Raw genomic sequence first — 101,272 nt, forward strand, 5'->3', positions numbered from 1 at the left:
GAGCCATTTAAGGTTTGTCTTGAAGCTTAATGTCTTTCCCATTTGGAATGCACCAATTTGAGAAGGCCATAAAAACAGAAACAATATACTGGTTTATTACTTGTAACATGTACATGTGGTATCACTAGCAACTCCTTATTCTGAGAGTCCAATTAAAAGAGGCTGTGGCCGCTGGTGATGAAAAGGCCATACCGCAGTGCCTGACAAGCCTGAGCATACCCTGTCAGAAAGACTCACCGGTGGCAATACTGCAGCAAATTAAATAAGTTGTCATCAATAATAGAGGTGAAATCTTGAGTCCACCCTGCTGTCGGGTCTGGATCCTCCAGACAGGCCATCGTCTCGCTCCTCTCTGCTGAGCAGCTGTCTTGACTAATATCATTGGATGGGTCTTAACATGATTATTGCTGGGCTCTTAACATAACCCTACATGACGCATACTTTATGCGAGAACTATGTATGGCTGTCAAGAGTCAATGCGCACTCATTAAATGGATACCATTGGTAGACATGTGTAGTTAACATGTCTTATGTTCTGGGAAGCGCAGCAGTTATGAGTGGCGCAGCGGTCTAAGACACTGCATCTCAGTGCAAGAGGCATCACTAGAGTCCCTGGTTCGAATCCAGACTGTATCACATCTGGCCGTGATTGGGAGTTCCATAGGGAGTCCCATAGAGCTCAGTGTGTCAAATCGGAGGGCCTGTTGTCCGGACCTCTGGCAGTCTCTATAGGGGGGGCCACAGGGTTCAATTCTCGGGCCGACTCTCTTCTCTGTATACATCAATGATGTCGCTCTTGCTGCTGGTGATTCTCTGATCCACCTCTACGCAGACGACACCATTCTGTATACTTCTGGCCCTTCTTTGGACACTGTGTTAACTAACCTCCAGATGAGCTTCAATGCCATACAACTCTCCTTCCGTGGCCTCCAGCTGCTCTTAAACACAAATAAAACTAAATGCATGCTATTCAACCGATCATTGCCCGCACCAGCCCGCCCATCCAGCATCACTACTCAGGACGGCTCTGACTTAGAATACGTGGATAACTACAACTACCTAGGTGTCTGACTAGACTGTAAACTCTCCTTCCAGACTCACATTAAGCATCTCCAATCAAAAATGTAATCTAGAATCGGCTTCCTATTTCACAACAAAGCTTCCTTCACTCATGCTGCCAAACATACCCTCGTAAAACTGACCCTCCTACAGATCCTTGACTTCGGCGATGTCATCTATAAAATAGCCTCCAACACTCTACTCAGCAAACTGGATATAGTCTATTACAGTGCCATCCGTTTTGCCACCAAAGCCCCATACATTACTCACCACTGCGACCTATACACTCTCGTTGGCTGGCCCTCGCTTCATACTCGTCGCCAAACCCACTGGCTACAGGTTATCTACAAGACTCTGCTAGGTAAAGCCCCGCCCTATCTCAGCTCGCTGTTCACCATAGCAGCACCCACTTGTAGCACACGCTCCAGCAGGTATATCTCACTGGTCACCCCCAAAGCCAATTCCTCCTTTGGTCGCCTTTCCTTCCAGTTCTCTGCTGCCACTGACTGGAACGAACTGCAAAAATCACTGAAGCTGGAGATTCCCCATCTCCCTCACTAGCTTTAAGAACCAGCTGTCAGAGCAGCTCACAGATCACTGCATCTGTTCATAGCCCAATCTGTATACAGCCCATCTATCTACCTCATCCCCATACTGTATTTATTTATTTAGCTCCTTTTGCACCACAGTATCTCTACTTGCACATCTACCATTCCAGTGTTTAATTGCCATATTGTAATTACTTCGCCACCATGGACTATTTACTGCCGTAACTCCCATATTTGACCTAATTTGCAATCACTGTATATAGACTTTGTTTTATTTTTTTTCTACTGTATTATTGACTGTATGTTTTGTTCATTCCATGTGTAACTCTGTGTTGTTGTACGTGTCGAACTGCTATGCTTTATCTTGGCCAGGTCGCAGTTGCAAATGAGAACTTGTCCTCAACTAGCTTACCTGGTTAAATAAAGGTGAAATAAAATAAAAAGGGCGCTGCACAATTGGCCCAGCCCGGGTTTGGCCGGGGTAGACCGTCATTGTAAATAAGAATTTGTTCTTAACTGACTTGCCTAGATAAATAAAAGGTTAAATAAAAGATGAAGAAGCATTTTGTTTAGAATGATTGATAATAGTAGTTAAGGTTTCTGACTAGATTAATGGTTCACTCTTTCTAAACATAAAAAATACCCCACAAAATATTCAGTATGAGATTTTAACAAAATTAACCTAAATAATGCAAGATATATCTAACTGAAAGTATTACTTAAGATATAAACTATATAGACAAATTATAACTGTACTTGAGAATACATTTCTTAAGATGTGTAATTTCAGAATCGTATTTAACTGGTTTTGACGTTCCAATTAGTAAGAGATAATCAATGAAGGGCCATGCGATCTGGAAAATAATGAATGACGAGCTAGCAGAGTGGAACTACCCTTCCAAAGTTAGATATAATTTAGCACATTTACCCCTAGATGTGTTCATTTGCAGGTAGAAATGTGTACAACATCCATTGAAGTGGATTGCAACTTTGCTAGATAGTGACAGTAGTTGCTATAACCAAACAAACAGACTTGCTAGTTCAGCTAACCAAACCATCAGTCCTACCTTGCTATTAAGAAAATCTAATTCAACAATGCCAATAATGTTTTCAATTAGACTTTTGCTTTCAAATGCAGCTCAAACATATAACATGTAATAATGAACTATATATTTTTTTAAATAATTAGGCAAGTCAGTTAAGAACAAATTCCTATTTACAATGACGGCCTACCAGAAGGCAAAATACCTCCTGCTGGGACGGGGGCTGGGATTAAATTATATACATTTTTAAATAAATAACATATAAATATAGGATAAAACACACATCACGACTAGAGACAAAACAACACTATAGCCATTGAATTCTACTGTGCAAATATACCGTGCATTATAAGGAAATAATGCACACTCTAGAATACCCTTCAAGCCAATCAAACAAATATTCAACAATGCCATTGGTATAATTAAGCAATAAGGCCACAGGTGTCTCAAGTTGAGGGAACGTATAATTGGTATGCTGACTGCAGGAATGTCCACGGCTGTTCCCAGAGAATGCAATGTTAATTTCTCTACTATAAGCCGCCTGCAAAGTAATTTTAGAGAATTTGGCAGTACATTCAACCAGCCTCACAACCGCAGACCACATGTATGGCGTTGTGTGGGCGAGTGGTTTGCTGTTGTGAACAGAGTGCCCCGTGGTGGTGGTGGGGTTATGGTATGGGCAGGCACAAGCTACGGACAATGAACACAATTGCATTTTATCGATTACAATTTGAAAGCACAAAAATACTGTGATGAGATCCTGAGGCCCATTTTTTCGTAAGGCATCATCGATCAACAAATGCATAACTGTATTATGTGAAATCTATAGATTAGGGCTTAATGAATGTATTTCCTCATGAAATGTATCTCAGTAAAATCAATTAAATTGTTGCATGTAGCATTAATATTTTTGTTCAATTTAAAGCAAATGGAATTTGTAATAGGCCTACCTTATTTAAGCAATAAGGCCCGGGGGGTGTGGTATATGGCAAATATACCATGGCTAAGGGCTGTTCTTTAGCACGACGCAACGCGGAGTGCCTGGATACAGCCCTTAGCAGTGGTATATTGGCAATATACCACAAACCCCCCAGAGGTGCCGTATTGCTGTTATAAAACTGGTTGCCAACATAATTAGAGCATTAAAAATACATGTTTTGTTATACGGTACGGTCTGATATACCACAGCTGTCAGCCAATCAGCATTCAGGGCTCAAAACGCCCCATTTATAAATGCAATTAGAAGCTGGGCTGTTCAAGCCCTGAGTGCTGATTGGCAATAGCTGTGGTATATCAGACCATATACCATAGGTAAAATGAAATATTTATTTTTACTGCTCTAATTACATTGGTAACCAGTTTATAATAGCAATAAGGCACCTCGAGGGTTTGGGGTATATTGCCAATACACCACGGCTAAGGGCTGTATCCAGGCACTCCACACTGCATAAGAGCAGCACTTAGCCATGGTATATTGGCCATATATTGACCACCCCCACCGGCCTTATTGCTTAAATAAGGTAGACCTATTACAAATTCCATTTGATTTACACTGACCAAAAACCAGGGTCTGTAGTGACGCAGTGCCTTAAACTGCTGCGCCACTTGGGAGCCTTATTGTCCCCTGCACAAGGTGCACCTGTGTAATGAACATGCTGTTTAATCAGCTTCTTGATATGCCACACCTGTCAGGTGGATGGATTATCTTGGCAAAGAAGAAATGCTCACTCATGTTGTTTATATTTTTTGTTCAGTGTAGATAACTGTGACCATAAAGTCATATGAACTTAATGACCATTTCAAAATGAAATGTAATCAATGTTGACTTTATTGCTAGACAGAATGTGAAGCTGAACGCTTTAACTATTTAAATAAAGACACAATAAGAGCCTATGTGCAACTCTCAATTATCGGGGGTTGGCTACAGTGGGTACAATATGAGGCATTATATTCGTGGCGCCAAAAGCACACCTCGCGTGAGAATCATAAATCAGTCATAAAACCGTAAGGCTATTTTCCTTCTACAATTTTTTTTATTTCAGATCGAGAGCCTAGGTTACATTCCTCCAGAAAATCCCTGAACCAGTTGGACGCAAAATAGAGTGAACAAATTCAGATAGGGAAAGAACAGTAGGAGTCTGCCGTCAAATACACCGTCAAATACACCCACATTGTCTTTTCAAAAATACAATGATTTCAAGAGGCAATGGTACATGTCGCACGGGGCAAAATAGCTGAGAAAACACACCCCTGTGATTGAGATCAACCTGTTCCCTGGCCGCAGAAGACCATGGCATACGGATGGAAGCATGGAAAACAATGGTCGAAAATAAACGGCATACGGATGAATAACAAAATATTTTCGGCACCTTTTAAATAGACTTCATTCTAATCTTGGGATGGAAATATTGTCCATTGAAAAGGGCACGCATTGTCTCATTCCCCCTCCTGACATGATGTGTAAAAACCCGTGAGACTCAGTGACGTGTACATTTCAAACATTCCTTTGATAGTAGCCTAGGCCACCTGAATCGATATTACACCCCCTTTTAATTTGAGAATCATTAGCCTATATTTGTAGGCTGTAAAATACATGCAAAAACGACACATCCACGAAATCGGAGTTGAATAGGCTTTTAGTAGGCAACTAGGTTCATTGAAATGTACCAATCAGAATAAAAGCCAAAGAGAAAAAGTAAACAAATATTGATTTTAAAGGATTAACTAGACTATATAGGCTACATAAATACGTATGTTGCGATTGGTAGTAGTTTGTTTAAATGTAACAAATAGCCTTCACAATGAGTGTAACCCTCATGAAAGCGAATCACATTCATTGGGACTATTCAATAACACCTTCATTCTATAGGCCTATTGATTAACCAATCACGTTTGCCTAATATGCAAAAATTACACTCCCAAGTTGCTGCTGTCGATTAGTCAACAGTCAATTCAAATTTCAGTCTTAGATAACTTTAACCTGTTGAAATCAAAATAAAATAAGCGATTTATCAAATTTGGGTAGGCCTATACGTGCTCAATTTAAACTGCAGTATATGCTCATACAGAACTATAAATTATAAAGCAGATAGACATTTTATGGAAGCAAAAGTGGCTCGAGCACTCATGCATTTAAAATCTATTGAGCGCACAATTCAAACGAAATAAAACATACAACTTGGTTACTTAGTTAATGGTAAACTATTACAGATTGAAATAACGCAAACTTGAACTTGGGTGAGAATATCCATGGCTACGCATAAAGAGTAAAAATCACACTTTCGCTGGCCTGTATATCAAAACACATTTTTTCTACAGATTAACAAAACCACGACACAAACTAGACATCAAACTGTTTTTGTTATTAAAATAGCTACCGAGTTGCCTAGATGCAGGCAAAACACTTCCCTAAAAAAAGAGCACGATGCTTCGCGATAAGCTTTTCTCGAAAATAACTACAAACAGCTATTATGAAATGTATGCTGTCACAACATTTTGTATATTTCTTATTCAAACGCAATATTTCCCAGTGTAAAACAGATAACATAAGTCACCTAACTCTTCTGCACCCATCTCGTTTCAGCACCACAGCGCCACCCACGAGAGCTCGAGACAACCAATGCACTTATTTTCTTTAACCAAATTATTCAAACAAAACGCATCAAGAACCTCAAATACATCCTCTCAAAGGTATTAAGTTTCCAGTTTTGAACTAGAATAGTCTTCCATGAGAGTGGAATCGCCTTTGCTCCCGGAATTGCCATAGTGACCGCTTCCCCGCGGCCATGATGTCTGATCGATGGGAATTGAACAAAGAGGATCAATTTCCGATCAACGAGAGAGCTGCTTTAATCAATGGGAGAAGAGAGCTCCAAAAGCGGCCACAAACACCGGCAAAGAGGGGCTCAAGAGCGAAGCCACAACTCGACAACGGTTTGCCACACATAAGGCTTCAAGAAAGCAGAGAAACTTTAAGGAAAAAGGCTGACCTGCAGCTGCTGTAAATCAAAGCGCTTCCAATATTGAAACATCGATCCCGCATTGGCCGCCATCTTGAGACATATTGAGACGGAGTGAGAGGCTGATACAGAGAGAGCGAGGGGCTGGAGTTCAGTAGAAAGGAGGGGGAGCGCGCGCAAAACACGGAGCGGAGCAATTGAACAGGGACATCGCTTATTGAACATGGGCGTGGAATGGAGTTATTGAACATGAACCTGTGATATTGAATAGGGCCACAGAATAGAATTATTGAACGGGAGTTGGCAATTTCTTTAACAGCTAAAACATGGGATGGATTTTCCATGTAGATCGTGAACAATGCTGAAAGATTTGTTGTCGAGTGTGTGTTTTGGACTGATTTTATTCGCTTTTCGACATGTGATTGCCAATATTGCTATTTCATATAGGCTACTATCCATTAGATTAGGCTATGCATGAGAAATGTAGTATAGCCTACTCTTGTTTTTACATGTAGCCTATTATTTCTGCTCTTCTTTCTGTAGCCTAATTTCTGTGTGCTACTTGTTTATCTTTGCTCAAATGCGTTTATTAATTGTTGGATTAAGATTATCATTCTATAATATTTCGTTTTACACTAATCACGTTAATAGTTTTGGTGTTGTAAACCGTTAGTTCTATTTCATGTAAATATTATCTTATTTATTTAAGTGTTTTTAAGAATAACACTGTGAAAGGTTGTTAGAACTATTTTATTGTAAATTATTTTTTATTATAAATTCTTTACATGGACTTTATTTAGTAAATGTAGTGACTAAGATGTATAGTTTGCATTGTGAAAACATTTTAATTATTTGACTGCATGGCTGAATGTTTTATCAATACTTCAGCGGTCTCAGCAATGTGTGCTTGAATTTGAACTTGAATTTGGGAGAACAGCGCCCCTGTAGATCTGAAATGGGAATACAAGCAATCTGCTGAAATCTATAGTTTTCATGTTGTGCTGTATATACTATTCTACTTTCGATTGGAAACTTTCCATATTTGTTCTTTAAAATTCATTCACAACACCTTTTATCAGTCTTGTAGGTAGAAAAATAGCCTTACGTCTACTTAAATAATTGAATCACAACTTTGATGTTTTTGTTTATTGCAGAACAAAGAAACACATGTCAAGTAACTCATGCAAAACTTTAACACATTTAAGAACTTGAATATTGCTGGATTTCAGATAGAAATATTTTAAAATCACCAATAAAAATAATGTAATCACAGTGATTATTAAATCAAGTATTGTATACTGCTAAACAGTATACTATTGACAAAATGATTTATTTGCCTTGGCCTGAATGTAGTGTTATATTTTCATATATAGTGTTTCCCTTATTCACATTCTGTTCCACATTGTTATGCTGATAAAGGTTATTTACATCAAATACATAATATAAACTTGCATTTGTATTTTGCACTTTTGCTAAACCCAGTGTATAATAGCTAAACAGTGTATAATGATACATTTAGCTGTTATAAAAGCTACCATTTTTCCAGACTATTTGCATGTAATTTTACAAGAATGTTTGCTTCAATGATAAGCTGGGAAATTTCCATTCTGTTTCATTTGCAGGAAATAATATAGCCTGTCTAAGTTACCATAGAATCAGAGGCTGTTTTGGCCAGCCACAATTACTCCTGTTGAAAATCCCTGGCTCTTAAAGTTATTTGGCATATAAGTGGCAGAATAACTTGTTGAAAAGTAGGGGCTATTGGGTAACGAGAAACACCAGACACATTTAACATGAACACAATCCCATGGCACTGCATGCAAGCCAACTAGTAGAGAGGGAAATGCACACTTGTTCAACCCCGTCATTTTATGCATGTAATCATATATGTATTTAAGATCCCCTATAAGACATGGCGTACCATCGGAACGCAGACCAAACCAGTCGGTTCTCCTAAACATATGAAATGTATAATCCCACTCGCTCAGACAGACATTATGTTATCTAATGAATCGGTCTAAGAAGCGAAGAGTACATGAATGCCTTTAGGTGAAACATCTGTGGATTCTATTAAACTACAAAATTGCCTGCCAACTTATGCAGCCGATGAACTGATGTACTCAAACAAGTTATCTTTGACTACTTCATTTCAAATTCCATACATTCGGGAAGACTACCAAATACATCACAACCTAAGCCAACCATACGATAGAGTCAATTTAGTCATAGTGAGTCAAAACCTCCTAAAATCCCTCATGAAACTCCTGTCAGCTCATTCATGGCTGCACTTTCCATTTATGAGTGACTTTTTCCCCCTTCACCCGTATACATTTCCTGTCAGTTAATGCTTGGGCTGGGTGGGGTGCACAGTGATTAGAAATCAAACCTGAAAGACAGGCCAGCTTTCATGGGTATCGTTAGTGAAAGAAAGAGAGAGACACCTTGTCAGTATTATCTCACCATGTCTTTTGTCGTGCACTTTCCCCCACTAGAACCCTCCCAGGTCACTTTCCCCCACTAGAACCCTCCCAGGCCCAGGGAGTGTCTAGAACAATCTCAATTAACTGAGTAGAGTAGAAGAACATACAAAGGCAAACAAACAATCATACGTACAGTACAGACAGATTGGTTGACAGATAGACAGATGAGACACACACACAAACACAATCACATAATCATAATCATGGAGAATATATAGCTATATATATATATTGCTCTTTTAGACTAATTATTACAAAGAAATGCTCAACTCGTAATGAGACTAATGGCTCTGTTCAATCCATTTCTGAATGGAGTACAGATGAGTCTCAATTAAGCTAGACTTGTGCAGAAATGTTGAACAAATGTATACTGTCTCAAATATATCTCCAGAAGGAGGCTTTAAAGAGGATAAATTACAGTAATAAAAGACAATCCTGGGAAAAAAAAACATTCTGAAAGCAGTTCAGATTTAAATGCATGTATCACTTTTTCTCTCCACACACATATAACATTTATTTTAATAAAAGTACTATGTTGGCCTTATTCTCTCTCTCTCTCTCTCTCTCTCTCTCTCTCTCTCTCTCTCTCTCTCTCTCTCTCTCTCTCTCTCTCTCTCTCTCTCTCGCTCGCTCTTTCTCCATCTCTTCTTCTCTCTGTCCTTCTCTATTTCCCTTTCTCTACATCCCCTCCTCCCCCTCTCTCGATCTCTTTCTCTATCCTTCCTGTCTCTCTTCCCCTCTTTCTCGCTCATTTCCTCTGTCTCTCACTCTCTCTAAATGTTGAGTGAGTCTGGTAGATCCACAGCGCCATCAGTCCTGGCCTCACCAAGGCAGTCCATTTAAAGGTAATCATGCGTGTGAGTGCGTCAGTATCGCAGGGACCAGCTAGCTCCTCTTTTTCTCTCTTTTAGCTCCAGGAGCTATCTTTGACTTAACAAGGAGGCCCATTGGTGTGACGATTGTGTTTGCGCAGGGGAAGATGGGAACTGAACAGACATGGATGGGCAAACTTGATGGAGGAGCGTTCCCCAACGTCTCCTGTCACAAAACAAAGAAATAGAGAGAGAGAGAGAGAGAGAGAGAGAGAAGGAGAAAGGTGGGGATAGATGTGGGGGTGGGGGGCTTTCTGATGATTAATTATGTTTGGGATTCCCCAATTAAAATGGAAAATTACTGTTAATCAACCTGCCAATGCAGTGTGCTGCGGTGAAGAATGGTATCAACGTTGGCTTAACATGTAGAGGAGGATGTACAGCAGTGAATATCACTCAAAGGGGTATTAATAGTAGCATGCACATATCATATTTCTTCAAATTTAATTCCTATTCAAAATGACAGTACATTATGTACTGAAACTGTAGACATAAAAATATAGAAATTGTGCCACGGGCTAATTCAAACAAAGCATAGCTGTGCCAATGGAACACAACAATAGCTGTGACATGCTGAATGAACACAGGCCATGAGGGAACTAAGAAGGAGACGTTTTCCTGTCCCCATCTCCCCTGGCTGGCTCGTATGACTGTCACACACACACACACACACACACACACACACACACACACACACACACACACACACACACACACACACACACACACACACACACACACACACACACACACACACACACACACACACACACACACACAAACATTCATACAAGTGTGCAGGGTAAGGGAGGAAGACAGAGGGGGGAGAGGGGGAACAGAGGAAGCAGTGTAACCCAGGAACAGTGAGAGGAAAGAGGGAGAGAGGTGCCGTGTGGAAGTATAACTCAGAAGGGAGAGGAAGAGAGGGAGCAGAAGTATAGCTCACACATGAGGAGAGAGAGAAAGGGGAAAGAAGAGAGCGGAAATCATACAGGGGAAGAGAGGAAAGTGCAGCAGAGGGAGTTGTAGCAGACAGTAGTCCAGGCGTGCAGTGCAGTGAAGTGCGGTGCTGAGGAGGGCATTGGGAGTTGAGGAGGGCCCCAGAAGACTCCTGCGGCTTTATGCTCCTCCCCTCTCCTCAGCGAGGGGCTCAGGGAGTGCTCATCCCAGCGCCTTCCTCCCCACTGGCAATTTGTTTTCCTAATCCACCAGAGCCTGGTGCTACCACTACCCCCCCCCCCCCACACACTCTCCCTCTCTCCCTCTATCAGGCAGGGCCCCCTTGGGAGCCCAATTAGGGCCGTCTCCCCCACACGCAGATCTACCCAGGACTTCTCCTCCTCGTCTTTTTTTAATCAAATAAGACTCCTCTGGAGGCTAGTCCTCGTTTTAAGGAGACGGCATTCTGGATTAAATTTTAATTAAGGAAATGCTAGCCTTTTAGAAGACATCGGAAATGAATGGAATTGGGAGGGCGAGGGGAAAGCCACCCAGCGAGGTTTGTGTGCTTCTCTGTGGGAGTGTTTGTGTGTAGATGGAATCTGAATCATATTATAGTGCCATTATTGGTACAAGAACAGGTTCATCATTGGAATAAATTGATAGTTTATTAATGTCATATCATTTTTCATTACTATAAATCAGACAGAAATTATTATTTATTTCTGTGGGGTAAATAGCTGTAATTTTTTTACAAGATAATCAGGTACTTACTGCATAAATATGTAAACAAGGTGAATGGATTAACATCTAAAATGGAGGTTCATCCACTCTACCTGGTTATGTCTAGTTTCACTCTAAATTCAGATGGTATCAAGCGTGACCAGTGCCTTTCTCTGGGAATACGCTGCCATCTACTGGCAATCATGTGAAAATACAATTTAGCTGAGGTAAATATAACTAAACCACTTACAGTATACATAGTCATGAACATATTTTTACCCTCCAAAAAAAGCTTTCTTAATGTACAGCACTGTACCTTTGCCTTATCTTGCATTATCTCTGCAGAATCTAGGAGTTCTCCTTTTGATTCACCTTTTGTAATTTTTCAAGCTTGCCCTCCTTGGCAGAGGTTATGCCATATTGCTTACTCTTATCAAATCCTCTCAGATCTCCACAAGTGTTAAGGGGGCAATTAAGTATATGGTGTCTGTCTGTACAGTACGAGCTTGTTGTCAATTTCATAGTTACCTACTGCAGTTTAATCACCAGGGGGCGCCAAAAACCTGACTGATAGAGTAGCCTATAATCAATCCAGCTGGCCAAGGCCCTTTGACAACAGAGTGAGCTGCAGGTGGTTCAGATGGATCCTTGACCTTTACCCCTGTCAGGGGATTAGCCAACACACTCAAAACATTTACTGGGAAAGGTTTAATAATAGGGCCTACACTGGTGTGCATACTCTGGTGAGCATACTCTGGTGAGCATACAAAGGTGAGCATACTCTCACAAGACTAAATACTAATTTGAGAGACGCTTGAAAAAGTAAGGGGAGAATTGTTGAAGTGATTGACATGTCTGGTAGTGTGGTCCAGTTGGCCACACAGATTATGTGAATAAAGTGATTGACAGGGCTGGGTGGTAATGGGGGAGGGCTTTGAGGGTGCAAGAATAATGAAGTGATTCAAAGCGCTGGCCAGTTTTATGGGTCCGTCACATGCCAGGAAGGAGCCCAAGCCGCCTGTGTTATTGGAGGAATGCAGTGCCCATGGCATTGTTGCCCCTGGAGACCTTGACTCCTCTCCTCTACCTCTGCTTGGAGCAGCACCCAACATGGACACAACCCCCCAGTAGCCCTCTGGGTGAAAATATCTTCACCCTGTTGGTTCAATCAATGTCGTGCCAGGGACCACAGAAAATAGGACATTCTCCACAGTCTCCCCAAGCCCATTCTCTGAGGCCCGTTATACCAGAACATTTTATTTTACTGTACACGCACGCACCCCCCCCCCCCCCCCTGTACACACACACACACAACCTATCACTCAGCTAAAACAGGCCTCTCTCCAAGGTTGCTTAGCTGTGGAGATGAGTTACTGCCGTCTGACAGAACAATGGTCACCTGTTTTCCACACAAACATAAAGTGCTGCCAGCTCAACAGTGGTCCATATCTGTACAACTGAGGTAAATAGGAGCTATTTTCTTGCTTGACTGTTCAATTTGAAGGGCTTATGTTTCTATCAAGAATCTGGTGTTTGGCTTATACAACCTGGACATCTATAAGCTGCCGATAATGATATTCTTTGGTCCCAAAATACTGTTTCAGATACAAATGTTGAGCAGTGAGCACAACTGAATTGGTTGAAAATAGTGAGCTATGTTGAGAGTGCAGCTGACATCAATGTGTCAATGTTATTTCCTGTATTCATCTCTGTAGTGATTGCTAAATGAATTGTTCACCTCCCTAAAGAAATATCTTAGGGGTTGATTATAACGTTTCAATGTGAGACAATACAATGGTTAAGTGATCAACAAAGCCCGGTGACCTCAGTGACCTTAATCATTCCATGGTGTCCAACACTCCTATTAATGAAAAGCCACACAAGAGCTGTTCAAAGCGTGTCCTTCCACCGCAAACTAGACAAGGGTATCAATTCATTACCGTGGTAATCTGGCGGGCTGAGACGCGGTGTCGCACCCGGCCTAACTACAGGATCTGTGAAGTCTGAGGCATTGACACATACTCACAACTACCCACACCGTCCCCTCCTCGGGGATAGGGGCCGGATTTGACTGTCTGACCGTGGCCCCTGCTCCTAAAATAAGGTGTCACATAAACAGTTCAGAGCCACAGCACCCCTGCATGGGTCAATTATAATGGGGGGCTGGGGGCGGTGGGTGTTAGTCCTCTATATGGCTGGCATGCCTTGGGCGACGTTCCCCCATTGTCTAAACATAGAGCAGGTGGACAGAGGAGCCAAGTGTGTCGCTATATAAGTGACCAGGGTCATTTTTTAGTGTCCTCTCAAGCGTAAGTGAACAACTGAGAAGCTCCTGACATAATGGTAAGAATGACACCTCCCTCACTCTCTGCTCTCTACTTGTCTTCGTCTTCACCTTGGGGTTAACTAAGTGTCTCACTTTCATGGTGTATAGGATGCTTAGAGTTCTTAGAGAAGCTAAGCTTACTTCAGAAGCAGACAGGTGTTGATGTTTTTAAATGCATTTATTAAGATTTCTATTTAGTGAGGTAATCAAGGATCGTTCGAACACTTGTATATTTGATAACAGCTGTGCGGAATGGTAAATTAACGGAGTAAATGTCTTGCCAATCGTAATTAAAATCCCAAACTGTAGTGATGGGGGAGCTTGATTGCATACCAAACATGTTTGAATGATAAGAAGAAAGAATATCTTGGAAGGTTAGTAATAACTGTGATTATTAGATCTTATAAAAGTCAGACCTAATAATAATATGCCCTAACCATCTCCACAGTGTATCCAATCAATGTAAAGAGCAGGAACGCCATTCAAATAGTTAATCATTTTTTGGGGTGCCTGACTCTGTTGATTGTAACACTTGACCTCTACTACAGTGTTGTAAACATTTGTGAACTGTGGCTCTTCAATATTGAAAGCTTGCATGCTCTAAAAGTTATACGTTTAATTAGAGATATTAATAGCCATGTAGTTTTGTGACCGCATGCTGTGCTCTGTAGTTCAATGTTAGATGTTCATAGTTTTGGTTATGCATTTGAAATGAGCAAAACACAGTAAATGTAATTTATGTCATTAGTCTTACTTATCATTCATTATTATAACTTATGGAATATAATTAAGCAATAAGGCCCAAGGGGGTGTGGTATATGGCCAATATACCACAGCTAAGGGCTGTTCTTAAGCACGATGTGCCTGGACACAACCTTTAGTCGTGGTATATTGGCCATATACCACAAACCCCCGAGGTGCCTTATTGCTATTATAAACCGGTTACCAATGTGATTAGAGCAGTAAAAAATCAATGTTTTGTCACACCTGTGCTATATGGTCTGATATACCACGACTGTCAGCCAATCAGCATTCAGGGCTCGAACCGCCCAGTTTATAACAGTCATTATATTATTACTGTTATATATCATGATACTGTCAAATAATTCAAAATCAAAGTCAATGTATGCAAACTTTATTGAAATGTATGTATGCTGTTGTTATTCATCATAACCTCAAAGTAATAGCTATTTCCCTGTGTATCTCAGGCACCCAAAAAGGCAAAGAAGAAGGCAGCAGAGGCCAGCTCCAATGTGTTCTCCATGTTTGAGCAAGCCCAGATCCAGGAGTTCAAGGAAGCTTTCACCATCATGGACCAGAACAGAGACGGTTTCATTGACAAGAATGACCTGAGGGACACATTCTGTGCACTGGGTGAGCTAAGGCTAATGCTTACTCCTCTGGAGAACGGCCATTTGCAGTATAAAATTGGTGGTGAAGTTATCTTCCTTGGACAAGAAGTTACCCTCCCTCTGTCCTCCAGATATCTCCGATGAGTGTAATGATTGCTTCCACAAAACACAAACATTTATATTGAGAATGACTGATCCAAACAACAATCTCTGACCATAACGCCTGTGCTGCTCAGAGTCATGTATTTAGAGAGTTGGGCCATTAAGGTTTCTACAATATGATGCACTTCCAGTACCAGTCAAATGTTTGGACACAAGCCAACAAGTGCTCAGCATATGTGGGAACTCCTTCAAGACTGTTGGAAAATCATTCCAGGTGAAGCTGGTTGAGAGAATGCCAAGAATGTGCAAAGCTGTCATCAAGGCAAAGGGTGGCTACTTTGAAGAATCTCAAATATAAAATACATTTTGATTTGTTTAACACTTTTTTGGTTACTACATGATTCCATATGTGTTATTTCATAGTTTTGATGTCTTCACTATTATTCTACAATGTAGAAAATAGTCAAAATAAAGAAAAACCCTGATTAGGTGTGTCCAAACTTTTGACTGGTACTGTACATGACCCAACATTCTATGGCAGCCATGTTAGCGCCTCATTAACATTACATGGGGAATATAATGTCTATAATGAGCATTATGAACCATTTACATGACACTTAAAATAATATCGCAGCCATGTTAGCACCTAATTAACATCACATAAACGTTCAGAGAGTGCCACTTTCCCTCCATAGCCGTTGCTAAGTAATAATTGACACTTCTGCAATGTGCTGTTTATTTCTGATAGATTGCAAAACCTATGAAGATGTCCAGTGATACCATATATGCCATTTGTTGACATCACAAGTCCACAACACAGTACAGACTTGGATACACAGGATTCTGAAAGCTAATCAATAAATAGTCTGTTCAATTCGCTGCTCTGTTTAGATTATTTACATAGGGAATTATTCCATAGGGAATTGTCAGAGGAGCTCTTATCCTATTGTTACATCACCAACATTTCGAGAATAAAGGTGTTAACATGGCAGCCGTTCTAAAACCTGGCCGAACTCTCTATATATATGACTCTGATGCTATGTAACTGAATGTTCAGAATTAGAACAATATTCAACATTCTAAATGTTGGCCCAACTCTATAAATAATACATGGCTCTGGTGCTGCTGTACTTTCCCACCTGGTCATGTGAGTGGTCCCACTGACCTCTGACCTCTATCTCTTCCTGTCCTGTGTGTCTCTGCAGGCCGTCTTAACGTGGGTAATGATGAGCTGGACGAGATGCTAAAGATGGCCCCTGGACCCATCAACTTCACCATCTTCCTCTCCATGTTTGGCGAGAAGTTGAAAGGTCAAGCCACACCACTGTATGGCCACAAAGGCTTGCACATGTCATATATGGTTCATCACATGTAAATTGAAATATTATGACTAGCTATTGCTTATAACAATCACATATTCAGACCGACATGAGGCAAATTACTATTTTCCTCAGTGATATTTTTTCACTGTGCACTGTTTAGACAGACCAGCTGCATGTCTGAAAAAAGTGTTCTCTCTCAGGTACTGACCCCGAGGAGACCATTATTAATGCCTTCAAGATCTTCGACCCCGAGGGACAGGGAGTCCTCAAGGGAGAGGAGTAAGGACTTTATTCATTCTAATACTGTCAAAGTTACAACAGTACCTGTCACACTATCCCCTAATGTGTACGCGGTACAGTTAGTAATGATCAAATTCCTCAAATGCTCTAATTAGTCGCTTTAGGAATTATTCAAGAAGTCAATAACTACTACAGTAATAGATAACGCATTAGAATTCCTTTTAAAAAATGACTAAATTCTAATCTATTGAACCTATCTTTTATGGTTGCTGATAATTACCCATCAATAATAGTTTCAGTAGTTTTATAGATTCTTGTAGAAAAATTTGACCTTTTCTTGAGTGTTTTAGGAAATAATTAAAGAAAAAAGTGTAACTTCTTGGAGCCAACTCTGAGAAAAGAACTCACTGTCACGGTTGATGTACTGTATCTAACAAGTCATAATTTTCCTTTCCAGTATCAAATATTACATCATGTCTCAGGCGGACAAGTTCACCGAAGCTGAGGTAATGTCCTTCCCCCAAGTTTCTGAGGCTCAGTGGGATTTGTGTTTGGAATCAGTCAACTTTCACTGGTTGACTTATACCTCGTTTCCTGTCAGAGACCCATCCATCACACAAGTCCATTTCATAGACTATATCTCTAACCCACTTATCGCTGACCCTGAGCCCCATCAGGGCCCAGTAAAGCTATGGAACAAGCGTTTCCTTCAGACCATCTGGTCCTCACAAAAGTGATCCTGTATTCCATCACAAAGACAGTGAATCTGATCAGAGCCCCCATCCAGAGCACTGTCCCCTTCTAACTATATACAGGAGGCCTATCTACTTCCAGTGAGCTAACGCAGTACTATTATGAGACCCTATAAGACAATGGCATTCCTTTCTTAAAAGCATATTGATGTACTCACAGAAATAACTTGCAATCATTTTGAATGAGTGTGTATCATGGCTCGTTTTCATAGCATAAAGCATAACCATGAGTGGATATTTTGGTCTCATCTCGGCTTAGAAGGCCACATTGTGACTTGAGATGTATGTGTTCACTTTTATTTCAACTATCGATACACACCAAGTTCAGCTTGGAGAGCTAAAAGGTTCATGTATTATTAGCATGAGGTGAAAACAGTTACCAATCAGTTTTTCAACCCATGACAATGCATGACCTTTGTGTGCTTCACCCTTCCAGGTTGAAGACATGTTCACAAACTTCCCCCTGGACGTCGCCGGGAATCTGGACTACAAGAACCTGTGCTACGTTATCACCCACGGAGAGGACAAGGAGGCGGAGTAAATGAGCCAATCACGAGCTCTCAATCACCCAACCACTCACTTTGGACCGCCCACTACACATCATCGCCCTGTACACACGACCCGTTTCCTTTTACACATCTTAATTTCCCCACAATAAAAAACGAATAAAAAGGACTTTGGTGTGTGAACGAAGCATTGTGTCATTTGAACTCCAAGATGACTGTGTTGAAAGTGAAGAGTTGACTGGGGTCAGAGGTAATGCTTAACAATGTCTTGTATGTGAGATGAGAATAGCCGTACGCATATTTCAGACACCCTCAAGTCGCTGGGCTTCACAGAGGTTAAGTGCAAGAAGAAGAGCGCTAATAGGGATACACATAGGAGTTTGGTGACTGATAAGTCTATATTCAGATTCAGCCTCTCTGTCCCAGTTGTCTATTGTGTTACAATACATCACAGTATTTACATAAAATTACTAGGAATTTGAGACTCAGATAGGAAGAGCAGCGAGCCAGAATACATTGCATTGTGCATGTAAAATATCACAAGTTCTGCCGAAGATCAACAAAAGACAGGTGTCACACCCTGATCTGTGTCACCTGTCCTCGTCATTGTCGCCAACCCATCCAGGTGTTGCTTGTTTTCCCCAGTGTATTTATCCCTGTGTTTCCTGTCTGTCAATGCCAGTTCGTCTTGTATGTTTCCAAGTCGACCAGCGTGGCCTGCCTTGACCACGAGCCTGTCTACAACTCTGTACCTCCTGGACTCTGATCTGGTTTTGACCTTTTTGCCTGTCCATAACCATTCTCTTGCCTACTCCTTTTGGATGAATAAACATTGTAAGACTCCAACCATCTGCCTCCTGTGTCTGCATTTGGGTCTTGCCTTGTGCCTTGATAACAGGATATTTTATCATTCACATCTACAAAAAATTAAACCCCCCCCCCAAATAAATAAATAAATAAAGGTATACTTTAAAAAAGGGAAGATACTGTAAAACTGAACCGTTTACCACTTGGAACCTCACCACAAAGATTGAAAAAAAAAACTGAATGTAATGAGTCAGGATATGGTCAGAGGGACATGCTCGAGAGGGAAGGACATAACAGTTGAGCTGCAATAATAAACTGGGTACACGCTCTGCAAAGGAGTTGGCAAGGACTCCACACTGAATATAGCAATGGCCATATGAGAGCAGCCAACAGTCTTAACAGGGGTTCATTCTATTAAACCTATTTATACATTTAGTTAAATAGGTTTAATAGGTTTTCAACAGGTGCAGAAAAACCATTATGTAATGTAAAAATGTGAGCTTATAATAACTCCAGACTGAAAGAAAGAGAGAAAAGATGGTGATAAAAGTAAGAGCAATAGGTCACATTCAACTGTTTATTCAACTGTTTCACCTGCTTCATCCACCTACTTGTTGACACAGGACTGCACTCTTAGAAGAACCCCATAGGAAAAACCTTTTTAGGTCCAGACAGAACCCATTTTATTTCAGGTAGAACCCTCTGTGGAAAGGGTTCTTCATGGAACCCAAAAGGGTTCTTCAAAGGGTTGTAATATGGGGACAGCCAAAGAACCATTTTAAGTTCTAGATAGTGACAAGGATATGCAACAGAGTGGCAGATACAAGATCACCTACTGCTTCGGATAAAGAATTACCATAAACATAAAACCTAAAGAAGACCATTTTTTCCACCGTTGTGTGCAAATCAAATTGCAACCATTAAAAACAAAAATCAAATCTTCACAAACCATGTAAAAAAATGAAGTACATATATTATTCAAAAGCAGTCATGATATTTTACTGAATACAAAAACAACTGTTATATATTCAACCCCACTGGCTAAACTATCTCCATGAAACTCCTTCGGTTTCCATCCTTTAACAGGAGCAGTGACGACCATTCAGGGCAAAAAAAAGATATACAGTACCAGTCAAACATTTGGACATATCTACTCATTCAAGGGTTTTTCTTTATTTTTACTATTTTCAACATTGTAGAATAATAGGGAAGCCATCAAAATTATGAAATAACACATGGAATCATATAGTAACCAAAAAAGTGTTAGACAGATTCATCAAAGTAGCCACCCTTTGCCTTGAAGACAGCTTTGCACACTCTTGGCATTCTCTCAACCAGCTTTACCTGGAATACTTTTCCAACAGCCTTGAAGGAGTTCCTACATATGCTAAGCACTTGTTGGCTGCTTTACCCTTCACTCTGTGGTCCAACTCATCCCAAACCATCTCAATTGGGTTTAAGTCGGGTGATTGTGGAGGTCAGGTCATCTGATACAGCACTCCATCACTCTCCTTCTTGGTCAAATAGCCCTTACACAGCCTGGAGGTGTGTTGAGTCATTGTCGTGTTGAAAAACAAGTGATAGTCCCACTAAGTGCAAACCTGATGGGATGGCGTATTGCTGCAGAATGCTGTGGTAGCCATGCTGGTTAAGTGTGCCTTGAATTCTAAATAAATCACAGACAGTGTCACAAGCAAAGCACCCCCACACTCTCATACCTCCTCCTCCATGCGTCACGGTGGGAACGATACATGCGGAGATCATCCATTCACTTACTCTTCATCTCACAAAGACACAGTGGTTGCAACCAAAAATCTCAAATTTGGACTCAGACCAAAGGACAGATTTCTACCGGTCTAAGTCCATTTGTAGCCAGGTGGCAAAACTGCACTGCTGTACTCATTTATATCCACAAGATGGCACTGTCCCTTTAAGAGATCCTAAATAAGGTGTGCAAGCAGTTATGGGATTGCGCATGCAGTGTGTAAGAGTGAGAGCAAGCAATTACACTAGAGAGCTATTGAAATCCAATGTGGATCCAAGGTTACTTTGGGTAAATAATACTTTTGAAGTATTATTAATTAAGTCATTATCAGATTTACATTATATTTTGTGTAAAGCTTCAGGGTGTTGTATTGTTTCATTTTTGAATTGTAACTTATCTGTTGATATGACATTTCTCTCAGTGCAGTATGGGTGAGATGAGGATCTACTGTTGTATCTACATGATCCTCCATGTGGGGTTAGGGTATCATGTGGACAGTGTGTTTGTAAGTATTCATATTGTTTTATGACAAAATGTATTTTTGTTTTTCATGCACAATGTCATTTTATGTATGGATATCTTGTACCCAGACATTTGAAATGTTTTAAAGTCCATTCTAACTGAACATTGTGGTCTCTGTATTTTCTTGTGTTTCTATAGAAAGCAGAGCCACTACTGTTTATGCATTTCACTTTGTACCTATCGTACTCCGATTGTTTTATGCACTTTACTAACAGATTTATTTCACTAGATTGTGATTTAGACTGTAACTAACTTTACTTTATGGTGACTTAATCTTGTGGTGATTTCCCTTATACATGATCCTTTTTTAAATGTAAGCTTTGACAGAATAAACAACCCCAATTAGTTTGTGTCCTGTGCTGGGTTTACTTTTGCCAGGCTACACATTTTGGTACCAGGAGTGGGGTTCTGATAGCTTTGTTAGGGTAGTGAAGTGCATAATTATGGTAGTGGTGACGAGTGGTACGGGGCCAGAGAAATCTGACGAGGGACCAGGGGATCTGACAACAGGCAGTGAGGCCTGCCTGGAGTTGCTGTCTGTAACCAGACTGCCGGGATCCAGAGAACGCCGCGAAGCATTGTAGATTATCACGGATCGTCATTGACCATCGCAGAGGACCATCTGCCATCATCTCCATCCATCCAGAATCTTTCAGAGACTGTTTCTACTCTACAGTATGTCTCTCAGGATGGTTGGTTACTTAATGAGTTCATTGAGGAGGTTGAACGTGTAATTAAAGCCAAAGATCAGAGTACTGATGAAAAGGTAGATTGCATACTGTCTCTGTTGAGGGGGTCAGCCTTAGAGGAAGTGTGGTTATGCATGGGTGCGAAGTCAAAGCAGCCCAGTGACCTGTTCTCGTATCTAAGGTGGGCTTATACAGAAAAGTGCATCTCAGCTGTTGCACACCTTCTATGGCTGCCATCGGAGAGGGAGAGCACTTTGGTGATTACTCACATGCACTCTCACAGATTCTCAGTTCAGTACTGAAACAAGAACAAGACGTCATTCCCGAGGATAAAGTTGATAAAACTGTCAGAAACCAGTTCATTGAGGGCGTAAAACATCCTGCTCTCAAAAGAGAGCTGCAGAAGTTAGTCAGGAAGAGGCCTCAGTCTGTTGGATGTACGTGAGGAACCCATCACCTGGTCGCTGGAGTACCAGCCCAGTAACACTAAGGTTGTCAAGAGTAGGAAAGTGGTGTGTGACAAGACTCTGAACAAGGAGAAGTTAGCAGAATGTCGGCCAAAACCCATATCGCTCAATCTTCTCCCACTGCGGGCCACTGGGCTTCCACTCATCACCATATTTGGTAGTGAGTGGAAACACGAACCGGATGCTTCACATTTATACATCCAGTGAAACATCTGGCTCATTGTTCTATCTGTGCAAATAGGTTAGCTAGTGTTTAGCCACATTGAAAAGGAGCTAACGTTACTCATAGTGTGTTGATACAAGTATCTAGATAAATTGAACATGCTGGGTGTGTCTCACATAATACTATTTTGTAATACTAACCTTCTTCTCGACTCCGTTCTTAGCGTACTGTTACATTCATGGTTTTCCTTATTTCGAGACTGTTGTGCAGATAGGCAGCACTGGACATGATGCCTTAAATAAATAATTGCACCAATGCATCCCATCCAATAGTGAGAATGTTCCTCAACAGTGAAACCCTTGCAAGGTTATATGACGGAATAAACGTTTTTCTTATGACCGTTTTAAGAGCATTTATAACCCATTATTCAACCATGCAACAAACGACACTGCACATCTAAATATATCTGACCAAATTATGAATGACAACAGTTGTCATTTTGAATCCCGTAAAGTGAGTGTGGAAGAGGTGAAAAAAAAGATGGTTGTCTATCAACAATGACAAGCTGGGATAGAAAATGACTGAGGATAATAACGATTCTGCCACTCCTATTTGCCATATCTTCCATTTAAGCCTACTTGAAAGTGTGTGCCCTCAGGAAGCAAAAGTCATTCCGCATCCTAAGAATTGTAAAGCCCCGTTTATTGGCTCAAATAGCCAACCAATCAATCTGTTACCAACCCTAAGTAAACTTTTGGAAAAAATGGTGTTTGACCAGATACAATGTTATTTTACAGTAAACAAACTGACAACAGACTTTCAGCTCTCTTAGGACATTCAACAAGCACAGCATGTCTATGCAGACTCAACACTATACCTGTCAGCTACTACAGCGACTGAAATGACTGCAACACTTAACAAAGTGCTGCAGTTAGTTTCAGAATGGGTGATAAGGAATAAGCCCTAAATATTTCTAAAACTAAAAGCATTGTATTTGGGACAAATCATTCACTAAACCCTAAACCTCAACTAAATATTGTAATGAATCATGTGGAAATTGAGCAAGTTGCGGTGACGAAACTGTACAAAGTGGAGGGGAGATTGAATTCATCACTACTTTTTTTTCTGTGAGAATTGTTAACAAGTTGAATACACCGAGCTGTCTGTTTAAACTACTAGCACATAGCTCGGGCACCCATGCACACCCCACAAGACAGTCCCCAAGTCCAGAATAGACTATGGGAGGCGCACATAGAGCCATGACTACATGGAACTCTATTCCACATCAGGTAACTAATGTAAGCACTAGAATCAGATTTAAAAAACAGATAAAAATACATCTTATGGAACAGCGGAGACTGTGAAGAGACAAACACACACACACACACACACACACACACACACACAGGTAGCACACTAATATTGTTGTATGGTGGTATTATACATTTGGTATTGTAGATAAGTAGTGGTGTAATAATGTTATATGATGTACTGTTTTATCTTTTGTTTTGTGTGTAATGTAAGTGCCTTAATGTGTTTGGACCCCAGGATGAGTTGCTGCTGCCAACATCTAATGGGGATCCCTAATAAATACAAATTTGACAAGCAGGAATGATGATATCACAATTTTAACCATAAGGTTTTATTAACGTATCAGTTTTTTTGACCCATTGTCAAATGCATTGTTAACCATTTTAAATGATTTTAAGGCTCCCGAGTGGCGCAGCGGTCTAAGGCACTGCATCTCAGTGCTAGGGGCTGTAGCACCTGGTTCGACCCTGGTTCACTACGGACCCTGGTTCGATCCTGGGCTGTATCACAACCGACTGTGATTGGGAGTCCCATGGGGCGGTGCACAATTGGCCCAGCGTTGTCCAGGTTAGGGGAGGGTTTGGCCGGGGTATGCCGTCATATAAAATACAATTTGTTCTTAACCTTTATTTAACTTGGCAAGTCAGTTAACAAACCTTTATTTAAGCAATTACCACCAGTTACATGTTTTTATTACAGTGTAACTATGAATTATTACAGTTAATTTCAATAGTTGTTACAGTGTAATTACATATGTAATAACATTGTAATAAGGACCCCTTAAAATAAAGTGTTACTGAATTCACTTTATGCTGCTTGCTTGTTCCCTCAAATACGTATTTCCACATGTAATTGATGAAATTAGATTTTTATTCTATAAAGATTGTAATTGTGTCATTATGTTGTGAATATTGTTGAAAAATCCCCACAGCCGTTTTCCATAATAAAAAGTGAAGTGCCACTTCACAGCTTACCATGTACAGTAGACTACAGACAACATGTTCCTCCATCATGTACAGTAGACTACAGACAACATGTTCCTCCATCATGTACAGTAGACTACAGACAACATGTTCCTCCATCATGTACAGTAGACTACAGACAACATGTTCCTCCATCATGTACAGTAGGCTACAGACAACATGTTCCTCCATCATGTACAGTAGACTACAGACAACATGTTTCTTCATCATGTACAGTAGACTACAGACAACATGTTCCTCCATCATGTACAGTAGACTACAGACAACATGTTCCTCCATCATGTACAGTAGACTACAGACAACATGTTCCTCCATCATGTACAGTAGACTACAGACAACATGTTCCTCCATCATGTACAGTAGACTACAGACAACATGTTCCTCCATCATGTACAGTAGACTACAGACAACATGTTTCTTCATCATGTGAGTCATATACAGTTGAAGTCAGAAGTTTATTAGTAGCTACTATCTTGTCTCATCGCTACAACTCCCGTACGGACTCGGTCCGATACACAACCCAACCAAGCCGCACTGCTTCTTAACACAGAGCGCATCCAACCCGGAATCCAGCCGCACCAATGTGTCGGAGGAAACACTGGCAACCTGGTTAGCGCGCATTGCGCCCGGCCCGCAACAGGAGTCGCTGGTGCGCGATGAGTCAAGGATCTCCCTACCCTAACCCTCCCCCGGACTACGCTGGGCCAATTGTGCATCGCCCCACTGACCTTCCGGTCGCGGCCAGTTGCTACAGAGCCTGGGCGCGAACCCAGAGTCTCTGGTGGCACAGCTGGCGCTGCAGTACAGCGCCCTTAACCACTGCGCTACCCGGGAGGCCTGAAGTCGGAAGTTTACATACACCTTAACCAAATACATTTAAACTCAATTTTTCACAATTCCTGACACTTAATCCTAGTAAAATTCCCTATCTTAGGTCAGTTAGGATCACCACTTTATTTTAAGAATGTGAAATGTCAGAATAATAAGTAGAGATAATGATTTATTTCAGCTTTCACATTCCCAGTCAGTCAGAAGTTCACATACACTCAATTAGTATTTGGTAGCATTGCCTTTAAATTGTTTAACTTGGGTCCAACATTTCAGGTAGCCTTCCACAAGCTTCCCACAATAAGTTGGGTGAATTTTGGCCCATTCCTCCTGACAGAGCTGGTGTAACTGAGTCAGGTTTGTATGCCTCCTTGCTCACACACGCTTTTTCAGTTCTGCCCACACATTTTCTATAGGATTGAGGTCAGGGCTTTGTGATGGCAACTCCAATACTTTGACTTTGTTGTCCTTAAGCCATTTTGCCACAACTTTGATAGCATGCTTGGGGTCATTGTCCATTTGGAAGACCCATTTGCGACCATGCTTTAACTTTCTGACTGATGTCTTGAGATGTTGCTTCAATATATCCACATAATTTTCCTCCTCATGATGCCATCTATTTTGTGAAGTGCACCAGTCCCCCCTGCAGCAAAGCACCCCACAACATGATGCTGCCACCCTCGTTCTTCACGGTTGGGATGGTGTTCTTCGGCTTGCAAGCCTCCCCCTTTTTCCTCCTAACATAACGATGGTCATTATGGCCAAACAGTTCTATTTTTGTTACATCAGACCAGAGGACATTTCTCCAAAAAGTACGATCTTTGTCACCATGTGCAGTTATAAACCGTAGTCTGGCTTTTTTATGGCGGTTTTGGAGCTGTGGCTTCTTCCTTGCTGAGCGGCCTTTCAGGTTATGTTGATATAGGACTTGTTTTACTGTGGATATAGATACTTTTGTACCTGTTTCCTCCAGCATCTTCACAAGGTCATTTGCTGTTGTTCTGGGATTGATTTGCACTTTCGCACCAAAGTACGTTTATCTCTAGGAGACAGAACGCGTCTCCTTCCTGAGCGGTATGATGGCTGCGTGGTCCCATGGTGTTTATACTTGCGTACTATTGTTTGTGATGAACGTGGTACCTTCAGTTGTTTGGAAATTGCTCCCAAGGATGAACCAGATTTGTGGAGGTCTACTTTTTTTCTGAGGTCTTGGCTGATTTCTCTTGATTTTACCATGATGTCAAGAAAAGAGGCACTGAGTTTGAAGGTAGGCCTTGAAATACATCCACAGGTACACCTCCAATTGACTCAAATGATGTCAATTAGCCTATCAGAAGCTTCTGAAGCCATGACATTATTTTCTGGAGTTGTCCAAGCTGTTTAAAGGCACAATCAACTTCTGTACACTTCTGACCCACTGGAATTGTGATACAGTGAAATAATCTGTCAATTGTTGGAAAAATTACTTGTGTCATGTACAAAGCAGATGTCCTAGCCGACTTTCCAAAACTATAGTTTGTTAACAAGAAATTTGTGGAGTGTTTGAATAATGACTCTAACCTAAGTGTATGTAAACCTCCGACTTCAACTGTACATTTCCCGTCAGTCTTCGTGTATTTTATATGCATAAATTGTACAGTTGTAAACTAACAAATAATGTTTCAAGTTAGAACCCATGTATTTAAGTTCATATACAGCACCAACTACATAAATATCTGATAGGGTCCATTATCTGCTACCTAGACTTTAAGAAAATGCACACGTTGAGGCCAGTACCAGCACCAAAGTTACATCATTACATTGGAATAACATGACTACGATAATGACAACAGTACTAAAAGTCAATGTAAAAAAAACACACATTATAAACAGGTCAAATTCAAGAATCTGATTAAGAGAAGGGGTCATTTTGCAGACGCTCGGTCGCCCAAAGCCCAGATTGATGGAATTCTGTGCTTCCATGAGGATTGACTGGTCATACACTCTGGCCCAGAGAACACATGGTACGTCCATCTCAGTCTCTTAAACAATCACATTTCATATACAAACCATGCTCTACACCCATTGGCATGAGCATCTAATTGTCCCCCCTCCTCACTCTTTCCTCTCCAATCAGCTTCCGGTCTCCCGTGGCGAGAGAGTGGAGCAGGGTATTGGGTCCCGCCCTTTTGTTTTTAAACATGGGCACCAGGTCTGAAAGGATGTCCAGGCCAGAACCGGGTTCTAGTGGGTTCTCTGAGAAATGACCAAAGAGAGGGAGGAATGGATTGGGGATGGAGACAGAGGGAGATCAATTTAATCTCACGCTCACAACAAGGACACTCCAATAGAAAACGACTTATCACTGACAGACACAGTGATTGCTTGGAAGTGGACACAGTATACATCTCTAACAACCCTGTAATTCCTAGAGACCCTGTTGTTCTCTGAGTAAGGGTGTGTCTCTCACCATGAATGCCGATCATGTGCTCCAGAATGAGAACCCTCTCAGCCAGGATCTTCAGAGCCTCTCTCAGCTGCTGCACCCCCTCCCCCTGGACGGAACCACATCACTATATCAAGTTCAGCTTCAAGTTCAAGTTTACCTACCAAGTTCAAATGAAGCTTCCATCGGGAACTATATGTTAAGGTCTGTTTATTTATCACAGTACTATTATGATATACTGTATACCTACTGCATACTACTACTGCATACTACTACTATGCCGGCTTTTTCAAAAGCGTGAGGTATGGAAGATATGGAAGATGTGTCTCTGAGGACTCTTAAATCATATAGAAGGAATGTGTAGGGTCACCTCAGCCTGGCTATCTCCTGGTTCACCCTTTGGCCCTGGTGCACCCTAAAAACAGCATCACAAATGGGAAAAACATAGGTGGTTGGCAAAGAGTAACTAAATGTATATGTGTGTAAGAGCAGAAATATTGTACTCTCACTGTGTACTCACTGGCTGACCATGTTCTCCCCTGTGTGCTGGGGGTCCCTGTGAGGAGAGAGAAGCTGTATGAACGATGTCGACTCATGGCATGTATAGACTGTACATAGAGCATTTCAGAGTGGAATTGAAAGGGGTCTCTTTAAAGGCAGTTCTGCCAAGCCTCACCCTTTCACCAGTGTCTCCTTTAGGTCCGCGATCCCCAGGCTTGCCTGAGAGACCAAACCCAGCCTGAAACACAGAGATAGAACTTCTTGAATGAATCTCCCGTTGACATCAATGCATGATTTATGAGAGTAACAAGCACATATATCAAGCTGTACATCAGGATGCACATCAAAGTCCAATGTTATACTGTACATACGTTTCTGCCTGGGGTACCTGTGTTTCCAGCAGGCCCTGTGGGTCCAGGCCGGCCTGAGGAGTTGGAAAACGGAAATAATAGTTTTCCTAGTATTCTTCCAATATCCACTTAAAGGTCACAGTCGGTGGCTAGCTGATATGGCGAATTAGTATTCTAATTTCCCCTTAATAACATTTTTACACAATTATAATTATGGGTTCATGGCCATGCCAGCGGGGGGGATGAGTGTTTTTTTACCTGGGGGTCCAGGGGGTCCGATGGGGCCTGGGGGACCGGTCACATCTTTCTGGTTATTCCGTGAAGGGAGCGCAGCCTCTTCATCTGTACCCAAAACAAAAAATGCCATGGTTTAAGTACAACAGGTGCTCACTGTGCTCTAAAGCAGGGGTCGTCAACCTTTTCTTTCCCAGGGACCCCCTCTCAGGTAAACCGACAATCCAGGAATCCCCATCAGACGTTAAACAAAATGGGGTTTTTCACGTCTTGTCTTATCATCAGGGGAATGATAAGGGCAAGGAGAAATCATCAACATTTTTAAAATGAATAGATTTGGTCGATTGTTTTTCATTATATTGACTTACCTACATTATAATTAGAAGAGGAAGTGTAAACTCTAACATAGCCTATTAGCTGGAAAGGTATCTCCAAACACATGTTTGCTAAAAGCATCTGTTTAGCAGGTTAAACAAAGAATAGCCATGTGTTGGCAAAACTGATATGAAGGAAACGTACCAGCAGTCAGCAGCACTTGCCCTGCAGCCTATTCGTAGCTGCTTTTTCAAAGCCCATGTCAGATATTCCAGTGAGTGTAATTGGCTCAAATTAGTGTAATTTTCTCAACATTAGGAGTTCAGGAATAAAGTTGACATCCTTAGAAAGAAGATATTCTTCTATTTTCTACTGTAGGTATGTCATTAAAAATGTGTTTATTCTGTTGTTGCTAGCGATATTCATAAAAACATTTTTTAAATATATTTCAGCGCACCCTGCAGTTCCTCTGCACCCCTGGTTGAATAGTCCTGCTCTAAAGACGTACTACATGAATGTACTGCTCACGGGTCTGCGTACCCACATCCATACCCCCGGCCGGTAATTCCACCATGATAACATGTTTAGAAAGCTGGCCGCTAAAATGTACCTGACATTGGCTAATTGACTGACTATCAGTCATTGACATAACAAGAGGAAAACTGATGCTGCACAGCCACATTTCTAAATTGCACCTTGTGTATTTTACTATTCCAACTCATAACAGTAAGTTGAGACCCCAAAGTAGTCCCCCCCCCCCCCCAAAAAAGGGAAATTGGGGAAAGGGGAAATTGATCCGAGGGCCCATCCCTAATGTACTGCGTGTACAGTATGTACAGTATGTACTACAAGAGTTAAGAGTAGCCTATTTCCATTATTGACATAGCTCTGGTGTTTTTTTGGGGTTGTGAATTATTTTCAAACATTGGAAACATTGGCTGTCTTGGTTGCTTGTCACTGTGGGTGTGCTGTGTGGTAGGGATACACTTCTTATGGTCATTGATTGAGGTGGGGAGCAGTAGCTCTGGTACTAACTAGTTCAGCATCCCACCACAGAGAGGGATAAACAGGTGGAAAACTTCAATATCCTTTGGAGCATTCCCACTGGAAGTCATTTTTCTGGTGTACCACCAAGTTGTCTGAAGTAGACTACTTCATGTAGTGAACACACACACACACACACACACACACACACACACACACACACACACACACACACACACACACACACACACACACACACACACACTACTCCTAACCCCAAACTCCCTGCAGCATTGAGGATTGACTTGAAAACCTTGCCTTGCCGTTTTATTGAGCAGGTTTCTGGCTCCAAGACGGCCGGGGTTGCCAGATCAGGCTGCTGTGCTGACAGGTTACAAATTGGGTCTGACTTACAGCAGGCAGACTGAAGCCAGAGCCCAGGCTTAAACAAAGCCAGTCCACCACAGTAATCAAATACAGCTTTCCATAGACATCTTGAGTGGGAGTATGCTGTCCTCTGCTGGTCAAAACTAGGAAGTGCCTCAGGTGGAGGTCAAGATACTTCTACAGTTTACAGTTTTACAATCCATATAGTTCAGCCAGTCATCTACTAAATGTTACAGCATGAATTAACTCTATACATGTTAAAATATTAGACTGTAGGGATACATATGCTGAGTGTTTTGTTTCACATTAGGTCATTTTCCCTCTAACACTCATACATCACTACCGCTGACTTTTTTTTGACTTCAAATCAAATTGTATTTGTCACATGCGCCGTGAAATGTTGCTGAGCTCTTCCCGACTATGCAAAGTTAACAGTAACAATAATAATACACAAATAGTAACACAGGAGGAATAAAATACACAAGAATGGTGCTAAATACAGGGAGTACCAGAACCAGATTAATGTGCAGGGGTACGAGGTATTTGAGGTAGATATTTACATAAAGGCTGGGTAAAGTGACTAGGCATCAGGATAGATAATAATTAGAATAAAAAACAGAGCAGCAGCATATGATGGGTGTGAAAATGTGTGTGTGTGTTGTGTTGGAATGCGTGTGTGTTATGAGCGCGTGTGCGTATCAGAGTATGTGAGTGTAGCGGAGCGTGCCCAATTTGACTGGAGCGCGGAGCGAGATTCCCGAAGGCTGGAGCGTCCGCCTTCTCACTTCAAGAGCTCAGGGCATGTCCGGCCCAGTATGAATTTGTAGTCTCCTTGTGTGCTGCTCTAGCCCCTTGCTGTAGCTACTGTCATGGTGTTCGCTAAATATTTTCAGAAAACGGATCAATCACACAGGTGCAAAATCAAGGTGACTTATAAAGATGAGGACCTAAAGCAAGAGAGAGAGTGTGGTGATGTAGTGTCCACTAATGAGTCATTGTGGAATCTGAAAAGACACATATCCCGAAATCATGATGGTGTACTTAGTACATGCACATGCTAAAAGAAAGGAACGAGGTGGGTAGGAATCTAAGTGTCATTGTAGTGAAGTATTTATAAACTGAAAAGCAGATCTCTTAAATGTTTCATTTAATTTTTGTTTTATTATCTATACAATAGGCCATAATTGATTTTGGCCCAATAGGCCTGGCATATTCCCACGTTCAAGAAGCTTTCCGTTTTGATCGGGTTACTTTGCCTAAAAACCTGTAGGCCTATCTATAGAAAAAATACAATATTGTCTGCTGCATTGCATGAGCCTGAAGCCACAGACTGGCCAAACTCAAGTTTCTGAAAATAATTCAAAAGGCACTAATAAGTCGTTTTTAGTTTAATTTGTATTTAAATCTAAGTAAGGCACAGCCTATATGCCCAATTTATAGACAAACATGATTTAATACAACAACATGTTTAAATGTTGAGCGCTTTATGTCCCTACTAGTCAATTGTGTTGCACCTGCAAATGCTTCCAATATATTTATTTGTAGGCTATAGCCTTGAAATAATAGAAATAATATAGCCTAAATAATTCATTTTCAGCAGCTAATAGGCTCCCTGTTTGGCTCTTGGCCTATTTAGAATGTTTATATGCATGTAGCCTATTTGAAATTTGTATTTGCATTTATTATGGATCCCAAATAGCGGGTGCCAAGGCAGCAGCTACTCTTCCTGGGGTCCTGAACAATGAAGGCAATACAATTTTTAAAATATTAAAATACATTCATTACAGAATTCACAACACACTAAGTGTGTGCCCTCAGGCCCATACTCCACTACCACATATCAACAACACAAAATCCATGTGTACGTGTATGTAGTGCGTATGTTATCATGTGTGTTTGTATGCATGTGTCTGTGCCTTTGTTTGTGTTGCTTCACAGTCCCTGCTGTTCCAGAGATTAGCCAGAGATTGACATGCGTAGTATTAATGTTAGCTCTCTGTGTACATCTAAGGGCTAGCAGTGCTGCCCTGTTCTGAGCCATTTGCAATTTTCCTAAGTCCCTCTTTGTGGCATCTGACCACACGACTGAACAGTAGTCCAGGTGCGACAAAACTAGAGCCCGTAGGACCTGCCGTGTTGATAGTGCCACGGTCACTCCAAGCAGTTTAGTCACCTCATCTTGCTCGATTTCCACATTATTTATTACAAGATTTAGTTGAGGTTTAGGGTTTAGTGAATGATTTGTCCCAAATACAATGCTTTTAGTTTTTGAAATATTTAGGACTAACTTATTTCTTGCCACGCATTCTGAAACTAACTGCAGCTCTTTGTTAAGTGTTGCAGTCATTTCAGCCACGTACATAGACAGCCACGTACAGCCACGTACATGGCTTTACTCAAAGCCAGTGGCATGTTGTTAGTAAAGGTTGAAAAAAGTAAGGGATCTAGACAGCTGCCCTGGGGAATTCCTGATTCTACCTTGATTATGTTGGAGAGTCTTCCATCAAGGAACACCCTCTGTGTTCTATTAGACAGGTAACTCTTTATTCGGAATATAGCAGGGGGTGTAAAGCCATAACACATACATTTTTCCAGCAGCAAACTATGATCGATAATGTCAAAAGCTGCACTGAAGTCTAACAAAACAGCCCCCACAATATTTTTATCATACATTTCTCTCAGCCAATCCTCAGTAATTTGTGTAAGTGCTGTGCTTGTTGAATGTCCTTCCCTATAAGCGTGCTGAAAGTCTGTTGTCAATTTGTTTACTGCAAAATAGCATTGTATCTGGTCAAACACAATTCTTCCAAAAGTTTACTAAGGGTTGGTAACAGGTTGATTGGTCGGCTATTTGAGCCAATAAAGGGGGCTTTACAATTCTTAGATAGCAGAAGAACTTTTGCTTCCCTTCAGGCCTGAGGGAACACACTTTCTAGTTTGCTTAAATTGAAGATGTGGCAATATCATCTGCTATTACCCTCAGTAATTTTCCACCCAAGTTGTCAGACCCCGGTGGCATGTCGTTGTTGATAGACAACAATATTTTTTTCACCTCTTCCGCACTCACTTTACAGAATTTAAAATGACAATTCTTGTCTTTCATCATTTGGTCAAATATACTTGGATGTGTAGTGTCAGGGTTTTTTGCTGGCATGTCATGCATAAGTTTGCTAATCTTGCCAATGAAAAAAAGTAGTTGGCAATATCAATCGGTTTTGTAATGAATGAGCCATCTGATTAAATGGAGCCGAGTTTGCCTTTTTTCCCAACATTTCATTGAAGGTGCTCTTTTACTATCATTCTTTATGTCATTTACCTTTGTTTTATAGTGTAGTTTCTTCTTCTTTTTATTCAGTTTAGTCACATGATTTCTCAATTTCCTGTAAATTTGCCAATCAGTTGTGCAGCCGATTGTGAGCTTCTTACGTTGACCTTTTCATGTTTATTCAAATAAAAAATCTTATGGTTTTGTTTCAATACTTCAAAACCAAATGGTAGGTCCAGTTAGTCACAAAAATAGATTGGTGATGGTTAAATTGTTATTTTAATTAATGGAGTGAATTTTGAATTATTTCCTGTGAGCATGGAGCGGTTTTTAGCAGAGCGGTTGGAAAGGATGTGGAGTGCCAGATCCACGGAGTGGGATTTCCAACCGCTCAACTACTCTGGTGCATATGTAGTTTATGTGAATGTGTGTTGGTTTTATGTGAGAGTGTCAGTGTAGTGTGTGTGAGGGAGTGTGTATATAGTGTGTGTGTATATATAGTCTTGTGAGTGTGCATAGAGTCCGTGCAAGATAGGTTAAATGCAGATAGAGCGAGAGCTAGCTATGTACTGCCCCACAAAAATGTTAAACATAGCAAGCCATTCGCTGAAGGCAAATTCATTAAATAATATTTAATTGACTCTGAAGCACTACTTTGCCCCGACAAGAAAGAGCTGTTTGAAAATGTTTCCCTGTCAAGATGAACAGTGACACGGCGTGTTGAGGACATCACTGAGAATATGGAACAACATTTGAAAGACAAGGTAAAGGATTTCACCTATTTCTCCTTGGCCCTTGATGAGAGCAGTGATGCATGTGACACAGCGCAGTTGTTGATATTCTTCCGAGGCAAAACCCCAGACTTTGAAATTACAGAGGAGCTGAATTACTACAAGGGAAGGGCCTTTTTGCACATCAGATGTACAGCCTTGTCAAAGCCTTCAAGGGAAAATTACTCCTCCTGACCCGCCAAGTAGAAGCCAACAATCTCTCCCACCTTCTGACACTACTGGTCTGTTCCCTATCAGATGACCAGCGGGAGAAATATACATTGCTGCTGTGTGCTTTGAACTGTTAGTTTTCAAAGTGTTGGTTTCCTCTCCTTTCACCTGCAATGTGAACAACGCTCCCACTGACCTGCAACTTGAGCTTATCGATCTTCAGTCTGATGCTGTAATTGGAGAACTATTCAAAACAATGTCACTGACAAGGTTCTATGCATCTCGATGAACAACACTTTCCAAAGGTTAGGAGTTCTGCTCAGAAGAGGTTTGTACTGTTTGGGTCAACCTATGTATGTGAACAGACATGTTCAGTGATGAAATATAACAAGTCAAGGCACAGATCATCTTTTACTGACTCTCACCTCTCAGCAATCGTGCCAGAACGACGTCAGAAACTATACCTGACTTCACTGCTCTAGTCAATGCTCATCAGAGACTTCACTCCTCACACTGATTGAGTAGTTTACATGGAATTTTGAGCTGTCAACACAGTCATACACATGATGTATAATCCTGTATCATGATTCTGGCCCACGATGGCCAAAATATATTCTAATGTGGCCCTTCATGGGAAGGAATTGCCCCGGCCTGTCCTATATTGTCCTTCTCCCTTAGCGTGCATATTTATTTTCAGTTGTAACAACTATTCACTATTAGACTTCACATGTCTCACACAGCTTATACTACTACAGGAAGAAGGTAATAGTAATAGGACTCCAGGATTACAGGAACATTCTAGTCATCCACACAGCTAATACTACTACAGGAAGAAGGTAATAGTAATAGGACTCCAGGATTACAGGAACATTCTAGTCATCCACACAGCTAATACTACTACAGGAAGAAGGTAATAGTAATAGGACTCCAGGATTACAGGAACATTCTAGTCATCCACACAGCTAATACTACTACAGGAAGAAGGTAATAGTAATAGGACTCCAGGATTACAGGAACATTCTAGTCATCCACACAGCTAATACTACTACAGGAAGAAGGTAATAGTAATAGGACTCCAGGATTACAGGAACATTATAGTCATCCACACAGCGGCCAACTGACAGGCTTTATGGGGACTCTTGCTTGACTGATAAGATATAAAACCTACAGGTATAGGACTTTTTCCAAGGCCTTGTGAGGGCTCAGTATGCTTAACTAAACTCTCATTTTTCCTTTGAGTGTGACTATATTATAGCTCTTGGCAGACCTGTTGCCTGTGGTCCAATGAGGGTTCTTTGATTAGGAACAGAGAGTTTTAACAGGCAAAGAGAGGGCTGTTCTACTGATGGACTTCCCAGATATGGGCCAATGGGACACCTGGCATGCTGAACTATACTGTACACAGGCCCTATAACTTCATAAATGGTCCATGAACTCTGGGCTATAGGTGAAACTGCACTATGCATGTCAATTGGCTTTAAGGGGGGTCATGACATGTTTTTATTCCTTCCATAATATGTCCCCCAGTTGGTAGAGGAAATAGGTGAGAGTGTAATGTCTCCAAATATTATCAATTGATTGCTATCAGTGACTTACCTTTGAAACAAGGTCTCCACATATATGTTTGGCAGATGGCCCTGAAATAATGGATATTCCAAAATGTCCTAACTGTCAAACTGCCAATGGCAAGAAAGGGGTCAAAAATCACATGAGACTCCTGAAACACTTTCAGAATGAACCATCAGTCATATAAATAAAAAATAGTATCCCTATAGGGCTTATGGCTTTCATTTCTTGTTGTAGTTCTTGGATTTAATTTCTTAGTGTAACAGGGATACTCACAATGGTCCAGCTCCCTCAGACCAAACACATCTCCTCTGTGAGAGAAGGGAGAGGCTGGCCCCGGAGAACCCGCTGGCCCAGGTACACCTCTCTCCCCTGGGGCTCCTCGCTGGCCCTGGGGCCCTGTGGGAACCACAGCACAGCCTGCCTCAACACAACACTTTACACACAACATACTAATTGAATGTGTCCAAAGGCCAAAATGCTTGGTACCTCAAGTGGTAGTGTATGGGTGTGATACAGATGTGGGGGTAAGACTTATACCTCTGGGTCCCATGGGTCCAGATTTCCCTTCGAGGCCTGTCTCTCCGGTGCGTCCAGGGGGTCCCACCACGCCTTGGGGTCCAACTGGTCCTGGGGGGCCTCTTGCTCCTTGAACAAAAACTAGTTAACTCAGTCAGAATCCCACCTGATTCAGACACTTTTCTTTTTAAACTTGCTGCACTTTTCTTTAAATTGATAACACAACAGAGTCAAATATCTGCCATGTAAAACTATGGAGGAAGAAATGTGAATAGTTAACCATCTGAGGTTCAATGAGGTCCTGCAGTAAAGTTCCTCACCTGGTAGGCCAATGGTGGGGGGAGGCATGGGGGTGGGCTGGGGTGCTCCCACCTCGTTATCTGAAGACCTATCTGGGGAGTATCTGAATGGGAGAGGTGGTGGTCCTGCCTCCTCCAGTAACACAATCTGACACAAAACAAAGTAAGATTAGTGTGTTCAGATATGAGATATGAGGCCGTGTTAATATGTTCATGTAGGCAGTACCGTTTAAATAAGATGTTTGGTTGATGCAAGCTTACCTTGGACTCAAGGATACTCAGTCTGTTATTCATATCAGTATAGCCAGTGCAGTTCATACATTCTAGGAAGAGAGAGCGAAAGAAAGAAAGAAAGAAAGAAAGAAAGAAAGAAAGAAAGAAAGAAAGAAAGAAAGAAAGAAAGAAAGAAAGAAAGAAAGAAAGAAAGAGAGAGAGGGGAGAGAGAGAGAGAGGGGTAACAGTTAGTAATACATTGTAGCTTGTTGCTTTAAGTGAGAGATACCATATTATCTCTCAAGTTAGCAGAAACAGATGAGACTCATACCTTTGTCCTTTCAATACATTCATACCATTTCACAGTGCAATGGTGTGCATTTGCAATAATGCAATTCGAATGGTAGAGGACATGGTTTGGCATATGGTTTGGCTTAAGAAGATACACATTTTCCAGCCAGAATAGCACAAAAGATAAAAACAAACAAACAGTGTGTTGGGTCAGACAGTGCTGTTGTAAGAGACAGAGAGAGGTTTCATGTAGTGGCTGGGACATTATGACGTGTGCCAGTCAAAGCAGCAGTACAGCGGCATGGTGACACAGGATGGAGAGACAGCAAACGCTGCTTAGATGACACACAGGATGGAGAGACAGCAAACGCTGCTTAGATGACACACAGGATGGAGAGACAGCAAACACTGCTTAGATGACACACAGGGTGGAGAGACAGCAAACGCCTTGTGCTTAGATGACACACAGGATGGAGAGACAGCAAACGCTGCTTAGATGACACACAGGATGGAGAGACAGCAAACGCTGCTTAGATGACACACAGGATGGAGAGACAGCAAACACCCTGTGCTTAGATGACACACAGGATGGAGAGACAGCAAACGCTGCTTAGATGAGACACAGGATGGGGAGACAGCAAACACTGCTTAGATGACACACAGGATGGAGAGACAGCAAACGCCCTGTGCTTAGATGACACACAGGATGGAGAGACAGCAAACACTGCTTAGATGACATACAGGATGGAGAGACTATGACAGACAAAAAGAAAAAAATCCAGTTTGAGTCGCTCTGGATAAGAAAGCATTGTAAATGAGAGACAGCAAACACTGCTTAGATGACATACAGGATGGAGAGACAGCAAATGCCCTGTGCTTAGATGACATACAGGATGGAGAGACAGCAAACACTGCTTAGATGACATACAGGATGGAGAGACAGCAAACGCCCTGTGCTTAGATGACATACAGTGGGGCAAAAAAGTATTTAGTCAGCCACCAATTGTGCAAGTTCTCCCACTTAAAAAGATGAGAGAGGCCTGTAATTGTCATCATAGGTACACTTCAACTATGACAGACAAAATGAGAAAAAAAAATCCAGAAAATCACATTGTAGGATTTTTAATGAATTTATTTGCAAATTATGGTGGAAAATAAGTATTTGGTCACCTACAACCAAGCAAGATTTCTGGCTCTCACAGACCTTCTTTAAGAGGCTCCTCTGTCCTCCACTCGTTACCTGTATTAATGGCACCTGTTTGAACTTGTTATCAGTATAAAAGACACCTGTTCACAACCTCAAACAGTCACACTCCAAACTCCACTATGGCCAAGACCAAAGAGCTGTCAAAGGACACCAGAAACAAAATTGTAGACCTGCACCAGGCTGGGAAGACTGAATCTGCAATAGGTAAGCAGCTTGGTTTGAAGAAATCAACTGTGGGAGCAATTATTAGGAAATGGAAGACATACAAGACCACTGATAATCTCCCTCGATCTGGGGCTCCACGCAAGATCTCACCCCGTGTGGTCAAAATGATCACAAGAACGGTGAGCAAAAATCCCAGAACCACACGGGGGGACCTAGTGAATGACCTGCAGAGAGCTGGGACCAAAGTAACAAAGCCTACCATCAGTAACACACTACGCTGCCAGGGACTCAAATCCTGCAGTGCCAGACGTGTCCCCCTGCTTAAGCCAGTACATGTCCAGGCCCGTCTGAAGTTTGCTAGAGAGCATTTGGATGATCCAAAAGAAGATTGGGAGAATGTCATATGGTCAGATGAAACCAAAATATAACTTTTTGGTAAAAACTCAACTAGTCGTGTTTGGAGGACAAAGAATGCTGAGTTGCATCCAAAGAACACCATACCTACTGTGAAGCATGGGGGTGGAAACATCATGCTTTGGGGCTGTTTTTCTGCAAAGGGACCAGGACGACTGATCCGTGTAAAGGAAAGAATGAATGGGGCCATGTATCATGAGATTTTGAGTGAAAACCTCCTTCCATCAGCAAGGGCATTGAAGATGAAATGTGGCTGGGTCTTTCAGCATGACAATGATCCCAAACACATCGCCCGGGCAAGGAGTGGCTTCGTAAGAAGCATTTCAAGGTCCTGGAGTGGCCAAGCCAGTCTCCAGATCTCAACCCCATAGAAAATCTTTGGAGGGAGTTGAAAGTCCGTGTTGCCCAGCAAAAACCCCAAAACATCACTGCTCTAGAGGAGATCTGCATGGAGGAATGGGCCAAAATACCAGCAACGGTGTGTGAAAACCTTGTGAAGATTTACAGAAAACGTTTGACCTCTGTTATTGCCAACAAAGGGTATATAACAAAGTATTGAGATAAACTTTTGTTAATGACCAAATACTTATTTTCCACCATAATTTACAAATAAATTCATTAAAAATCCTACAATGTGATTTTCTGGATTTTGTTTTCTCATTTGTCTGTCATAGTTGAAGTGTACCTATGATGAAAATTACAGGCCTCTCTCATCTTTTTAAGTGGGAGAACTTGCACAATTGGTGGCTGACTAAATACGTTTTTGCCCCACTGTACAGGTTGGAGAGACAGCAAACGCCCTGTGCTTAGATGACACACAGGATGGAGAGACAGCAAACGCCCTGTGCTTAGATGACACACAGGATGGAGAGACAGCAAACGCCCTGTGCTTAGATGACATACAGGATGGAGAGACAGCAAACACTGCTTAGATGACACACAGGATGGAGAGACAGCAAACACCCTGTGCTTAGATGACACACAGGATGGAGAGACAGCAAACACCCTGTGCTTAGATGACACACAGGATGGAGAGACAGCAAACACCCTGTGCTTAGATGACATACAGGATGGAGAGACAGCAAACACCCTGTGCTTAGATGACACACAGGATGGAGAGACAGCAAACACTCTGTGCTTAGATGACATACAGGATGGAGAGACAGCAAACACCCTGTGCTTAGATGACATACAGGATGGAGAGACAGCAAACACTGCTTAGATGACACACAGGATGGAGAGAGAGCAAACACCCTGTGCTTAGATGACACACAGGATGGAGAGACAGCAAACACCCTGTGCTTAGATGACATACAGGATGGAGAGACAGCAAACACCCTGTGCTTAGATGACACACAGGATGGAGAGACAGCAAACACCCTGTGCTTAGATGACACACAGGATGGAGAGACAGCAAACACCCTGTGCTTAGATGACACACAGGATGGAGAGACAGCAAACACCCTGTGCTTAGATGACATACAGGATGGAGAGACAGCAAACACCCTGTGCTTAGATGACACACAGGATGGAGAGACAGCAAACACTGCTTAGATGACACACAGGATGGAGAGACAGCAAATGCCTTGTGCTTAGATGACACACAGGATGGGGAGACAGCAAACGCCTTGTGCTTAGATGACACACAGGATGGAGAGACAGCAAACACTGCTTAGATGACACACAGGATGGAGAGACAGCAAACACCCTGTGCTTAGATGACACGCAGGATGGAGAGACAGCAAACACTGCTTAGATGACACACAGGATGGAGAGACAGCAAACACCTTGTGCTTAGATGACACGCAGGATGGAGAGACAGCAAACACCCTGTGCTTAGATGACATACAGGATAGAGAGACAGCAAACACCCTGTGCTTAGATGACACACAGGATGGAGAGACAGCAAACACCCTGTGCTTAGATGACACACAGGATGGAGAGACAGCAAACGCCCTGTGCTTAGATGACACACAGGATGGAGAGACAGCAAACACCCTGTGCTTAGATGACACACAGGATGGAGAGACAGCAAACACCCTGTGCTTAGATGACACACAGGATGGAGAGACAGCAAACACCCTGTGCTTAGATGACACACAGGTTGGAGAGACAGCAAACACCCTGTGCTTAGATGACACACAGGATGGAGAGACAGCAAACACCCTGTGCTTAGATGACACACAGGATGGAGAGACAGCAAACACCCTGTGCTTAGATGACATACAGGATGGAGAGACAGCAAACACCCTGTGCTTAGATGACACACAGGATAGAGAGACAGCAAACACCCTGTGCTTAGATGACATACAGGATGGAGAGACAGCAAACACCCTGTGCTTAGATGACATACAGGATGGAGAGACAGCAAACGCCCTGTGCTTAGATGACACACAGGATGGAGAGACAGCAAACGCCCTGTGCTTAGATGACACACAGGATGGAGAGACAGCAAACACCCTGTACTTAGATGACACACAGGATGGAGAGACAGCAAACGCCCTGTACTTAGATGACATACAGGCTGGATAGAGGGAAAGAAAGTAGTGAGAGGGAGGTGAGAAATGGAGAAAATGTCGTTGAGAGAGAGAAATGGAGATAGATAGAGGAATAGTGAAAGAGAGTGATGTGAAGCTTCTCTGGCAGCCTCCCTGACCATCAAGCTTCTCTATTTGCCAGAGAAAAAAACTTCCCTCCTCCTTTGCCAATTCTACCAACTCCTGGCCAAAGTGTCCTTCTCTGTCAGGCAGCTCTGAGACTTGGCATTAGCCATGTGTTCAAACGGCACCGCCACTCTGGCCCGCTCCAGTGCTTGTTCAGAGACACCCACCACGGTCCACCACCTCTGACAGGACAGCCTTACCGCTGCCTGCTGTCCGGTGCCCGTCTCTCTGCCAACATGCCATAGCAACATCACGCTATGAAGGGCAGAGAGGGGCCAGAGCCAGGCTGTCATGTCCTAAAATGCCCTGGGATTTGTAATGGAATGGAACATTGTACAACCACTCTTAGTTAATCTACTGATACTGTATGATACCTACTGTATACAGTTGAAGTGGGAAGTTTACATACACTTAGGTTGGAGTCATTAAAACCCGTTTTTCAACCACTATGTTTTTGGCAAGTCGGTTAGGACATTTACTTTGTGCACGACACAAGTCATTTTTCCAACAATTGTTTACAGACAGATTATTTCACTTATAATTCACTGCATCACAATTCCAGTGGGTCAGAAGTTTACATACACCAAGTTGACTGTGTTGACTGTGCCTCGGAAAATTCCATAAAATCATGTCATGGCTTTAGAAGCTTCTGATAGGCTAATTGACATCCTTTGAGTCAATTGGAGGTGTATCTGTGGATGTATTTCAAGGCCTACCTTCAAACTCAGTGCCTCTTTGCTTGACATCATGGGAAAATCAAAAGAAATCAGCCAAGACCTCAGATTCATGGTTCATCCTTGGGAGCAATTTCCAAACGCCTGAAGGTGCCACATTCATCTATACAAACAATAGTACGCAAGTATAAACACCATGGGACCACGCAGCCGTCATACCGCTCAAGAAGGAGACGTGTTCTGTCTCCAAGAGATGAACGTACTCTGGTGCGAAAAGTGCAAATAAATCCCAGAACAACAGCAAAGGACCTTGTGAAGATGCTGGAGGAAACAGGTACAAAATTATTTATATCCACAGTAAAACAAGTTCTATGTGGACATAACCCGAAAGGCCGCTCAGCAAGGAAGAAGCCACAGCTCCAAAACCGCCATAAAAAAAAGCCAGACTACGGTTTGCGACTGCACATGGGGACAAAGATCATACTTTTTGGAGAAATGTCCTCTGGTCTGATGACACAAAAATAGAACTCTTTGGCCATAATGATCATCATTATGTTAGGAGGAAAAGGGGGGGGGGGGGCTTGCAAGCTGAAGAACACCATCCCAACCGTGAAGCACGGGGGTGGCAGAATCATGTTGTGGGGGTGCTTTGCTGCAGGAGGGACTGGTGCACTTCACAAAATAGATGGCATCATGGGTAGGAAAAATGATGTGGATATATTGAAGCAACATCTCAAGACATCAGTCAGAAAGTTAAAGCTTGGTCACAAATGGGTCTTCTAAATGGACAATGACCCCAAGCATACTTCCAAAGTTGTGGCAAAATGGCTTAAGGACAACAAAGTCAAGGTATTGGAGTTGCCATCACAAAGCTCTGACCTCAAACCTATAGGAACTGAAAAAGCGTGTGCAAGCAAGGAGGCCTACAAATCTGACTCAGTTACACCAGCTCTGTCAGGAGGAATGGGCCAAAATTCACCCAACTTATTGTGGGAAGCTTGTGTAAGGCTACCTGAAACATTTGACCCAAGTTAAACAATTTAAAGGCATTGCTACCAAATACTAATTGAGTGTACGTAAACTTCTGACCCACTGGGAATGTGATGAAAGAAATAAAAGCTGAAATAAATCATTCTCTCTACTATTATTCTGACATTTAACATTCTTAAAACAAAGTGTTGACCTAACTAACCTAAGACGGGGACTTTTTTACTAGGATTAAATGTCAGGAATTGTGAAAAACTGAGTTTAAATGTATTTGGTTATGGTGTGTGTATGTAAACATCCAACTTCGACTGTGTTTGTGGGAATAATATTTCTTACGAAATTGAAAACATAGCCAGGGATATCCTAGGGGTTGATCAAGGAAAAGCACATGTCAGGCCTATGCTTAGAATCACCTTCATGAACTGCAGTGTTTTGTGTACATGGCATTTCCATAGCATTTCACACAAATTCTCAAAGCACTTTATGTTGTCTGTCTGGCGTAACTCTATGGAACTGGTTCCCAAACTTTTGGGGGGTTGAGAACCATTGTAGCTTTTTGAGTTCCCTTGTGACACACCAAGGGTTCTAGACAGCACTCCGTCTTAGGACACAACCCAAAAAAGAATTAGCTGCAAACCACCAGTGAATCCCGACCCATCTATGAAAAATACATCACTATGTTGTCTGGGAAAACATTGTCTGTCATTCAGCTACAGACTACATCAAAGTGTGCATTGTTGACTTGGCATAAATAAAATGCTATATGAAATTATGCCATGTGCATGTGGTTATTAATAAGTGGAATTAACATTTATGGCCTAAAAGTCGTGTTTTTCCTCCAGTTTTCTGAGTAATGAATGTGACATCAGCGTGAAGGTGTTCGTTGACACGTGGAATGTGTGGTGGGAATCATGGAATATTGCAAGTCCTGAGGTGGGATGCCAAGAGACAGACAAGGGAATGAAAAGATCAGAGAGACCCTAAAACACATTTGTTACACTATTATAAAATGTGTTTACACTGTTCTTTTCAACTCAAATCAAATTTTAAGTTTCACAAATCCAATTGGATGAGCTCATTTTTTAGGAGGGTTAGTTGCTGCCATGTACACAAAACACTGCAGTTCATGAAGGTGATTCTAAGCATAGGCCTGACGTGCTTTTCCTTGATCAACCCCTAGGATATCCCTGGCTATGTTTTCAATTTCGTAAGACATATAATTCCCACATATATACAGTAGGTATCATACAGTATCAATAGATGAACTAAGAGTGGTTGTACTATGTTCCATTCCATTACAAATCCCAGGCCACAGAATACGCATGGCAAGAAGACAAGAAGAGAAAGGAGGGTGATGATGATTATCCATTGTCTCCACTGTCAATCATGACAAACTCTGCACTGGGGTCTTTAGTCTGATGAGATACCAAAATAAAGAGGTTGATTCAAGAGATTCAGGCCATCTGCACAGCATGTGTGTGTGTGTGTGTGTGTGTGTGTGTGTGTGTGGTGGAGTTCTGTGGTGGCCTTGGCAGGTTCCCCCATCAGCCTGAGTGATCTTGAACAGTAACATGACTAATTCACGCACTCAAGCTGCCTGTTGCGTTGATGCACAATCAGGCACTGAAAGCACATTTGCAGCTTTTCCCCCCACACACATTCATATTGCTATATAATGACTGCCAGGAGGCTAGTACAGACAGAATGGTGATGTTTGTCCTGGCATAGGTACTGCAATAACATAAGACAACCTTTTATGGTCACAAAAATGTGCTGTGGCTTTCTGTGGCGTGGTTAGGGTTAGGGTTGGGGTTAGGGTTTAGGGGTTAGGGGTTGGGGTTAGGGTAAGGGTTAGGGTTAGGGGTTAGGGTAAGGGTTAGGGGTTAGGGTTAGGGGTTAGGGGTAAGGGTAAGGGTAAGGGTTAGGGGTTAGGGTTAGGGGTTAGGGTAAGGGTTAGGGGTTAGGGGTTAGGGGTAAGGGTTAGGGTTAGGGGTTAGGGTAAGGGTTAGGGGTTAGGGGTTAGGGTAAGGGTTAGGGTTCCCATGACTGTGGAAGGGCATCAAGGTCTGCAGCAGCTGGATACAGAATGGTTTCCATGCAGTGAAGAGGAGTGATAAGACAAAGTTGAGTCCATAACTTTGAAAGTCTCTTGTTGCATGTCTACTGAAAACTCAAGGATCATCTTCAAATATAGCTCAAAATCTATTCCAAAGTCCTTTTATTCATTTTCAACGGCTTACCCATGAAACATAATTGACTCAAGGTGAAATGGAAACGTGCTGCCGAGAAAAGATTCAATTCGTGTGGCTCTCCTGATGACTGAAGGACAAGTAGCCCCAGCAGCTAGCTGAATTACAGGCTGGTGTAAAACCTGTAGTATGATAAATACAGGCCTGGATGACACTACACATAGCAGGGACGCGATGTTGCCGCCTTGTGATTTTTAATTTAAATGTTTTATTTGAAACTTTATTTAACTAGGTGATGACAAGAGTCGGCCATTTTAACGAACACCACCGTTAACACTTGGCATGAGAGGCACCTCTGTAAGCCTGTGACTCTGTTGTGAGCACACTGACAGCTCTGCACCACACATCAACATATAAAGACACACAAGAAAAGCTAGATATTTGAGTGTACTGGATTTTATATATATACACATATACAGTGGCAAGAAAAAGTATATGAACCCTTTGGAATTACCTGGACTTCTACAAAAATTGTTCATAAAATTTGATCTTCATCTAAGTCACAACAATAGACAAACACGGTCTAGCTTAAACTAATAACACACAAACAATTTTACGTTTTCATGTCTTTATTGAACACACCGTGTAAACGTTCACAGAGCAGGGTGGGAAAGTATGTGAACTCTTGGATTTAATAACTGGTTGGCCCTCTTTTGGCAGCAATAAACTCAATCAAATGTTTTCTGTAGTTGCGGATCAGACCTGCACAACAGTCAGGAGGAATTTTGGACCATTCCTCTTTTCAGTTCAGCAATATTCTTGGGATGTCTGGTGTGAACTGCTTTCTTGAGGTCATGCCACAGCATCTCAAAATGGATAGAGGTCAGGACTCTGACTGGGCCACTCCAGAAGGCGTATATTCTTCTGTTGAAGCCATACTGTTGTTGATTTACTTCTGTGTTTTGGGTCGTTGTCCAACTTCTGTTGAGCTTCAATTGGCGGACAGATAGCCTTACATTCTCCTGCAAAATGTCTTGATAAACTTGGGAATTCATTTTTCCATCGATGATAGCAAGCTGTCCAGGCCCTGAGACAGCAAAGCAGCCCCAAACCACGATGCTCCCTCCACCATACTTTACAGTTGGGATGAGGTTTTAATGTTGGTGTGCTGTGCCTTTTTTTCTCCACACATAGTGTTGTGTGTTCCTTCCAAACAACTCAACTTTAGTTTCATTTGTCCACAGAATATTTTGCCAGTAGCGCTGTGGAACATCCAGATGCGCTTTTGCGATCTTGAGACGTGCAGCAATGTTTTTTTGGACAGCAGTGGCTTCTTCCGTGGTGTCCTCCCATGAACACCATTCTTGTTTAGTGTTTTACGTATCATAGACTTCCAGAGATTTTTGTACGTCTTTAGCTGACAGGATTCTTCTTAACCTCATTGAGCGTTCTGCACTGTGCTCTTGCAGTCATCTTTGCCGGACGGCCACTCCTAGGGAGAGTAGCAACAGCGCTGAACTTTCTCCATTTATAGACAGTTTGTCTTACCGTGGACTGATGAACATCAAGGCTTTTATAGATACTTTTGTAACCCTTTCCAGCTTTATACAAGTCAACAATTCTTAATCTTGCGTCTTCTGAGATCTCATTGTTTGAGGCATGGTTCACATCAGGCAATGCTTCTTGTGAATAGCAAATATTTTGTAAGTGTTTTTTTTATAGGGGAGGGCAGCTCTAACCAACATCTCCAATCTCGTCTCAATGATTGTACTCCAGGTTAGCTGACTCCTGACTCCAATTAGCTTTAGGAGAAGTCATTAGAAGTCATTCACATACTTTTTCCAACATGCACTGTGAATGTTTAAATTATGTATTCAATATAGACAAGAAAAATACAAGAATTTGTGTGTTAGTTTAAGCCCACTATGTTTGTCTATTGTTGTGACCAAGATGAAGATAAGATCTAATTTTATGACCAATTTATGCAGAAATCCAGATAATTCCAAAGGGTTCACATATTTTTCTTGTCACTGTATATATATATATATATATATATATATATATATATATATATATAGAGAGAGAGAGAGAGAGAGAGAGAGAGAGAGAGAGAGAGAGAGAGAGAGAGAGAGAGAGAGAGGGAGAGGGAGAGAGAGAGAGAGAGAGAGAGAGAGGGAGAGGGAGAGAGAGAGAGAGAGAGAGAGAGAGAGGAGGGAGAGGAGAGGGAGAGAGAGAGAGAGAGAGAGAGAGAGAGAGAGAGAGAGAGAGAGAGAAAATATAAACAACTTGCAACAATTTCAAAGATTTGACTGAGTTACAGTTCCTTTCCGCTCCACACCACTGCCACTCTCTGTTGTCATCTGTGCATAGTCACTTTAATTAACTCTACCTACATGTACATACTACCTCCACTAACCGGTGCCCCCGCACATTGACTCTGTACTGGCACCTCCCTGTATATATTGTTATTTTTTACTGCTCCTCTTTAATTACTTGTTACTTTAATCTCTTATTCTTATCCATATTTTTTGAAACTGCAATGTCGGTTAGTGGCTCGTAAGTAAGCAATTCACTGTAAGGTCCACACCTGTTGTATTCATCACATGTGACTCATACAATTTGATTTAATTTGATAAGGAAATCAGTCAATTGAAATAAGTTACTTTAACTGGCAGAATAGCAATTGTCAAAATGAATATATTGCCACGGCTGAATTTGAGTAGTTCAATGCTTCCATTGTCTCCCTCTTCTGGTTATTGGGATAAAATCCATAGTGCGGTTTAAAAATGTACATGGAAAGGTAAGCGATCCCGCATAAAATGAACACATTTACAAGAGAGAGAGAAGGAAATAGGAGGACTATCCGTACCTAACTTTAAATTGTATTTCCAGGCACTAGCATTTCATCCCATGCTAAATTGGTTAAGACATGATTCTTCCGCACCCTGGCTGAGTTTAGAGAGATATATGTTGTCTCCTATTGACCTGGAAGAGGTGGTCTTCTACGCTTTGGTCCTATTATTGCTCACACAATCTCTATTTGGTGCAAAATGTTAAAACAATGAAACTGGGGATCAAAATGGCATGCCCATATTCCAATATTTCACACTAATGCCTTGTGATCTGTAGGGTGGCCTTTTGCATCCCCTCAATGGTCCAAATGTGGAATTCGTATCCTTGTCGATATCATGGACCATTTGAGAACATTCCAAAATTTGACAACTTTTTTCTATATTTACAACTTAGGTCAGCTATGCTGGCCTATAGAGTCCCTTGGGAACACAACTACCGAACCATCCAATGAGGGTATTTATAAATACATGATCTGGGCTCCCGAAACAACTGATCTGACGTGGGAGTGACCTGTAGTTAAATGCTTCTGGGACAAAGTTACAAAATTCATTTTGAAATGCATGAATGTAAATATTCAATGCTTTGCATCTACTATGTTACTTAACGATGATAGCTCCTTGAATCTCAATAAATCAGAGACCATTGCTGCTGGTAGGCTGCACTGTTGCAAATAATATGTTGGCTCTGGACAAATACACTTGACTTTGTAAAGAATAATCTCAGCTAAAGCCCAAAATCTATAAAGCCCAAACATACAAATAAAATATACAGTATATAGTGGTGGTGTGGGGGGAGGGGTCATTGACAAGCAACCTTAGTTGATGGGGGTGGGGGGGTGAAGGCGTGGAAAACATGGTTTCTGGGTGGCGGAGGGGCGGGAAGTAGATGGTTGGATGGAGACATGTTGGATGGGTGGGGTTGGGGGAATGGGATGGGAGGTTGGGGGTGGAGGCTCACTTCTTTTTGTAGATTTTTTTTGCTAGCAAACTATGAAATTATATGAGTTTGTGGATTGTGTCCCCCCCTCCCCCCACACACACACACAAACACACCAGAAAATGACCAGATGAATAAAGATTTGGTCACTAAAAAAAGAACAGTTCTTTTTAAAAGGAGACAGGACAGGAGATGCCGTTTCAGCACAAAAGAAAGTTGACATTTTGGGGCACGAGAGTGAAAGATAGATGAGCCGCTAAACTAACAGCCAGAGTGTGGCCTGTCTAACCTCATAAAGACCTATTTTCACTTACCCCTGAGGAGAAACTCCCAGCCACATATTGACCTGAACCCCAGAGCCTCCTCCTGCTGCCTCACAGAGGTCAAGGGTGGACGTGCAGGATGGGCAGAAGTGAAGAAACTGGCTCCTCAACACAGGAACAAACTTGAAGAGTTATAGGCTGTAATTGTTGCCTCATTTGGCATCATGTTAAACAGATCATGTCCAGCAGGATGGAGCCTAGATATCTAGCCGAAACGCTAGTATTTTGTCAGTTCGCTCAAGACTATCATTGCCATCATTGCATGATTACACAAAAATGATGCCTGCACATCTCAAGTTAGGATTTGGCCCATTGTGCAATAGGGGGGTGTACAATGTCCCCTACATCTATAAGAGGAAGATACCGATCATAAACAGCCTTGTAGACAGATAACTTCTCTTCCACACCTGCTAGTATTTTTCATCTCATGCGGTGTAGCTATTAGGGTTGATCCATCTTGTCTTTTAAAGCCATTATGATACATAGTTCTGTGATGGATTTACCTCTTGCTGTATTTATTTTGTCTTACTTTGTTACAGATACTGTACGGTGTACGGTCAACGTCTCCTCCTTTCTTCCTCTTCCACAGTAAGAGATATGAATTTATGAACTGTTGACCTTGACGGTGCTTTCTCTGCTCCATGGATCTGAGGCTCAGGTAAGTCTATACGGGTCACATTTCAAAGGATGAAGTGCGCCCAGAGTCCGACATCCTGGCACAGACTGCTGTCTGGTCTAAATCCAGGCGTGCTTTTCCTGCGGTGTAGTGTACCACTGGGTAAAGGTCTACCTTAAGACCACTGGACAGGGGAGAGGAGGTGGAAAATACAGATGTTCTCTTCAGTCAGCAGTAAAAGAGAGCGAGAGAGAGAGAGAGACACCCCCTGAAGACAATGAAGTATGCAGAGCCAGAGAGGTGAATACTTTCCCAGATGGAGAGATGGGGTGGAGGACCCATTGGACATTTTTGGCAGCTACTCCACTGGTTCACGAGAGGCAGTAAGCAGATGATAAGGACAGTTGAGGTTTTGAAATGTACACACCATACGCATGCACGCTTCGCACATATGCCCAAACACACACACACATCGACTTGAATAGAGGAACAGATGAGTTATGAAGCATCTTCACGGTGAAAAGTTCATTGCAATAAACTGCACGCAAAACAGATACACATAAACAATCTCTCCACACTCACGGAACACACCCATCGACACATAGTTGTGGAGGAAGATGTTTCTGGAAATGTGGCTTTGCAGCTCAGGGCATAAAAACACCAGTCTCCCTCAGCGACAGAGCTGGGCTAATAATAGCACATCTCCCAGACAAAACAAATGGGTCTACAACCTCTTCCTATGCCTATTTTACAGTATGTACAGTGTGTAAAGCACAATATTTATACTGCATGTGTCCAGCTGCAAGCTAATCCTGATCCAGACCATTGTAAACCCCCCCTTGCAGAATGAGATTGTTAGACTAGGTCTACCTGGGGCAGATTTGACAGACCACTCTCTGAGGTGGTCTCTAGCTGTCTGACTGTACCCATAAACAAAATAGACTTGATCACACAAACACAGCTCAAAACAAAGCACAAGCCACTACTTAGTGGTGAAATTGTCATAAAAGACCAAATGGGGGACATTCCCTCTTCTCGTCCCTTATGCGATGTCTAGCCCCAATCCAACTAACCCAAGCCACAACAACAAGACAAATTCTAAACAATCCCTCACAAACTTGCAGATCCTTTGTCTGTTTTAAAACGAACCCAACCTACATTGTTAGTGATTCCATTGACATGAACTATTCTAACAAAGTTGACTTGTTTCAATGGCTGTTGTGCCTGATGAGATGGGTTATCGCCATATAATATAAGGCACTTAGAGACCTTGCGGATACCATTCCTTGTACTTCATCTACTTTATTACTGCGTTATGCACCACCATTTAGAATAAAGTGGTGGTATCATCTGACTGAGTCAGACTCAGAGATGTAAACGGAGCTGGGTGGATTTGGCAGACTTTATCAACGTGAGGGGGAGACCTCCCTGCTGAGGAGCGTTTGACACATTTCTCAGCTCGAACACTCAAAACTATGCGAAATTTTAAATGCTCAAAGGAATGAATGATTCCATGCCTTGTGTAATTCAGACCTTCTGGTACTGTACAGTAACAGGGGTCATATGCTCTCACTTAACGGCCCTTTTAAGCTTTACAACTCGCGCACTATAATGTGCATACGTACGTACTCACAGAAATCTTTCAGAGTGCTTTATGTTTAAGAGTAAGATGGATGGACTGTTGACAAGGCTGATTGTGCTATCTGATTAAAACAGGGAGCCATGTAGCCATCTAGGATTTTTGTTAAAGCTCCTAAATGAAACTAGCAGTCTCTTCTGTAGGCCTATAGACATCAAAAGGGGACCATGGAGCTCTCCCAGAAGTTTGGTTGGTGCATAAAATCTGTGAATTCAGATACAGTGGGGCAAAAAAGTATTTAGTCAGCCAGCAATTGTGCAAGTTCTCCCACTTAAAAAGATGAGAGAGGCCTGTAATTTTCATCATAGGTACACTTCAACTATGACAGACAAAATGAGAAAAAAAAATCCAGAAAATCACATTGTAGGATTTTTAATGAATTTATTTGCAAATTATGGTGGAAAATAAGTATTTGGTTAATAACAAAAGTTTATCTCAATACTTTGTTATATACCCTTTGTTGGCAATGACAGAGGTCAAATGTTTTCTGTAAGTCTTCACAAGGTTTTCACACACTGTTGCTGGTATTTTGGCCCATTCCTCCATTCAGATCTCCTCTAGAGCAGTGATGTTTTGGGGCTGTTGCTGGGCAACAAGGACTTTCAACTCCCTCCAAAGATTTTCTATGGGGTTTGATCTGGAGACTGGCTTGGCCACTCCAGGACCTTGAAATGCTTCTTACGAAGCCACTCCTTCGTTACCCGGGCAGTGTGTTTGGGATCATTGTCATGATGAAAGACACAGCCATGTTTCATCTTCAATGCCCTTGCTGATGGAAGGAGGTTTTCACTCAAAATCTCACGATACATGGCCCCATTCATGCTTTCCTTTACATGGATCAGTCGTCCTGGTCCCTTTGCAGAAAAACAGCCCCAAAGCATGATGTTTCCACCCCCATGCTTCACAGTAGGTATGGTGTTCTTTGGATGCAACTCAGCATTCTTTGTCCTCCAAACACGACGAGTTGAGTTTTTACCAAAAATTTAGACGTTGGTTTCATCTGATCATATGACATTCTCCCAATCTTCTTCTGGATCATCCAAATGCTCTCTAGCAAACTTCAGACGGGCCTGGACATGTACTGGCTTAAGCAGGGGGACACGTCTGGCACTGCAGGATTTGAGTCCCTGGCGGCGTAGTGTGTTACTGATGGTAGGCTTAGTTACTTTGGTCCCAGCTCTCTGCAGGTCATTCACTAGGTCCCCCCGTGTGGTTCTGTGATTTCTGCTCACCGTTCTTGTGATCATTTTGACCCCACGGGGTGAGATCTTGCGTGGAGCCCCAGATCGAGGGAGATTATCAGTGGTCTTGTATGTCTTCCATTTCCTAATAATTGCTCCCGCAGTTGATTTCTTCAAACCAAGCTGCTTACCTATTGCAGATTCAGTCTTCCCAGCCTGGTGCAGGTCTACAATTTTGTTTCTGGTGTCCTTTGACAGCTCTTTGGTCTTGGCCATAGTGGAGTTTGGAGTGTGACTGTTTGAGGTTGTGGACAGGTGTCTTTTATACGGATAACAAGTTCAAACAGGTGCCATTAATACAGGTAAATAGTGGAGGATAGAGGAGCCTCTTAAAGAAGAAGTTACAGGTCTGTGAGAGCCAGAAATCTTGCTTGTTTGTAGGTGACCAAATACTTATTTTCCACCATAATTTGCAAATAAATTTATTAAAAATCCTACAATGTGATTTTCTGGATTTTGTTTTCTCATTTTCTCTGTCATAGTTGAAGTGTACCTATGATGAAAATTACAGGCCTCTCTCATCTTTTTAAGTGGGAGAACTTGCACAATTGGTGGCTGACTAAATACTTTTTTGCCCCACTGTAAATAAAAAGGTGTGATGGGTCCGGACTCAAAAAGATGTTGCATAAAGCTTACTACATTTCTGGATTGTTGTATTATTTTCACTGCATCAGGGACAACGTACACATACGTTTTGGCTTTGCAGCCTTGTTCAGTGTGTAGGTACACATCTTTTTCATTCATAGACATAGAAAGGTCACTGTGAAGTATGAACTGTGTTTAGTTACTCGACAGATGGGTACGCCAGCTGTTTTGCAAAGTATCCCCTTCCAAACAGTTGCTTATAAAGGACATGTCAAAATGATGGCAGATTCTGGAATTACAGTATTACTTGAGTTTGAGGAATGAGGCTTGATTAAACTGCTGGCTTACTTAGAGCTCTGCAATCAGCTGGCATGTGGCTGAATGCTAAATGGAGCTCCCCAGTAGAAGTGGCCAGCCCCAACCCCTCCCTCAGCGGTCAGTCAGAGTTGGGCCTGGCTGTGTCTTCTCAGTCTCCTTAGTTCTGGCAGATTTACGGGAGGTCACAGTGTGGCAAGTTTAGGCACACTTCCTGGTGGACTGTCAATTCCCCAACATACTAACTCAAGGTAACTCAAGGAGTCAAAGTGATTTGAGTAAAGAGCTGTGGAAAAATGTGCTTTCAGTTTGGGCAAGCGTTGCACAAAAGATATCTGAACCCTAGTGGAGGATACATATGCTAAAGTAAAACTTTGTCAGGGGATACTTTAAGTAGTCATTCTACACTCCACGTCCACTGTCCCCAGCCATGATGCTTTGATGGAAGATGGAACTTGAAGTCAAACCATAATAAGTCATTGTGTCCTGCTTGTTTTCTCATAGCTCTTCACATCAGCATACAGCAGTTTCCTACTGTGTGCAGCTGCTCCTCTTATGTCTTTATCATCCAAACAACATTCTCAGTGTTCTCCTGTTTCTCATGCTACAAGCCCAAGCAAATAACACCAGGGAAAGGATTTGATCGTGCCGCTATCACAATGAGTCTGCAGGAATTTATGGGAAAACAGGTTGGCCAAAGATTGTCTGCATTGAACACCATCCTCTTCATAACTCAAGGTGGGACTAACCGTACCCCCAAACACATCAACTCCATGATCCCAGACTAACTCCAATTTGCATACTGTCCCAACAGATCCATAGACGACGCGATCTCAATTGCACTCCACACTGCTCTCACCCACCTAGATAAGAGGAATACTTATGTGAGAATGCTGTTCATTGACTACAATGACTACAGCTCAGCGTTCAACACCATAGTCCCCTCCAAGCTCGTCACCAAGCTTAGGACCCTGGGACTGAAAATGGAGCTTCAGAGGGTGGTGTAGACAGCCCAGTACATCACTGGGGCTGAGCTCCTTGACATTCAGGACCTGGCCATCCAGGCGGTGTGAAAAGAAGGCCCGGAGCATGGTGAAAGACTCCAGCCACCAAGCCATAGACTGTTCTCTTGGCTTCCGCACGGCAAGCAGTACCGGTGTATCAAGTCTGACACCAACAGGTTCCTGAACAGCTTCTATACCCAAGCCATAAGACTGCTAAATGGCTAACTAAATAGCTAACAAAATGGCTACGCAGACTATCTGAGTTGACTCCTGTATTTTATAAAAAATCTCTATGCACACTCACAGGGTCCTACATACTCACGCACACTGACACTCCATAATTTACCCACACACACAATATGCACATACACTTACAGTATATTGACTCTACACGCACACACACACACACACACACACCCACTCACATACAATCATCATATTCACTGCTGCTACTCTGTTTATCATATATCCTGATGGCTAGTCACCTTACCCCTTTATATACAGTTGAAGTCGGAAGTTTACATACACCTTAGCCAAATAACATTTAATCCTAGTAAAAATTCCCTGTCTTAGGCCAGTTAGGATCACCACTTTGTTTTAAGAATGTGAAATGTCAGAATAATAGTAGAGAAAATGATTTATTTGAGGTTTTATTACTTTCATCACATTCCCCGTGAGTCAGAAGTTTACATACACTCAATTAGTATTTGGTAGCATTGCCTTTAAATTGTTTAACTTGGGTCAAACGTTTTGCGTAGCCTTCCACAAGCTTCCCACATTAAGTTGGGTGAATTTTGGCTCATTTTTCGTGACAGAGCTGGTGCAACGAGTCAGGTTTGTAGGCCTCCTTGCTCGCACACGCTTTTTCAGTTCTGGAATAGTGTGAGTCTATGTCCCACTCTGAACCTGAACCCTAACCCTTAACCTCTAGGGAAGTGAGCCGGATCCCTCTCTTACGGCCTGTGGGGCCACAGTGTGTCCACCTGTCCCGTTCAGCTGTCTTCTACCATTTCCTGCTCTGCAATCCACTGCGCTCCACTGTCTATCCGTCTGTCTGTCTGGTTCTCATGTTCCTTGGTGCAATGTGTCATGCCATTCCATGTTGATTATCACTTACCAAAGCTGATATTTATTGGCAGTTGGATGAACAACTGACGGAAGCTTAATGGGACAATGTATCTTTTCCAGTCTAAGGTTGTAGTTATTGCTTGCTACTAAGTGATATGGGCCTGTCCAGCTTGGGAACTTCCTCTTCAAGAAAAATACAAACTTGGTTCTCACAATCAAACCACTGTTTGCGCGTATGAACCGTATCTCTGTAGTGTGTTAATAATAGTAAACTAATGTATGTTTTTCCTTACAGTAGGTAGAGCTAGCATCTGTTTATGTTTTCCATACTCTTATCAATCAGTACGTTGCAAGGCGACAGCAATATGTGGAATTCATGTGAATGGTGGAGAATGTTCTCAGATGTTAAATTAGCCATGCATGCTGTGTGATATGAAACAAGTTATGGAAAAACAAATCATCTGCATTATAATCAGTTCACTTGAGGACAAACAGAAATAGAGTTTACATGGCAGATTTCCAAGCAAAGGTGCAAGGTTGTGTGAGTTAACCCTGTTACATCTGGGGTGCGTTAATGAACTACAAACACATATCCACTCAAACCACTTCTTACCAGACACGTCTCTACATTGTAACTCACACACTCAAATTTATGTGGCTGTACATGTGGCTGAACTACAGAGAAATATATGGGTCGACGTGACCCAATGCAACCCAACACGACCCAGTCTTGGGAAGTCTGTTTGACAAAACCATTAAACACATTGACCAGAAAAAAAAACAATGGGGACTCAACATATGTAGATCTGGGTTTCATGACAGAGTTATCACTTCCAGTTACCATGAGGGAAAAACCCTTGTTCACCTTGACATTTAATCAAACATGTTGACTGCTTGAGCTTCCACATAAGAATAGCAATAGGGCATTTCCCAAATTTCGATGATCACTTTTTCCCAAAAACATAAAACACAGGTGAAATAAATTGGAACGCCAGTGTTCACAACGCAGCACCAGGGATGGATGGATGGTAGAGATGGGGTCACCGAGGAGCACTGGGGAGGTCCTGGCAGAGCCCCAGTTGAGCTCTTTAACTACTGCCCCATTATTGTTTTAGATATGGACTACAAAATATCCCCGGACATTGCTCAGCCAGAGATAGGCATCAGAAAGGCCGTGTCGGAGGACGAGGGAAGTAGGAGGGGCCGAGGTGGAAGGGGAAATGAGAACCAGGCTCCAGAGTCCCCCAGCGTTGTGATTCCCCTCCAGTCTCACAATCAGAGGGGATGGAAGAGCTCATCTGGACCTTACATAAACACTGCCTGGTTCTCTCTACAACACACCCCAAGATCACTACTGGAGAACTCCATCAAAACCCCATCGGCAACTAAAACAACAGAAAGAGTTGATGATCTGTGTATCTCAGAAGAACTACTGCTTACAGTCATTGTGGTTTAAAGTGGTGATAATCTCTTGATTGGAGATGAGTTTAATGCTCTTACATTTCAGCAGCACACAGGCTTGTCTGTGATCAGAGTTAAACGGAGTTGAAGGGACAGGCACATCCCCCTCTTTGGAAGGCTGACCACATTTCCCATTAGAGTGTTCACAGTAGGGAAGCACATCACTAATGTCTTGCGATGAGGGGGAATGTCAAGACATGGCCCGGGGTACTGCATTTCCATCCCATGTTTGATGTCACTGAAACACGCAGGCTTCGTCTTGACGCAGTGGGGCGGATATATTTGGCCTAACCGAAATGTTTTGAGGAGGATTTTGCCCTTAATTGGTAAAGATGGGATCTGCTGCCGTCAGATGTCCGTGTTGGTCTCCTATGGAGCAGAGGAGGAAGTGGCCTGCCGGGGGCTGCTTGGGGGCTGGAGCTGACCAACTCTCCATGGAACATCCTTTCAAGCAAGCGTCTCACCAAAATATTTTCTTAGTTCAACCGAACACAGAAGGTCACTAGTTCTGAGAGGCCCTTTGACCAAGGCCTTGAGCCTTGAGAACAAAAGTAGAGAGGAGAGAGGGAGTGAGAAAGGAGAAGAGAAAGACAAGGAGAGGGTGGAAGCTTGATTGATTGACCATACCAGTAGAAATTGGTCTGGAAGGGGGAGAAGGGGGAGAAGGAGACCTATGCCTATCTGTCTTTAATGCTGACTTCTAGGGAGTTTCTGTACATAAGCTCAAGGTACCTAAGTCACTACCGTTTGACTGTCGAAGACTAACAATCATCACAGGCACTCAATTTCTTTCTCTACTATCAAATGGAACCTACAGTTGAAGTCGGAGGTTTACATACGCTTAGGTTGGAGTCATTAAAACTAGTTTTTCAACCACTCCACAAATTTCTTGTTCACAAACTGTAGTTTTTGCAAGTTCATTAGGACATCTACTCTGTGCATGACACAAGTCATTTTCCAACAATTGTTTACAGACAGGTTATTTCACTTGTAATTCACTGCATCACAATTCCAGTGGGTCAGAAGTTTACATACACTAAGTTGACTGTGCCATTAAACAGCTTGGACAATTCCAGAAAATGATGTCATGGCTTTAGAAGCTTCTGATAGGATAATTGACATCATTTGAGTCAATTGGAGGTGTATCTGTGGATGTATTTCAAGGCCGACCTTCAAACTCAGTGCCTCATTGCTTGACATCATGGGAAAATCAAAAGAAATCAGCCAAGACCTCAAAAAAATAATTGTAGACCTCCACAAGTCTGGTTCATCCTTGGGAGCAATTTTCAAACGACTGAAGGTACCACGTTCATCTGTACAAACAATAGTATGCAAGTATTAACACCATGAGACCACGCAGCCGTCATACCGCTCAGGAAGGAGACGGGTTCTGTCTCCTAGGGATGAACGTACTTGGGTGCGAAAAGTGCAAATCAATCCCAGGACAACAGCAAAGGACCTTGGGAAGATGCTAGATGAAACAGGTACAAAGGTATCTATATCCACAGTAAAACAAGTCCTATATCGACATAACCTGAAAGGCCGCTCAACAAGGAAGAAGCCGCAGCTCCAAAACCGCCATAAAAAAGCCAAACTATGGTTTGCAACTGCACATGGGGACAAAGATCGTACTTTTTGGAGAAATGTCCTCTGGTCTGATGAAACAAAAAGGGCCATAAAGACCATTGTTATGTTTGGAGGAAAAAGGGGGTGGTGTGCAAGTTGAAGAACACCATCCCAACCGTGAAGCACGGTGGTGGCAGCATCATGTTGTGGGGGTGCTTTGATGCAGGAGGGACTGTTGCACTTCACAAAATAGATGGCATCATGAAGAAGAAAAATGATGTGGATATATTGAAGCAACATCTCAAGACATCAGTCAGAAAGTTAAAGCTTGGTCGCAAATGGGTCTTCCAAATGGACAATGACCCCAAGCATACTTCCAAAGTTGTGGCAAAATGGCTTAAGGTCAACAAAGTCAAGGTATTGGAGTGGCCAACACAAAGCCCTGACCTCAATCCTATAGAAAATGTGTGGGCAGAACTGAAAAAGCGTGTGCGAGCAATGAGGCCTACAAACCTGACTCAGTTACACCGGCTCTGGCAGGAGGAATGGCCCAAAATTCACCAAACTCATTGTGGGAAGCTTGTGGAAGGCTACCTGAAAAGTTTGACCCAAGTTAAACAATTTAAAGGCAATGCTACCAAATACTAATTGAGTGTATGTAAACTTCTGACCCAATGGGAATGTGATGAAAGAAATAAAAGCTGAAATAAATCATGATCTCTACTATTATTCTGACATTTAACATTCTTAAAACAAAGTGGTGATCCTAACTGGCCAAAGACAGGGAATTTTTGCTAGGATTAAATGTCAGGAATTGTGAAAAACTAAGTTTAAATATAGTTGGCTAAGGTGTATGTAAACTTCCGACTTCAACTGTACATACCATCTGCATGTTGCGGCTCAAACTTTTCTTGCCCAAGAATTGTCAATAAAACCTCAGATTTATTCCTGGTCACAGTTCGTGTTCCACCAATGGTTTTCCTTAGACTATCTTTTCCGATAAAGCCAAGTGAGGAGAAATCAGTGGCTCCATGACTGCACGGTCCTGTAAGTGCTCAGGGACGCCTCTTGCTTTTGGCAGGATGAGCTACAGTATGCTTTAGCAGCGCTGGAGACTCGCCACCGGCAATCTCCAAAACCCAGCGACGATGTTCCGCCTCAGATTTATTGCTTTATAATGGGGATATCCTCCTCAGTGGTCATTACCACAGACAGAGACTCAGGCTCCAGCTTCGTTAGCAGGCTTTTTCCCGGCCGTCCAAACAATCTCATGAGAGACTTAGGTGTGCCACAAACCTAGTAAAGTGGTGATTTAAACAAACGCAGTGGGATTTTAGCCGCTATTTGATTTATGGAGCCGGTCAATACAATAGCGGTAAGTGGAGGCTGGGATAGTACGGTAGGGTGCAGGGGCTGTAGGGATGCTGTTACCGACGGTCTGTGCCTGTGGACGTAACGAGCAGTGAGAACAGTGTGCTGGCTTACATGGACTGCTGTCTGGGAACCCTACAGCACACAGACAGATTAACAGTCTGGTTATTACTGAACTGACTCCCATCTTCAGCTCTTACTGGTCCACTTAGGCAGAGACAGGAGGAAAAGATGGGATCGGGAGAGAGAGAAACAAAGAGTGTGAAGAAGAGAAGAGAGGGAGCTACATACTACAGGCCACAGTATAATTCATGCTCACACAAAGTTTTTAAAAACGTGCACACATACTGCACACATACTGCACACATACTGCACACATACTGCACACATTCACTCACACTGAGCAGTGAATTCACTTGGAGGCATTTAGTACCGCTTGCCTGCTGTGTACTATGTAGGTAGCAAAAGGACCATCAGAATGAGTCAATTGTCCAATAGTCCTTACCTACTGTACACAGACTGAGTAAATATTAAAATGTTTGCGTCTGCGTGACCTCTAATTCAAATCCAGAACTTCAAGAGAAAACAAGCAGATGTCACTGATTCGTAAATAATCAGCTGACATTGAACACACAACTCTTCTTGTGTGCTTAAAAGATAGTAAGCAATTGTTTCCCAGTCCATTGTAGTTGGAGTGTGACAGGAGGTGATACCCATGACTAGAGGCAGTGATTTCCTAACTTTTTGACATTGTGACAGAACTAAATCCTGTTGAATAGACAAGACAATTAGCTTCCGCCTCACAACCAAGAGGTACTGGTGACAACCCACTAGGAAGATTAACCTGAGGTCACAGTCACAGTGACCCACTCAGCTCTCGCTTGAGAGGAAGTCCAGGGTCAAGGTGCCTCCCACCCATCCACCCCAACACTGGCAGGCAGACCCTGCATATCATGTATTCCGACGCTATCGGATTTGGACCAGGGTCATATATTAAGTCTCTCTTAACCTTGCTCCATTACACCACCACTCCTATTCTGTATTTCTCTCCCTCTCTTAGCCAGACCGTGTCTGACCCTTCCTTTTGACAGGCCAGCTCCACAGTGACGAGAGCAGGCCCTGCATGGCTCCATATGGATGCAATTATTCCAGGCATTTCGACCACTTCTAAAAATGCTAGCAGACACATTTCCAAAGGTTAAGCAAACATTGAAAAACACGCACCTTTGATCATATCTTATGGGACTTTGGCTGAAATGCACCTTTCGTAAAGACATTCATTCCGACTCAAATGGGGTCAATAGCAACTGAATCAATTCAAAGCTGCCAATGTATTCTGCATTATGACCTAAAAAATGAAGGCTAAATCTGACTATCACTATTGCCTGAGCCAGTGATTGATGTTAAATTGAACCTACTATACAAACATCATTCTGTAACATACATGGCCAAGTGTCTGCCACGGTACATCATTAAATTAGCCACTACTTTACCAGTCTGAGGGGTATTTAGTTGCACCTGGAATTCAAGCCACTGACTCATACCACTGAGTGGTGATGATGATTTGTGACTCTCACGTACAGACAAAGCTTAAGATATTAGTCTAGACTCTAGACCCCCACACTACACTGAGAGAGGTCTATTACGGGTGCTTTCCCAGGGATATCTCAATGCCTTACAGTCTGTGGATGGGAGTGGTGGGTTGGGGGAGGTTAGGAGGGTTGAGTTAGCAGGACGTGAATCAAAACAAAAGCAGTTGGCATGTTCCTGTGAGAGCAGCTCCAGCCACGGCTGAAATCTGGTCACTGTAACCCGAGTTGAGTCTGGGAGAGGGGCTCCCTCTGAGAAAGGCAACCCGTGTCCCGAGGGGTTCAGTCTGTCCAAATATTTGACCAAACACGCAGATAAGTGTCTGTAGCCTGCAGACAATCACAGAGCACTGCTCTCTCTGCTTGCTTTTCACTAAAAATAAGTTTGACTTAAAGTTCCAATACAAGTTGCTGTGGAGTTCATTGAAGGATATTTTCATGCTTGTTTTAGTATAGCAAAGTATGAAAAAGTATTGCACTCCCTCTGCAATATCGTTGGTCTCCAAATGGTGTGGGAATGAAGACACAGCATCAAAGTAAGTAGAAAACCCCTTAAACCAAGTGTTTCCACTGTAGATCATGAAGAACTTAAGCCAAGCAAAGTGGCCAGATGTTCTCAAGCCAATACTGGAAAAGCAAGTGGACCTCTCTTTCAAGGACTTATCATCCAAATCCCTCCTTTGGTCACAACAAAGGCTTTGGCGGGTTTTCCTGGGTCTCATTCCTTCTGTGGACAAATGCATTCCAGGCTGGCCCACAGAAGTCAGGGACGCGACCAGGCCTCTCCAGCTGGTCCCGCTGACCCTCCATAAATCATGTCTGCGGCCACTCAGAGCATAACACAGACAGACACACTTCAGAGCCATGCCAATGCCTCGCCTCGCAGGCTGCTGCCCTTTAGCAGGCAACACATTTCAGGTCAGCCAGGTCAGTGCCTTCCCACTGGGCACACACTGGTTGAATCAACGTTGTTTCCACATAATTTTAATGAAATTACATTGAACCAATGTGGCATATATACGTTTAATTGGCATCTGTGCCCAGTGGGTTATTTGTTTATAAACGAGAGGTACGTGGCTTTTTGAAGGTTGTTTTGGGGTGTCTGGAATAGTTCACAATATGTTCTTAGACTCTCCTGAAATAGTTGTGCTCCTGGATTTCCAGATAAAACAATACAAATGTTTATAGGGACTTGGAGATGAATGATTCTAGTATTTGTCTCTATTCTTAGTCTCCTCAGATCCACACTTGTTTGGTTGTTCTGCACTATGGGGATGATTTGTGTCCTTTGGTTGGTGAGTAGGGAGTTCTGGATAATCTAATGATGCACTGGAAGAAAATACTCAGTCCATTCCCAACTGTGGATCTAAGGAACATTATATACAGAGCCGTCAGAAAGTATTTCAAACCCCCTTGACTTATTCCACATTTTGTTGTGTTACAGCCTGAATTCAGAATGGATTACATAACTTTTTTCTCACCCATCTACACACAATACCCCATAACGACAAAGTGAAAACATGTTTTTAGAATAGTTTGCAAATCTATTTAAAAGGAATTACAGAAATATCTCATTTACATACAGTACCAATCCAAAGTTTGGACACATCTACAGTACTCATTCCAGGGTTTTTCTTTATTTTGAGCATTTCCTACATTGTAGAATAATAGTGAAGCCATCAAAACTATGAAATAACACATATGGAATAATTTAGTCACCAAAAAAGTGTTAAACAAATGAAAATATATTTCATATTTGAGATTCTTCAAAGTAGCCTTTGTCTTGATGACAGCTTTGCACATTCTTTGCACATGCTTTTCCAACAGTCTTGAAGGAGTTCCTACATATGCTGAGCACTTGTTGGCTGCTTTTCCATCACTCTGCGGTCCAACTCATCCCAAACCATCTCAATTGGTTTGAGGTCGGAGGATTGTGGAGGCCAGGTCATCTGATACAGCACTCCATCAATCTCCTTCTTGGTCAAATAGCCCTTACACAGCCTGGAGGTGTGTTGAAAAACAAATGATAGTCCCACCAAGCGCCAACAAGATGGAATGGTATGTCGCTGCAGAATGCTGTGGTTGTCACACCCTGATCTGTGTCACCTGCCCTTGTGCTTGTCTCCACCCACCTCCATGTGTCGCCCATCTTCCCCACTTATCCCCTGGGTATTTATACCTGTGTTTTCTGTCTGTCTGTGCCAGTTCGTCTTGTTTGTTCAAGCCTACCAACGTTTTGTGTCTCAGCTGCTCCTCTTTCCAGTTTATCTTTTCTCGCCCTCCTGGTTTTGACCCTTGCCTGTCCTGTCTCCGAGCCCGCCTGCCTGCCCCTCTGCCTGTCCCTGACCCTGAGCCTGCCTGCCGTCCTGTACCTTTGCTCCTACTCTGGATTATCGACCCCTGCCTGCCTTGACCTGTCGTTTGCCTGCCCCTGTTGTTACAATAAACATTGTTACTTCACACACAGTCTGCACTTAGGTCTACCTTGATACCTGATAGTGGTAGCTATGCTTGTTAAGTGTGCCTTGAAATAATCCAAATAAAGAAAAACCCTAGAATGAGTAGGTGTGTCCAAACTTTGGACTGGTACTGTAAGTCAATACTTTGTAGGTGCATATTTGGCAGTGATTACAGCTGAGACTTTCTGCCTTTTATAGCTTTCCACACCTGGATTGTGCAACATTATTATTGAAAATATTCTTCAAGCTCTGTCATATTGGTTGTTGATCATTGCTAGACAACATTGTCAGGTCTCGCCATAGATTTTCAAGTAGATTTAAGTCAAAACTGTAACTTAGCAACTCAGGAACATTCACTGTCATCTTGGTAAGCAATTCTAGTGTAGATTTGGCCTTGTGTTTTAGGTTATTGTCCTGGTGAAAGGTGAATTCATCTCCCACTGTCTGGTGGAAAGCAGACTGAACCAGGTTTTCCTCTAGGATTTTGCCTGTGCATAGCTCCATTCCGTTTAGTTTTTATCATGAAAAACTCCCCAGTCCTTAACGATTACAAGCATACCTATTAGATGATAGATGATGCAGCCACCACTATTCTTGAAAATATGGGGAGTGGTACTCAATAATGTGTTGTATTGGATTTGCCCCAAACATAACAACTTGTATTCAGGACAAAAAGTTAATTGTTTGCCACATTTTTTTGCAGTATTACTTTAGTGCCTTGTTGCAAACAGGATGCATGTTTTGGAATATTTGTTTTATTCTGTACATGTTTCCTTCTTTTCACTCTGTCAATTAGGTTAGTATTGTTGAGTAACTACAATGTTGTTGATCCATCCTCAGTTTTCTCCTACCACATCCATTAAACTCTAAGTATTTTAAAGTCACCATTGGCCTCATGGTGAAATCCCTGAGCGGTTTCTTTCCTCTCTGGCAACTGAGTTAGTCTACTGCATCTTTATGTAATACATGTATCACTAGCCACTTTAACTATGCCACTTTGTTTACATACTCATCTCATATGTATATACTGTACTCGATACCATCTACTGTATCTTGCCTATGCCGCTCTGTACCATCACTCATTCATATATCTTTATGTACATATTCTTTATCCCCCTACACTTGTGTGTATAAGACAGTAGTTTTGGAAATGTTAGTTAGATTACTTGTTGGTTATTACTGCATTGTCGGAACTAGAAGCACAAGCATTTCGCTACACTCGCATTAACATCTGCTAACCATGTGTATGTGACAAATAAAATTTGATTTGATTGATTTGATTTTGGAAGGACGCCTGTATCTTTGTAGTGACTGAGTGTATTGATACACCATCCAAAGTGTAATTACTAACTTCACCATGCTCAAAGGGATACTCAATGTCTACCAATAAGTGCCCTTTGCCAGGCATTGTAAAACCACTCTGGTCTTTTTGGTTGACTCTGTATTCGAAATTCATTACTCGACTGAGGATCCTTACAGATAATTGTATGTGTGGGGTACAGAGATGAGGTAGTCATTAAACAATCATGTTAAACACTATTAGTGCACACAGAGTGAGTCTATGCAACTTATTATGTGACTTGTTAAGCACAATTTTACTCCTGAACTTATTTAGGCTTACCATAACAAAGGGGTTGAATGCTTATTGACTCAAGACATTTCAACTTTTCATTTTTAATTACTTTGTAAAAATATCTAAAAAACATAATTCCACTTTGACATTATGTGGTATTGTCTGTAGGCCAGTGACAAAAATCTCAATTGAATCCATTTTAAATTCAGGCTGTAACATGACAAAATGCGGAAAAAGTCAAGGGGTGTGAATACTTTCTGAAGGAACTGTAAATGCACGTCAATGCAGCAACCGTAAATTGGTCACTTGAGTTCCCTGCTCACATTTTGTAATCGGGGTAATAAATAATAACCTTTTGACTTCTGACAAATTGTGCATGAATAATAGCATTACCAAATGCATATGCTTATGTCGAGTAATACTGCTCAACAGTAATTTGTTATGGTCACTTAAAATACAGTCCAGGGAGTATCAATCAAGTAAGAATCATGCCAAATCCAGCAAATACCAACTCACTACAAAGCCTGGGTTTTAGTGGAGGAAAGCGAATGATTGAGGCAGCGTTCTCAAGGCCCTGTCATGAAAGCCATCGAAGCAGAACAAAAATATGAGTCAAGTGAAATATTACAGCCACAATGCTATTTTTTTCCCCCTTTGACGTAAAATTACATTTAACAGAGACTATGAAGCCTTCAATGGATTGGATGGGAACTCAAAAGGACACGGGTGAGTATGGGAAGCACATGGCATATGAAGAAAATTCTGTGAAACTGATTGAAAAAGAATCTGTTTTGTTCCCTCAACATTATGGACAGCTTGAGTCAAAATGTGTGTTCCATTGGCTCTGGACCTTCGTAGACTCTGTGCCTTTATGACTGGGTTCCACTGGATGCTTGAAAGGGCAGAACTATGTCCCCTTTGAAACATCCAGTTCTCATTGCTACGGACAATACATCTATTGTCTGCTTCACCACCAAAGACTGAATCCTTCTGGTTAAAGTCTGATGAAGTTAGTGCGCGCACATCCAGACAATTTCACAGGTGCAATTTCACAGCTTCTAAATCTGGCGAAGACGGTTGAAAAGCTACACAGTGTAACTATATTTTTTCATTTTTTCCTATGAAATCGGACACTTGCCATGTGCCTGCAACATGCTCATCTTGACAGGGACTGGCAGTTCATGAGAACACTTGCTTACAAAGTCCCATAATAGGCTCCCTGTCCAATGGCTCCAAAGAGTGGATGTCGTGATGACTCTTCTCTTAACCGGCTGTTTCCATAGAGCAGTGAAATCCGGGGTACAGCAGCTGTGCATGCACTACCACAGACAGCTGGCTGAGACCCAGCTTTCACATCCACCAGGTTGCACACACACACACACACACACACACACACACACACACACACACACACACACACACACACACACACACACACACACACACACACACACACCAAGGCTAGATGACACACTCGCCGCCCAGCGCATTACGGCATGACGACAACCTGGAAGAGCTCACTCTAGAGGAGTCGCAAACCTGAAACAACAACGACGCGCTGGTTTCAATTAACACAACGGCCCTGGGAGCGAACGCTGTCTGAAACAACTGTGTCGATAGAGTGGGGGGGAGACCTCCCAACCCCAGATGATGTAATTTCTTTCCCTCAGAAGCATATGCTTTCTGGGTAAAGACGGGAAAGGCATGTGGTTCTTGCCACAACAGTAAGTGGGCTGACTTCTGCAACTGTGGCTTGCCTATCCAGGGATAACATTGCCTCCCGAGCACTGATCCTGGGGTGCTTTGCTTCAACAGTCTAGAGACGAGGCTGTGAATAGCACCTTGTTCATTGAACTTTTTTTGCCATTCAAAGCACATTGGAGTTTTGCAATGGGTATGTGAACAGTGAATGTGTACGGCTCCAACTGCTGATGGTTCCAGGAATAAATAACAGGTTACAAATCTCTAGTCACTGCATTTCCATATCTCCCTCTTCCTCTAATGCTTTATACCTATATACTGTATGCTGTTTGGCAGACACCTTTCTCCAAAGAGAATAACAGTAGTGCTTGCATATTTTTTCATATGGGTGGCCCCAGCGGGAATTGAACCCATGATCCTGGCAATGCCACCGCCATATGAAAACCCTTTAAATAACCATTTTTGGTTCCAGGTAGAACTCTTTACACAGGGGATTCAACATGGAACCCAAAAGAGTTCTACCTGGAACCAAAAATGGTTCTTCTATAGAACAGCCTCCTGAGCATGACAGGACCCCTCTCCCATCTCTTGCTGCCAGGTCCTTCACCTGAAGCTGCAACAAGGCTACACTGGAGAATTCCAGACCAACATTTTATACCTTTCAACATTTTGATTCAGCAATTATAACTGAAAAAATGTTTTTTTTATGACTAGCACTCATTTTCTTCACCAAAATCAACAGATCATGTCATATATGAAGGACATGATATCTGATTGCCATGGTTGAGTTCCCATGCCAGTGGATTCCGCAGCCATGTGAATAACTGCAAAGATGGAGATGTTTGGTGACGGGGCCAGAAGCAGATGTTCAAGAATCATGGCTGAATCCTAATTTGTAACGGGTGCTTGAGATTCACGCAAATCTCCCAATGACAGTTTTACATGATTTACTGTAGGTGAATGTTAAGTGAAGCTATTTGTGTGTGTGTGTGTGTGTGTGTGTGTGTGTGTGTGTGTGTGTGTGTGTGATAGAGCTGAGCTTCCTGCCCTGAAACAGCCAATCCCAGGGGATCCTAGTCTGCCCTGTGAAGGCATCCACTCTAACAGGGGAGAGGTAGAAAGAGAGAGAGTTTGGGTAGGGGGGTTTGGTGCATTAACAACAGCTGGAGCGGATGACCTTGGTTCCCCTGAAACCAAAACAAGGCTCTCAGTAGAACAGACCAGTAGGGCCAGGGGGTTCACTTTCCCGAGGGTCGCCCCACTCCACAACCGTCTGGCTCTGTTTACCCATTCACAGGGAAAGCACTTCCAGTCAGGGAGAGGCCCCTCTCCAGACAGTATGTGGAGGGGTGTGTGTATGTGTGAATGTACTTGTGTGTGTCATTGCCATAGAGATTGATAGAGGACTCTTCATTGTATCTGTCTCATTATGGCGTTTGTGACTGCACGGGCAACGCCATTGAGGCCATCTCCATTTTGAAGTAAGTCGTCCATTTTCTTCTTCTACTCCTTCTATGAGTTGGTAAACAAACTGAAAGGGTGCATATAAAGCCAAGGTTGGCGATTGACGGCAACCTGTTATGGAATGTTTATTCACAAGTATTATTCATTGGTTGATCCCTCTTGATGACCTGGATGGAATTATGTGCTCCTTCCTTAACCCATAGGAAGTCCCACCCAGTTGACTACTTCAAAATGGTGAATGTCCTCAATGGCGCTGCCCATGCTAAAAAGAAGCTTTTGGGCCCTAGAGTCCTCTATCATTCTCTATGGTCACCGCACAATGCCTCACAAATATGACAACAACATACTGTTTTTGGTACAATTGAAGGATAGAGTGCAGCATCATAATCAGGTAGCCACTGGAACATCAAGATATAAAAGATAGATAGCAGTGCATACAGACAGAAACAAGTAAACATGTCGTCCCCCACGAATGATACAGCGCCATTAACAATCATTTCACATCTTCATGACATATGCTTTCCTTCAGTAAGTTGACTCCTCAGAGCACAGAGGAGGGTCATCAATCCTATGTTCAACATAGCTACAGTCTGAACTGGGGAGCAGAGCCATGTTCTCTGTATCAGACACCAGTCATAAATCTGAATCCTCATATCGGTGACACGAGAACAGAGAAAACACAATGTCTTGGTCCATTAAGTTACAATAAGGAACCTTTTCCCAAGAAGAAGCCGAACAGTGAGTCCAACCAAGAGGGAGGACCAGTAAGTATAATCTGTCATTTAGAGCCAAGTTGAGCTTTTGATTCAGTGACTATCCCTATCTATTGTCTTCCATACACCACAGTCAGGAGATTCAATAAACAAAACAAAACAAACCACAAAAACAAAATGCCAAGCCAAGAATACAGAGCATGAGAGGGTGATGATCAGCCATTGTTTTTCAGCCTGGGGCGGCAGGTAGCCTAGTGGTTAGAGTGTTGGACTAGTAACCAAAAGGTTGCAAATTCAAATCCCAGAGCTGACCAGGTAAAAATCTGTAATTCTGCCCCTGAACAAGGCAGTTAACCCACTGTTCCTAGGCTGTCATTGAAAACAAACATTTGTTCTTAACTGGCTTGCCTAGTAAAATAATTGCTTTTCAGTCTGTGATTTTGATGTCATTCATAGCAGGGAGTTTAGGATGAATGGGTACACAATGGGACTACAGTTTTGACTGCAGTGCCCTTGTGTCATTTCTACCTCCAGCTCACCAGTTCTCTGAGTGTGAAAGAAGGAAAGAAAGACACAGACAGACAGACAGACAGACAGACAGACAGACAGACAGACAGACAGACAGACAGACAGACAGACAGACAGACAGACAGACAGACAGACAGACAGACAGAGACAGACAGACAGACAACACAGGTAGAGTACTCACCCTCTCTGCAGTTGTCGCCCATAAAGCCTGGGCAGCACCTCCACTCCAACGCCGTCACCTGGCGATACGTTAGCATGTATGTGGGCCGGACAATGGTCCTGTAACTGAAAGCAGAGCATAGTCACTAACTGGGGCAGATGTTCACTTCACGGATATAATTAGAGGCCTTTACAATGATTTCAGTAACATTAACAGCAGACAAAAGAGAGAATACATGGACCTCTTTACACGGGAATAACTAAATCAAAAGATGTTGAACCTGTCTATAACATAGGGATAAAATAACAATGCCGATCCAAGCTTAACACTATGACCGAATACAGGGAACCCACTAAAGTAGTCTTTCTGGATGGATCCCAAAGACATAAAATAACCAAACAGTTGCAAATCACACACATCTATATAATACATGGCTATGGTCTTACATTAGTGTCTGTTCTAGGAGCAATGGCAGACCTGGGAATACTGGAATGGGAAAAATCATATTCATATGCCTTAATGGTGGATGACTTGTTGCTCTGTGTGGTGGTCGAGGGAGTAAATCTGCCTTCTTCAATCAACAAACAAATAATATTTCCATGAGGCTTAATAATCAGTCATTAGACTGTCTGCAGTCAAAGCTGGATGACATTAAGGACTCTTTAGGCTACAAATATACAAACACCATAATCATGACCCCTGTGCAACGTCTGGCCAGACTCTTGGCCAGCTGAACTGAAACCAGAATCAATGACCTGCTCTTTTCCATCAAGATGGCTTTGTCTTCAGGATATGTAGAATTATGATTCAGAATACACTGTCAGCAAAGGCCACCAAAATGTATAATGGCACTTGACCCATAGCTGTCCTAAAGAGAACCAAGGGAAACCTGGAAATGGTAGCCATTCCCTCAAAGCGTTTGGCTCAGCAAGATGGCTGTAAGCTACTGCAACCCATTAGGATGTATATCTATACAGTTCTTTGATGGTGTATTGACATTGTGGGGCTACTGCACATGATCTTTTTAATTACATGCAGTGATTTGAGTAAATTATCCCTCAAAACGAGATGGTCGCAGTGCAACTCTGAAACCAGAACTTCTCATGTCTGAAGTTGTATTTTCCACTGCATGAAGGGCCTGTTGGAGTGAGTGAGTGAACTGTGCCGACCATACCTGATGAGGTTAGAACAGGGTCCCGGCCACCGGCAACTCTGAAACATACGCTGTACCAGCTTCTCTGTCCCGTTGTGCACCTGGCATGACACAGTCTTCGACACTGTGTACTGACACCAGTTCCTACCAAAGGAGACCATAGGGAGGCAAAGGTTTAGTGCGTGTGTATGTGTTTAAGTGTGTTTTAGTTTTAGTGCACGCGTGCGTGTGTGTGTGTGTGTGTGTGTGTGTGTGTGTGTGCGTGTGTGTGCGTGTGTGTGTGTGTGCGTGCATGGTATCTGGGAGATGGTGATCAAAATACAAGGCAGTCAAAAACATTTTTCCGTTTAACTTTGAATAATAAACCAAACATTTTTTTCCTATTCATCATTATTAAGGACAACTCTCTGGGCAGTCTGCTTTTGTCAATTGAGAAGTTTGGTGTATCAAGCCAAATCTAGACAATAAAAGGATGTGGGGATGTGAAATTGGAAATAAAGTTGTTTATAGTGTCATAAACTGGAGCTGAGAGGCAATTCACATACTAAGAGAGAGTATTCAATTTGGCAGCAATGTGCAACTTGAACGTCTGCTCCATTCATCCATTCCAATCCAAACCCAGAACCACATCTTAATACTTTCTTCCATTATTGCCAGTACTTCACTTCGTTATTCTTAGCGGGCAAGAAAATAGTTGTACCAGTTATACTTTTGTTTAAAGTCAACGCACAAGCTCATGCATTGTAGCATACAACTTCAACAGGGTTGATAACTATGTAAAAAGGTATATTTCTACACATCAGTAGCTGTTTAACATTGAACAACAACTTGAACTCATAATCACTTCTCTGATGAATATTTGCTTGAGGTCCACTTACCTGCGAGCCGCATTGGTGCCTGCAGGGGGTCCAGCGGTGTGTTCAGTGTGGATGCGTTGCAATGTCACACCTGGAAACTGATAGATAAACCCGGTCCCTCGTGACAGACTGGGTGAAAACATCCAAATACAGAGAATGCTAAAAATGATTGAACCTGTCATTGTCCGAGAATTTAGGTTTCTGTTCGAGTGAGAGGTTGAACACTACCTGTATTTTGAAGTGGACAAAGTTTGGAGACGTGCGTCTCGGAAGTCAAAGCCGCCGCGCACAAATATATCGTCCTAATATATCGTTAAAGTAAACGAATACCATATACATTTGCAACGTCGTGAGACATTCTGGAACCTACTGTTCTCCCAGTCACCGCCTTTGTCGTGTTGCTAGGCTTCTGCCTTCCAAGTCTGGAGGGATTGTCTGTCTGCAGCAGCGTCTGAGCGCTATACGCACTGTAGTTTGGGAAGCTCGACTCAGTCGTTTTTGCGCATGGTTTATTATTACCGCTGAGGAATGTGGAAGGGATAAAGTTCACCACCATCAACAGAATAGATGGTGGTGGGCTAGATATTAGGTTTACATGTATGGAATAGGAAGACATCAAACGTTATCCATACATCATTTACGAGGCACCAACATTAAAACATAGGCCACTGAAGTGCATACATTCACAGGTTCAAATCAAATGGTGATGCAAATCATATCGATTTCATTGGTCAAAAAGTGTAAAAAGTAGCAATTAATCTGAAGAAAACAACTAGTATTCATCAATAGCTCTTTGGCTCTGATATGTCACCAGGAGCTAGTTGCCTACATGCAAGAGTGCGTTAGACATTGTTACATAGCAGCTTACTTACAACTAAACTAACTCTCTCTTGATCTCACATGATCAGAATTTAAGAATCATTTTAATGAAGAGGAGGTCCCTGTAACAGTCCCTTTGTCACATCATCAGCACATCAAGGAATTGCCGCAAATGCAAAAACAGTGCCATATGTGGTATTTTATGAAATAATTATACAAAAGGTCTTTATGAATGCAATAGTCTACTAAAGAGTCCAGAGACTTCATCTCCAACAACAACAACTTGTCTGAGAGAAAACATACAAACATAATTTATTTGTGCAACAATGACACATGCCACATATAACTCACAGATTGGCTATGCCATACAGACTTAATACTGTCTAAAACAAAACAAACACATTACCAATAAAAGCATTGGTTCACTGGATGAAGTAGGATTAGGAATACTTATTTAATAATAATGTATGAACATAAAAAATATGAGCTTTGTTATTGCTTAGTCTGAGTATATCCATTGCACAGTACCTTCGCCAACCACTTTAATCAGTTAGTTAGCACCCTCTTGTGGTCACAGTATATTATTGCCTCTGTGGTGAGTTCCCAAACAGCCTGCCCACTCCAGCTCTGTGTTCCACATCCCCTCTCCAGTCACCTGCACTTTCTCTGGATCAAATCTCCAGTAGTGCCGCTCCTTGAAGAAGTACACTTGTCCATCAGGGTGGCTGACGGCTCCGTTGGTCCCCCGGGGGACACCCCTCCAGTCGTCCAGACTGCGGGGGTAGTATGGCTCGGGCCTCAGGGTCCCCAGGTTGAGCACAAAGTAGAGCTGGCCCTTGAACACCACCAGGTGGCCCAGGCGGGGGTAGTAGAAGGCCTGGTCAGGGTGTCCAGGGAGGCCCAGCTCACTGCTCCTCAGGGGGAAGCCCGGGTCCACACCACTGCTGGAGTAACGCCACACTCGCCTACCTGGGGTAAGAAATGCAAGGAGGAAGGTGCTGGTAGTGTGAGATGTGAAATTACAATGTAGCAACACATATATGAGGACACAAACTGAAAAAGCAGTCTGTGTGAAACATTTCTGCGATAATCTGCCTGAACTATAACCCCGACTATGATACAGGACAGTTGTTACTATAACAAGAACAAATCATTTCAGGTACGTTTATTGCTGGGTAACTCGTGTCTTCATTTTCACACTACCTTTGAAAAAGTAGAACTTATTGTCCATCTGAGAGTAAGCAGCTGCCTCAATGGCGAGGGGTAGTCCTGGCCAGCGGTTCTGCAGAGGTAGAGGGGAGCTGGTCTTGCCTGCAGGAGACACAGTCCAGAACAGCCCCCCACGGAATACTAGGCTGGTACCATCTTGGTCTGCAAGGTAATATAAAATGAATTATTTTCAGGAATCAGAGTATATCACCATCTTCAGAAGTCAATGAAGAATTCTCAACCTACTGTTTATGTAATTTGCAAAGAGATTGATTACCTTGTGTCCCAAAACAATCATAGACCAAAATCCACTAGATGGCGCTGTTTACTTGTCATATTTGTCTTGTTCGAAACCTCAAATCTTATCCAAAACTTGCTTCTAGCCTCAAATATGCTAGGTAAGTACAACTTCCAGTCTGGTGACAAAGAGCCATTCATTTCAACGGGGCCTATTTTTTTGTGCCTTTCTAGCATGATCAGATAGTGACCACCAATCAAGTCCTACCCATGGTGAGAGCATCAAAGAATCCCCTGCAGTATGGAGGTGGGGTGGAATCAGGCTTCCAAGTACCACCTTCAGACAGCTCCCAGTCCCGTAGAGCAGAGCTGAACACCTGACCAGGCAACTGGATTACCTGACCGCTCTCTGGCTTCCCTATGGAGAACATTCAATGACAAAAAGAACAGTAGCTTCAGTAATGTACAAGCTTTTCTGACTATACATAATATACATGCATATTCTTCTATGTTACTACAATAGACCAGGTGCATCTGCAAAAAGCTTGACTGATTGATGTATTTCTGACTGTACATTTACAAGTGGAGTACCATTAAAGCTTTCTGCTATGGACAAGTATCCACTGGGCACAGATGTCAGTTCATGATTTACATTGGTTGTGTTGTCAACTAATGTGAATTCAACGTGAAATCAACATAAAATGTCACCATGTCATTGGATTTAGGCTAAAAGCTGGGTAAAAAATGACCAAATTCCCTTATGTTGATGACTTTCTTTTCAAATCAAATCATTTCCCCACGTTGATTCACCGTCATCACATTACATTTTTGGGTTGAAATGACGTAGAAACAATGTTGATTCAACCAGTTTTTGCCTAGTGGGTGCAGATAAGACCTATATGCCTGTTTCACAGCAAGTTTGAGAGGTTACATACACAAAAGACACTAATTGTCAGATTTGGCACGCCATAACATTGCAGAATGGAAAACCCAATGCATCACAGATGAGTGCTGAGATACTGACAGCTGAGCTGCCTTTAAATTTACTGTATTCCAATGCCAAAAGAAGTAAAGAGAGCCAAATGATTTTACAATGCCACTGACTCGCAGACACGTCTCCTTTGATTTGTCTCCAGATGTTGCCCACCCGTTCTGTTTGGAAAACGTTGAGCAAACATTTGTGTAAAGGTCTGATAAAATCGGCATCCCTAAGGAGAGCAAGACAAAACATGGAGAGATAGTTTGTCTGGCTTCTCCCTGTTATACTGTCTAAATGGAAACGTTGATGTGCGAGGAAGTTGCTTGTTTACTTTGGTGTGACCTTGAGAGGATGGGAAAAAACACTGATCAACACTGTCTCCAGCTGCCGGAAGTCTGGCTCTGGGATATAGTGATCTTTGGACATCCCTCTGGGTACAGCATTAGAGCGGTTGGATGGAAAAATGTACATTTAAACAGTAGCCTATGCTACCGTGTGTGATTCCCTGTAATGAATGCACCAGCTTAAGATACACATTTAATATGAAAAGATTCCCTCCTTTAGCTTTCTCAGTTGATGCTTCATATATCACAGGGTGGTCGGGACTGTCGGACACTATGATGTCATGGTGACTGAGAGCACAGCAGATGGTGATGGGTTAAAGAAACGGATGCTGATCTCTAGTCAGATCTGTGGACTAAGTTCAGCGTGAGGTCTCAATGTCATTATATCATCATCTCATCACCCTTGTGTAACCTTGTTCCCTCCTCTACCTGACCACTGACTATTGCCTCCATATGTTCTCGCTCCTCTTCTTCAAGTTCTTCTTCCACTTCAGTGTAACTTTGCTTTGGACTAGGGCCATTTTCTTTGTATAGCAGTAGTTGTCATGTAAAGTGACTGGTTAAAAATAATGTTCAAATTCAAATTGAATTTCAAATAACTTTAATGTTCCTCTCTCAGAGTGGAGTAGGCCTACACACCATAGAGCTGCTGTACAGCAGTGATGTCATCCCAGCTCAGCACCGTGGCTTTCCCCAGCTTCTTGTAGTAGGGACATGAGAGCGTGGCGCACAGGAGAGTGCTCCAAGCCCAGCGTGTGGCCCACCTCGTGGGCAATGACCATGAACAGGTTGTGGCCCTTGTAGCCGTTCAGTGTCCAGCGCTCTGCCATGTCAAAGTGGGCCTCCCCTCGGCATGGGAAGAAGGCATGTGCTAGGGCACCTCCTGGGGGTAAAAACAAAAACATACAGAGGGTTCAGGGGTGGAAGAGAAGCTTCCCAAAACAACCCCTTGCCATACCCCTTCAAACTGTGCAAATCTGAAGGAGCCAGGCAGGTATAAGAAATATGGTAGAAGCTTCTCGACTCTCATTTTCAGGCTAGGTGGAACCATCAACATGTTTCTTATGATTATCTGGTCCGTTAAAATCTGGAAACACTAAAGCGGTAGATGCTAGTGGCTGTTCTCAGACCAGGCAAGAGGGATCTGTAAGCATGTGAACATTGTGACAGCTGAGGCGAGATCTTTCACAGCTGAACCCAATTGATCTTTGGAAATTGCCCTGTTTGAAAATGCATTCTCCCTTCCTTTAGGTAAACTATGAACTGACAGGAATCAGTCAAAATGTCAAACCACTACTAAAAGTGATACTGCTCTGCTCCCCACCTGGACCATCAAAGGCGTTGCCCATGCCGTCGTTGTGGTCCCCCTCGTAGAAGGCCAGCCGGATGTCAGCTGACCCCTGGGTGACCTCTCTGAAGGCCAGGGCCGAAACGTTACTCCACAGCTGGAAAGCGGTGCGTACGGCTAGGGCCACCTGACCCCGAGGGAGGTGGCCAGGCCAGTTCACCACCTGGTAGGTCAGGTGACGCTTGTGCCACCTCTCACCTGCAGGGAGATGAGATAGTGGACTGATGAATATAGAGGAGCAAGGGGGACTCATGACCAAGAAGTGAGATATTATATGAACGTTGAAAAAGAGTAGTTATGGTAAATGAGTCACTAGCACCCACTTTTGGGAGCACTGTTGTGCTGGGTAAGATTCAGATTGTCATTCATGCAGCTGGGAGAGAGGAGTATAAGGGGGAGGGAGAAGGAGACAGAGAGAGATAGAAAGAGGGAGAGGGAAAGAGAAGAGAGAGAGGGACGTTTGCAAATCACAGTAATGGGGATGTGAGTGTTTATTTTTTAACAATAAGGGTGAATCCTTTGGCGAAGTGCAGAGAGAGTAATGTTTATTACATTACTCGTGGTTACAGCAGTGACACAACTTTTAAAAATGTTATCAACTAATTCAGAAGAGCTCTTGCTGTGTAGGATTGGTAGGAGTGCTTGTCTAAGGCAATAAATCAATTATTTTAGTGTCAAAACAACTCCATGCATCTTTGCAATAAAAATAACCTTGTCAATTGACTGCAGCAGATTATTCTTCAATAAGACACATTCACTAAGCAAGGCCACCTCACACGTGTCTGGATAAACGCTGGTTTTTAACAGAGGCACAGACCAGTGGGAAGAGATGGTCTTCTTCACCTGTATGAGCTTAGAGCCAAAGTGTGACGAACACATTTCAAGAGCATGTGTGAAATCGCATAGAGAAGAAAACGCTACAAGGTTGAACCTTTTTGCTAGCACTCCTTGAAAGAAAATGTATCGAGAACAACTCCACAGGACACAAAAAAAAACTCTCAGATCTCAATGTTTACAGTGTGTTCCAGCATGCCTCATTGGTGAGACTAGATGAGCTAAGACTGTTCCAGCATGCCTCATTGGTAAGACGAGATGAGCTAAGACTGTTCCAGAAAGCCTCATTGGTGAGACTAGATGAGCTAAGACTGTTCCAGCAAGCCTCATTGGTGAGACTAGATGAGCTAAGACTGTTCCAGCATGCCTCATTGGTGAGACGAGATGAGCTGTTGGTTCAATCGTTTGCGTCTCTCTGGTACTCGACCAACGAGCCAGTAAGAGCCAGCCCCTGCCTTGACTTCTGCTGGCTGCCTTCACTACTGTACTGTAGATGGACAGATACATATAACTATTCTCCTGTACCTCACTTACATTTGAAAGAATGCCATGTTCTTCCACTTAAAATTCTGTAAAGTTTCATTTGGGACTAAAACTGCCTCTTTGCAGAAACTGTCCTTCAATATCCTGTCCGTGTGTGTAACCCATATTGATGGGATTTCTCTGAAATAGGATTGCTCCAGAGGATCCTGAGCCGTCCTTCCATGGACTCTCCCCCAGCGTCTTTGCACAGGGAGCAGGTGGCAGCTGTCAGGTACAAACTTGCAGCTGGAAAAGTGGGCAGTACGACGCCTGCGTCTGCATTCTTATAGTATTATCCAATCACTTCAGGGGCTGTGTGGAATTACATACTTTTCTCCATCCAGACCACAAACATCAGCACCCGAATACCCCAAAACAGCTCCATTTACCACTGAGCATGTAGGCCTATCTATCACACAGTGGAGATGTGTTGGGCAGTCTCCATATGGCCCTCGGAACATTAAAAACTGTTGTATATCTTAATAATTTAGGCAGTGGTTCTCACAGACTAAAAGGGACTGGGGAGCTCCTTTAAGATGAAATAGGATGTGTGTGCTTCCCACACACAAGTAGAGATTGGAGAATTCCCTGAAGATATTTCAATGGCAGTGTGTGTAGATAGCCTACATACAGATGTAGGACATTATTTTTTTTACCCTGTTGCAGAACATTCCTGCAATGCAGGAAATCTCAAACTTGTAGTGTATTTGAGGTTTAAAAAGGCTTCTAAAGTTTATAAATTGAACTTGAACTTTCAGACTTGTAAATTAATCAAACCCTACAAAAATGTCCATTCATTATAACCACATAATAATTCACATGTCCTGTCGCTGCTGGATTATTTTCCTGCTGTAGCAAACTGGCTCAAATTATGATCCTACATCTGTACTATGCTGGCTCTGATTTACAGCAGTGGAGCCTCCTCAGAGGAGGAAGGGGAGGACCATCCTCATCAGTGAATTTCACGAAAATAAAATAGTGAAACATTGAAAAAACTATCCATTTTAGATAGCTAGCTTTTTCAAGCAGACATTTGCTTCCTGCAACACAAACTCAAAAAAATTCTGGGACACTGTAAAGTCCATGGAGAATAAGAACACCTCCTCCCAGCTGCCCACTGCACTGACGATAGGAAGCATTTCAATAAGCATTTTTCTACGGCTGGCCATGCTTCAACAGCACTGCACCCCCCACAGCAACTCGCCCAACCCTTCCCCATTTCTCCTTCTCCCAAATCCAGTCAGCTGATGTTCTGAAAGAGCGGCAAAATCTGGACCCCTACAAATCAGCCGGGCTAGACAATCTGGATCCTTTCTTTCTAAAATGATCTGCCCAAAATTGTTGCCACCCCTATTACTAGCCTGTTCAAACTCTCTTTCGTGTCATCTGAGATTCCCAAAGATTGGAAAGCAGCTGCGGTCATCCCCCTCTTCAAAGGGGGGGACACTCTTGACCCAAACTGCTACAGACCTATATCTATCCTACCCTGCCTTTCTAAGGTCTTCGAAAGCCAAGTCAACAAGTCAATTACCGACCATTTCGAATCCCACCGCACCTTCTCCGCTATGCAATCTGGTTTCAGAGCTGGTCATGGGTGCACCCCAGCCACGCTCAAGGTCCTAAATGATATCTTAACCGCCATCAATAAGAAACAATACTGTGAAGCCGTATTCATTGACCTGGCCAAGGCTTTCGACTCTGTCAATCACCATATCCTCATCGGCAGACTCGACAGCCTTGGTTTCTCAAATGATTGCCTCACCTGGTTCACCAACTACTTCTCTGTTAGAGTTCAGTGTGTCAAATCGGAGGGTCTGTTGTCCGGGCCTCTGGCAGTCTCTATGGGGGTGCCACAGGGTTCAATTCTTGGACTGACTCTCTTCTCTGTATACATCAATGATGTCGCTCTTGCTGCTGGTGAGTCTCTGATCCACCTCTACGCAGACGACACCATTCTGTTTACTTCTGGCCCTTCTTTGGACACTGTGTTAACAACCCTCCAGGTGAGCTTCAATGCCATACAACTCTCCTTCCGTGGCCTTTAATTGCTCTTAAATACAAGTAAAACTAAATGCATGCTCTTCAACCAATCGCTGCCTGCACCTGCCCAACATCACTACTCTGGACGGCTCTGACTTAGAATATGTGGACAACTACAAATACCTAGGTGTCTGGTTAGACTGTAAACTCTCCTTCCAGACTCACATCAAACATATCCAATTCAAAGTTAAATCTAGAATTGGCTTCCTATTTCGCAACAAAGCATCCTTCACTCATGCTGCCAAACATACCCTTGTAAAACTGACCATCCTACCAATCCTCGACTTCGGCGATGTCATTTACAAAATAGCCTCCAATACCCTACTCAATAAATTGGATGCAGTCTATCACAGTGCCATTCGTTTTGTCACCAAAGCCCCATATACTTGTCACGTTCTGACCTTAGTTCCTTTGTTTTGTCTTTTGTTTTAGTATGGTCAGGGCGTGAGTTGGGTGGGTTGTCTATCTTAGTTTGTCTATGATTTTCTATTTCTGTGTTTGGCCTGGTATGGTTCTCAATCAGAGGCAGCTGCCAATCGTTGTCCCTGATTGAGAACCATATTTAGTTAGCCTGTTTTCCATTGTGTTTTGTGGGTGGTTATTTTCTGTATAGTGTTGTACCTTACAGGACTGTTCGTTGGTTTTTTATTGTTTTGTTTTCAGTGCTCATTAAAATATTTAACATATGAACACTTACCACGCTGCACCTTGGTCCTCCTCTCCTTCCCCAGACGACATGCGTTACAATACTACCCACCACTGCGACCTGTATGCTCTCGTTGGCTGGCCCTCGCTTCATACTCGTCGCCAAACCCACTGGCTCCAGGTCATCTACAAGACCCTGCTAGGTAAAGTCCCCCCTTATCTCAGCTTGCTGGTCACCATAGCAGCACCCACCTGTAGCACGCGCTCCAGCAGGTATATCTCTCTGGTCACCCCCAAAACCAATTCTTCCTTTTCCTCTCTCCTTCCAGTTCTCTGCTGCCAATGACTGGAACGAAGTTCAAAAATCTCTAAAACTGGAAACACTTATCTCCCTCACTAGCTTTAAGCACCAGCTGTCAGAGCAGCTCACAGATTACTGCACCTGTACATAGCCCATCTAAAATTTAGCTCAAACAACTACCGCTTTCCCTACTGTATTTATTTATTTAGCTCCTTTGCACCCCATTATTTCTATCTCTACTTTGCACATTCTTCCACTGCAAATCTACCATTCCAGTGTTTTACTTGCTATATTGTATTTACTTTGCCACCATGGACTTTTTTTGCCTTTACCTCCTTTATCTCACCTCACTTGCTCACATTGTATATAGACTTTCTACTGTATTATTGACTGCATGTTTGTTTTACTCCATGTGTAACTCTGTTGTTGTATGTGTCGAACAGCTTTGCTTTATCTTGGCCAGGTCGCAATTGTAAATGACAACTTGCCTACCTGGTTAAATAAAGGTGAAATAAAAGATAAAACTATGCTATGTCCTGTCATTTCCGGTCACAACTTGCAGGCTTGTTTTCGAGTTGCTGTGCGTTTTGTTGCCAACCTATTTTGCTACCTGACAACTTTACGGTTTTCACTTTTTAATTACCGTTCATATATTTATTTATTTATTTTTCCCTCAACTTTTTCCCTCCGGACGCTTTATCTGGACACGATTCGTCAGGACCTCCAACAGCCGAAGCTAAGTAGTAACATTAACATGATGCCTTCTAATTGCAGCTGCTGTACTCTCCTTACGGCGAGGATAGCTGTGCTGCAAGCCCAGCTTCAGACGCAATCGTTAGGCAAGGGTAATTTCAGTGTAAGGAAAGGATGAAACAGCGTCTGTGTCACCAGTAAGTACAGATAGTAGTATAAATCCCCTGGCACAGTCGCCGCAGCCGGACAACTTTCTCACGGTTTCTGGAAGGAAATGCTGTAGGAACGCTCAACCGGTGTCGCTCATTCAGCCGACAAACTTTCAACCGGTTTTCCCCATTAAGCAGCGGGTCGGAGTCAGAGGCCGAGTCTTCTCTGGTCTCTACTCCTCCCGTTACGGGGTCTGAGACGCCGAAGCTTCCCACCATTAGCTCTGACTTATTGAAAACTCTAGTCATTGGCGACTCCATTACTCGCAGTATTAGACTTAAAGCGAATCATCCAGCGATCATACACTGTTTACCCGGGGGCAGGGCTACCGACGTTAAGGCTAATCTGAAGATGGTGCTGGCTAAAACTGGCGAGTGTAGAGAGTATAGAGATATTGTTATCCACGTCGGCACCAACGATGTTAGGATGAAACAGTCAGATCACCAAGCGCAACATAGCTTCTGCGTGCATATCAGCTAGAAAGATGTGTCTGCATCGAGTAATTGTCTCTGGCCCCCTCCCAGTTAGGGGGAGTGATGAGCTCTACAGCAGAGTCTCACAACTCAATCGCTGGTTGAAAACTGTTTTCTGCCCCTCCCAAAAGATAGAATTTGTAGATAAGTGGCCCTCTTTCTGGGACTCACCCACAAACAGGACCAAGCCTGACCTGCTGAGGAGTGACGGACTCCATCCTAGCTGGAGGGGTGCTCTCATCTTATCTACCAACATAGACAGGGCTCTAACTCCTCTAGCTCCACAATGAAATAGGGTGCAGGCCAGGCAGCAGGCTGCCAGCATAGTGGAGTCTGCCACTAGCACAGTCAGTGTAGTCAGCTCAGCTATCACCATTGAGACCGTGTCTGTGCCTCGACCTAGGTTGGGCAAAACGAAACATGGCGGTGTTCGCCTTAGCAATCTCACTAGGATAAAGACCACCTCCATTCCTGTCATTCCCTTCAAGACTCCCTCTGCCTACCCAAGGACGCCAGAGGACAAAAATCAGTTAACCACCTAACTGAGGATCTCAATTTAACCTTGCGCAATACCCTAGATGCAGTTGCACCCCTAAAAACTAAAAAAATGTCTCATAAGAAACTAGCTCCCTGGTACACAGAAAATACCCGAGCTCTGAAGCAAGCTTCCAGAAAATTGGAACGGAAATGGCGCCACACCAAACTGGAAGTCTTCCGACTAGCTTGGAAGGACGGTACCGCGCAGTACCGAAGAGCCCTTACTGCTGCTCGATCATCCTATTTTTCTAACTTAATTGAGGAAAATAAGAACAATCCGAAATTCCTTTTTGATACTGTCGCAAAGCTAACTAAAAAGCAGCATTCCCCAAGAGAGGATGACTTTCACTTTAGCAGTGATAAATTCATGAACTTCTTTGAGGAAAAGATTATGATTATTAGAAAGCAAATTATGGACTCCTCTTTAAACCTGCGTATTCCTCCAAACCTCAGTTGTCCTGAGTCTGCACAACTCTGCCAGGACCTAGGATCAAGAGAGACGCTCAAGTGTTTTAGTACTATATCTCTTGACACAATGATGAAAATAATCATGGCCTCTAAACCTTCAAGCTGCATACTGGACCCTATTCCAACTAAACTACTGAAAGAGCTGCTTCCTGTGCTTGGCCCTCCTATGTTGAACATAATAAACGGCTCTCTATCCACTGGATGTGTACCAAACTCACTAAAAGTGGCAGTAATAAAGCCTCTCTTGAAAAAGCCAAACCTTGACCCAGAAAATATAAAAAACTATCGGCCTATATCGAATCTTCCATTCCTCTCAAAATTTTTAGAGAAGGCTGTTGCGCAGCAACTCACTGCTTTCCTGAAGACAAACAATGTATACAAAATGCTTCAGTCTGGTTTTAGACCCCATCATAGCACTGAGACGGCACTTGTGAAGGTGGTAAATGACATTTTAATGGCATCGGACCGAGGCTCTGCATCTGTCCTCGTGCTCCTAGACCTTAGTGCTGCTTTTGATACCATCGATCACCACATTCTTTTGGAGAGATTGGAAACCCAAATTGGTCTACACGGACATGTTCTGGCCTGGTTTAGATCTTATCTGTCGGAAAGATATCAGTTTGTCTCTGTGAATGGTTTGTCCTCTGACAAATCAACTGTAAATTTCGGTGTTCCTCAAGGTTCCGTTTTAGGACCACTATTGTTTTCACTATATATTTTACCTCTTGGGGATGTTATTCAAAAACATAATGTAAACTTTCACTGCTATGCGGATGACACACAGCTGTACATTTCAATGAAACATGGTGAAGCCCCAAAATTGCCCTCGCTAGAAGCATGTGTTTCAGACATAAGGAAGTGGATGGCTGCAAACTTTCTACTATTAAACTCGGACAAAACAGAGATGCTTGTTCTAGGTCCCAAGAAACAAAGAGATCTTCTGTTGAATCTGACAATTAATCTTAATGGTTGTACAGTCGTCTCAAATAAAACTGTGAAGGACCTCTGCGTTACTCTGGACCCTGATCTCTCTTTTGAAGAACATATCAAGACCATTTTGAGGACAGCTTTTTTCCATCTACGTAACATTGCAAAAATCAAACTTTCTGTCCAAAAATGATGCAGAAAAATGAATCCATGCTTTTGTCACTTCTAGGTTAGACTACTGCAATGCTCTATTTTCCGGCTACCCGGATAAAGCACTAAATAAACTTCAGTTAGTGCTAAATACGGCTGCTAGAATCCTGACTAGAACCAAAAAATGTGATCATATTACTCCAGTGCTAGCGTCTCTTCACTGGCTTCCTGTCAAAGCAAGGGCTGATTTCAAGGTTTTACTGCTAACCTACAAAGCATTACATGGGCTTGCTCCTACCTATCTCTCTGATTTGGTCCTGCCGTACATACCTACACGTACGCTACGGTCACAAGACGCAGGCCTCCTAATTGTCCCTAGAATTTCTAAGCAAACAGCTGGAGGCAGGGCTTTCTCCTATAGAGCTCCATTTTTATGGAACGGTCTGCCTACCCATGTCAGAGACGCAAACTCGGTCGCAACCTTTAAGTCTTTACTGAAGACTCATCTCTTCAGTGGGTCATATGATTGAGTGTAGTCTGGCCCAGGAGTGGGAAGGTGAACGGAAAGGCTCTGGAGCAACGAACCGCCCTTGCTGTCTCTGCCTGGCCGGTTCCCCTCTTTCCACTGGGATTCTCTGCCTCTAACCCTATTACAGGGGCTGAGTCACTGGCTTACTGGGGCTCTCTCATGCCGTCCCTGGAGGGGGTGCGTCACCTGAGTGGGTTGATTCACTGTTGTGGTCATCCTGTCTGGGTTGGCGCCCCCCCCTTGGGTTGTGCCGTGGCGGAGATCTTTGTGGGCTATACTCAGCCTTGTCTCAGGATGGTAAGTTGGTGGTTGAAGATATCCCTCTAGTGGTGTGGGGGCTGTGCTTTGGCAAAGTGGGTGGGGTTATATCCTTCCTGTTTGGCCCTGTCCGGGGGTGTCCTCGGATGGGGCCACAGTGTCTCCTGACCCCTCCTGTCTCAGCCTCCAGTATTTATGCTGCAGTAGTTTATGTGTCGGGGGGCTGGGGTCAGTTTGTTATATCTGGAGTACTTCTCCTGTCCTATTCGGTGTCCTGTGTGAATCTAAGTGTGCGTTCTCTAATTCTCTCCTCTCTTTCTTTCTCTCTCTCGGAGGACCTGAGCCCTAGGACCATGCCCCAGGACTACCTGACATGATGACTCCTTGCTGTCCCCAGTCCACCTGGCCATGCTGCTGTTCCAGTTTCAACTGACCTGAGCCCTAGGACCATGCCCCAGGACTACCTGACATGATGACTCCTTGCTGTCCCCAGTCCACCTGGCCATGCTGCTGCTCCAGTTTCAACTTCCACCTGACTGTGCTGCTGCTCCAGTTTCACCTCACTTCCACCTCACTGTTCTGCCTTATTATTATTCGACCATGCTGGTCTTTTATGAACATTTGAACATCTTGTCCATGTTCTGTTATAATCTCCACCCGGCACAGCCAGAAGAGGACTGGCCACCCCACATAGCCTGGTTCCTCTCTAGGTTTCTTCCTAGGTTTTGGCCTTTCTAGGGAGTTTTTCCTAGCCACCGTGCTTCTACACCTGCATTGCTTGCTGTTTGGGGTTTTAGGCTGGGTTTCTGTACAGCACTTTGAGATATCAGCTGATGTACGAAGGGCAATATAAATAAATTTGATTTGATTTGCTAAATATATTCACGTCACCAAATAATTGAATAAAACACTGTTTTGCCATGAAGGTCAACAGTAGCCTTAACAACACTCTGTAGGGTAGCACCATGGCATTGCTGGAGGACAGCTAGCTTCTGTCCTCCTCTGGGTACATTGACTTCAATACAAAACCTAGGAGGCTCATGGTTCTCACCGCCTTCCATAGATTTACACAGAAATGATGACCAATTTCAGAGGACGTCCTCCAACCTATCAGAGCTCTTGCAGCATGAACTGACATGTTGTCCACCCAGTCAAAGGATCAGAGAATTAATCCAGCTTCCGAGTGGCGCAGCGGTCTAAGGCTCTGCATCTTAGTGTTAGAGGTGCCACTACAGTCCCTGGTTAGATTCCAGACTGTATCACGTCCGGCCATGATTGGGAGTCCAATAGGGCGGCGCACAATTGGCCCACGCTGTTAGGGTTTGGTCAGGGTAGGCTGTCATTGTAAATAAGAATTTGTTCTTAACTGACTGTCCTTGTTAAATAAAAAAATTAAAAACATTAAAAGCATAAGCTACATCTAGCTAGCACTCTAGTGCATAAAATGTGGTGAGTAGTTTACTCAAAGAGAGAGAAAGACAATGGAACAGTTTTGAACAAATTAATTTCTTCCAAAATTAAGGAGAAGCGAGAGAGAGAGAATGAAAGAGAGAGCTAGCTATATTTTGTAGTATATACTTTTTAAACTTTCACTTACTTAGCTAGCATCGAATGCAGCTACAGTAGCTAGTTTACCCTACTCAAACACCTGGTTCAAACAGAGAGAGATGCTATGTTAGCTAGCTGGCTATGGCTATCCAACACTGGAACTATTCCAAGTCAAGGTAAGCTTTAGGTTTTATAAATGTATTGCCACCAGGGCCTGCTGGTGTAACTGCTAAACTGCTTGCTGTTGACTGTACACTGTACTGCATGATTGTAGCGGGTTTACTAATGCATTAGTTCTAGTAGCTATGTTGACTATGATGTGACAATGATGTACAGTAGGCTGTGTGTGGTTAGCGATATGAAGGTTTGGCTTAAAGGTTTTTTCCACCTGTTCACAGACAGCTGATGTGTTGTGCACTGAAGTCCACAAGGGAAAAGGAGAGCGCGTAGATAGATACCAGAAGGAATAATATATACAAGGAGCCGTTGTATGTGGCTGGTATGAAAGTGAACTGTGTTTGTATGCGTGTATTCATTGTGCCAATTCTGTTGAAAAACATTTCTTAAACGGAAGAAAACGGAACGAAATGGGGATAAACATATGTACATTTCTTTGCAACTGTTGGACTAATGATTACATCATCTAGATGCTGTCAAGATGTGTGCAAGGCGTTATTAAATGGGTCACTGTCTGTCACCTTGATTACTCAAAATTCTCTCAACCTGTGCACCTACATTGTAAACTTTCATTCAACCTCATGATGGGTACAGGGAGAATTGTAGCATCATGTAGTAGCCTAAACCTATGGATGTTACATTGAGCTGGGTGAATGGAATATGAATGACAGTCATCCAATATGCTGTTATAGAAATAAGGCCATGTTCATAAGAAAAAAAACGGCATGATCCCCCCCCCCCACTGATTTACAGTTTGTAGTGAACTCCCTAACAGAGATCAACCACAGAAAGCACATGGCCATGGATGTTGACTGCCACTACAGAGTCCTTCAGTGGAGCTCTCAAAGCCCATTTTGGGACTGATTCAAGGAAAATCAGCCTGGGATTTGAGACTCCCTGTCTAACAATTGATAACCCCCTAAAACAGAATTTGGTCATTGAGGAAACCAACAGGGCAGCTTGCCATTGGGAGTCATTGAGCAAACAACAATGTTATGACCTCAATAAATGGTAATAGTTGATTAGATGATCATTTAATTAAGGATGCAGTATCGAGTCACGGTCCAGCTGATGAGATTAGTTAGCCTGACAACATGTTTGACCTCTCCATTCTAGACAATAAAATCACATTGGCATTGCTATATCAGTCTATTCTTGAAATATGACCTGTATAATCAAGTCCATCTGTATGGGCCAACTACATTTCAATCAATCATTTGATCTTCAAGGAAGGAATAAAAAAGGAGTAATATCTAGGAGGTTGGTTTGAAGTTGGCCAGAAGTGAGCCCAAATCAGCTAAAGGAGGTCCATGGATTGGCCACTAACCTAGCTGGCTATGGCGCTTCCTGCGTAGACGCTGTCCACTGTTAGGTTTGGTCAGACCTCCATGGAAGATCCTGTTGACCTTCTGTGCCCAGGCCTGCTGGCCCCTGTCATCCCTCACCCCACACCTGGGCTCTGCCATCTGGTGCCGTGTGTCACTGTCCAGACGCCCAGTGACTGGCAGGTGGGTGAGCCACTGGAACTCCCTGAGAGGCAGACAGAGGAGAGATGGATGAATGATAAAAGAAGAGTGAACGGCAAACAAAGATCGGAGAGCACATCCAGAGAGCAAGTAGAATCAAAAAGTTGCAAACCCGGAAGAAGTTATGTAATCAATACAGCACTTTACCAGTAATCCACATGTGATGATGGTAGTGAGTGTTCTTTACAACTGAAATCAAACCTTCAAATCACATTTTATTAGTCACATACACATATTGAGCATTGCAGGTGTAGCGAAATGGTTGTGTTCCTAGCTCTAAAAGGAAATGGTTGTGTTCCTAGCTCTAAAAGGAAATGGTTGTGTTCCTAGCTCTAAAAGGAAATGGTTGTGTTCCTAGCTCTAAAAGGAAATGGTTGTGTTCCTAGCTCTAAAAGGAAATGGTTGTGTTCCTAGCTCTAAAAGGAAATGGTTGTGTTCCTAGCTCTAAAAGGAAATGGTTGTGTTCCTAGCTCTAAAAGGACAGTAATATCTAACAATACACACAAATCTAAAAAGTAAAATAAGGAAATGAAGAAATATAGACTATGTATTGTGAGGGTTCAGTGACCAGCCGGAGGAAGACAACATGACAGCACCCTCCTCAGGGGATAGGTACTCAGTGTAAAGCCAATTAGTACAGTACACACCTGAGCCCACTGATTAGCTGGGTGTCTCCCTCTATATAGGTGTGCCAGGAGATGAGCTCGAAGTGGATTAGGAGCAGACACGGGGACTGGTGAGGATGTCGGACTTGCCTACCTCAGAGAAAGGGGCGTCATCTGATGCACCTTGGCTCTACGTTAAACAAGGCAGGCTATAGATAGAGGGAAGCATGTGTAGACAATAGTCTAAAGAGAAGGGAGCCGTTTGTTGTTTTGTGTTCCCTTTTTGGCCACGGCCTTTTGGTCAGCTGCTTAGTTTAGGTTTATTTTTTACGCTGTTTCAGAGTTGGACGCTACCTTATACTGGAATTATTTTGTCGGGCGAAAGAACCCGTTGAGTGACAATACAAAAGAAGAGGAACTACAACCACTGCCTCCGGTCTGTTCAATTCATGCCTCCCGCCTGTGTTAAGGTGTTTCGGTCTTGCTGATCCGTCACACTATATATATGTGTGTGTGTGTGTGGTGTATATATGAGGAATACGTACAATAGTATATGTACAGCAATAGTTAAATACGATGGCCTTGACTGGAATACAGCATATACATATGAAGTGGGTAAAACAGTATGTAAACATTCCACTGTTCCATTGAAGGTTCTAAACCTGCTGAGCATGGGGGTAATGCATCGTCTAGCTCTTCATTAGTGTCAAATGCGTGTAGTTTAAATATCAGCATAAATAATCGGTGTCATATCACCTGGATAAATACCAGGCTCTGGTGGCAGACTTTTACTTCCATTAGGGAAACCAAGCTTTTGCTTTGTGATAGAAAATAAACATGCAATACATTTCGATAAATCTTTTAAATGAGTTAGGCTTTTCTTCTCCAAATATTCAGTAACTCACAGTGCAACTGTGAAAACAGACGTGTGCTTGCTTTTTCACTCAAGCACAACTGGGGAATGGGACACACTTTTGGTAAAGCTGTCAACATTTTCCCAGAACTTAAAGTTTTTTCTCAGATTTGACATTCTGAGAAATTAGTGAGTACACAAAGTCAATGAAAAATGTACATGGCATATTCTGTAACAACCAATACATTGTAATCAATCATTGACCACACTCGATTAAAAATGTCCCTAATTTCCCATTATTACTGTAAAGTGCTCTTTCTGGTAGGTTAAAAGATGCCAGCCTTGTTGTACCTGAGAGCTGTGTTGACCTCAGTATCATTGTGTTGGTGACTCTCCTCCTCAAGGTATCCATACTTCTCCAGAAAAGTCTATACAGGAAAACAGAACATATAAATTCAGAATGTGTATCACACTCTCTCCTGGACCATAGACTATGTTCAAGGAAAGGGAACAAATCAATTGGGGTAAATTGAGCCAAAGGGTTAAGTTTAGCCACCCTTTTTCTAGGAAACTATACATAAAATTCATCATTTGACCAAATATTTAAGAAAAGATTGTCATTTCAAGGAGCCTGTGAAGGAATACGCCATATGGAAAAAGTGGTAAGGAAGTTAGGTCCATGATGCTTGTATCTTAACCAAAGTAGATCATTTTAAGATTGTTCTATACATTAGTTGGGGTCTATATGAGGTCCTAAAGCCAGCATGAAATTGCATCCTTGTAGCTGTGTGGGCTAATATAGTCAAAATGTTTGCCTTGGGGTAAGTTGAGCCAATAGCCATGGGATAAGTTAAGCCAATAGGAAGTTTAGCAAATGTAAGTGTTTTCTTCCCAGGCGTAATGGAAATCATATGATTTGAGGTAACAACAGGGCCTGGCCTATGTTAAAGGTGTGACAAAAGTACAAAGTGTTTGTTAAAACATGCTTAAAACGTGATTATGTTGAATTGTGTTTGGAAAATAAAGATAGACATGGTTTTAAAAAGGTAGTGGTAATATTTAATTCAGTATAGAAATGTGTGAAATGTATTTTTTTGGACAAGCTTTGTTTTCAAAACTGAGTAGATTTTTGAGGATTTCCATGGATACACAACATCCTGAAATATATGTATGTTAGATGGAGTGATGGTGAATGTAAAAACAGCTCAACTTTCCCCACTCTCCCCTACAAAGTATTTTAGTAATTTGTAGACTCCAACACTTGAATGATTTAAAATACCATGGTCAAGACAGCCTGAAGGGGAGAGAGGGAAGCATTGGGCTGGTATAAAAAAACCTGAAACATCATCAAGCACTGAGTGAATGCAGTGGAGGACTCAAATTAGGGGTAAGTGGTCTTAGAATCATTATAGCAGATGCCAACACCAGAGATGCCATTGAGAAGTTTCACACCGCTGTCAGAGATGTTTGGTGGGGGAACAACCCATCATACTTTTCTATGATTGGATTGATTAGGCCCTGAGGGCCTCCAGCCAGTGCTGTTCCCATGAGCAGCTGGGAGCGAGCAGAGTGCATTGTGGGATGTGGCACTCAGGCCCACTTCTGCAGCTGGGTGATGATACGCGGCACTCCCCTGGGCCTTCCGTGGCCCAGGTCCCTTAAATGGATGCCTAATGGAAACCAGCCAGCACAGCTGGATAGAGACTAGGGAGAGCGCCTCTGCATTAGAGTGGAACTCCACAGACCATTTTAATTGCAAAGAAAACCAGACGGGTTGAATTGACTGGGTAGTCTTGGGTTTTGAATGAGGCTTGATCTAAAGCATGCTAGATGATACAGAGTTTCAACAGACAAATACAATGGACCATTGGTAGATCAGAGTGCCAGGGCATGGATCTAAAATTAAAATTCAGCCCGGCAAATGAGTCAGTTCTCTGTTGTTCACTATACTCTTCGTAATTTTTGTGACAAACTATAAAAGTGGAAAATGGGCTGTACTGTACTGGGAAAATTTAGGAATAAGGCTACAATTAGGCTAAACCACAAAGAGCTCACAATGTAGCCTACTTTGTTGATCAAAAGCTCAATTCCCAATAAAGGAATGACAGTTGTGTGAAGTAAAGAACCATGAAACTGGGACCGACATTTTACGACGCAATGCAGACGTAAAGAATGAAAACGGAGCCATTCAATCTTGTCGTCTCTATGAGTAAGAGAACCAAAGGTTGACATTTTCCAAGCTTCCACAAATACAGACCCTTAGAAGTTTTGAAGCAGAAAAATAGCTACTTGTTGGTAATACAAACCCTCAATTCACAGGCTTTGTTTCCAGTTAGACACTTATTGTGCTTTAAACAAGATGAAGGCTTCTTCGGTGGAAGGATGCTCAGTGGAAGAAAACATTCCTCCAGCAGGAGAGGCCTACAATTCCTGTTGCCACTTGCCTCCTAGTTTACACCAACACAATGAGCCTTTCACTTGACTTTCACTATCTGGAAGGTGAACAACCATAGGTCAAATGGAACAGAAAGCTCATGACCCCTTCAACCTCAAATAGAGTTCAGTGTTGTTTCAGACATCAGAGTTCTTTGTCAATTACTTATTTCAACAGAAGTGCATGACAATGACAGTGAAGTGTGCAATCATGGACAATAGAAACTCAAAACAAAAGAGGGGACAGGGGAATAAGTCAATTGGATTGTGTGGGAAGTATCACAGAACAAGAGAAGTGACCAGTATCACACATTTAACAATCCTAAATGAATCAAAACTCTACAATTCCAGAAGCATATCTGTAGTCAATATATGGAGACAATAAGTCCACAAGTAAACCTCATCTAAAGGAGTCTACGCCTGGCAACAGTTTGTTGATTTGAGTGTTCCTGTGTATACAACATGGTCTCTTGGAAACTTGTATTATTCTGTAGCTAAATCTGTGACACTCCATTTAGTATGATATTACATTACTTTAGGTTACATTATGAATGGAATAGCGATCGTACATTATCATACGCATTATAAGACTTAGAGTATCATATGTCTTAGCTGGTTGTACAATCGCATACAAATTGGGTGATGTAACTTAACATATGTCTTGTATTACGTATAGTATTCTACGTCTTTCTCTGAGAGCAGGTTGCTTGTTGCGCCCTAACAACAAAGGGGAGAATTTATGGGGAGAATTTACGTTGGTGGTTAGGTGAATTGTCTTAAGTTTAGAATAAGGGTTAGGTGAAGGGTTAGCTAAAATTCTACAGTTGACCTGATGCGACTCGAACATGCAACCTTTGGATTGCTAGATGGTCGCGGATTACACCTACCCATCCTCCCCGACCAACCTCCCTACTTTCATTTCTGTCTATAGTAACTAGACCATTAGTAGGTATCATACTAATCATTCTGAGGTGCTCAGAAATACATAAAGTATGTTTCGTATGGCTCGGCGGCCAGGCTGGTGTACGACAAGCATTTCTCTAAGGCGAAGGTACTCTCCCAGAACATCATCAAAGGATTTATATGCCCTATACCCATAAAGTAGTAGGTTGCCTGTTGTGTAAACATCATGCTGCCCCTGAACAAGGCAGTTAACCCACTGTTCCTAGGCTGTCATTGAAAATAAGAATTTGTTCTTAACTGACTTGCCTAGTTAAATAAAGGTAAAATAAATAAATAAATGTTAAACGGCACCACATCTAAAGACAGACCCATGTTGTGGTGAAACATAATGAACATATACATGTGTTTGTGCTAAGCAGGCTGCACAGTCATCCAAATGAGCCCTGGTCACAATACTAGTGGCCCTCCATTTTCTTATCCCATGTTACCCATGTCATGTGTTTGGGACTAAGGGTGTGTAGAGCCAGGGCAACAGGGTACAATGTTGGACTGGAGGGGAGGCCAGGGGAGGAATCCAAAGGGCAGATTTACAGAGAGTTAAGGTCAGGGAAGCCAGGCAAGCTGGGGTCAGGAACAACTTCGGTTTTGTGTGCAAAGTCATAATAGTCTGACTGGGTCAACTAACCCTGAGCTCTGCTACGTGGTAAAGCCTTGCTGAGAGTTATCCAAGCAGTGAGGGAATCAAAGTAACTGCCAGAGTTAAGATAACATGCCTCATACATAGCCTAGTTATCACATACAGTAATGTGCTTCCAATAAAAACAACTCTCAGTAATAGAAATGATAGAATTTTGAATAAGAGTAAGACATGAGGAAGAAGTGGGGAAAGTATTGGGTGAAACTGTAATGACAGGAAAGTAAATGGCAGTATAATACCCGTTGCCTTCTTCAAACAATTGAGCATCATTTATTACACTCAAAAGTGAAAGCTAGTCCTTGCCATAATTCATGATTTCCCAGGTAATTTGCATAACCTACCTCAGCACTAGTCTCAGGTGTTGACGGGAGATTTAGCAGCACAGGTGAGCCAACGGTAACGGTTGCCTTCAACGTGAGCAGCACACAAGAAAGTTGCAACACGAATGTCCTCAAAGTTTTCTCAGGTAAAATGTTCATCTTGCCGACAACGACAACGCAAGTCCTCATACTTGGCCACGTTAAATGATTGACATACGTGTTGACAAAATATCCTGAAAGACATTAATTTGATATCGAGATGTCTACATTTCGCCGTCTGTATCTGGCGCCACCCTGCGAGGAGTCTGCTCAGAGACACCGCCTCCAAAATGTAATGATGTGCCTCGTTTCCAACAGAATTACAACTTCAGTCTTGGGACTAAATATGGAGTTCCATAGCTGCATTCGAGTTAGATTAATAACGCCTGTGACGTCCTGGAAAGAAAGGTTGGTAGCACCTGACCTTACAGCAGGAAATAAAGAAGTAATAACGTGGTAATAATTAGTGTGCCTGCTGAATAGTACTATTCCTCATACTAAACTACATACTATAGCTGAAGCCAGTGCACGCACGCACACATTTTCTTGAAGAAATACCTTTCTACACTTTACTACTTCTAAAATAAGTTAATATTTCCCGATGTATTAAAGATAACAAAAACAGTGTTATTATTTGTTCAAAATGTGTTAATCAGTTATTGTTATTTCTGGTTTTATTATTTTCATTCTTTACCATTGAAACGGATATTTATTTGCCTTTTTATGAAATCAATATATAATTATTTGCCCAGATGGATTGCTGCTGAATAAAACGTACATTTCAAATAGTTCACAATTTGATTATTGAAGACCAAGTCCCATAAACTGTGCTTCAAGTATTTTTTCTCTGGACATTTAAAAAATTGCCATTTCAAATAGTTGGCACTGGCAGGACAAGTTTACAATCTCACTGGATTTTTGAAGACCATTCACTGTTCACAGAAAGTATATTTGATATCGACAAAGATTCTTATATTATCCATTAATGTTTGAGCTGGTTGAATGGATATGACATGGCAATTTCCCTGACCCACCACCAGCAAAACACATGTGACGTAACTGCATGTGGTAACTAGTGATGACCATTTTGAAACGTCGTCAGGGATTTTTGGCTGGGAACGTGGCGACTCCCAGTGAGCGTTCTGGGGATGACAAAGAGGAGACTTGGCTGATGACTGCCACGTTTTGTGAGAATAGAGAGGCAAGAGATAGCCAGACTACTAAATTGGGCGAAGGAACAGAATTTGGGTATTGTTGAAAGGCCATCGGTGTGTGTTCTGCTAACAATAGGGCGGATGAAGGTGTGGCATGAGCGTGATGAACAGATAGATGTGGTTAATAGACAGTGAGGAAAAAAGAAAAGTGCAGAGGGAAGATGTGTGTTGAGGAAGATTTGGGCCAAGTACTACAAACCGCACTGTGCTGTCTCTGATGGCTTAGACATTTAACCTGATGAGATTGAGGATGAATTACCTGCGGTGGCAGATGTGGTGAAGACCGAGCCTCGACCAGATGGTCATGCAAAGGATGATTCTGGCCCAGTGAGAGTGACATTTGGCTGACCAATATGTAGTCTCGGGCTGGGTAGAAAAGAAATTGGACACTGTTAAATCGGTGAAGGTGGCTCAAAGTGGACTTGATTTTCTGTGTTTCTTCTGCCCAGAGGGAGCGGGTGCTTAACATCACATGTCTCGGGACAAGACCTGTGACTTGTTTTGCTCTCCAGAGCAGTGAGCCTTTGAAAGGAGTGATTACTTTGGTGGCATTAAGTGTTGAAGTGGAGCAACTGAAATGGAAGATTCTCTGTGTCTGTGATGCTCGCTGTTTGTTGCGATGCAGACCTGGTGGCGAGCTTGGTCCTTTGGAGTTTTGAAGCAGAGAGTCTTTACCTGGCAAAGTCATGTTAGGATATGTCAGTTATCCCGTGAGAGCTTTTGTGCCAAACCCACAAAGGTGTTTTAGATGCGAAGCTTATGGTTATGTTGCAGCAGTGTGTAGGAGGGAGATTCCCGAGATGTGAAAAGTGTGCAGGAGGGCATGGGACAAAGGAATGTGTAGTACTGGTGGAAAAAACTGTGGGTGTCAATTGTGGGGGTGCCCATGTTACTGGGGATCAGAAATGCCTGGTGCGGGAGAGATAGGTTGAGGTCAGAGTAGAACAGAAGGTGTCGTATGCTGAGGCAGTGAAGAGAGTAGAAGAGGATGGGTCAAAGGTGAGTAGTAGCCTAGCTTTCTAGCGGTTAAAGAGCGTTTGGCCAGTAACCAAAATGTTGTTGGTTCGAATCCCTGAGCCGATTAGGTAAACACTCTGCCAATGTGCCCTTGAGCAAAGCACTTAACCCTAAATCAAATCAAATGTATTTATAAAGCCCTTTTTACATCAGCTGATGTCACAAAGTGCTATACAGAAACCCAGCCTAAAACACCAAACAGCAAGCAATGCAGATGTAGAAGCACAATGGCTAGGAAAAACTCCCTAGAAAGGCAGGGACCTAGGAAGAAACCTAGAGAGGACCCAGTCTCTGAGGGGTGGCCAGTCCTCTTCTGGCTGTGCCGGGTGGAGATTATAACAGTACATGGCCATGATGTTAAAACGTTCATAGATGACCAGCAGGGTCAAATAATAATAATCACAGTGGTTGTAGAGGGTGCAACAGATCAGCACCTCAGGAGAAAATGTCAGTTGGCTTTTCATAGTCAAGCAACCAGAGTTCGAGACAGCAGGTGCGGTAGAGAGAGAGAGTCGAAACAGCAGGTCCGGGACAAGATAGCACGTCTGGTGAACAGATCAGGGTTCTATAGCTGCAGGCAGAACAGTTGAAACTGGAGCAGCAGCACAACCAGGTGGACTGGGGACAGCAAGGAGTCATCAGGCCAGGAAGTCCTGAGGCATGGTCCTATGGCTCAGGTCCTCCAGGAGGGGAGGAAGAGGGAGAGAGAGAGAATTAGAGGGAGCATACTTAAATTCCCACAGGACACCGGATAAGACAGGATAATTACACCAGATATAACAGCCTGACCCTAGCCCCCCGACACAATACTGCAGCATAGATAATGGAGGCTGAGACAGAAGGGGTCGGGAGACACTGTGGCCCCGTCCGACGATACCCCCGTACAGGGCCAACCAGGCGGGATATAACCCCACTCACTTTGCCAAAGCACAGCCCCCACACCACTAGAGGGATATCCGCAAACCACCAACTTACTACCCTGAGACAAGGCTGAGTATAGCCCACAAAGATCTCTCCCACGGCACGAAACCAAGGGGGCGCCAACCCTGATTGCTCTTGTAAGTTGTTCTGGATAAGAGTGTCTGCTAAATTACTAAAATGTCAATGTAAAATGTAGTAGGCCTAGGCTAATACAGAGTGATACGAATGTGTGCTTCAGTAAGGTTGGCTTCTTAGTGTAGCCGGTGCTATACTGCACCGCTGTAACTCTGCGTTGTGTGTGGTTGATTGAGACTATAAACGTGGACTTTGGAATTCAGGTAGTTTTAATCAAGCAGAACTCACTCTCTGCATCCTGCATCTGCATCCAAAAGTAAATAAAACATTTGTAGAGCACTTATGTTCTGAGAATCGTCGCCTCTTTCTCTCTCAGTGCATCAAAATGATTTGAGCACGAGCACGCAGGGCAAAACGTAAGTACACACTCCCCTTCTCCCAGGATGCAGGCATGCATAACAAATCAACACAACATATTAATATATGAACCTGGTGAAATTCACATAGTACTTTAACAACTGTTACATTAGCATTCGTTGCCATGGTTATCAAATGTACCACAGAAATTGAACTTAAATCACAGAGAATAGATGTTTACATTTACATTTAAGTCATTTAGCAGACGCTCTTATCCAGAGCGACTTACAAATTGGTGCGTTCACCTTAAGACATCCAGTGGAACAGCCACTTTACAATAGTGCATCTAAATCTTTTAAGGGGGGTGAGAAGGATTACTTTATCCTATCCTAGGTATTCCTGAAAGAGGTGGGGTTTCAGGTGTCTCCGGAAGGTGGTGATTGACTCCGCTGTCCTGGCATCGTGAGGGAGTTTGTTCCACCATTGGGGGGCCAGAGCAGCGAACAGTTTTGACTGGGCTGCGCAGGAACTGTACTTCCTCAGTGGTAGGGAGGCGAGCAGGCCAGAGGTGGATGAACGCAGTGCCCTTGTTTGGGTGTAGGGCCTGATCAGAGCCTGGAGGTACTGAGGTGCCGTTCCCCTCACAGCTCCGTAGGCAAGCACCATGGTCTTGTAGCGGATGCGAGCTTCAACTGGAAGCCAGTGGAGAGAGCGGAGGAGCGGGGTGACGTGAGAGAACTTGGGAAGGTTGAACACCAGACGGGCTGCGGCGTTCTGGATGAGTTGTAGGGGTTTAATGGCACAGGCAGGGAGCCCAGCCAACAGCGAGTTGCAGTAATCCAGACGGGAGATGACAAGTGCCTGGATTAGGACCTGCGCTGCTTCCTGTGTGAGGCAGGGTCGTACTCTGCGGATGTTGTAGAGCATGAACCTACAAGAACGGGCCACCGCCTTGATGTTAGTTGAGAACGACAGGGTGTTGTCCAGGATCACGCCAAGGTTCTTAGCGCTCTGGGAGGAGGACACAATGGAGTTGTCAACCGTGATGGCGAGATCATGGAACGGGCAGTCCTTCCCCGGGAGGAAGAGCAGCTCCGTCTTGCCGAGGTTCAGCTTGAGGTGGTGATCCGTCATCCACACTGATATGTCTGCCAGACATGCAGAGATGCGATTCGCCACCTGGTCATCAGAAGGGGGAAAGGAGAAGATTAATTGTGTGTCGTCTGCATAGCAATGATAGGAGAGACCATGTGAGGTTATGACAGAGCCAAGTGACTTGGTGTATAGCGAGAATAGGTTAGATATATATATATATATATATATATTATATATAGATATAATAGATGTTGTGGTGGCAACTGCAGAGACGTACTTGGGTTAAGGTGTTGAATTATAAAGCCCCGTCCTCCCAGACCTTCGGATCAGTTATAGCCAAAGTAGTGAAATGAGGTGGTGTTTTCTTCTTTTATGAAATAGTGGTATATATGTGTTGGGTTGGTTGGTGGTGCAATTCGTTTTTTTTTTGTATCACAAAATGTAAAG

The 101,272-nt window shown here is 42.7% G+C and overlaps 4 protein-coding genes and 1 long non-coding RNA gene across 7 annotated transcripts in view; 2 read left to right on the forward strand and 3 right to left on the reverse strand.

Annotated features, from left to right (window-relative positions):
- LOC115105488 (homeobox protein cut-like 1) overlaps nucleotides 1–7,072 on the reverse strand; it is a 262,216-nt gene extending 255,144 nt beyond the window's left edge. For all 3 annotated transcript variants that reach the window (XM_029627594.2, XM_029627595.2, XM_029627593.2), the window contains exon 1: nucleotides 6,640–7,072. In XM_029627594.2, the coding sequence (XP_029483454.2) occupies nucleotides 6,640–6,834 (195 nt within the window). In that variant the 5' untranslated portion in view covers nucleotides 6,835–7,072. The remainder of the gene's footprint in view (nucleotides 1–6,639) is intronic.
- A 6,785-nt stretch (nucleotides 7,073–13,857) lies between these two features.
- LOC115105489 (myosin regulatory light chain 2, ventricular/cardiac muscle isoform-like) lies at nucleotides 13,858–18,392 on the forward strand. Its single transcript, XM_029627596.2, has 6 exons — nucleotides 13,858–13,966; nucleotides 15,158–15,323; nucleotides 16,609–16,713; nucleotides 16,926–17,004; nucleotides 17,423–17,471; nucleotides 18,154–18,392. Exons 1-6 carry the CDS (start codon nucleotides 13,964–13,966, stop codon nucleotides 18,256–18,258), a joined length of 507 nt encoding a protein of 168 aa, XP_029483456.1. The 5' UTR covers nucleotides 13,858–13,963; the 3' UTR covers nucleotides 18,259–18,392.
- A 7,220-nt stretch (nucleotides 18,393–25,612) lies between these two features.
- Nucleotides 25,613–73,976, reverse strand: LOC115104661 (collagen alpha-1(XXVI) chain-like). Its single transcript, XM_029626013.2, has 14 exons — nucleotides 73,544–73,976; nucleotides 72,687–72,809; nucleotides 71,534–71,637; nucleotides 37,806–37,867; nucleotides 37,566–37,692; nucleotides 37,267–37,374; nucleotides 37,003–37,125; nucleotides 29,293–29,376; nucleotides 29,056–29,108; nucleotides 28,860–28,922; nucleotides 28,704–28,739; nucleotides 28,554–28,598; nucleotides 28,208–28,292; nucleotides 25,613–27,993 (listed from the first exon to the last, which is right to left on the reverse strand). The coding sequence occupies exons 1-14, from the start codon at nucleotides 73,702–73,704 to the stop codon at nucleotides 27,836–27,838; spliced, it is 1,332 nt and encodes a 443-aa protein (XP_029481873.1). The 5' UTR covers nucleotides 73,705–73,976; the 3' UTR covers nucleotides 25,613–27,835.
- Nucleotides 73,977–74,520: 544 nt separating this feature from the next.
- On the reverse strand, nucleotides 74,521–96,457 carry LOC115105490 (matrix metalloproteinase-28-like). Its single transcript, XM_029627598.2, is given in 9 exon segments — nucleotides 74,521–75,310; nucleotides 75,545–75,712; nucleotides 76,056–76,205; nucleotides 77,750–77,823; nucleotides 77,825–77,993; nucleotides 78,435–78,656; nucleotides 90,098–90,300; nucleotides 92,106–92,182; nucleotides 96,129–96,457. Coding segments are annotated over 9 exon segments (1,629 nt in total). The 5' UTR covers nucleotides 96,297–96,457; the 3' UTR covers nucleotides 74,521–74,912.
- LOC135563803 (uncharacterized) lies at nucleotides 78,477–89,296 on the forward strand. The gene is made up of 4 exons (XR_010460535.1): nucleotides 78,477–78,565; nucleotides 79,965–80,046; nucleotides 82,586–82,702; nucleotides 83,519–89,296. It is a non-coding gene; the product is annotated as an uncharacterized LOC135563803 (long non-coding RNA).
- Nucleotides 96,458–101,272: the final 4,815 nt, after the last annotated feature.

The sequence above is a fragment of the Oncorhynchus nerka genome, linkage group LG22, assembly GCF_034236695.1.
Source record: "Oncorhynchus nerka isolate Pitt River linkage group LG22, Oner_Uvic_2.0, whole genome shotgun sequence".
Lineage (NCBI taxonomy): Eukaryota > Metazoa > Chordata > Actinopteri > Salmoniformes > Salmonidae > Oncorhynchus > Oncorhynchus nerka.

Excerpts from the sequence above, each read along its gene's own strand:
- LOC115104661 (XM_029626013.2), bottom strand. The coding sequence starts at position 73,704 with ATGACAGGTTCAATCATTTTTAGCATTCTCTGTATTTGGATGTTTTCA. Across the intron at positions 37,693-37,805 it reads TGAGTATCCTTGAGTCCAAG|ATTGTGTTACTGGAGGAGGC; the intron begins GTAAGCTTGCAT and ends GTTTTGTGTCAG. Across the intron at positions 37,375-37,565 it reads CCCCACCATTGGCCTACCAG|GAGCAAGAGGCCCCCCAGGA; the intron begins GTGAGGAACTTT and ends TTTTTGTTCAAG.
- LOC115105489 (XM_029627596.2), top strand. Across the intron at positions 15,324-16,608 it reads GGACACATTCTGTGCACTGG|GCCGTCTTAACGTGGGTAAT; the intron begins GTGAGCTAAGGC and ends GTGTCTCTGCAG. Across the intron at positions 17,005-17,422 it reads GGAGTCCTCAAGGGAGAGGA|TATCAAATATTACATCATGT; the intron begins GTAAGGACTTTA and ends TTTCCTTTCCAG.